The 114,527-nt window shown below is 34.1% G+C and overlaps 6 protein-coding genes, 6 long non-coding RNA genes and 1 pseudogene across 20 annotated transcripts; 7 read left to right on the top strand and 6 right to left on the bottom strand.

The window, feature by feature from the left end:
• The first annotated feature begins 11,039 nt into the window (after positions 1-11,039).
• Positions 11,040-12,324, top strand: LOC111463936 (histone H1-like). Its single transcript, XM_023107916.1, has 2 exons — positions 11,040-11,360; positions 11,467-12,324. Exons 1-2 carry the CDS (start codon positions 11,178-11,180, stop codon positions 12,106-12,108), a joined length of 825 nt encoding a protein of 274 aa, XP_022963684.1. The 5' UTR covers positions 11,040-11,177; the 3' UTR covers positions 12,109-12,324.
• A 2,736-nt stretch (positions 12,325-15,060) lies between these two features.
• LOC111463937 lies at positions 15,061-17,519 on the top strand. Its single transcript, XR_002713962.1, has 5 exons — positions 15,061-15,259; positions 15,388-15,437; positions 15,701-15,877; positions 16,833-16,900; positions 17,050-17,519. It is a non-coding gene; the product is annotated as an uncharacterized LOC111463937 (long non-coding RNA).
• A 163-nt stretch (positions 17,520-17,682) lies between these two features.
• LOC111463938 lies at positions 17,683-19,807 on the bottom strand. The gene is made up of 2 exons (XR_002713963.1): positions 19,378-19,807; positions 17,683-18,882 (listed from the first exon to the last, which is right to left on the bottom strand). It is a non-coding gene; the product is annotated as an uncharacterized LOC111463938 (long non-coding RNA).
• Positions 19,808-22,735: 2,928 nt separating this feature from the next.
• Positions 22,736-28,403, top strand: LOC111463858 (myosin-binding protein 1-like). 4 transcript variants are annotated; one of them, XR_002713940.1, is made up of 5 exons: positions 22,736-22,887; positions 24,305-24,607; positions 24,701-25,260; positions 25,567-27,301; positions 27,519-27,577. XR_002713940.1 is itself a non-coding variant. In XM_023107794.1 (4 exons), the coding sequence occupies exons 2-3, from the start codon at positions 24,496-24,498 to the stop codon at positions 26,875-26,877; spliced, it is 2,289 nt and encodes a 762-aa protein (XP_022963562.1). In that variant the 5' UTR covers positions 22,736-22,887; positions 24,305-24,495; the 3' UTR covers positions 26,878-26,881; positions 28,051-28,403. The 4 variants fall into 4 exon arrangements, 1 of the variants encoding a protein (XP_022963562.1); XR_002713939.1 differs by having other exon boundaries at positions 24,701-26,881; positions 26,978-27,301; XR_002713938.1 differs by having other exon boundaries at positions 24,701-27,301.
• A 109-nt stretch (positions 28,404-28,512) lies between these two features.
• Positions 28,513-42,332, bottom strand: LOC111463862 (inhibitor of trypsin and hageman factor-like). 5 transcript variants are annotated; one of them, XR_002713944.1, is made up of 3 exons: positions 39,708-39,877; positions 39,582-39,591; positions 36,876-36,944 (listed from the first exon to the last, which is right to left on the bottom strand). XR_002713944.1 is itself a non-coding variant. In XM_023107799.1 (2 exons), exons 1-2 carry the CDS (start codon positions 42,207-42,209, stop codon positions 28,571-28,573), a joined length of 225 nt encoding a protein of 74 aa, XP_022963567.1. In that variant the 5' UTR covers positions 42,210-42,320; the 3' UTR covers positions 28,513-28,570. The 5 variants fall into 5 exon arrangements, 1 of the variants encoding a protein (XP_022963567.1); XR_002713942.1 differs by lacking the exons at positions 36,876-36,944; positions 39,582-39,591; positions 39,708-39,877 and adding exons at positions 28,513-28,773; positions 28,926-29,010; XM_023107799.1 differs by lacking the exons at positions 36,876-36,944; positions 39,582-39,591; positions 39,708-39,877 and adding exons at positions 28,513-28,773; positions 42,188-42,320.
• Positions 42,333-42,931: 599 nt separating this feature from the next.
• On the top strand, positions 42,932-43,493 carry LOC111463864. The gene is made up of 2 exons (XR_002713946.1): positions 42,932-43,010; positions 43,090-43,493. It is a non-coding gene; the product is annotated as an uncharacterized LOC111463864 (long non-coding RNA).
• Positions 43,494-46,778: 3,285 nt separating this feature from the next.
• LOC111463992 lies at positions 46,779-47,403 on the bottom strand (annotated as a pseudogene).
• Positions 47,404-50,411: 3,008 nt separating this feature from the next.
• Positions 50,412-51,209, bottom strand: LOC111463863. Its single transcript, XR_002713945.1, has 2 exons — positions 51,126-51,209; positions 50,412-50,668 (listed from the first exon to the last, which is right to left on the bottom strand). It is a non-coding gene; the product is annotated as an uncharacterized LOC111463863 (long non-coding RNA).
• Positions 51,210-57,127: 5,918 nt separating this feature from the next.
• Positions 57,128-57,746, bottom strand: LOC111463865. The gene is made up of 2 exons (XR_002713947.1): positions 57,622-57,746; positions 57,128-57,514 (listed from the first exon to the last, which is right to left on the bottom strand). It is a non-coding gene; the product is annotated as an uncharacterized LOC111463865 (long non-coding RNA).
• A 616-nt stretch (positions 57,747-58,362) lies between these two features.
• LOC111463866 lies at positions 58,363-59,003 on the top strand. The gene is made up of 2 exons (XR_002713948.1): positions 58,363-58,450; positions 58,530-59,003. It is a non-coding gene; the product is annotated as an uncharacterized LOC111463866 (long non-coding RNA).
• Positions 59,004-60,391: 1,388 nt separating this feature from the next.
• LOC111463861 lies at positions 60,392-61,342 on the bottom strand. The gene is made up of 2 exons (XM_023107797.1): positions 61,266-61,342; positions 60,392-60,734 (listed from the first exon to the last, which is right to left on the bottom strand). The coding sequence occupies exons 1-2, from the start codon at positions 61,285-61,287 to the stop codon at positions 60,466-60,468; spliced, it is 291 nt and encodes a 96-aa protein (XP_022963565.1). The 5' UTR covers positions 61,288-61,342; the 3' UTR covers positions 60,392-60,465.
• Positions 61,343-75,720: 14,378 nt separating this feature from the next.
• On the top strand, positions 75,721-76,527 carry LOC111463991 (transcription factor bHLH3-like). Its single transcript, XM_023108033.1, has one exon. The coding sequence runs from the start codon at positions 75,721-75,723 to the stop codon at positions 76,525-76,527; it is 807 nt and encodes a 268-aa protein (XP_022963801.1).
• An 11,874-nt stretch (positions 76,528-88,401) lies between these two features.
• LOC111463859 (transcription factor bHLH3-like) lies at positions 88,402-90,639 on the top strand. Of its 2 annotated transcripts, none has more exons than XM_023107795.1 (2): positions 88,402-88,727; positions 88,897-90,639. In XM_023107795.1, the coding sequence occupies exons 1-2, from the start codon at positions 88,625-88,627 to the stop codon at positions 90,432-90,434; spliced, it is 1,641 nt and encodes a 546-aa protein (XP_022963563.1). In that variant the 5' UTR covers positions 88,402-88,624; the 3' UTR covers positions 90,435-90,639. The 2 variants fall into 2 exon arrangements, with proteins under 2 accessions (XP_022963563.1, XP_022963564.1); XM_023107796.1 differs by having other exon boundaries at positions 88,631-88,727; positions 88,887-90,639.
• The last annotated feature ends 23,888 nt before the right edge of the window (positions 90,640-114,527 follow it).

Below are 114,527 nucleotides of genomic sequence, written 5' to 3'. Positions count from 1 at the left end.
AGAAAACATTGAGAAAATCAACAATAAAGAGAAAGGTTCCGCCAAGAGAGATTAAATAAATAAGTTGTTGATTTTAGTTTCTTTTAATAGATTCTCAAGCCGGGTCATGCACAGTGGTTACTCCCATAATCGTTTTGTAATTTCTATTAGCAAGACTCTAGGAGAAGAATTATTCCTAACCATTCTATTACCTTGAGTATCATTGCAATGAAAGAGTATTAAAGAGAATTTGATTGCTCCCTCCCTTCTTTCGAGGAAGAGAACCACAATGTATGTAAAGCAACTAATTAAACACACATGTGAATGAGTAACAACAACTCTTCAATAAACTAAAATCACATCATCAACCTACTTAAACTACATAAAAATCTCACACTTCCTCTATAAAGTTTAACTCTCTGTAAAAACTTAATTTAACAGAGGAACCCACATCTCAATCATGTAAAATTGATAGAATAAAAAGAGAGAGTAAAGAATTAGAGAGTTATCAAGCTTTGTTGATGTTTTTCGATGAAAATTCTCTTCCTTTGACCTCTCACATCCATCTCTTTGCTCTAATTTATCCTTTTTGGTCTTCTTTTCCATATGTTGTCAACCGCTTATGGATTAGGGTTCTTCTTCTTTTCTAGTTTCACAGCAGCAAAGTCTGTTGCTGTATATTCCAAGTTTTTGCTTCCCAAATGTGACTCTCTTCTCTTTTTAGGTATCCTTTTCCTTTTAAATTGTTTTTTTTTCTTCTCATCTAGGACTGAGAAAGTATAAAATCTTCCACATGTAGGATGTTTCTAATTGGGTAGTCAATGATCCACGTACATTACTTATATGGATTAAAATTTCCATGTCATCCCTGAAATGTTTGCTTTCCGAATTACTTTAGCATTAGGGTCAACAATTTGTTTCCAGATTTGCCATTGTTTCTAGATTTGCTACAACGTCATGGTTCAAAATAAATATTCTGAAATTTTACCAAACAACTCAATTAAATGTTACGCTAGATTCATGCAAATTGATATTCGTTTCATGTTGAACTACAATGGATTATTTGTAATGAGTATCAAGTACCACAACTATAAATATCAACTGAATTCCAATGCTTGTCATACTTAATCTTCATATTTGAACTCATAATACTTAAAACAAAGTTCAAATTCGTGCTTCACTCAATTTAAAGTTCTTGAATGTCCCAAAGTTCATGAAAATAAGAATTAGAAGTCACATATAAATAATTACTCTACATCATATGATGTCTTTAAGAACTTTACAAACACTGCAACATTTTTTTCAATCATCAATTGTTGGTGGTCCTATTCTTTTGCTTCTATGATCCAAGAAATACTCAACATAATCTAATTCTTCTCCCTCTAATACTTTGAAGACTTTTCTAAGGCTTCCATGGTCCCACCCGGTTGATTTCCTAAGTTTCTTCTCCCTAAATTCAGATTATATAGGTAATGAAATGTAATAACTAGATACAATGGATAGCTGAGTTGAATTGTAATAACTAGATACGGCGGATAGCTAGGTTGAATTGTAATAACTAGAGACAGTGGAGGAGTTTCAGAATTATATCTACTTGTTGTTTTCCATCTTTAAAAAGTAAAATGAAACTAATATGATTTAAACATTCACCCAATAGGAACCATTACTACCACGATATGCATCAAAATACTTTCCTATTTACATAAACCATAAACATTGAGCACAATTTGCTATATTATTATCATCAACATGAGTTTCATAAACATTAAACAAATATATGGTATATCATTATCATCAACACAAAATGGTATCTTATTACCATCGACATGAGTTTCATAAACAATAAGCATAAAATGTTATATTATTATCATCAACACAATATACTATTTTATTATCATCAAGTTAGCACAATATATTATATTATTAACATCAACATGGTTTTCATGTATATGTTCTAAAGATTTGTATCTTCAAATTATCTATATTGAACTCAAAAATATTTTTTCCCACATATTTGTTGAACCAAAGACTAAACCAAGAACAAAGAACCAAAAGTGAAGGCTGAACCGATTACCGAAGTTGAACCCGAGAAGAATCGAAGCTGAGAACCCTAAGATTGAGAACATGGAATTGAATATTGATCCGAGTGTTGAATCGAGACCATGAATAGAGTTGAGATCGAGGCTGAACCTGAGGAGAACCGAAGTAGTGTGGATTGCTCAACAATGCATACACTCGATCAAGATGAACACAAAGAACAGGAGAGAGAAAATTCAAGAAGGAATATTGGATAAAGGTTTTATTGATGACTTACAACAAGAGAGAATACAAAGAATGAAGAAAAGTACATATTGACGCATTGCCTAATAAGTTATACGTAGGGTTTCAATTTAATAAATATAGATTTAACAGATTTAATCTCATCTACCAAATTTTTGCCAAATATCTACCATATATATCTCTGACGGATAGAAATATCTATCATGTATATTTCTACAAAGATCTTTTACTATAGATAGGCATCAGGCTCCATATCCCAACAAGTAGAAGTATTAAAGCTAAGAACCCTAAGATCGAGAATAGAGAATTGAATATTGATCTGAATGCTAAATCGAGATTGTGAATAGAGATCTAAGTCAGACCTAGGAGAGACAAAAGGAAGAGAACCAATCCGAATGCTAATTGGTTGATTGCGTGTTTGAGTTACGTTGACAGGAACAAAGTACAGAGACATACTAATGGAGTCATGGACAAAGAAGAAGAAGAAGAAGGAGCCGAAGAGAACAAAGTTTGAGATTGAGACTATAGAGACGAAGTCACTGAGACGGACCCACGACGAAGAAGAAAAAGATAGAAATGTGTGACTGAAGTTTATGACACTGACTTTGACGATGATTGTGAGTTGCGCTGGTGCTGGGCAAGGAGTACACATCATGCACATACAACTACAGATACAGAGGAGGAATTTGGTTGCGTTTGGGTCTAGGAGGGCAGACCTTGAAGTTAGGTTGTCTTCTCCTTCTCGAGCTTGTGCCTGTTTTCTTTTTTCTTTTTAGGTCATTGCGTTATGTCAATTTCACTCAATCATTTGCATACTAACCCGTACCTAACTCGAATCGAATTGGGTTAAAAAGAAATCCAACCCAACCTAAAATCCTATTTCACTCAACCTAACCCTTATAATTCAGGTTGAGTTCTCAAGTTCTTAGGTTGAATGTTGATCACTTGTAGATATATATAATAAAATAATATAAAATTCACAAAAATAAGTGCAAGTATACACTATCACAAGTAGCAAGTAATAGGTAAATTATCGATTTCATAGAGAACCTATTTTTTTAGTTACTTTTATTGCTGGAAATTAAGTGAGCTTTTTTGTATCATTTAAATGTTCAAAGATGCTTACCATGGAATAAGAGTATTAAAGAGAATTTCATTGCTCCCTCTTTTCTTCTGAATAAGAGAACAACCGTGTATGTAAAGTAGCTAAATAAACAAGCATGTATATTATTAACAACAACTCTTTAATAAACTAAAATCATACCGTCAATGTACTTAAGTACATAAAAATCTTTTGCGTCCCCTACAATGTTTAATTCTCTATACAAACTCTATTAAATAGAGTAGCTCACATCTCAATCATGTAAAATTGATAGGATAAGAAAAGAGAGTAACAAATTAGAGAATTATCAAGGTTTGTTGTTTTTCTTCAATGGAAGTCCCCTTCCTTTGAGCTCTCACGTCCACATCTTTGCCCGAATCTATCTTTCTTAGTCTACTTTTTCTTCTGCTGTTAATAGCTTCGACACTAGGGTTTTTCTTCTAATTCCTTTTTGGTTTCACAACAGTTTCACAGTAGTAGAGCCCTTTGCTGTCTATTTCAATTTTTCTTCCCAAATGTGGTTCTCCTCTCTTTTTAGGTCACATTTTCATTATGGCTGAGAAATGATAAGTTGCCCACCTGGGATGTTCCTAATTGGGTAGTCAATGACCCACGTGGATTGCTGATGTGAATTAAAATTTCCATGTCATCCCCAAAATGTTTGCTTTCCGGAATGTTTCAGGGTCAACAATTTGTTTCCAGATTTGCCAGCAGAGTTGTTTCTAAATTTGCTATAACATCAATATAAATGTTCTGGAATGTTACCAAATAACTCAATTAAATCTATAACGAAGCTCAATTCATGCAAATTGATATTCTTTTAATGTTGAACTATAATGGACTATTTCATGCTTACTAATTAGAACAAATAGAACAATTAATGAGAAAATGGTTTGTATTAGTGCAAAATCCACTACAAAAAGGGTTGGTATATCAATATTTTTGGAGAGTTATCAAATGTACCCTCCATTAAGGATCTAATAAATCTCTACGACATCTAAGTAAGATAATGAAAACTTAATAGATTAGTCCAATGTCACTTAAGTAACTAATTAGTGTAGAGTCAGGACAAGCATGGCAGTGCAATCTTGATACATTGGTTTCAATGAGGGACTTGGGACTACACGAATAATTAGCTCCAAATGAGAACCCATATTGAGTGTAGAAACGGGTTAAGGCTGAGGCCATAAATTCGTAAACTAGTCATGGAAAAGATTAGAGACTACATAGGGTAGGTGGCATAGGGTTAGTACTTTTATTGTGTGTAGACACGAGTTAAGGCTGACATCGCGACTCCGTAAAATGGTCTCGAAGAGAGATTTGAGGCTACATGTGTAGTTGTCAAGTTTTGTGCTTCTATTGAATATAGGGACACTCAAGAATAACACCACGATACCATAATAATCCTGAAAGGAGACTAGGGATTACACTGCGTAGGGATTACACTATTGAGTGTAGGAATTTAAGACTACATGGTTGCCCCTAATGATTGTGGTAATGGCCCTAGGCTCCGACAGGGTCTGAGACATGCAAGGGAACTTTCTAGAGCCTAGAGAAAAACACGTAGAAACCTACTAGGAATTGGATGCAATGAGAGCGTACATGTAGGTTACTTACTGGTTATTTCTCTAGTAACTCCTTTCTCTTTTCTTTTTCAGGTACTGGTCGAGGTGGGGAAAATGCTTGAGAGTTGCACTGGCACAGAGTGACGTCATCCCAGGGTGTCAATTAAAAGTATATTTTTGTGGGTTGTCATTTCTATTCACTTTATATCCCGTTCTTATCCCCCATTTGTAAATGACTAGAACAATGCTTGTTTTATATTATTTTCAAATTGGATTTTGGTTTCTAACTATGGTGTTGTATTACCTTTGATCGCACACAACTTTACCATGTGTTTTGTTCTTTTGCTTTTATTTTAATTTTTACTTTTATTTGCTTTTGTCTTGTCTTTTATTCATGGTTAAAGATTCGAAACCTCGAAAATCATATTATTTTAGGATATGATCTTGATGAGGTCGTGTCTCCAGATCTAAGCACCGATGACTGACTTCTCATAGCAATATAAGCTAGTTAAGTCTAAAGAAAAGAAAAATTGGTGCACCCTAGAGTTCTAAAACGTCGTCCAATAGATTTGTAGCACCAGAAAAGGTGAATAACCCTCAAATACCAATTGGGTTTGAGATAAGCAAGAGAACCTCTTAAAACTTCGAGGCCTCTTAGAAGCTCAAATAATTGTAGAACCTAGGCCCGAGCTTCCTAGAACATGGAGAAAAATATGTTGTCACTTAATAGATCAAGAATGCGATTAGAGCCTACAAGTACGTTGTTTATTGATTATATTTATACTTACCAAATTCTACCCTTCTTTTTCAAGTGATTATTGATTGCTAATCGAGGTGAGAAGATTTGGGAGTTGGACGACTATAGAGGAGGGTCGTCCCAGGGCGTCAATGATATGTATAAGGGTTATAGTATTTTAAATTCTTATTATGTTCTAAAGTCTCCCTTTTGTAATAAACATTGAAACAATACTTTATTTGTAATTATTTTTAAAATTGCATTTGATGTAATAATCCGTGATTCAAAATCTCGAAAGAAGATCGTAACATATTCACAAAAAAGAACTTACCCAAAATTGTTTTTTATTTATTTGAAAATACTATTTGCCTCGAAGGCATAGGCTTTCATCTTGCTTACTTGAAGATTCACACTTGCAAGCTTTGAACCGTAGTTACTCATAGTTGTGGCCCTTGGCATGATCATCCCACGGGAATGAATGAACTCGGTTTCTTTTTTAAAACAAATTGAATAGTAATACTATCTCGAACAAACAAAATGACTAGGAAATACGTATAAATGTATTTATCTAGATCTTAGTAAAACAAATTTTCATCCATGAAAAAGTGAATGTAAATAGCCAAAATACTTTCATACCATCTTATATTTGCATGTGTTGAACAAAGAGAGAAACCTTCCCCACCAAGGTCAAACTCGATCACAACAATCTTCTATCAGAGATTTGACTTTTCTCAAACAGATGGTATTTGCAACCTCAATAATCCAACCATCTATAGTATAAATTTCAAAAACATTTAAAACATTTTCTAACTCTTGAAAACACGGTCGTGGTCTTACGTGTTTAAATACGAAATACTGAATTTTAGAAAAAATAAAAAAATAAATACAAAATAATTTAAATTGATGAAAGGTAAAACAACCAATTCTAACCTAAGATTCGGAATTAAAATATGAGTCTACCCTATGTCGTGCCACAGTTTCTGCTCGCAATGCAGCTGTCATCCGTACATGTGCGTCTTGCCTTTACCTGAAAAATGATATGACACACCACCTGAGTATTTCGAAGAATATTTAGTAAGTTAACCTACTATAGTAGACTATAAAAATGCAAACACACATGCTCTTGGGGCCTATCTCTATCTCATTTAGAGGTAACCACTAGTCTCGGACTACTATGGATATGTATTACTTCCCTACACATGACCCACACGTGCGAGTGTGAAACCCTAGGGGCTCACACACTCCCTGGACCCTCTTTAGTCAAGCTACTCTGTAGTGACGTCCGGAGGTCAGCAAAACCCCTGGTGTCATGTTCCCCATGAACACCCTTATCATCATACTTTGCGCATCCGCACTCATCATCTCTAGGGAAAGTATCTATATGCTTATGAACATACAACATGCATGAGGTCCCTCTAATTTCCATCTTATCATCTATTTTGACACAACTCTCTTGTCTTATCCCTTTGCTACATTACGTAACACATGCTCGTGGATATTTATATTAATATCATTTTCATGCTCTTAAGGTTGTGTCCTAGGTCGATCTACCGACATGATGCAATATGACACTCATCATCATATAGCATGCTTAATAGGAAGCATCAACATATTAAGATAACGTCTTGCAAACACATCATACTCATCATATTGTCATTTATAATCAAATAAATGGTGTGTGAAAGTTATCTATTTATAATTAAATAAATTACAAAGACATGGAAAGAGTAATAAATGGAAATAACAATAAATGGAAAGATACTTGTAGTAAGAAGGCAAATATCTACAGAGGTCGAGAAACACCCCCTTGCAGGCTATAATTTAGTACTAAATATTCTTAACACTCCCTCACAAGCTAAGCGTCGGATTTGAATGAACGTGAAGCTTGGATCTGAAAAATTAAAGAGAGGTCGAGAAACACTTTTCGAGAAGATGTCAACAACCTGGTCTAGAGGAGGCGTAGAGAAACACTTGCTTGCCCATCAAAAACTGTACAGGGATCGTCGCTCAGCGGCGATGGTGCCTTGGCTTTGGTGAGAATATGTCTAACCCGTGAAGAGGGATCCTCGCTCAGCGATGATACTACCTTGGCTCTAGCGAGAATATGTTTAACCCAAGAAGTCAAGACTCGAAGCTTTGCTCCCTTTTGAACGAGGTTTGTTCTCTTTGCTCCCTGTCATTGGATATATGAGTTCTTCAAAATCTCCACCTCCTGTCAGCTAATGAATTTATTCTTTCTGTAAACTCTCTCTAATCCAATAACTCCTAGTATAAAGGTGAAGGAGAATGACTCTTGAATTTGAGAGAAGGTAATAAAGTAGAGTCAAAGGTGAAGGAGAAAGAATATGTTTTACCAGTCGAATTAATCAATCTTTCTTACCGGGGGGATAAGGGAAGGGGGGAAGCCCCCAAATTGAAAGGCTTTCTTTCATTTTCTTCTTCTTCAGCTACCTAACTAATAAAATCAAATGAGACTCGGTAACATAGGTTGTATGGCTGAGAGTAAGGTCAAGCTTTTACTTTACGACCGTAAAGTTTCAGTTTTTAGGTAACTCAAGGAATAGAGTCAATTATCGAGTGAAAGAGTGAAAGAAGGTTCAGGTTCAGTAGCTAAGGTTCCAGTAGAAGGGGAAACCTAGCAATGTTGAAGCCGGTAGAGTCGCCACAATGGGCAAAGAAGCCAATTTTGGCGAGAAGGGAGGCAGCGACTTGGTTGGCGAAGAGGCCAGTGCGGCACCCAGATTCTAAAGGCAAATCTCTGCAGAAGGTCGATAGGTAGGTTAGGATTTTTGTGAAGGATGAAGGGAAGATTGGGAAGAAAATGAAAGAGACTAGGTTGGTTGAGGGAAAATCAATTGTGTTGGAAAATGTGAGGTTGTATGTACAAAGTATAGCAAAGGGTGATTTGGAGGTCAAAAGGGCGGAGCCGAAGAGTAATCAATCGGCTCCGCATGTGGCAACGATGGCGACTGCCCCTACGGCGTTAAAGACAGCAGTGGTGGTGGAGAAGAACAGTAGAGCATTTCAGAAGACATTGAAAAGAAAGGATCGGGGTTGCTAAACCGAGAGGACTCTGATACCATGAGAATGTTTACTTAATCCACCACACCTAAATGGTGTGAAAGTTATCTGTTTATAATCAAATAAATTACAAGGAAACGAAAAGAGTAACAAATGGAAAGATACCTATAGTAAGAAAACAAATATCTAGATATTTGTCTTATAATAAAATATCAAAGATGATATATATGGTAAACAGTAATTTAGTACTAAATATCTTTAATAGTCATTAAGTGCATCAAACACATCATGTACGTTATACATCGAAATATATATAAATTACGTACATTACCATGCATCATAACTCATACATCATCATACAACTAGTGTACGACATCATGCGATATAACTCATACATCATAAATATAAACATCGCATGCACCATCATATGTCATCTCCAACAAGTCTAATTGTAACTCATACCATTTCTAATCTATCCTATAATAAGGTCACCTACGTGATTAGCTTAGGCTGGTATCACAAATTTATCCTTAATGAAAGTTCGATTTTTTCCTTTGTATCCAAGTCAACGTTCAATTCTCTAAATTTTACAATGATTCATGTGTTAAATTTCATGCGAGACTTTGTATAACCAAAGACTTGAAAGTTATAATATATATAATTCTATTTTATTAAAATCTCATTTTCTATTATTATTATTAGTGTTTTAGCCAACATATTGTTACTCAAAAGAATTGGATGGAATTTGTTGCCCTCTCTATTTACTATTTTATCTTCTAATTTTGTTCACCAAATCTTTCATCTATTTACTCTCCGTAATATTTCCTCTTCACTTAAATTTGTATCTGTGATATTATGGGTATCAGGTGGGTTGAGAAGAGATAATTGGGATAAGGATGAGGGTCAGTGGAGAGATGTGGGAAAGTTTTTTTTTTTCTTTTGTAACGTAAGTTTTTTAATTATTTTTATTTGTTTATTTTCTTTGTTATTACAATTATATTTAAACTTCACCCAAATTTTTAATCGGAGATAACTAACTCTATAACTAGTCAAATTTACTAGAGGAGTCTTTCAAACAAGATACCTAACCAAACAAATATGATTATAGGTTAACGAGCTATGTTGAAGAGATTCAAAAGATGAAAATAGAGAAAAAAAAGAGCTAAAATACATGCTCGATGCATGATAGAAATAAACGATGTCTACTATTACATATATAAAAGCGTTCGATATTGTTCTTTTTTTTTAGATTTTGACTTATAAAGTAAACATAACTTTAATGAAAATGATTGTATTTCAACCTAAAAACGAGCTTGAATAATCGTACGTGAATTTATTTTCTAAGCCTAAACTATTGTTAACAAAATACAAGCAAATCACATAAAGTCAATCTTATTATATCGTATTTACAGATTCAAAGACAATAGTTTCTTTCATAATATATATTGTTGTGTAACTATGTATCCGTCCCATCCCATCGTGACTTTTTTCGACCAACTTAAGACCTAAACCACAATTGCACATGGAGTTTGGTATTTGTTATTTAGACCCAACATGAGTTCATTATGATGCTTGTTAAAAGAGTAGGTTAAAATTACCTATCCATGGTAAAAAGTTCCAATGAGATACTAGCAAAATTTGACCGGCATATCGATTTTGTGAAAAACAAAACCGAACCCATGTCATTTATTCAATTGGTTCAATATTTTCGTAATTATAAATGAAAATATGATTTATCGAGTGAAAATGAATCTTTTTACAAATTTAGGGTTTATACTCATATCATACATGTTTAACTTCAGTAATGTTTCGAGTAATAATTTTGCATCGAAACGGTATCGGTTTTTTTCGATTTTTGTTTTGTTGGACTCGTTAACTAAGATACTACTAGTTGGAATGAAAATTTCAAGTTTTTATTTGAAGCATTGTCCTAAAATTTGCCCTAAACCACAATAGCATCATGATAAACCCTAGTCATGACCATTCCACATTCAAAATCAAATATCTCTTCAATTTCTTAACCAAATGACATGAATAAATATTCATTGGAAAGCTAATGTAATAAGCTACAAAATGAAAAAAACCCCATTTAAATCTATTAAGTTTTTCCTAAGTTATGCTCATATTAATCAAGCTTAAAAGCACACTCAATTCATCTCAAACACCTCCCCATCCAAACTCCTCCATCAAAGCCACCCAAATCTGGCGCTATCAGCCGTCGATGACGTTTGATCGAACGACCATAATTTAAACTTGGAAAAGGTAGCGATCCGCGTGATAGGCGTATTTGCCAATCAGATCTCAGCTTCCTTGCGATGAACATGACAAGCCGACTATTTAAGCCTAAACATTTTAGCCAAACCCACTCAACGAAATTACCAGTAACATTTCATATAGCTCTCTCGTTTCTCTAGATCCCAATTTTTGTTCCGATCATCTTTCCATTTCTGAATTCTACTTCTGGTTTGTGGAATTTGATCTTGTTTCTACATCAATGGCTACTGAGGAGCCAGTTTTGGCGGTGGAGTCTGCGGCAGAGCCGGCCAACGCCGAACCAGCCGGAGAAAGTCCTGTGAAAAAGGCCGCGAAGTCGAAGAAATCCAAAGAATCGAAAGAGAAGAAGCCTGCTGCGCCTAAAAGATCTAGAAATCCCCCAACTCATCCTCCATATGAAGAGGTGTGTTGCTGAATTGGGTTTGGAGTTTAAAACATAATTTTCTTTCGGATTCATGTTTGGTGTAATGGATCTGTTTTGTTGATTTGGTTTGATGTTTTGATTTCAGATGATTAAGGATGCGATTGTCACGTTGAAGGAGAGGACTGGTTCGAGTCAGTATGCGATTACGAAATTCATTGAGGAGAAGCAGAAGCAACTTCCTCCGAACTTTAAGAAGCTTTTGTTATTCCATTTGAAGAAACTTGTTGCTTCCGGGAAGCTGGTGAAGGTTAAGAGCTCGTTCAAGCTTCTCCCAGCGAAATTGGCAGCTTCGAAGCCTGCTTCTCCTGCGAAGAAGAAGCCTGTTGCTGCCAAGCCGAAACCTAAAGCGGCGGTGAAGACCAAGGCTGTGGCTAAACCGGCAGCAAAGCCGAAACCGGCAGCGAAGCCGAAGCCCAAGACGGCTGCTAAACCCAAGGCTGCTCCTAAGCCTAAACCTAAACCTGCTCCCGCCAAGGCAAAGAGCAGTGCGGTTGCGAAGCCGAAAGCTGCAGCGAAGACTAAAGCTGCTCCCAAGCCGAAAGCCAAGGAGAATCCCGCCAAGGTTGCTAGGACATCCACGAGGTCCTCACCAGGGAATAAGGCACCTGTTCCCAAACCGGTGGTGAAGAAAGCACCGGTGGCCAAGAAGGCTCCGGCGAAAAGTGTTAAGTCTAAGAAAGTGAAATCGCCGGCGAGAAAGGCTCCGGCAAGAAGAGGAAGGAAGTAAATGAGATAGAAGGAAAACTAGCGGCGGTCCTGTAAATCCGTTATCCTTGTGTGGGTGTACAGAGCCTTACATCCCATGCTATAGAGGAGTTTACTTCAGACTTTTCGAGTTTCTTTTACTTGTTTACTTGTAGACCTTTTTCCCAAGTTGATGTATCACTCAGCTTAGTTTTTAATGGAAATTCTGTGATCAATTAGGAGCGTCAATTTCAGTTTTCAACCCATGATTTCTACGGCCAGTCCGACTGCATCAATTATCTGGAAACGTTCCGTATCTCTTACGCTAGAAATGGATATGGATTGCTTAATCGAAGTTTGAAGCTTGGTTGCTAAGCTTGGTAAATCTCGATCTTTCTTGTACTTCTCGCCCTCATATCTGTCTACGATGATTTCAAAGCGTATTTAATTCATTAGCTAGCTGTATTTGGTCATTGCTTAGATAGGTTGATTGGTTGATAGAGTTTGATCATACCCGTTCATCCCTTTTGCGATATGATTTATCATCTTTCTCATTATGTTTGGTATAATCTTACTGATGTTTGCATTATTTCTCCCTTACAGATTGTTAGGTTTTTCGTGCTTGGATAGGTCACTGAGTGAGAAGCTATCATTATCGTATAAAATCATGAAGGTTATAAGACTGCTTAATAAATCTATTTGGGTATTTGATTTGGGTATTTGTTGAGGATGGTTGGGAGGGAGTCACACGAGTTTAGAAGTAAGGAAGGAATGTCTCTATTGGTCTGAGGTCTTTTGGGAAAACCAAAAGCAAAGCCAAAGCCATGGGAGTTTATGCTCAAAGTGGACAATATCATACTATTGTGGAAAATCGTTATTCCTAACATGGTATCGATTTTGGTCTTATTCAACATAGTCTAACACCCACGAGAGTTTATGCTCAGAGTGGACAATATTATATTGTGGAGAGTCGTTATTTCTAACCTGGTATAGAGTCATGCCCTTAACTTAGCCATGTCAAAAGAATCCTCAAATGTCGAACAAAGAAGTTGTGAGCCTCGAAAGTATAGTTAAAAGTGACTTAAGTGTTGAACAAATGGTGTACTTTGTTCGAGGACTCCAGAGGAGTCGAGCCTCGATTAAGGGGAGGTTGTTCGAGGGCTCCATAGTCTTAGGGAAGGTTCTGTAATGTACTTTGTTCGAGGAGAGGATTGTTGGAAGAGAATCCCAGCTAATTTAGGGAATGATCATGAGTGGTTTTCTAATTCTACACTTGATTTTTGTTTGGATGGACCAATTTTCATGTAACTCAATAGACAAACATCTCTTGCTGCTTGCTTGATTGTATAGGTAGATGTCACTATGGCTTGAATTCATTCCTTCCTAAACTTCATATTTATTAGAATTTTCAGGATAATCTGTCAAGTATATGTGTTTTTTCCTCTAGGACTTTCTGTTAGGATATTTGTCGGGTCAAGTTGACTACATATCGTAGTCTTTTTGCTCGGAGTAGTAACAAATTAGGAGAGGGAACTTATCATTTAGTAACGAATTTCCTGCATACAGTAAAGGGGGAAATTCTAGGGAGTCAGTGGCTTACATGTATAAGGAAGGTATTTAGGAGAACGAATGTACTAATGAATCAGAAGGCATTGTTAATGGGTGGAGAATTCTGCTGTACATTCTACCTCGAATCTCTTCAATTCATGTGTGAGAACAAATTTGGGTAGAAAGATTTTTATATGAAAACCAATTTGGTATATAGGAGGAGAATCCATTAACCAGAACTTTTGCCATCTTTTCTGTTATCTATTCCAAATGGATGTTCGGTGTAGGTTAGCAAGGTCGATTCGTTCTATAACTACTCATGCAGGTCACCTACTAGGATATCTATGGATTACTAGGATTCAATAACTTAGCTGCTATCAATGTTATTACTCCTGAGTTGTTCTGAAGGCTCAAAGAAGATTAATTAAGTCTTCTGTACTTTCTCATTGGCCTTAGTACATGTGATTGAATTGAAAAGAAGATCCGTCTTGCTTTCTCTCTCTCTTTCTCCCTCTGGGTTGGATTTGTGTGTGCAGAGATGTCGAGGATTCAGATCGTTTTATTTTGTTTTGGTGCCATTTTGATATCCTTAGTCTGAGGAAGCTCCATATTAAGTTTATGATATGGCTCTTTGGAACCGTACTTTTGGCGATGTTTCTGGATATAGCAGCGCCATCCTGTAAGATTAGGAGATTTCCTATCAGGTTGTGATATATGAGATTAATTTGTTAAATCATGGTCACTCTTTTAAGAGGATATTATGAATTGGTGGATTTGCTGCTGTTTGAAGAGCATGGTTGAGAGATGTGCTTTATTTTTGGCTAAATCACTAGGAATGCTCATGTAAGATCGTTCTTTGCTGTGTTGAGCAAGTCCTTCGGGCTTTAAGACCTCGGTTCGATTTGGTGCAATCATCTGTAACTATTAGGTTCTAACGTTCAACTAGGATGATTTAAAGTTACATAATCGTATTAGCTTGCATCATCCTTCTTTAGTCTACTGTTAGGAATCATGAACCTTCATAATGATATGATATTGTCCACGTTGAGCATAACCTCTTATGGCTTTGTTTTTGGTTTCCTCAAAAGGACTCGTACTAATGGAGATGTATTCCTTACTTATAAACTTGTGATCAACCTCCCAACAATCCTCAACAATTCTCCCCTCGAACAAAATACAACATAGAGACTTCCCTGAGGCGTATGGAGCTCTCGAATAGTCTCTCCTTAATCGAGGTTCGACTCCTTCTCTGGAGCCCTCTAACAAAGTACACTCTCTGTTCGACACTTGAGTCACTTTTGACTACACATTTGAGTTTCACAATTTCTTTGTTCGACACTTGAGGATTCTATTGATATGACTAAGTTAAGGGCATGACTCTGATACCATATTAGGAATCACGAATCTCACAATGGTATGATATTGTCCACTTTGAGCTTAAGCTCATGACGTGTGCTTTTGGTTTCTCTAAAAGGCTTCATACCAATAGAGATGTATTCCTTACTTATAAACCCATGATCAACCTTTAATTAGTCAAGGTGGGACCCCTCTCCCGACGATCCTCAATAACTGCTTCCTCCCTCCATCATTTCGCCGTCTCCCGTCCCCTTCAAGTGATGTGCAGACATGTGTAGCTGCAATATTTTGTACGTGTTCGTGATTTGTACAAAGCAATAATTGAACAGATTGACCATTTCTTATTTGGCACAATTCAGTAAATAATAAAAGTTTATTTATTCATTTTTTGTTTTGAATCCCTTTTAACTTCCTACAGGCGTTTAGCATTGTTATAATTTCTGCTGCCACCGTGAGAGCATCAAAATGGTAAATAACTCATGCTTGTTCACAGTGTCATATAATGTACGCCGGCATGTTTGCTTTTGCTATCTGTACGTTTATGACAATCTTGCATCCTCTTTGTTGGCATCTGTGTGTGTCTATTTCTCTTGTACGGCACGGCGTTCAGCCCCTTTGATTTCCTTAATTGTGTTGTGGTTTTTATATCCCACCTCTGCAAACTGTTTTATCCTTGAGAAGCATCGGTAATTATATTTGAATTGATTACACAATTTTCCTCTTTCCTTCAGAGCGATAAATTGAAGCCAGAATTTCTCCATCGAAATATTACATTTTCCATGTGGCCAAACCCCAGAATGTTTGAGGAGAGCCTATCATCCTACAACCTTGGCAGGGAGCTGCTTCATATTCCCCATGGAATAACCTGGAAAATTTCTCCCTAATATCCCCACGCGAGATGGTTTGTTGTAAGTCCATATTCTCATTTATTTTGGTGATTAACTCTTATTTAGTTCATAACCATTTTGGTTCATATTTTATATTTTTTTATTCATGTATGTGCATTAATATTGGTATGCCTATATAAAAGTTTGTCTAGCATTGTTTTGAGACATGGACCCATTACCATTTTGTATTTGCTTAGAGATAATTGGGAGAAACTTTGTTGAGAGACTTTTCCGTGTGAGAGATACACTTGTAAACACTTTGTTATAATGACTGGCTTAACTTAGGGATGTAGGAGAATTTTCTCTCTGAACCATGTAAATCTTTGTACCTTTGTTTAATTTCTGTTTGTAGGTGTGTGAGTGCGATCGATCTTGCTTCTGCTTTCGCTACAACAATCGGATATTGGAGCATTGAAGGTTGTGGCATTAGGATATTTCTCAATGGGTTAATAGGAGGAAAATGTTTTCTTTAGCCATTGAATTCTCTATTTGCTTTGCGGATGGTTTTCATATGAGCCATCATGACAAATAATAGGCTTCACATGAGGGTAATGGTTTGAATTGTTATCTAGTTATTACCAATGTTCAATAGTTTCAAGTGGTACACGCATCACCTATGGTCACCCGATGTTACGGGTTGTCTAGGTAGACTGCAAGCTGCCATATGGATTGCTTAGAGATTGTGTTATTTACTACCTCATCATTGTAACCAGTTGGTAGTTAAGGTCTCATGGGTACATGGGTAGGATTTGGTGACTTAACGGCGAGCCTCAAAAGTTTGCTAGCTTCTTGTGATTGGTTTAGTCGGTATTTTATTAGGTTTATCTTTAGTCGGTATTTCTCTTTACATATTCTCTCTTTTGTTCTTCACGTTTTTCATTTAGATTGAGCGTGTAAGTTATACGATCCTTGGTCCTAACAATTTTGGAATGATTTTAGTATTTTTAAAACCACTTCAAACAATAATATTTTTCAGATCTCTATTCTTGTTCGAGGATGCCTAAAATGATGAATATGGAGGGGACAAGAAGTTTGATGTTCATGGTAACATTTCATGATTTTCATCCCTCTGTTGCTCTCAATCATTAATTTTGAATCTGTTCTCTAGAGAAAAAACATGAACATGAAGCATTTTGTCTTCTGCAGAAAGAAAAAGAAAAAAAAAAAAAAAATTCTGTATTGTTTTGTTGTAGGAAAATGGAGAAGAAACTGTTATTTTCAGATGGGATGATGTCAAACTTGAAATGATGAAAAAGTTTGGTTCACAAAATGCCATGAATTCTGTTAGGGTTCGTAGATTCGTGCAGTTGTATTCATTGATCTACGATAAACTAATTTGGTTATCCTATTCACAGCGACCTCATTTCTACACAAGTTGTATCACTGGATTTGTTCAGTCGAGTTGTCAAAGGGTGATTTGTTTTGTCGGGTTGTCAAAGGGTGATTTATGCTAACATGACCGGAACTGGAGTCTCAGATTTTGCAGTTTCATGGCTGCATATTCAGTCAAGCACATGAGACTGAGTCGACTATACTTGAGCTCGAGAAAGATTATTTATTACTGACTGTGTTGCTTCAACTTCATTTGTCACTCATGACGTGTAGTATATAGCAAGACTACCAAGTCAAGTCTCAACAAGGAAGATTTTGAGCTCCAACCACACAGGAATGGACATTTTTAGGGACTAGTCCGCTTCCCATTACCCGATGAGGGGAATTCCTCACACATAATTTAGGGAGCCATTGAAAGGTGACTGAAACATTAGAAACAACTACCCGAGCTAATTACAGAGGCAAGAAACATTGGGTAACCGTTTCTTATTTTAGCAACCTTTCGGTGACCTTCCTCATCATATACTCCCATTTTATTGGAAATTCAAACGTTGCAATGTCTATCCCGACTCTTAAACTCATTAGCGTCTTAAGCGCTAAACACAGTTTTTTCGATCTTTTGCACCATTTCAAAAGTAATTAGAACTAATTTAGGTTCTTATATCGATGTTATTTTCCTTTGTCACAAATATAAAAGTTCACGGTCTAAATTTATAAATTAATTATTTTTTTTCGGCCCTCGAGCAATCAATTTGTTCATACACAAGGTGTTAGTTTCTAGGGTCACTATTGAGTCATGAGTGTGTTAAATGCTGGCTGGCTGAAAGAGCCATTGTTTCTTAGCATCCCAACATTACATGGAGTTTATGACCCACCTCTATTTATGATCTTCACATGTTACCTCTTTCTTATTTTATTTTTATCATTATTTTCTTCTCAACCATACCATTTAATTTCCGGACCCTTTCACCCAACAACTCTACAAAAGCAACGACCGGAGCGGGAGAGTTAAGAGCTAAAAACGAGGATCCTCCACGTCTTTCTCTCATTCAAAACCGTGCATGAGGCTTTCATCTTGCACGGCTCCTAAGCTCGAAGTCTAGTTATTAATGGACCACACTGACATTCATCCTCCTCTTTCTGCATACACTGTAGTTAACTTCAGTTGTATTATAGTTTACATTATAGCCAATTTACACCATACCCATGTGACCATACCCTATTCATTATTGGCCCACAACAATTATATCAAAATTTTGTACTCGTAGAACGCGCCATCACCTACCATCCTTTCTTTCTTCTAGCGGAGACTTCCACAAAATAAAACGGGCGGCATCATCGTATGCTCGAAATTTGTTGCCCTAGTTTATAGTTTATAATATTGCAGTACTACTATGGCCGATTTGTCACCCATTCTACTTAAACAACCTAAAGGTTTTGCCCCGCAACATTTGGAGAATGAGTGTGTATATATATATATATATGTGCATGACTTGGTCAGTTATTCTCGCAATTCAAATAAGATTTAGACCAGGGGATTGAGTTAAGTCTCTGAAAGCATGGTTCTTGCCTCCCTCCTTAGAGCTCGTCCATTCCTTGGGTGATCCCTTGCTCTCATGTTCGAGGGTTTGCTTGTCATTTAGGCCGGTGAGTGAGTTTTCTACTCATTACAGTCACCCCGTGATTCTTCACACCTGAATAGTACCAGGACCCTTGTGCTCCGACCCTTGATTAGATAAACCCCCCTATGACCCACTACTCGAAATGAACCTTGCAACAAGACGCTACGTTACTCTTAGATCAAATGCGCATACGTATGTATATATGTATTATATGCTTTTCACGAATAAATTTGGGACGGGATTTTTGAACCTCCAACAAAGAATAACTGTCTTAACTAATGAACTATGTTTATATTCATGTATTTCTTTCTCATTTCAGATGAAGTTTGTGTATCAAATATAAACTGACATGCAAAAAATTTACATTCAAATTCGTTCATAAGAAGAAAAAAATCGAATTTACGTCAATCTATTTGCTTAAGCTTCTATTAGTGATAGTAATTCAACGGGTATCGTTCATGAGATAAACGAACCAAAATAACCAAAATCTACCATTAATCGTCAAGGGGGGAAAAGTTGAGTTTCTCAACAAGAAGAAAACTTGAGAAAAACAAAGCAAGATTTTACCTTATTTCTTTCGAACTTCCCCAACACAACAGAAATACCTCACAAAATAGTAAAAGTTGGTGAATTAGAACAACCTTTCACAGACCTGCATATATGTATGTGTCAGTAATCGACGCCGAGGACTTGTCGAGACGGGCCAACGGAACAGCGAACCCAAGCTTTAGATTGAGAAAGAAAGCCAAGTTTCGACATCGAGACGAAAGATTTAACATGATGGGTGTTGAGGGGAATGAAGCCTGGTCCGAAATCATTCCAAAGTTGACGAGTTTGATTCCCGAGAGGTTGAAATTCAAAGAGATGAACGATCTCGCACCAGACAACATTTCCCACAACTGTTCATGAGGAGAGAGAAACACAAAAATAGAGAGAAAAACAATAAATTGTAAACTTTCTTGGGGTCTTTTTATACTCATCGAATTATCTCTTTGTGCAAACTTTTCGTTCTCATTTTGTGAAGAAAGAAACAGTACATTGATTTCATTTATGTTCGGTTTTTTTAATGTAACATTTTTGTTTTAAAAATTGGTTTTTTTTAAGAATAAAATGTTTAAAACAAATATAAAATAAAACGTAAAAGAAAATATAATTATTTTATTCCTATTCCTATCTCACAAGTCTTCATAAAATGATTAAACTTAGCTACAAACGGCTCCATGACCTTCTCATTAAACTTAGCTACAAACGGCTCCATGACCTTCTCAACAGATACTATCAATTGTCTAGGATCTCGTTCTCATTACCTAAAAAAAACATAGTTTAAAAGTTTAGGAATCGACGCTTTATAATGACATGATATTATCTACTTTTAGCATAAACTCTCATGACTTTGCTTTGGGATTCTCGAGAAGGACTTATACCAATAGAAATTTATTCCTTATTTATGAACACATTATCATTTTCTAAATTAGTTAACGTGGGATTCCCTCCCAATAATCCTCGATATGGAAAGGTTGAGTATTTAAAAGTACAAGTGACTCTACTATAGGGATCGAAAAGGACAATCGCGTACACTTGGGCCCTACACGGCCCATGTATATGCACACAAAGTCACTAGGCGAGTATGAGTCCTATCCATACCTAACTATGGGTGTACCCATCGAAAAGAATGAGATGCCTAAGGTTCCACAAGGTAAGAGAAAATTATAATTCAGTAACTGTAATTCATAATCTTTAATTTATTCACTCGTGGATCTCATTTTTCGAAACTCATAACAAATCATCGTAATAGAATAAAATGTGTTCACATATCATACAACTGTTAGCCTCAATAACTCATGACCAATATGGTAACGACACATACTGAACATATCCAATTAATATTCGAGACGTTTCAGTAATAAGTTCACTTACTTTAATGAGCCAAATTCAACCCTTTTATGCTCCTTTGAGCTAACGGTAGCGTAGGTTCAATCTCTAATCTCATATATTATGCTAGAAAAGCTTAAATAATCTTTGAATCTAAGAGAAACTGAACCAACTAAGACAAAAGGAAAATCAATTTAAAATGCAATGAACGGAAGAAAAAAACCAAAAACCTTGAACCTTACGTGAATCGAGCTTAGTCGAAAAAAAAATGTACTAATCAGTGGAACCAAGTTTTATGTAGGCAATGATCTCATTCATCTAAGCACGATTTATGTTAGCGGGATGAAATAAACCTAGGCCGTTAGAACAAGACCCACGTCGTCGACCTGCATCATTCGCAAGAGGAATGAAACTAAAACGATGATTTATCATGGAAAAAAATGTTGAAACCCAATTGATAGATTGAACCCAATTCGATCTTACAATATTTTATTAAGAAAAATAATTTGAATTAATCGTGTTAATTTTTTAAACAAACTTAAACAAACTATATCGATCTAACTCAGAATCAATTCAAATAAATTTATAATTCGACCTAAAACATTTGAATGACGAATTATTAGGTCATTGGGTTGAATTTTATTCCATTTTGTTCATCGAGATGCAATATTTCCTTAGGTTCGTTCTCCTGCCTAAATCTATAGGCATCTTTTCCTAACTTGTTCTAATTTTTGTTTTTAGAGGAAAATTTGAGAAGAATTTCTGTAAGTTAGGCTATTTGCCATAAGTTGAGTGCATTATTTATACAATTTGATAAGGACCTTCCATTATTCCCATTAAAATATTAGGCCACCAACGAGCACGAGTAGCCAATTCGAGAAATTTGATTCTCAAGTTTGTGATTCGTACTCATTTTGTTATCCTATCAGCTACACCATTTTACGAGATCAGCTAAATGAAAAACTTCAATCATTATTGACTTATCATCTATGAGAGCATAAACTCATGTAAGAAGATATTGTCTGCTTTGACCTATTACGTATCGTCGTCAGTCTCACGGTTTTAAAACGCGTCTACTAGGAAGAGGTTTCCACACTCTTCTAAGGAATGCTTTGTTCCCCTCTCTAATCGATGTGAGATCTCACAAAACATTATAATATATTATAAAAGAAGATAATTAATAAAGAAAAATTAAAAGATAATTAATAAATAGAAAACATATCCGCGGAATCATAAGCCCCGTTCTGTTAACAACCATTTAAGTGAATATCTGTGAACTCGGCCAGTTATATCTTCGATCCAACGGGGCTCTAAGGCTCCACACGTGTCTCAGCCCCCCGCACCGTGCAATGCGACGGCCCCAATGGAATCGTAGTTTGCCCGTTACCGGGTCTGCATCTCTGCAGTGAGTGGCCCGGGGACTTTCCTGAGCCCGTTGAACCTTTAAGGAACAACTGGCCCAATCACTTCGTTCCGCGGTTGGTTGTACATCACTTTGGGAACTGCGATTATATAGTAGTGCACATTCGCTAACCTTTCCGATGTGGTACAACCTAAGATAACAATTTAACCCATTTAATCCCTTATTCTTTATATTTGTGTTTATTTTATTTTTAAATTTTAAAAATTATATGATACGTTATTAAATTTTATACTCGGATGATCATAGATATATTTACATAAAATTCTAAATTTCAAATTTTATATTTAGTATTTCCATAAACTTTAAAATTTATTAAATAAGTTAAAAAGACTTATTAAAAATACCATTAATTCATTTGAAAATCGTTAATATTTTATTCCAAAAATATCCTTTAGCTTTAAAAACTCTCCCTTCCACCCCTCAATTTTTCAAAAAAATTTAAAAATACTCTTACAATTAATGATATTTTTTAAAAAATATCCATTAAATCTTGGACGTAGTATTAACACACTTAGCACAGATTATTATTGTTTTTTAATAATTTTTTTTAGAAAAAGTTTAAAATTATTTTTTAAACAAATTATTAATACGACTAATTTGGCCCCTCCATACGAAGGAAATACAGTTTTTTCCACCAACGGTTTTAGCCGAACGCCTTTTTTCTAATTCCAATTCCAATTCCAATTCCTTTGGAATCTGTCGTCCCAAATCAATTTTTTCTCTCCTTTTCGTTGCTTCTCCTCTCCCTGTTTCTTCCCGATCGTCCTCCACCTTCAAACAAGGTAACCATATTTCCATTACATACCATTTCATCATCAAAATTTGTATTGATTCATATAGCATTTGAGCTTTCTTCTGGGTTCTATTGCTTCTGTTTTTTGTTTGGTGGGTTGCGATTCTTCTGATTAATCTCCCCAGTTTCATTGATTTTCTTCAATGTTCATACAAATTGGTATTTGGGTTTTTGTTGGATCAGGAAATCTTATGCGTTGTCGTATTCAATCTGGTTTTTTCTGGCCATTTTTTGTTCTTTCTTGTTCATATAATCGTTGGTTGATTCATGGCCTAATATCGAACGTTTTGAGATTGGGGTTGCCCTTTTTTCTTCTCATTTTGCTTTCAGATCATCTGCATTGTGGCATGATTTGGCACATTGTTCTTCATTCCACTTTTAGAGTGTTACATCTAGAACAACTTTAAGTCAATTTCCTCTCTCTCCAACGAAGAAAAGAAAATCCTCTATGAGCATTCATTCTTCTGTTTTAGGTGTAATGAATATATTGTAGTTTTTCTCCAATACCCACATGAATGAGGAGTCGGTTTAGCTTGTGTTCTTGAAAATCTCTGTTTTCTTATTAGTTTTCCTTGCATTCATCTTAATTTAAGCCCATTTTGGGCTTTTCCATTTCTCTCAATGTTTTAAAACGCGTCTATAGGGAGAGATTTCTACACTCTTATAAGGAAGTTTCGTTCCCCTCCCCAACGACGTGGGATCTCACAACCGCCCCCCTTGGTGGCCTTGCATCCTCACTGGCACATCGCCTGATGTCTGGCCCTGATATCATTTGTAACTGCCCAAACTCACCGCTAGCAGATACTGTTCACTTTGGTTCGTTACGTATCGTTACTAGCCTCAAGGTTTTAAAATGCCTCTACTATGGAGAGGGTCTAGCCCTACTCCGACCAATGTATTGCATTGTTCGGTGACTGGTTCTGATACCATTTGTGCCAGTGAGGACGTTGAGTCTTGAAGGGGTAGATTTGTTAGGAATCACGAACCTCTACAATGGTATGATATTGTCCACTTTGAGCATAAGCTCTCGTGGCTTTGCTTTGGGCTTCTCCAAAAGGCCTCATACCAATGGAGATGTATTCCTTACTTATAAACCCATGATCATTCCCTAAATTAGTCGACGTGGGACTACCTCCTAACAATCCTCAACAAGATTGTGAGATCCCACATCGGTTGGAGAGATGAACAAAACATTCGTTATAAGGGTATAGAAACCTCCCCCTAGTGGACACACTTAAAACTTTGAGGGGAAGTCTGGAAGGAAAAATCTAAACAGGACAATATTTGCTAGCGGTGGACTTGAACTGTTACATTGTCCACTTCATTGCAATAATAGTGATTAGGCTGAGCCATCCATTACTTTTGTTGATTCAAGGTCTTCACCTTTAGAACCATATGCTGTGCAGGTTGATGTGCAAAAGCCCCATGACGTGATATCTCTTGCTCGTGATGCTGCTACTTTTCATGGACTGAACAAGTTGAATTGGCTGCCTTGGCCAGCCAATCCGACTGCCAACCCTTCTACATGGGCTGAACTTATTTAGCTGAATGATGCATCATCCCCTGCATCGCCTTGGAACTTTCTCGTGCGGATTCAATGGAGAAAAGCGAGCTTACAGATTCTCTCAACCAGGACTCCATTCTTTCCCGCTCTCCTCGGTTCATCACATCACAACACGACCCGAAAAGTGCAGGAAAGTTAACGACATGTAAGTATCTATCTCTATTCTTGTCTCTCCCCATGTGGTAATTCTTCCCATTCTTGCCTGATTGCTTGCTATAACCCTGTTTATATATGGCAGCTGAGACGACCGAAACAAACGACATGGAAATTCCATCTTCCAATGAGCTCGAGGATCATTCAACATTGAGAAACACTAACAATGATACAAATCATAGCAGTGATAGTGAGTCTTCCGAAAGTGATGAAGAAAACAAAGTTACTTCTGGGAACAAGAATGATAATTCAGATCGTAATAGTGACAGTGATTCTTCTGAGAGTGATAAGGAACATGATATTGATTTTGCCTCAAGACACCCTGCGGAGAAGGAAGCTGATATAGTTTCTAATGATTTGAAGCAATCTCCATTGATTAGTACTAAGGAGGTGGTCTATGAATCTGCTATGAAGAACACGAATGGCGGTATAGATCATAATGGTGTTAGCAAGTCGTTCGAGAGTGATAAGGAACAAGAAGTCATCAAGATCAACACAAAAATTGAAGAGTGTCCTAAAATAGATGAGGTGGTTTATGTATCTGGTAATAGGAACACGGTTATCGATAGTGTAAGTGAGTCCTCCTTCGAGAGCGATAAGGAACGAGACTCCGATTTTGCTATAGGAAAGTTTTTGGAGAAGGAAGTTGATATAGTTAATGATGATTTGAAGCAGTCTCCATTGATGAACACAGTAGTTGAAGAGTGTTCCAAAACTGATATCACTGCCTATGAATCTGCTATTGAGAACATTAACGATGATATCGACAATGTTAACGAGTCCTCCGAGAGTAATAAGGAACATGACATCGCTATTGGGCAATCTTTGAAGAAGGAAACAGATCTAGTTGAAAATGATTTGTCTCCATTGATTAGCACCATAGTGGATCCCTATGAATCTGATATTAAGAACATTAATGATGATATCGACGTTGTTAGCGAGTCGACCGAGAGTGATCTAGTTACCAATGATCTGAAGCAATCTCTATTGATTAGCACAACAATTGAGAAGTGTCCCATAGATGAGGTTGTCTATGAATATGCTGTTATGAACACTAATAACGATATGGATCATAGAAGCATTAGCAGGTCTCCTGTGAGCGATAAGGAACACATCTTCAACTTTGCTGAACCTGATATTGAACTTGTTAATCAATCATCCTCGAACGGTGAAGGCCACAATTATAGCATTTCATATGACGATTTACAAGAAGAGTTTGCGTCGGGATTCGACGTAATACCGGAGTTTCATCGATCAGTCTCAATGGAATCAGTTGAATCAGTTGATGGAAGCAATGTAAGCGAGATCGAAGGCGAAAGTATTGTGGATAGATTAAAACGACAAGTCGAATACGATAAGAAATGCATTAATGCATTGTATAACGAGTTGGAAGAAGAACGAAGCGCTTCCGAGATTGCGGTAAGTCAAGCCATGGCTATGATTACAAGGTTGCAAGCGGAGAAGGCAACAATGAACATGGATGCTTTTCATTACTTGAGAATGATGGAAGAACAAGCAGAATATGATGTAGAAGCTATAGAGAAAGCAAACGAACTCTTGAACGAAAAGGATCGAGACATCCAAGAGTTAGAAGCCGAGCTCGAATACTATAGGTCGATTTACACGGTCGACACAATAGTCGAGGATGAACATGAAAATAGCGACGATTCAAATGAAGAACACCATGAATATGATGGGAATCATTCCTTTAAATCAAGAATTTTAAAGGCATCAAAAGAAAGCTACAGATCTTTGAATAATTCAAATTTATGTTTAGAATTTGAAGATGAAAAACACTACATTCAGCTATGTTTGAAGAGCTTAGAGGATAAGATCAGCAGAATATTCACTAATGGACAACAAGAAGGGGAAGAGAGCATTGAAGAGAATGGCTCATCCATGCACATAGAACAAAGCAACTGTAATGGAACAGCTACACCAGAAGGAGAGGTGGTTGATGTTGAGAAAAATGGTCATTTTGGCTGTGAAGAAAGCTTTTATGAGGTGAAAGATCCGATAAGTTGTGCAAATAAACTAGAGGAGGTTGACTTCCTTGCTCTTGAACATAAGATTTCAGAGCTTACTGGCAGGTTGGAAGCACTACAAGCTGATCATGATTTTCTTGAACACTCTCTTAATTCTCTTCGATACGGCGAGGAGGGGCTGCAATTTGCTCGGAATATCGTTAATCAGCTACAAGAATTGTGTAAAATCGGCATTCGGCTCGATCGTCGGCCTCGCTCCAAAGTTCATGCAGCATGATATGGTAAGCGTTACTAACAAAGCATGGTATGAGCTCTAAATTTCTCATATGAACATGAATGTCGGTAGATATAATCAGTGATTCTCGTGCTCAATCTAGAATTTGAATCTATAGCCACTAGACGTTGCCTAGCAGAATTGGAGAAATCAAGTAACGGATATAACTTGTTGATTTCAAGGTGTGAGATCCCATATCTATTGGAGAGGAGAACGAAGGATTCCTTATAAAGGTATGGAAACCTCTCCCTAGCAGACGTGTTTGAAAACCGTGTGGCTGACGGCGATATATAATGGGCCAAAATGGATAATATTTGTTAGCTGTGGGCTTGGGATGTTACGAATGATATCATAGACAGATACTGGGTGGTGTGCCAACGAGGACGTTGGTCCCCAAAAGGGGGTGGATTGTGAGATCCCGCATCGGGTGAGAGAGGAGAACGAAACATTCCTTATAAGGGTGTGGAAACCTCTCCCTAGTAAACGCGTTTTAAAACCGTTAGCCTGATGGCGATACGTAATGGATAGTATTTGCTACTTGTGGGCTTGGGCTGTTACAAATGGTATCAGAGACAGACATCGGGTGGTGTGCCAGCGAGGACGTTAGTCCCCCAGGGAGGGGTGGATGGTGAGATCCGCATCAGTTGGAGAGGAGAATGAAACATTCCTTATAAGGGTGTGGAAACCTCTCCCTAGCAGATGTTCGGGCTAAAACGGACAATAACTGCTAGCGGTGGGCTTGAGCTGTTAGAAATTATATCAAAGCTAGACACTGGGTGGTGTGCCAGCGAGGGACGCTAGACCACCAAAGGGGGTGAATTGCGAGATCCCACATCGGTTGGAGAGGAGAACGGAGCATTCCTTATAACAGTATGGAAACCTCTCCCTAAAAGACACATTTTAAAATCGTGAGGCTGACGACGACGCGTAATAGGCCAAAGTGGACGATATCTTACAAATGGTATCAGAGTCAGTCACCCAGTAGTGTGCATGCGAGGATGTTGGTCCTCCAAAAGGGGTGGATTGTGAGATCTCACATCAGTTGGAGAGAAGAACGAAACATTTCTTATAAGAGTGTAGAAACTTCTCCTTAGCAGACACATTTTAAAACCATGAGGCCGAGAGCATGATCGTGTGCTGTTGTTCCTTAACCATTTCTTGGTCTTGCTTATGCAGATATGCACAACTTTAAGTGGAAGAAGGTATCTTAAAATGGGAATCAGCCGTCAGTTTGAACCATGGTTCATTCCTTTTTGTTGGGCTGCAAGGAATAAGCTTGAGCATGGCCATAGCAGAGAAGGTTCAGATTAGAGGAAAAATCATCAAATCAACCATGGAAGCTGAGTCTTCCACCTTTTTAGCTTTTCATTTTTGTGAAGGTCAGTGAGAGTTTTACATGACAAGGAGCTCATGATTCTTGTACCTCTATATATATATACACACACACATCCATTGCCCTTTCTAAAACCAAATAAATTATTCTTCATGTCACGTGTCAATGTCTCGTAAGTCGGTTGAAAACGAGGGAAATGATCAGCAACGGTCGTCTTGAAATTTTTTAAAAGATTTGTCTGCTTTTCATGATTAAGTCATGAATACGGTAACAACTTTATTGAAGTAAGAAAAACTTTATTGAAGTAAGAAAAGGGTTGTTACAATACATGTGCATCCATCACCATTTTTTTGATAGTTTTTTCTACCCAATCGATGGTATACCAACAATTACACCATTTATATTAACAAGCAATCGAACTCGACTGCAACAAAATTCCATCGTTATACCACTTTTACTTCCAAATAAGAAAATCTGAACAATATCTACGTTGGGATTTTCTTTTTGGATGATTTTCTCTGCAATCCTTGCTTCTATTCCAACAAGTTCGGGCCACCTATTCTTTCCTGAAAAACCAAATCAACTAAACAAATCAATGATCGTAAAATCAACTTGATTTTCAAAACTTAATTGAAACTATTCTAAAAATCGTATAGTTTCATCACAAAACAAATCTCGAGGATAGAAGTACTAAAACGAGAAATGGTGAGAAACCCACCCGGACAAAAATCACCCATTTTTGGATGAAGTTGATGGATGGGTATGTATTTGTTGAAGGGTAGTGTTTGGATAATGCAAATAGCAAAGGAGTTGGTATGTCCATTTATAGGAAATAAGTTGATGGGAAAAGTTAGATATGTATGAATATTTATAGGGAATAATCTTATGTTGGACCGTATAATAAGCTTTTAAATATATTTATGAACTTTGAACACGTTGAAGAAATTTTAATGCACTTAGAAAATGAGGTTGTTAAGTCTTCGATCCAATCTATTTGATAGTTCTATAGCATTGAATAATGACCCACAAAAAGTTAAAATGAAACTTAATTAATAAGAAAAGAATGTTTATGCATGCTAAACATTTGTAATGGTTCATACCCTGGATTTGGAATTCGAATTTGGTCATGTTACCTACTTTTCGCTTCTATGAGTGAATTCTATCCTCATGAACCAACTCAAGTTCTTTTAGAATGTTTTGTGGTTACTCATATGCATCCTAGGAAAATTTTCTAGAGGTTACTTAACAGAGAATTTCTACCAGCAAGACGGGTTGACTATGGAGTTCCTATAATTAGGTCATGAAAAAGGAAGGTGCACATCCTTGGTATAGTTGGTAACTTTCATTTCTTTTTTAATCTTTCTTAGTCATTTTATCCTCAAGATCACTCTCATTCAGATGTAGTCTATGTTCATTCATTTACCCTCCCTTTACTCGGGTGTCACATGTTCCATAGCCTTTATCGCGAAGTTGTCATCCTTACATGGATCTCTTACTTTTGCTTGAAAAATAAGAGTAGCACGTGGCTTGAGTATTTTAAAAAATGTAAACACATGTGATATGATGGACCTATCCTTTTAAAAACAACACGACATAGCCTTAGGCAAGTTTCCAATTTTGGTAGGTTGGATTTGTAGTACTTCCCTACACACCCACAAATGCGTACATGGACTCACCAATCAAGCTCGCATACCCCCTTGGCCTGGCTCGAGCTAACACTCACTAAAGGGCTGCTAGACATCATGGAGAGAAAGGGCCCACATAACATCATGGTGAACATAAACTTCGTAATATACACGTCTGTACTGATCATAACGAAGAAGTATTACGATGCATATGACACATGAAATACATGAAGTTCCCCTTACTTAAAATCATGGCCTTGACCATATCTTTTCGAGTCATGGCTATGGAAATATTTCTATATAAGATTTTTTTTTTCTTTTAACAAATTATATAGAAATATTTCAATCCAATATTCACATCCAAGAATATGGATATTTTTAGTAAAACAAATTTTTTTTATGTGTATAGATTTAAAGTTTTTTTATTCGACCTATTTTAAATTTTGTGTGAAATTTTCTTCATATATGAAATTGTAATATAGGTAACCGTAACGCTTCTAACTTTCTTATCTAGATCAGAGACGTCATTACATGCATGTCTGTATTAATATTATTAAATAATTAATAAAACCTTTCGAATTAAGTCATAGATTTAGATGTTCAACTTAAAAATAAGAAATAAAAATAATATCCATGCAAAACAAAGACATTTAACATAAACTTCAGCGTGAAAATGAAACCAATCGAGGAAAACAATGCAAACTGTTGTCCTCACTTAGTAAGTGAGCATAACATTCCTAACCATGATGCATGTAGCAGTCACGGCCTATGCGTCATCATACATCATATAATTCTTAAACCAACTAATAATAGAGCCATTTAGTTATTTGGCCTTGGCCGAAGTCCCTCGATATTGTAAAACTTGTCCAAAACCGTTAAACAACTAAGCATACAAACATATATGGGCAAACTCTAATTTTAAATGCAATGATTTATTGATATTAGTTTAATGTGTATTGATATAATTGATATTATTTTATACCTCTAATAAGGATAGTGTATAAGGTCTAGTTTTAGAGAACCCACTAAATAGCCTCGTAACTTGGGGAGAAGGGGTGCCTTCTCACAAAAGAGGTTGTAATAACCAGACCCAAACGGCTGTTTACCAAAAATACAGGTCTCCCCAAGGTCGTGAGCTTCTAACTTCTTACAAAAAGAACAAAACTAAAAAATAATAATATTTGTTATCGAAAAAAGGTTATCCTGATTTGACATCGATATAGGGTGTTAGTGTTGTTGCATGATATTTTGGTGTTGTTTACATTGAACGATGATATTCAAACATTAAATGGATACTATTCCGGACGTACAAATTTTTCTAAGCTTTTTAAACCATTTTGAATGTGTTTTTCTCGTTCTCAATTAATTTTGAGATGATAATCTATTAAATACTCATATAGTTGAGATTAAGTTAGAGAAACCCATCTTAATTTATTTTATTACAAATGTGGTGTTACATATAGTCAAAAAGTGCTTAGCCAATTCGAGGGATCGAATTCACCCTTCCACAATAGTCAACAAAGACTCGGACTCGTTTGAACATAAAATTGGCCGATGCGGCCTCTTCACCTCGTGGCATTAGAATTACATACAGAGAAGGGTTGTCTTGTTGAATTATCTTCACTGCTTTCTCCCCATCCATCCCCACCAACTCTGGCCAACGCCACTTTTCTTCATTCAACATAACTTCACCATGTAAACTATACTTATTAGATACATAAAATGATATCAATACATATTGAACTAATATCAATACATCATTGCATTAAAAATTACTACCTGACATTGTTTTTGTTGTTGCGAGTTTGCAGAGCCTAGTTGTTTAACTTAACGAAATAAGTATATATAGGCAATCTTGGAATAATTCAACCTAATATTTTATTATTTTATTGTTAAGAGAACACATTTTAATTTTAAATTTCAACTGAAAGAATAAAATAAAATAAAATTTAAATTTCGGAACGTATTCGAGACTTATTGTAAAGTTATAATATTGTTATCTATATAAAATTTTCGAATATGATATAGGTATAATAAAAATTTTAAGAAGAGAATGAATTATTTATTCCCAAAAATGTTATATTTTTGTTTGATTTTATTACGAATTAAAAATAAAGCATTACAGACCATACCTTTTTAGAAACGTGTTCGATAAGTCTCTTAGAATATTTTTCTAGATATGAACTTCTTATTACTTTAATATTTAATATATTTAATATATTAAAATATAAAAAGCTTCCTCCCCAAGATATTTCTACCACAAATATTTAAATATTTAATATATTAAAATATAATATTTTAATATATACGTGAATCTCATTTAAATTTTAAATATATAATAAATAATGTACATGGATTATTTTAATATTTAATATATTTAATACATTAAATATTAATTTCCTAACTCCTTTATTTCTAATTCAATCTCTACGTTACAATAGAGTTACTTTATGGCTAATTTTTTTGTTGGCCGATTACAGCAAGTTTTCTGATTTAACTCGAGGGCAGGGTCGGTATTACGAAAATGGCCATTCTAGTAAGTCATGTTCTTCAATTCCTTTTCGTCAATTGTGTTAATTTTCGTAGTAATTATTTAAATCCGTGTTTAAGGAATTTTTCATACTGAATTAGAAATTAGGACTTAAACATTTAATTCTTCCCACTTATCTGCCCAAATTTAATAATAGTTCTTCTAGTTGGTGCTAGGAAAATACGATTATCATAAAAGATTACATATCAAGTTATCTATACGAATATTTTAATTTTGTTGTTGTGAGAGTTCTTTCAATTTTAATGATAGAAAAATAAACATCAAAATTAGCAATTTTTTATAGGAATTTACGAGGTAAAAGCATGTGATATGTGAACTCTCTCAATAAACGAGGTTCAAAAATTGTATTAGATAGATTAGTAATACAGAGATGTGCCTTAAATGCATGTGATAGGTAATGTGGGAGACTGTTTAGAAAATCTCCGGACTATCCTTTGGCTATGAACTTGTTCTCAGAGATAAGTCTGCATAATTCATAATAGATCACTCCCACATGATTATAACTCAGAATTGTTATAGAGTCGTCAATTAATTTTTAATAGTGATTTATCTCGTATGACAAGATTTGAATATATCATGGAGTTAGGCTATTCGGGAGGTCCTCACACACACACATACATACTTTGAACCGATAACCGGTAAAAATAAAGAGTATAGCTAAAACATATGAACAATAGTGAATCCAATCATTTTGATAAGCGTAGAAGTGCAAGGTCATTTGACATCGATTTCAAGGGTGCTTAGAGGTGCTAAACAATGTGAATCCAATCATTAATATAAGCTTTGAGAAGTTCGGTCACGTGAATACAACAATTGACATAAGCTCTTAAGAGCTAAATGACGAGTAATCAGTGGTTAAAAACTCTATTATGAATTCAGGAGTTACGTGAATTAGAAGTAATACTTTTTTAGTATTAATAACCTTCGAGAGCTACCCGAGTCTTAACCACAATATAATTATGATTGACAGGTGATCTTAGAGAGAAAATATAGGTTAACACTATTGGGAAACACGAGTTAGATATATAGTATATAGTTTCTAAGTATTGTTGGAGTCGATTTGTAAGCCTACAAGAAAGATAATGAGTATTTTATGCTCATTCGTTCTACCTTTTCATTTTAAATAATATTTGAGGCTACTTGATTGGTGATTTGATCGGAATATAGTTCAAACTATATAGTATAACAAAAAAAATGCATAAAATTATAATAAGCATACAAAATTCAAAACTTTAGGTTAATCCTAGACTAAACAAATCTAGATTTAATAATTTGACTATAACGGCCCAGTCGATATTGTCCTCTTTGAGTTTTCTATTTTAGGCTTTTCCTCAAGGTTTTTAAAACGTGTCTGTTAGGGAGAGGTTTCCACACCCTTATAAACAGTGTTTCATTCTTCTCCCCAACCGATGTGGGATCTTACAATCCACCCCCGTTCAAGGCCTAGCGTCCTTGCTAGCACTTGTACCTTTCTCCAATCAACGTGTCCTTCGTGGCCTAGTGTTCTTACTGGCACACCCCCTCGTGTCTACCCCCTTCGGGGAACAGCCTCCTCGCTGGCACATCGCTCAATATCGGGCTCTGATATCATTTGTAATAGCTCAAGCCCACTACTAGCAGATATTGTCCTCTTGTAGCTTTCCCTTTTAGCTTCCCCTCAAGGTTTTTAAGATGCATGTGCTAGGGAGAGGTTTCCACACTCTTATAAAGGAAGTTTCATTCTCTTCCCCAACCGACATGTGATCTTACATCGACGAAACACCCGAACATTCCTTTAATTGTTTTTCGTTGCCATTCAATTCTAATAGAGAACGAATGAATTACTTTTCCGAATAATCGAGGATAGAAGTACTAAAACGAGAAATGGTGAGAAACCCACCCGGACAAAAATCACCCATTTTTGAATGAAGTTGATGGATGGGTATGTATTTGTTGAAGGGTAGTGTTTGGATAATGCAAATATCACAGGAGTTTGTATGTCCATTTATAGGAAATAAGTTGATGGGAAAAGTTGATAGGTATGAATATTTATAGGGAATAATCTTATGTTGGAACTTATAATAACCTTTTAAATATATTTAAGAACTTTGAACACGTTACAATATTTAAAATTCGTAAGGTGAAGGAATGAAATTTTAATACACTTAGAAAATGAGGTTGTTAAGCCTTCAATCCAATCTATTTGATAGTTCTATATCGTTGAATCATGACCCACAAAAAGTTAAAAGTGAAACTTAATTAATAAGAAAAGAATGTTTATGCATGCTAAATATTTATATCTCTTTCTTATCTTAAATTAACTTTTGTTCGAGTACGAATAATTTGTTGTTCCTTTGTTTTGAAGCACTATTCTCTCCTTAAAATTTATTTAATATTCTATTAAGTTCGATAATGTCATAATCGTCAATCAAGACATTATCTATTTGTCTCATAATGCAGTCTTCATCGTACGAGGGATTGTATGTGTCTCTGCCAACTATTATATTTACTTGTGTGAACCATTATTCTTATTAAACAAGTTTACGATTAAGAGACACTTGTAGATCTCCTCATCGTTTCTATGCACAATGATCTTATAGCATCATAAAACTTATGCATATAAGGCATGATCTTACCATACCAACTAAAAAAAATTGCAAAACCTTTGTCAATTGAAACAAATTCATTATTAAAGGTTAATTTTAAGCTCGAATAGTAATCAAAAGGGAGTGACCTTACATCATAGTCAGTTACTAAAAGAACTATCGAACACTCAACAATTGATATAAGTTCACTAATAAAGATTAGGTGAAAAATCCTTAACCATTCCCACGTACCACCATAAATCATATATATTATCGGTAGTCCATGGTAAATTGCTCAAGTTCATAATTTGCCTAATACCACATGGTATTTGGTAAATCATTCAAATCGGGCATACACATGCTTTAATCATCCATCATACTTTCAAGAGTTTATCACTTTAAGGACCCAAGCCTGCTACTTGCTATGCTCTGACTTGCTCAGCCTCGGCCGGATTCGTCTGCCGACCTAAACCACTCGCGAGACCAGACTCAATACAACATGACTTATCTGGGCCAGCCACATGTTATGTAGAGGCCACAGGTATGCTTCCATGAAGCGCACTTGAGACGTGTCACGATCTTACTTGTCCAAGATGTGTTACCTATGGTCGCATGTTAGATGTCCTGGTTGTGCTTGTTAAGGATGTGTTGTTCATGGCTGCATGTCTGTTCCAAACCCGTTTTTACTTGCTTTTATTTTAGATAGACCTATACTAGTTCTTGTTGTGTCAATACGGGGTATATGAACAATGATCAAAATCATGTCTATACGCACTAGGGCTAAAATGTCCCAAAATATATTATAGGGGATGTGACTAGTTGTTAATTCTTCATACCCGGATTATATGCTATCAAAGCTGCCATTATTATTGTTTGCTCGATTTTAGCTTATAACAACATCTTATAATTAAATTTTATTTTGTATTGAATTTTAGTCGTGGTGTTTTCGTTTCGATTTAAGTTGTATCATATTTTAAACTTTTATTTTGATTTTTGTTTTAGTCATAGTCCGAGTTTCGAAACCTAAAAAGTTAGGTCATGACAGATTCCCACTTCCGTCACCTGTATCGCGAGTTTCACCGATTTATTTCCAAATTCTAATTATTTTTTTTATTATTTTCTATTTTATTTGGATTTTCATAACTTTGTTTAAGTGACTCTCAATCAACATGGTTCCTTCACAAAGTTACATAGTTCTAATCCATCTTATAAATATTTTTTCTATTAAGTTAAATCAATAACAAGAAACATTCAGTCTAAAATATAAAACTTACAAATCTTTCAATTTCTTGATGATCGTCGGAACTCCACTTTTAGATTCGATTCAACTTGAGATTTCTCCGGGGAACTTGTGTGAAATTCCTTTAAGAACAACAATCCAAAAATTCAGAACTTAATATCAAGAAATCTTCTTGGATCGGAAAGAAAACCAAAATTAAGTATCCAAAATCCATACCTTATGTTCTTCCTCGATCCTTCATGGATTTGAATGATTCAAAAGCCTAAAACGATTCTCCCAAGACCATGTGAAGGAGCTCTATCATGAACTCACCTTTTTTTAGCTTTTTTTTTTCCTTCTTTATTACTATTCTATTTAGAAATAATCCAGATCCCTACAATACGCGAAAATTGAAGTGCTATTATAGAGAATTCTCAAATACCATTGGAGAAACACAAAAGCGAAGGAAATTGATTATTAAAATGGTAGAATTCAAGAGATATGAATACTTCTACCTTATTGGCTTACAATAACACTTAAAAGAAAACCAATACATATCAATACATCAACATTTTTGGATAGTTTTCTTTTCTAACCAATAGTTGGAATTTCAACAATTATTCCCTTTATATTAACTAACCTTCTAACTCGATCGCACCTAAGATCTTCAGTCATTGCACTCCCGGCTAAGATAGTCTCAACACATTCTACATTGGAATTGTGTTTCCTGATGATATACTCTGCAATCGTTGATTCAATCCCAACAAGTTCTGGCCATCTATTCTTTCATGATAAACCAAACCAAATAATCAAATCAAGGATCATACAAGTAACTTAATTTTCAAAATCAAATCGAAACTATACGACTTCGTGAAGTCTAGTAAGGGAAACATACCGGGAGGACAAAAATCAGCCAATTTTGGATGAGTTGATGGATGGGTTTTTGGATCTCTATGTATTGGTTGAAGGGTAGTGTTTGGATAATGCAAATATCAAAGGGTTGTGTATGAACATTTGTAGGGAATAATCTTATGGGTGGCTACCCAAATTGGCAAGGAACTAAGGTCAGGGCGCCCCAAATTTGGACCTTATAATAAACTTAATATATAATTAGGTCTAAAGTTTTGACCACGTTATGTTATTGCAAAAATCAGACATGTGGGCATGAGGTGTTAACACGCGTCTTTTATGGAAAAGTTTTCACATCCTTACAATCCACTTCCTTCGAAACTTAGCGTCCTCGCTTGGACTCGTTCCTCTCTCTAATCGATGTGGGATCTCACAATCCACCTCAGGCTTAGCACACTTACTGGCACTCGTTCTTCTCTCCAATTGATGTGGGATCTCATAATCCACCCCCATTCGAGATCCAGCGTTCTCACTAGCACACCGCCCGGTATCCACCCCTCTTCGTGTCTCAGCATCCTGCTAGCACACCGCTTGGTGTCTAGCTCTAATATCATTTGTAATGGTCCAAGTCCACCGCTATTAGATATGGTTCTTTTTGGGCTTTCCCTTGAACGAATTACCCTCAAAGTTTTCAAGATGCTTATGTTAGGGAGAAGGGAGAAGTTTTCACACCCTTATAAAAAAATGTTTCGTTCTTCTCTCCAACCGACATAAGATCTCGCATGTTACATTTGGGTCAGTACTTTTGTAATTCTGTATACACATTTAATGTTGCAAAACTATTGGATATATTTCGAAAAATTTCTCACAAAAATGATTTTGAAAAATAAAAATATATCATTCTCTAATAAAATTATGAATTTTATTAGAATCTTAATGGATAACTCATATTTAAAAAATACTATTTGATCAAACATTTATATTTTTAACTATTAAATAGGAGGCTTTTTATTTTCTATGTTATCCTATTTCTATATCAAACGTGCTTTTCTAGGACTCCATTTTCAAACATTTCACATTCATTTAATTACTAATACAAGTTGCCAATATAATATTCAATTTTATTGATTAATTAAAAGTCTCCAAGATCCAAATTAGATAATGAATATCAATATGAATGATTTGAATATAAAATATGATTGGCTTCTAAATATTTATCTCTTTCTTATCTCAACTTTTCTTCACAAGTCAATAATTTGTTATGAGATTTTGTCTTCACCACTACCCACTCCTTAAAACTCATTTAATATTCTATTAGGTCTCGTAATATCGTTATCGTCAAAGGAGGAATCGACTATCGAACGTGTGAACTACTGCTCACAGTTTTATAGATTATTTCTCTTATTTAAATAAACTTCACGATTAAGACGTTGTAGATCTTGTAATTATCCCTACACATAATATCCTTAAGACACCATGAGACTTTTGCTTATCATGACACGATTTTATCCATACCAACTCATAACTATTACAAATTCGGAATTTAATCAATAAAAAAAATCGCTATTAAATGTTAACTCTGGATTCTCTAACAATCCCATTTATATAGTCATGAAAGTAATATTATACAAATATAAGTTCACAACTAATTAAAATTTGGAACTTAATTTCCATATATATATTGAAAAATTAACTTCCAAATAGTTAAAAAATATTTTTAAGAGTGGTTTGAGAATAAATAATATAACCGTCCAAGTCTATCTCTAGTAGATTTATCTATTTTAGTCGGTTACGTATTGCTGATAGTCTCACAGTTTTAGAGCGCATCTACTAGGGAGAGATTTTCACATCTTTATAAGACCCTTCTCCACCCGAAGTAGAATCTCACAATCCACCCCCTTAGAACCCAGCGTTCTTGCTAGCACACCACCCGATTTTTTACTCTAATATTATTTGTAATAGCTCAAGTCCACTCGTAATAGATATTGTCCACTCCAACTTGTTATGTATCACCATTAACCTCACAATTTTAAATCACGTTTACCGTAAACTTTTGTCAATTATTTTTATGCGGAGGAAGATGTAAATTTTCTATAAATTTTTTTATTTTTTTATATTTCTATTTAACAAATATAAACCATCCTAATAAATCTAATAATTCTTGAGAAGTCTAATAATTCTTGAGAAGGAAGATTCACCATAATCTCTAAAGAAAAAAAAAACATAAATTTCTCAAATACATTTTGAAATGCAAATGCGAAGGGAATTGATTATTGAAATGGTAGAATTCAATAGATATGAATACTTCTACCCTTATTGGCTTACAACAACACTTTAGAAAACCATTGTCAATACATCAACATTTTTGGATGGTTTTTTCTAACCAATCATTGGAACTTCAACAATTATTCCCTTTATATTAACAAACATCCTAACCCGATCGCACCTAATATCTTTAGTCACTCCACTTCCAGCTAAGATAGTATCAACACGTTCCACACTGAAGTTGTCTTTCCTGATAATATACTCTGCAATCGTCGATTCAATTCCAACAAGTTCTGGCCACATATTCTTTCCTGATAAGCCAAACCAAATAATCAAATCAATGATCATACAATCAACTTAATTTTCAAAACCAAATCGAAACTAGACGAGCTCAAATTTAAGTATGAAAACTAGAAAGGAAACATACCAGAAGGACAAAGATCAGCCATTTTTGGACGAAGTTGATGAATGGGTTCTTGGATCTCTATGTATTTGTTGAAGGGTAGTGTTTGGATAATGCAAATATCAAAGGGTTATGTATGAATATTTATAGGGAATAATCTGATGGGTGGCTACCCAAATTGGCAAGGAACTAAAGTCGGGCCGCCACAAATTTGGACCGTATACAATTAGGTCTAAAGTTTGACCACGTTATGTTATTGCATAAGACATGTGGGAGAGAAGGAGGATGCAAAGATGAGTTCATCTCTTAAGACGATAAGAATGATTTTTCAATGCAATTGAAAAATGAGGCTGCCAACCCTTTGAATGATTCAATAATGAGGAAAAAAAGGTGCAAACTCTTCGATAATGGTGAAAAAGAAGATATATTAGAAAAGTTAAAGTTCTATTAAGGAGCGTTATCAAATACAGAATACTGGGTGAAACACAAATGCAAAGAGAATTCAAGATGAGTTAATACTTCTGCCTTTATTGGGTTCCTAGCATATACTTGTGTCGACACTACACTTTAGTCAATTTATCATCTAGGCCACCTTCATGTGTCAAAACTGCACGGACACTTCTCTAGTCTTGTTGCAGTTTTGTTCTCTATGTCACTCCCTTCCAGCCTAATGCTCTCTTCTTGTGCAGATGTTGGTCTCAATAACTCTTGTGAAGCCATCCGCTTTAGGCACGAGGTGATGACTCAGTAATATATGTGTGCTCACTTCTCGAAGTACTTCTACAAGGTAAGCAACCCATTTTCTCGTGCTTTCCCTGCTTAATTCAATTGCTCTCTCATAGCGATGTCGTCCACCCATATGGACTTGCAATTTGGAACTTGGCTAACACGTCTTATCTCACACTGACTTCTTTGGTTGCAACTATTGACACTATTTCTCTGATGCGAATAACTCTTTTGTAGGCCGGTACCTAGTACACCTTTTGATTATCTGTTTCCCAATTTGAAACCACAAGCTTTTGGCAAATGAGCTTGGTTTGGGCTCTTGACGAGTAAGGGTCCTCTTCAAGGAGTTTGGCTTCAACCCTCGTTTTTTTTTTTTTTTTTATTGTAATTGAATTTTATATTGTAATTGAATTTTATATTGTATTTAATTTTATTGTTCTTTGTCATTATTTAGATTTAAATTATATGAGATTTTCTTCTTTGATTCCCACCCCATCACTGGTGTCACAAGTTTCACCCATTTATTTCCAAATTCTTATAGTTTTTTACTCTTTTTCATTTTCTTTGAATTTTCATAATTTTCTACTAAGTAACTCGAATAAACTTAGTTCTTTCATGAAAGTTGAGGAATCAACTTGGTTTTTTCGCCAAAGATGTGTAATCAACTTAGTAAGAAATATTCAAATTTTAAGTGGGTCAAACTCAACTTTGTGGCTCCATTCAACTTTGAGATTGCTTCATGGAACTTATGTGAAATTCCTCTCCGAACAACAAACCAAAAATTCAACCTAGTTTCAAGAAATCTTTTTGGATCTTAGGAAAAACCAAAATTAAGAACCCAAAATTTATATATTATGTTCTTCCTCCATTTTTGGCATATTTGAGTGATTCAAAAGTCTATAATTCCAAGACAATAAAAACCTCCAACAAAATTTTAACTCCTAACCACCTTTTGGAACAAATTTGAGTTTCTCTCCGCTTCTCTATCAAAACCATAAACTCTTCATTTTTAATGGCAAGGGAGTAAAAATGAACCTTTGGTCTCTTGGTTACCTCTTTACTTCAAATTTTTCTTGAGTTTCTGAAATTTTTGTCAATATTTTTTTTTCTACCTCAATATTCGATATCTAAGACACAATAAAATTTTGGAAATTCGAACTTAAAAGAAATATATGATATTTAATTTCTTTGTGGGGCTCGAGTGTTATAGAGAAAAGGCGGGAGTGAGAGTTAGAGAGAGAGAGAAAAAGAAAAAGAGAGTTTGTGGGAGAGAAAAAAAAAAAAAAGGACGAACTTGAAGTGCCATTAAAGAGAACTCTCAAATACCATGGAGAAACACAAAAGAAAGGGAATTGATCATTGAAATGGTAGAATTCAAGAGATATGAATACTTCTACCCTTATTGCTTACAATAACACTTAAAAGAAAACCAATACATATCAATACATCAATATTTTTTTTTATAGTTTTTTTCTACCCAATGGTTGGAATTTGAACGATTATTCCCTTTATATTAACAAATATCCTAACCCGATCGCACCTAAGATCTTCAGTCACTGCACTTCCAGCTAAGATAGTCTCGACACGTTCCACATTGGAATTGTCTTTCTTGATGATATGCTCTGCAATCGTTGATTTAATCCCAACAAGTTCTGGCCACCTATTCTTTCCTGTTAATACCAAATTAAATAATGAAATCAACTATCATACAAGCAACTTAATTTTTAAAATCAAATCGAAACATTACGACATCGTGCAGTCTAGTAAGGTAAACATACCAGGAGGACAAAAATCAGCCATTTTTGGAAGAAGTTGATGGAGGGATTCTTGGATATCTATGTATTGGTTGAAGGGTAGTGTTTGGATAATGCAAATATCAAAGGGTTATGTATGAATATTTATAGGGAATGATCTGATGGATGGATTCCCAAGTTGGGAAGGAACTAAGGGCAGGCCGCCCCAACTTTTGGACCATATAATAAACTTAATATATAATTAGCTCTAAAGTTTGACCACGTTATCTTATTGCTAAAGACATGTGGGAGAGGAGGAGGATGCGATAAGAATGAATTTTTAAGTGAGGCTGCCATGCCTTAGTTGTATTTGGCATTTAATGCAATTTGTACTTGTGGAGGAAAAATTTATTCAAGTTGTGCCGAAGTACTTAATCATTTTATAACGTTGAATTATTGTTTATCTAACGCGATAAGACTATCAATTATCTGATGGAAGGATGACTACTCGCACAATTCATACACTTGATCGAGATGAAGAACATAAAGAATAAAAGAGAGAAAATGTAAAGAGAAATATACTTGGTACCATCGAGATGGTAAACTCCACCGCAGCTATGAGCTTATTTGGTCAATCAAATTATATTTTATTTGTAAAAGAGGTGGCTTTTATTCTCTAAGTTTATCTCTAACCTTTTTTTTAGTTTTAAATGAAGGTTGCCAATATAATATTCCATTTCATAAAAGAGCCTCCAAGATCCAAACTTGCTATAAATATCACTACCCAATTATCAAACCATCTCATTCAACTTTGAGCAAAAGTAAAAGGGATTGAAGAAGATGGATGAAGAAATCACTCTTCCATCAGGTTTGTAGAACTCCTTCTCACTCGAGCGTTTCATTAACTCTTTTCCGTCCCTCTTTTCTCACACGATTCAATTACTTAGGTAAATCCTCGTGGCCGGAACTCGTATTCATCGAATCTTCCATTGCAGTACATCTTATAAAGAAAGATAATCCTGATGTAAAGACAATCGTGCTATTAGCTGGAACTGGAGGGACTAAAGATTTTAGACACGATCGAGTTCGAGTTTTTGTTAATATCAACGATAAAGTCGTTGAAGTTCCTCAAGTTGGTTGAAATAATTTAAATATCTATGTTTGAAACAATTAAAACGGTGATTAAATAAGGTAGAATATGTCATAATATTTGAATTATATGTATGGTTTATTTGAATGTTTGTGTGGCATTTAAATATTTGTATGCTCATGGAAGCAACTGTTCTTTAATGGCTTCAAGCTTTAATTTTAACGTGAATAATTCCAATTCATCTAGTACTCTATTACCAAAGGTAATGTTATCCTCGTCATTAAAAATAAATTATTTATTAGACTTTATTGTGTTATTATCAGTCAAAGAAGGAGCGATCTTTGTGCCTGCTACTACTGTATATTTTTGTTTGGATACTTGTCCTTTAAATACGCTCATGATTAAGAAATAGTTGGAGATATCTTAATTGTCCTCACACACACCATTCTTATGATACCATAAAACTTATGCATATCAAGGGCACGACTCTATCCATACTAACTCATAATGATAAAAAAAAACAAATACAGACTCTTATCAATCGAGACGAGTTCATTATTAAAGATGAATTGACAATCTTTTAATAGTTCCCATATTGTATAGCTTTGATGTCGAAAGTTTAAACCTCTACTTCAATCGAGTGAATTCATCTTTATTCGACCCTAAAAAAATAATGAGAAAAAAAGGTGCAAACTCTTCGATAATCGTGAAGATCAAGGGGATATAATTAAAAAACTGAAGTGCCATTTGAATTGACCATTGAAGTGGTAGAATTCAAGATATGTTAATCCTTCTACTTTTATTGGGTTACAATAATACTTTAGAAAACTAAAGTGAATACACAACAATGATCAACTCGATTTATCGGATCTGCCCTTCTCTCGGATTCAGTCTGAGACTCACCTAATAAACCATGACAAAACTAGTAACGTCATCTTTGAGTCCGAGACTCACCTAATAAACCATGACAAAACTAATAACGTCATCTTTTTGCTTGAGCTAGGGGAGAGCACCCCGAACATGGCCACTTTGACCTCAACTATCGTATTCTCTAAACTGCACAAATATTTATATCGTGACATTTCCTAGTTATGTTCATATCAGTTTACATTAACAAGGTGGGTTGTGTATTCCTACATTTCCTCATCATGACCCTAACTCTTTTCATAAACAAGGTCTTAAAATGTATAACACATCCCCATTTGCCACTACACTTCAACTAATTTCTTATCTAGACTACCTTCATGTGGCAAACACTTCAACTAATTTCTTATCTAGACTACCTTCACGTGGCAAACACTACACTGACACTTCTCTAGTCTTAGTACAGTTTCATTCTATATGTCACTCATGTCCAGCCGGTTGCTCTATTCTCAAGCGGATGCTAGTCTCGACAACTCTTATGAAGTCATCCACTTTATGCATGAGATGATGGCTCATATAATACATGTGTGTTCACTACCTGAAGCACTTCTACAAGGTAAGTAACCCATTTCTCGAGCTTTCCCTACTCAATTCAATTGCTCTCTCACAACGACGTCCACTCATATGGACTTGCAATTTGACACGAATGCCTTAAGGAAATGATCTTCCTACTCTGCCAAATTAAATCCATGTGATGGAGGCTGATTGAGAGTTTCCTTGGAGAGGGAACTTAAGGGTTTGAGGAATTTTTTCCTTGATTGTTACAGCATCCATAGATCCTCGACTGGATAGAGTTTTGCTGATGCCAAATAATGACACGTCAACCCTTATCCACTGGCATCACTTTTTAAGTTAATAATTTATAGGGTATGCAAATCGCTATTTTAACTTCAAACGTTTTCTTCTAAAATTTGTCTAAATTATTTCATAAAATATATAATTTTTTTCATTCTAAACATCATTCAATTTGTGCTTTTAACTCATAAATAAATTATTAGAATACATATTACTAATATGTGAGATTCTGACAAAAAAAAATCTTTATAAAAGGTAGAAACTTCTCCTTAGCTGAAGCTTTTTAAAAACTTGAGGAGGAAGCTCGAAAAGAAATGCCTAAAGAGAACAATATTTGCTAGCGATGAGCTTGGGCTGTTACGAATGATGTCAGAGCTAGACACTGGGCGATATGCCAACAAGAAGTGGAAGGTGGTGGGCACGAGATGGTGTGCACTGGGCGATGTGCCAACGAGGAGGTTCAGTCCCGAAAGGGGTGGACATGAGGCAGTGTGCTAACAAGGATGTTGGGCCCTGAAGGATGTGGATTGGGGGTCTCACATCGATTGGAGGAGGGAACAAGTGCCAGCGATAACGCTGAACTTCGGAGAGGGTGAATTCTAAGATCCCACATCCGTTGAGGTGGAGAGCACATTCTTTATAAGATTTTTTTTTTTTCAAATTACATAGAAATATTTCAAATCCAATATTCACCTTCAAGAATATGGATATTTTTAGTAGAAAAATAATATCTTATGTGTACATATTTGAAGTATTTTAATTCGACCTCTATTAAATTTTGTGTGAAAATTTCTTCATATATGAAATTGTAATATAGATAACTGTAACGCTTCTAACTTTCTTATCTAGATCAGAGATGTCATTACCTGCATGTCTGTATGAGTATTATTAAATAATTAATAAAGTCTTTCAAATGAAGTTATAGATTTAAATGTTCAACTTTAAAGATAAGAAATAAAAATCAACACAAAACAAATACCATAACATAAACTTTAGCATGAAAATAAAAGCCTTAAACTACTTATATGAAACTAATCGAGGAAAACCAGGCATACTTTGTCCTCACTTAGTATGTCATGCAGAGCATAACATTCTTAACCATGATGTATGTAAGAGTCACGGCATATGCGTCATCATACGTCATACAATTCTTAAACCAACTAATAATAGAGCCGCTTAGTTGTTTGATCTTGACCGAAGTCCCTAAATATTGTAAAACTTGTCTAAAACGGTTGAACAACTCAGTTTACAAACATATATGGGCAAACTCTAATTTTAATGCAATGACTTATCAATATCAGTTTAATGTGTATTGATATATTTGATATTATTTTATACCTCTAATAAATATAGAGTATAAGGTCTAGTTTTAGAGAAGTCACTAAATAGCCTCCTAACTTGGGGAGAAGGGGTGCCTTCTCACAAAAGAGGTTGCAATAACCAGACCCAAACGGCTGTTTACCAAAAATACAGGTCTCCGCAAGGTCCTGAGCTTCTAACTTCTTACAAAAAAAAAAACAAAACTAAAAAATAATAATATTTGTTATCGATATAGGGTGTTAGTGCTGTTGCATGATATTTTGGTGTTGGCAAACGGGGATTTTCAGTTTTTAAATTGAACGATGATATTCAAACATTAAATGGATACTATTCTGGATGTACAAATTTTTCTTAAGCTTTTCAAACCATTTTGTATGCGTTTTTCTCGTTCTCAATTAATTTTGAGATGATAATCTGTTAGATACTCATATAGTTGAGAGTAAGTTAGAGAAACCCACCTTAATTTATTTTATTATAAGCGTGGTGTTACATATAGTCAAAAAGTGCTTAGCCGATTCAAGGGATCGAATCCACCTTTCCACAATGATCAACAAAGATTCGGACTCGTTTGAACATAAAGTCGGCCGATGCGAAGTTTTGGCTTGGTGGCATTAGAATTACAACAAAGAAGGATTCTCTTGCTGAATTTGTTAGGATCGATACCCGTTGTTTGCTCTAATACCAGTTGTTGAGATCGCACAACAACGCACATGCTCGATCTAGATGAACACAAAGAAAAGGATAGAGAAAATTGCAAGGAGAACTCTGGCTAAAAGAATTTTTTTTATTGATGACTTCAGGAGAAAAGAGTACAAACAATAGAAAGTACACTTCCAAAGCTCTACCCAACCATATATATATGGTAGTACTATATATATATAGATTTAACAGATTTAGCTATTATAGTTATTTACCATATATAGCTTTATCGGATATAGTTTTACCATGTATATAGCTTTACTATATATAACTTTACTATATATAGCTTTACCAAATATAGCTTTACCGGATATAATGTTGACCAAGCTATAAATAAGTATCAGGTTACATGGCGTAACAGAATTATCTTCACAGCTTGCTCCCTATCCATCCCCACTAACTCTGGCCAACGCCACTTTTCTTCGTTCAACATAACTTCACCAATATAAACTATACTTATTAGATCCATAAAATGGTATCAATATGATATCAAAATGATATCAATACATCATTGTAATAAGTATATATAGGCTTATTTTATTGTCAAGAGAACACATCTTAATTTCGAATTTCAACCTAAAGAATAAAATAAAATAAAATTTAAATGTCGAACATATTCGAGACTTATTGTAAAGTTATAATATTTTTATCTATATAAAAATTTCAAATATGATAAAGTATAACAGAAACTTTAAAAAGAGAATGCATTATTTATTCTCGAAAGCGTTATATTTTTGTTTGATTTTATTACGAATTAAAAATAATGCACTACAAATCATACCTTTTCAAAAACGTGTTTGACAAGTCTCTTAGAATATTTTCCTAGATATGAAACTTCTTATTTGTCCATACTTAAAACTTCCTCTCCAAGATATTTCTACCACAAATATTTTCTAGTTGTTTATACTAAATAATATATTTAAATATAATATTTTAATATATACGTGAATCTCATTTAAATTTTAAATATATAATATACATTAATTATTTTAATATTTAATATCTTTAATACATTAAATATTAATTTCCAACCCTTCAAAAATATATATATATATATATTCCTAACCAACTCCATTATTTCTCGATCAATTGATCTCTATGTTACAATAGAGTTACTTTATGGCTAATTTTTTTGTTGGCCGATTACAGCAAGTTTTCTGATTTAACTCGAAGGAAGGATCGGTATTACGAAAATGGCCATTCTAGTAAGTCATGTTCTTCGATTCCTTTTCGTTAATTGTGTTAATTTTTGTAGTAATTGTTTAAATCCGTGTCATACTGTATTAGAATGTAATAAATTGTTATAAAAAATAGACAAATCAAGGCAAGTCGAAAAAAATAAGGAATTAAACACTTAATTCTTCCCACTTATTCGCCCAAATTTAATAATCGTTCTTCTAGTTGGTGATAGGAAAATATGAATTATCATAAAAGATTACATATCAAGTTATCTATAGGAATATCTTAGTTTTTTGTTGTGATAGTTCTTTCAATTTTAACGATAGAAAAACAAACGTCAAAATTAGCAATTTTTTATAGGAATTTACGAGGCAAAAGCATGTGATATGTGAACTCTCTCAATAAACGGGGTTCAAAAAATTGTATTAGATAGATTAGTAATACAGGGATGTGCCTTAAACGCATGTGTTACGTAATGTCAACAGATTATTACGTGGAGACTGTTTAGAAAATCTCCAGCTATCCTTTGGCTATGAACTTGTTCTTATAATTTATAATAGTTGACCGGTATCGAAACCACTCCCACATGATTATAACTAGGAATTGTTAGAGTCGTCAATTAATCTTTAATAGTGATTTATCTCGTATGACAAGATTTGAATATATCATGGAGTTAGGCTATTCGGGAGGTTCTCACACATAGACCTACATACTTTGAACCGATAACCTATAAAAATAAAATGTATAGTTAGAACATTTGAACAATAGTGAATCCAATCATTGTGATAAGAGCGTAGAAGTGCAAGGTCATTTGACATTGATTTCAAGGGTGGTTCGAGGTGCTAAACAAAGTGAATCCAATCATGAATACAAGCTTTGAGAAGTTCGGTCACATGAATACAACAATTGACATAAGCTCTTAAGAGCTAAATGACAGTAATCCGTGGTCAAAAACTCTATTATGATTTCAGGAGTTACGTGAACTAGAAGTAATATTTCTTTAGTATTAATAACCTTCGAGAGCTACCCGAGTCTTAACTACAATATAATTATGATTGGTGGTGACTTTAGAGAGAAAACATAGGTTAACACCATTGGGAAACACGAGTTAGATATATGATTTATAGTTTCTACCCTTTTCATTTTAGATAATATTTGAGGCTACTTGATTGGTGAAGAGGGCGTTTTGAACGGAATATAGGTCAAACTATATAGTACAAAAAAAAAAAAAAAAAAAAAAGCATAAAATTATAATAAGCATACAAAATTCAAAACTTTAGGTTAATTCCTAGACTAAACAACTCTAAATTTAATAATTCAACTATAACGACTCAAACTCACCGCTAGAAGATATTGTTCTTTTTGGATTCTCTCAAAGTTTTTAAAACATGTCTGCTAGGGAGAGGTTTCCACACACTTATAAACAGTGTTTCATTCTCCTGCCCAACCGATGTGGGATCTTACAATTCACTCCCGTTCAGGGCCTAGCATCCTTGCTAGCACTCGTTCCTTTCTCCAATTGATGTGTTCTTTGGAGACCAGTATTCTTACTGGCACACCATCTCGTGTCTACCCCATTCGAGGAACAGCCTCCTCGCTAGCACGTCGCTCAGTGTCGGGTTCTGATATCATTTGTAACAGCTCAAGCCCACCACTAGTAGATATTGTCCTTTTGTAGCTTTCCCTTTCGGGCTTCCCCTCAAGGTTTTTAAGACGCGTTTGATAGGGAGAGGTTTCCACACACTTATAAAGGATGTTTTATTCTCCTCCCCAACCGATGTGTGATCTTACATCGACAAAACGCCCAAACATTCCTTTAATTGTTTTTCGTGGCCATTCAATTCTAATGGAGATTGAATGAATTACTTTTTCGAATAATTATGAATTCTTGAGCTTCTAGCGCTCCCTTTGAAAATGTTATTGTTTCTTATTTCTTGTTTTCAAGTACTAAAAATATAAATATATTTGATAATTATTTACGTTATGGACGATGAAAAACTTCTAGCATTAACATTGGGTGCCTGTGTTATGTTGCTACGTAATATTTTGGCACAGGCGACAAGCTTTCTCGGTTTGTGTTGTTACTCCTCCCAACCGAAATAAAGGTATTAGCTATAGGCGAATACAAATTAGAACAACCCATATGTATGAATTTTTCGAAGCCTTTCAAGCTTTTTTTATACATTTTTCCCGTTCTTAATTAGTTTTGAAATGAAATTTCATATTTATTTATTAGATACTCATATAATTGAAATTAAGTCGAGAAACACACCTTAATTTATTTTATTCAAGTAGTAAGGCGTTACATATTGTCAAGGGTGTTTAGCCAATTCGAGGGATCGAATTCACCTTTCCACTATCGTCATTAAAGACTCGGACTCGATTTGGCCTATAATCCTTAGTTGCCCAGTTTTGACCTCGTGGCATTAGAATTACGTCGAGAGAAGGATTCTCTTGTTGTATTATCTTCACTGCTTCCTCCCCATCCTTCCCCACCAACTCTGGCCAAGACAACTTTTCTAAACCATTTGAAAAGACTAAATTAATAAAAACACATACACTAAGGGTTCTAAACTATTTTAAACCATTTTAAATTTGGTATTAACACAGTAAAAATGGTATTTTTCATTCCTTTGTAAAGCAAAACATTAACACTTTTCATCTCAAACTAAAGGTAACAACATTTTTTTTTTAATTTATTTAAAAGGTAAGAATATTATTGAAATTTTTTAATTTTTAAGAAAAATACTATTGTCATTAATCTAACCCATTTAAAAACCTATTGGTCACATAATTGAGATTACGCTTTTTAAAATTTTATTAATAGGGTGTTATTATTTTAATATATATTTAGTGGTTTGTAAGAAATTATTAAACTAAAAATATTTTTTAAAAATGAAAAATTAGGACTAAAATATATATTATATATAATAATAATAATAAAAGAAAAGTATAAATAAGGATTTATAACAATACCTGACATTTCTTTTTGTTGCGAGTTTGGCCTTCTATGTTTGTAAGTTTCGTTGTTTAAGTTAACAAAAATCAATATCTATATATATGCCTATTTTGGAATCACACATTAACTTTTTTTTCCCTTTATTTTTAAAAGAATAAATTCTAATTTCAGATTTGAAGGAATAAAATAGGGTAAAATCATTTTAAAATTATAATATTCTTATCTATTAATCTCGAATATTTTGTAAATATAAGGATTTCACACCAAATTTAAAATAATTTGAATTCAAAATTTTACTCATCTATATACATATAAAATATTATTTCTCACTAAAAAAAAATCTATGAATAAGAATAATTTAAACAATATTTGCAATATTTATAAAATGAAAATTAAAGCATAAGAATAATTCAAAAGAAAAAAGAGAGTTGACGGACGCAATGAGATAAGAGACAATATTGTGGTGAGATGTAATTTGACACCATCATATAAGAATAAGATCATATAGGAATAAGAGCTCCCTCGAGATAGGATAATTAAGAAAGATTTAAAATAATTGAAAGTTAATGTCTGCACTAGGAAGATGCATTTTCCTTTTTGATGACTTAATCACAGGAACTCAAAATTTAAGTGTGTTTCACTTTGAGCAATTCTTTGTACGGTGACCTCGGAAGAAGTTTCTTAGTCTGCATGTGAGTGAGGACAAAATATGTTGCAAAAATTCATGTCGGACGATGAGATAGCCTTCACTCCTAGAAGTGAGAAGTAAGTAACATGGTTGTATCATAAGGGAATATTGGAGGCTATCAAGGGTTGAATTTGGATTCTGAATTTTGATCCCACTCCTGGGTATAGGTTGTTACAAATGGTACTAGAGTGTTACATTTTTCCGGGAAAGAACCAATGCAAAACCTGTGAGTATGTGACACTAAAGTAAAATAGGGGTACATGAATGAACCGAGATCATACTTGAATGCGAGCTATCCTGATGATAAGATAACAAAAAAAAAAAAAAAAAAAAAAGGCTTGAAAGAATTGAAAATCATTAAGAACTCCAAAGTTTTCTCGGTGACTCGATTATGAAAACTCCCAAGTGTTGGAAGGCAATAGATTTTGAGGAATGTCTAGAGCCTCAAGCTTTGAATCCTCATTTGAATCTTAGGTATGAATTGTTACAAATGTTAACAAAAGCGGTACCTCCTAGTAAGATGTGGTTCAGAGACGAATCAACGATGAAGTTGGTGTTGCCACCTCTTAGATTATTAACCTTCTTAGACAATCCGTCATTAAAAAAAAAAGGTTGGAAACCGACTAAAAAAGGCTAAACGTCGATAAAAACATGACCAAAATGGGAGAAAACAAAAGGAAAAGAAAGAATCTTAGCTTCGAACTCAGACCAGAGGCTCGAACTTCAAACCGGTTGAACTCGGCTTGCGTTAGTTCCTTGGCTTGGTGGCTCCGACTCAATTTCCACTACTTAGATTGCTCAAAATGAATTCTCGGGACCTTTCCAACCATATTGAACTTTTGGAGCCATTTTTAAGTTCCTAGAAGCATTTGAGGCCAGGATAACCATTGATTAGTCAAGTTAAGTTTTTTTAGCAAAAAAAAATATAGTTAACGGTACAGTTAGGTGAGTTGAATCGTTTATTATGTCTTAATCTGATGTCATGGACCCACGTGTATTGAATTGGGTTATAAATGACATATCTAGACTAGCACAAGGATAAATTAGTGAATTCGGCTTAGGCCCACCAAATAATTTTTGTTGTTGGCTTGGTTGGATGACTTGTTTGTGTTCAGATATAATATTTAGCGAATATTTTATTTATGAAATATATCTTAGATATTATATCTTAATATTCGTTCCTTTATGATTTAATTTAGAGTATATTTTATTTTATATTCAATATTTAATTAGTTTATATTTTACTTATTTGTACGTGGCTCGCGTGTATCCTATTTAAAGTTTATGAATATAAATGAGAACATACCTTCGATTCAGTTCTATTTCTCATTCTTAACAATTTTCTATATGGATGACGTGCTATGATCCCTACACATGTCATGTTTTATAATTGCTAGACGTGTGTTATGTTATGTTTATACAATGATATATGTTATAAGTTATATTATGTTACATTCATGTTATGATGCATGAATCCCTATGTATCATGTCATGTAAACTAGGTTAATACGCCCAATCTATACCTATGAGACATTAGAAAGTCGGGTATGTTAACTGTGAAATATATGACAAGTAATACGTTTATGTATCTCATAGGAACACTATGTAAAAAAAAAAAAAAAAAAAGGAAAGGAGGAATGACTCACATTATAAGTAAGTATGTCATGTTTTGACGTTATGGAACCTCATGCATCGGGATACAATTGTTGTTTATTTAAGAGTTTAAATCCATGACATCGTTTATGAAATAAACTCGATTTAAACAATTAGCAGTATATTTTGAGTGATTTTGAACATAAACAAATGTTGATAAAATAAACCCTAATTTATATGGAATTCATATACTTCTAAAGTTTTTACTCTTAAAATTTACAGATTTAGTACGGCCTGTACAATAGCCTAACACATTGACTTCCAAACTTGTGAAGAATCAAATGCTATTTAATTTTATAAGTAATGTGATTTATAGCGGTTTAATTGGACTAAAAAAATGATTTAGAATCAGATTCCATTTAAGTTTGACTAAAAATGTGATTTAGATTCGGATCCTAATTCATTTTACTAAATAATTTGATGTCAAACATATCAATTATATGTTAGGTTATGGAGCTACTTATTTATAGCTTAGTCAACTGTTATATATAGTAAAGCTATATGGTAGATGTAAAGTACATTTAAATAAAAGCTATATCCGGTTATACATGGTAGAGTAGATGGTAGCTATAACTATATATATATATATCCCTCCAGCAAAGATTTGAGAATATGCTTTCTATATTCTATTCTCTCTTACTGGATATTAATACAAAATCTTTAACCAATATTCTCTTTACATTTTCTCTATCATGTTCTTTGTGTTCATCTAAATCAAGTGTGTGTTGTTGTCCGATCCTAACATAATCGTTGAACTATACTCACATCATCGATTAGATTCTTAAATGTAAATGTTTTTATAACCTAATTGCATCTCATTCCTTGTTATTCATGCTCCTATCTAAATCAAAGTTAATAGTTAATTGAATTTAATATATGTGGGTTCGTCCTTATCTTTTTCGATACAGTCCAAAATTTAAAATCTTGAAAATCAGATCGTAACAAAATTATAAACACGATTTTTTTTTTTTTTTTTTTTTTTTTTTTTTTTTTTTTGAAGTTTATCACTTTTGTGAAAGTTACGAGGTTAATATGTGCGTTTGTTAGACTTACTTTAGTGCAAAATTTTATTATTAAAATTAATGATATTTTTATATTGTTTTTTTAAATTATCGACTGAATTAATGCAAAGAGCCTCCACGATCCAAACTAGCTATAAATATCACTACATAATTATCAAAGCATCTCATTGTCACCAAAAGTAAAAGGGATTGAAAAAGATGGATGAAGAAATCATTCTTCCTTCAGGTGTGTAGAACTCCTTCTCACTCTGGGCGTTTCATTAACTCTTTTTTGTCCCTCTTTTCTTATACGATTCGATTACTTAGGTAAATTCTCGTGGTTGGAACTCATATTCTTCGAATCCTTCATTGCAGTACGTCTTATAGAGAAGATAATCCAGACGTAAAGACAATCGTGCTATTGGCTAGAATTGGAGGGGACTAAATATTTCAGATACGATCAAGTTCGAGTTTTTGTTAATATAAACGATAAAGTCGTTGAAGTTCCTCAAATTGGTTGAAATAATTTGAATATCTATATTTGAAACAATTAAGACAGTGATTAAATAAGGTAGAATCTACCTTTCTACCATAATATTTGAATTATATGTATAGTTTATTTGAATGTTTGTTTGGCATTTAAATATTTGTACGCTCATGGAAGCAACTTCTCTTTATAATTCAAAGGGCCAACTTCGTCATTCAAAACAAATTTTGTATTAGGCTTCTTAGTGTTATCATCTTCATAAGTCTACACAAAGAAATAGTTTGGAGAGTTCCTTATTGCTCCAACAAACAACATTCTTATGACACCATAAAATTTATGCATATCAAGAAACGACCCTATTCATACCAACTCATAATCATAAAAGAATACAAATGCAAATTCTTGTCAATCTTTTAATAATTTCTATATTGTATGACTTTGATATGCAAAGTTTAAATATGTGCTCCCTCGAGTGAATTCATCTTTCTTCTGCCCTCAAAGAAATAATGACGAAAAAAGAGTACAAACTCTTCGAAATGGTGAAAAAGAAGATATATTAGAAAAGTTAAAGTTTCATTAGAGAGCGTTATCAAATACAAAGTGAAACACAAATGCGAACAGAATTCAAGATAAATTAATACTTCTGCCTTTATTGGGTTACACTAATACTTTAGAAAATGAAGGTAAATATACAATATTGATCCAGACAAACAGAAACATCAACATTTTTTTTTAGTTTTTTAATTACCCCATTGTATTAACATTCGAACTTGACCCCACCTAAGATTTTGGTTTTAGTAACGTAGAGATGGAAAACAAATATAAGTACTAAAATCATAAAGAGAAATTAGGGGACTTGCAATTTGGAACTTGGCTAATACATGTCTTATCGGACACTGACTTCTTTAGTTGCAATCATTGACACTATTTCTCTGTTGCGAATAACTCTTTTTAGGCGGGTATCTAGTACACCTTTTGATTATTTGTTGCCCAATTTGACATCACAAGCTTTTGACAAATGAGCTTGGCTTGAGCTTCTGACGGGTAAGGGTCCTCTTCAAGGAGTTTGGCTTCAACCCTCGTTTTTTTTTTTCTCGTTTTTTTTTTTTTTTTTACTATTTTTCCTGATGACTATACACTCAAAATGTAGCTCTGATGTCAACTGACAATGCTGACAGTGTCATACTTTTTTAACCGTATGACATCAGGGTTGAAAAGGTACGATGTTTTCTTCATTTGTAATTAATTTGAATAATATCATCTTATAATTGAATTTTATATTGTACTTAATTTTGGTCTTCTTTGTCATTATTTCGATTTAACTTATATGAAATTTTCATCTTTGATTTTTATTTACTTGTTAGTCATAGTCCGAGTTTGAAAGCCTAAAAAATCAGACCATGACAAATTCCCACCTCCTATCACTGGTGTCACGAGTTTCACCAATTTATTTCTAAATTCCGATAAGTTTTTTATTCCTTTTCCATTCTTTTTTAATTTTCATAATTTTCTATAAGTAACTCGAACAAACTTGGTTCTTTCACCAAAGTTGTGAAATCAACTTTGTTCTTTCGCAAAAGTTGTGTAATCAACTTAGTTCATTCGCGAAAGTGGTAGAATTTTAATCAATTATTTTTCTATTAATTTAAAATCAAGCTTATGAAGAAATATTCAAATTCAAAGTTGGTCTAAACTCAACTTTGTGGCTCCATTCAACTTGAGTTTTCTTTATGAAACTGATGTGAAATTCCCCTAACAACCAACCAAAAATTCAGAACCTAGTTTCAAGAAATCCTTTTGGATCTTACCAAAAACCAAAACTAAAAATCCAAAATCTATTTCTTATGTTCTTCCTCCATTCTTGACATATTTAGTGATCCATTCTTGACATATTTAGTGATTCAAAAGCCTATAATGATTCTCGGAAGACAATAAAGAACTTCAACAAAAATTTTACTCACGAAACCACCTTTTGGAACAAATTTGAGTTTCTCTTCACTTCTTTATTAAAACCATAAACGGTTCATTCTTAATTGCAAGAAAGTAAAAATGAACATTTTGTATCTTGGTTGACCGACTTAAAAGTAATATATGATATTTAATATCTTACTTGGGCTCGAGTGTTAAAGAGAGAAAAGGCGGGAGTGAGAGTTAGAGAGAGAGAAAAAAAGAGTTTGTCGGAGAAAAAAATAAAGACGAACTCGAAGGGCCATTAAAGAGAATTCTCAAATACCATGGAGAAACACAAAAGAAAAGGAAATTGATCATTGAAATGGTAGAATTCAATAGATATGAATACTTCTACCCTTATTGGCTTACAATAACACTTAAAAGAAAATCAATACATATCAATACATCAACATTTTTATGTAGTTTTTTTCTAACCAATGGTTGGAGTTTGAACGATTATTCCCTTTATATTAATAAACATCCTAATCCGATCGCACCTAAGATCTTCAGTCACTGCACTTCCAGTTAAGATAGTCTCGACACGTTTCACATTGTAATTGTCTTTCCTGATGATATGCTTTGCAATTGTTGATTCAATCCCAACAAGTTCTGGCCACCTATTCTTTCCTATAAAACCAAACTAAATAATTAAATCAACTATCATACAAGCAACTTAATTTTCAAAATCAAATCGAAACTATACGACCTCGTGCAGTCCAGTTAGGTAAATATACCAGGAGGACAAAAATCAGCCATGAAGTTGATGGATGGGTTTTTGGATATCTATGTATTTGTTGAATGGTAGTGTTTGGATAATGCAAATATCAAAGGGTTATGTATGAATATTTATAGGGAATGATCTGATGATGGCTTCCCAAATTGGGAAGGAACTAAGGGCAGGCCGCCCCAACTTTTGGACCATATAATAAACTTAATATATAATTATCTCTAAAGTTTGACCACGTTATCTTATTGCTAAAGACATGTGGGAGAGGAGGAGGATGCGATAAGAATGAATTTTTAAGTGAGGCTGCCGTGCGTTAATTGTATTTGGCATTTAATGCAATTTGTCCCGTGAAGGAGAAATTTATTCAACAAGTTGTGACAATGTACTTAATTGTTTTGTAACGTTGAACTATCGTTTATCTAACGCGATAAGACTATCAATTATATGATGGAAGGATGACTACTCACACAATTCATACACTTGATTGAGATGAAGAACACGACAAATAAAAGAGAGAAAATGTAAGGAGAAATATACTTAGTACGATCGAGATTGGTATACTCTACTGCGGCTATGAGTTTATTTGGTCAACCAATTTATATTTTATTTATAAAAGAGGTGGCTTTTATTTTCTAAGTTTACATGGGATATTATCTCTAACTTTTTTTTGAGTTCTAAAAGAAGGTTGCCAATATAATATTCCATTTCTTAAAAGAGCCTCCAACATCCAAACTTGCTATAAATTTCACTACCTAATTATCAAACCATCTCATTCAACTTTGAGCAAAAGTAAAAGGGATTGAAGAAGATGGATGAAGAAATCACTCTTCCTTCAGGTTTGTAGAACTCCTTCTCACTCGGGCGTTTCATTAACTCTTTTTCGTCCCTCTTTTCTTATAAGATTCAATTACTTAGGTAAATCTTCGTGGCCGGAACTCGTATTCATCGAATCCTCCATTGCAGTACGTCTTATAAAGAAAGATAATTCTCATGTAAAGACAATCGTACTATTAGCTGGGTCTGGAGTTACTAAAGATTTCAGACTCGATCGAGTTCGAGTTTTTGTTAATATAAATGATAAGGTAGTTGAAGTTCCTCAAGTTGGTTGAAATTTGAATATCTATATTTGAAACAAGTAAGACTAATTAAATAAGGTAGAATCTACCTTTCTACCGTAATATTTGAATTATAGGTATGGTTTATTTGAATGTTTGTATGCCATTTAAATATTTGTATGCACATGGGAGCAACTTTTCTTTAATGGCTTAAAGTTTTAATTTTAACATGAATAATTCCGATTCATCTAGTATTCTATTATGGATTGTAATGTTATCTTCGTCATTAAAAATAAATTATCTATTAGACCTTATAATGTTATTATCATCAAAAGAATGAACGATCTTTGTGCCTGCTACTAGTGTAATTTTTGTTCGGATATTTGTCCTTCTTTAAGTACGCTCACGATTAAGAAATAGTTGGAGATATCTTAATTGTCCCCACATACAACATTCTTATGATACGACAAAACTTATACATATCAGGGCACGACTCGATCCATACTAACTCATAATCATAAAAAAAAATACAAATGCAGACTCTTATCAATCGAGACGAGTTCATTATCAAAGATTAACGGACTATCTTTTAATAGTTCACATACTGTATAGCTTTGATGTTGAAAATTTAAATCTCTACTCCAATTGAATGAATTCATGTTTATTCGGCCATCAAAGAAATAATGAGAAAAAAGGGTGCAAACTGAAGGGGTATACTTGAAAAACTGAAGTGCCATTTGAATTGACCATTGAAGAGGTAGAATTCAAGATAGGTTAGTCCTTCTGCCTTTATTGGATTCTAATAATACTTTAGAAAACGAAGGTGAATACACAACGGTGATCATTTCGATTTATCGAATCTGCCCTTCTCTCGGACTCAATCTGGGATTTACTTGATAAACCATGACAAAACTAGTAACGTCATCTCTTCGCTTGACAAAACTAGTAATGTCATCTCTTCACTTGAGCTAGGGGTGAGCATCCTAAATATCATTCAACTTTGTGTTTTTAACTCATAAATAAATGATTAGAATACATATTACTAGGAAGAAACGAAACATTTTTTTATAAAATGTGGAAACTTCTCCCTAACTTAAGCTTTTTAAAAACTTTGAGAGGAAGCTTAAAAAGAAATGTCTAAAGAGGACAATATATGCTATGCTAGCGGTGAGCATGGACTGTTGTGAATGATATTAGAGCTAGACACCGGACGATATGCCACCGAGAAGATTGGAAGGGGGTGGACATGAGGCAGTGTGCACCGGGCGATGTGCCAACGAGGAGGTTGAATCCCGAAAGGGGTGGATACGAGGCAGTGTGCTAACAAGGATGTTGGGCCCTAAAGGGGATGGATTGGGGGTCCCACATCGATTGGAGAAGGGAACGAGTGCCAGCGAAAACACTAAGCTCCAAAGGGGGTGAATTGTGAGATCCCACATGGGTTGGGGTGGAGAACGAACCATTCTTTATAGGATGTGAAAACCTCTCCTACATTTTAAAAACGTTGAGGGGAAGCTGAGACAGAAAACCTAAAAAGGACCATATGTGCTGAATTACATCATCCTTATTGACATTTTGTCTTATTACCCCCAAAGAAGATGAATTTAGGAAGTCAAGCAGTAGAAACATGTTCCACTTTATTTAAACATTGTCTACTTTGATCACGAGCACTAATGACTTTGCTTTTATGACCACGAACTCTAATGACTTCGCTTTTATTTCTCCTAAAGGTTTTATAACAACTAAGACAGTGTTCCTTATACTCTCATGATCTTCCTAACTAATTTAAGTTAATTTTAGGATGTACTAATGACGGGAACCTTTTCGACCTTTCCCTCGACGTCAAGAACGACTTCAACAACCGCGAGGCCGGGAGGAACTGCGTATGGCGGGCGGCCTGAGACTGCTTGGTAGCCTATGATACTGCCATCGGGACCATATAATGGTTTGGATATGATCTCTGGCCCAGCTTGTAAGACTACGACCACATTCGGATTCTCTTCCTCTATGATCTTTACAGCCTTATTCCCATCTTCGCCCACCAGCTCAGGCCAAGACCTCTTTCCTAAGCAAATGAGGCATTTAAAAACTTGACCAAAAAATTGATTGAAAGGAAGAGGGTGTATTATGGGCAGTTTTGTGATGTCCCACGTTGGTTGAGGAGAACAAAACCTTTTCCTAGCAGACGCGTTTTAAAACCTTGAGGGGAAGCTCGAAAGAGAAAGCCCAAAGAGAACAATATATGCTAGCGGTGGGCCTGGGTCGTTACAAATGGTATCAGAGCCAGACACCGGACAATGTGCCAACTTTCTCGCTGTTCCCCAAAAGGGGGTAGACACGAGGTGGTGTGCCAATAAAGACGCTGGCCCTAAAGGGGGGTGGATTTGAGGGTGGTCCCACATCGATTGGAGGAAGGAAAGAATGCCAACGAAGATGCTGGGTCCGAAAGGGGGTGGATTGTGATGTCCCACATTGGTTGGGGAGGAGAACAAAACTTTTCCCTAGCGCAGATGCGTTTTAAATCCTTGAGGAGAAGCCCGAAAGGGAAAGTCCAAAGAGGACAATATCTGCTAGCGGTGGACCTAGGTCGTTACACCTGAATTTCCTTCCTCACACATCTTTTTGCTTTCTTCCTTCTGAATTCAGGCTTGGTTAGTTGTTTAAGTTAATGAAGTGATTATAAATAGGCAATTTTGGAATAAATTAATGTCACTCTTTTCTTTGATTGATTAGAGAATATATACTCTTATTCCAAAATTTAAGAACTCAAGAATAAATTAATGTACCTATTAATCTAATTCAATGAAAGATTATTTTGTAAAATAAGGTAGATTTGAGATCCTACATTGGTTAGAGAAGGGAACGAAGTATTTTTTATAGAGGTGCAGAAACTTCTCCCTATCAGATGTGTTTTAAAATCGTGAGGCTAACGGGCCAAATTGGACAATATTTATTAGTGCTGGGTTTGATCTATTACAAATGGTATCAGAGCCAGACACCAGGCAGTGTGTCAGCGAGAACGTTGAGCCTCCAAGAGAGGTGGATTGTGAGATCTCACATTGGTTGGAGAGGAGAACAAAGCATTCCTTACGAAGGTATGGAAACCTCTCCCTAGCAAACGTGTTTTAAAATTGTGAGACTAATAGAGATCTATGATACAGGCCAAAGCACGCAACATGTGCTAGCAGTGGGCCTTGACTATTACAATGGAAAAGATAATATTACTCTAATTCAATCAATTTATAGATAATTGAATCTAATAGATATAAATCGATATGAATGGACAAAAGTTATTAGATTTTTATACGATTTTTTTAATGTAATTTTATCCCTTCGAACTTCAATCTTATTTTGAAGACATCTAAATAAACTCTAACCATTGTGGTTTCTTACATCGGTGAGTCTTCACTTATACAAGGTGTCTTTTCTCTTTTGTTCTTTTGTGGATTTTAATGTGAGTTGTGTGATTCTAACAAATGGTATCCGAACAAGGGAAGATTTACTACAATCTGTAAAGATGGAAAGTTTAAAGATTGGGATCAAAAAGTTTGATGGATCCAGTTTCAATTTCTGTAAGATGCAAATTGAAGATTTAGTGTACCATAAAAATCTTCTCGGATCCTTATCCAGGGTGAAGCAAGATTCTCATGACTATGGAGCAGTGGAAGCTCATAGATCCGTAATATCTAGGGTTGGTTTAGTTGATTCTCTCCTGAAATAGGTTGGAAGCTCAAAAATCAGAAGGCTCTAGGGTTGATCCAGTCTACATTGTCTTGAAATACAATCCAAGCTCAAATATCGGTAGGCTCAAGAGTTGATCTAGTTGTCGCTATCATAAAATGGGTGGAAGCTCAAAAACTGGTAGACTCCAGGATTGATCCAGTTGAAATTATCTTGAAACATAGTGGAAGCTCAAAAATCGATAGACTCTGGAATTGATCTAGTTAACGTTGTCCTGAAATATAGTGGAAGCTTAAGGATTGTTAGACTCCAAGATTAAGTCCAACTCCCCACTTTCTGAATGTAACATATGTTTGACAACTTTTATTTTCTTTTTAATTTTGGGTCGAGAAGTAGAAACATGCTCAACTTTATTTAGACATTTATTTATTGTATCGACCATACATATTCAAGACATTTCAACCATTACGAGGAACTTTAACCACAATATTTTGTATATTGACAAGAAGAAAAACTCGAAAGGGTATATAATATGGTGGCACTGGAAATGCTACCGATTGCACCTCTGGCCGCCATCGAGAACATCTTTATAAAATTTATTGCAATAGCCGCATCAACATAGAGGAATTCTGGCCATGATTTACCTAATTTGAATCATAATATTAGAAACATGTTAGTATCATTTAATTGATTGAGATTTACTTCGAACCTAATGAAAAATTTCCATTTATTTTTGACGTGGATTCACTTCGACCCATCGAAATCTACAGTTAGATCCCTACAAAAATAAATAGGTAATGACACGGATAGGATTTACCTATCTTCGCCTATGGACCTCTCTAATACAACGAAGAATTTAGAGGGACAAATTACTGGTCTTACCTACTTATTTCAACTATATCGAACATCTTAGAATCGCGATCTATTTGTTGATCGAAGATGGTATGAGATGTTTTGTATTGGTTGAATAATGACATATTAATATAGCAATATTTTATGGTATAATTTGAAATTTGTGACCACGTTTCCTATATATTCCCGTATTCAAAAAGTGAAACCACTCGGTATATATTCTTGTATAAACAAAGTCAAATCTAAGACCAAAAAGAAAAGTTTTATATTATAATATAAGATGGATTTTTAAGAAAATGAAGTTTGTTGAGCGTATCAATGAAAGTTTACATTGAAGCCGAATATTTTTCGGTCGATGACATATAGTTAAACAAATTGAGTGAGTTAGTGAAACTTCAAATATATGGTACTTTATTTAAAACAATAACGAATAGGATTAGAGGCAATTGCATGAATGAATTCTCATCTCCATTTCTTGTTAGGAGTGTTCGTGGGTTGAATTGGGTCGGGTTGAGACCGTTTTTAGACTCAACCAAATTGTTCAAGTTGTAAATTTATCGATCGAAACAACCTTATTAACTAATGAACCAAGCCCAACCCTACCATAAATCTTTTGAATTGGATTTGGTTTAGGTTGTAAAATTCTCCAACCCAAACAATCTTATGAGTACTATTCTCGTAAGATTGGTTCAAGTTGTAAATCTTTTGGATTGAATGATGATATTCAAACATCAAATGAGTACTATCTCAATGTGTAAAATTTTCAAATTTTTTTTTGTTGTTGTTGGGAACGACGGTATATATAGGTGATTTTGGAATAACTCAACCTAATCTTTAATTATTTTATTGTTACGATAAAATAGTCCCGTAATTTGAGGATGGATGCCTTCTCACAAAGGAGGTTGCAATGATGAGCAATTGTTTACCAAAAATATAGCTCTCCACAAAGTCCTAAAGACTTCTTACAAAAAGAACAAAAATAAAAAAATAAAAAATATTTGTTATCCACAAAAAGGTTATCCGGATTTGGCATCGACATAAAGTGCTAGTCCTGTTACCTAATATTTTGGCATTTTTTGTTTTTAAATTGAATGATGATATTCAAACATTAAATGGATACTATTCTGGACGTATAAATGTTTCTAAGCTTTTCAAGTCATTTTGGATGCGTTTTTCTCGTTCTCGATTAATTTTAAAATGAAATTTCGTGTTTATCTACTAGATACTCATATATTTGAGATTAAGGTGAGAAACACACCTTAATTTACTTTATTTACTTTATTACAAGTATGGTGTCACATATAGTTAAGGGTGCTTAGCCAATTCGAGGGGTCGAATTCACCTTTCCACAATGGTCAACAAAGACTCGGACTCGATTGAACACAAAGTTGGGAAATGCCCAGTTTTGACCTCGTGGCATTAGAATTACGTCGAGAGAAGGATTCTCTTGCTGTATTATCTTCATTGCTTCCTCCCCATCCATCCCCACCAACTCTGGCCAACGCCACTTCTCCTCATTCAACATAACTTCACCATATAATCTATACTTATTAGATACATAAAATGATATCAATACATATTGAACTAATATCAATACATCATTGCATTAAAAATTACTACCTGACATTGTTTTCGATGTTGCAAATTTGCCGAGCTTAGTTGTTTAAGTTAACGAAATCAATATATATAGACAATTTTGGAATAATTCAACCTAATATTTTATTACTTTATTGTTAAGAGAATACATTTTAATTTCAAATTTTAACTTAAGGAATAAAATAAAATTTAAATTCGGAACTTTTTCGAGACTTACGGTAAAGTTATAATATTGTTATCTATATAACAATTTCGAATATGATATAAGTATGATAAAAGCTTTACGAAGGAGAATGAATTATTTATTCCCATATCTTTGTTTAATTTTATTACGAATTAAAAATAAAACATTACACGTAGCTTTCCAAAAAAACCTTATTCGACATGTCTCTTGAATATTTTCCTAAGATATGAAACTCTTTATTCGTCCATGACTTAAAACTTCCTCCCCAAGATATTTCTACAACAAATATTTTCTACGGGCTCAAAAAGATTTGGTCAAAAAAAAAATCTAAGAGGTATATTTGGAAGATATAATATTTTAATATATATTTAACGTGAATCTCATGTAATATACATTAATTATTTTAATATTTAATATAGTAAATATAAAAATATATATTTTATATTTAATATATTTAATACACTAAATATTAATTTCAACCGGTCAAATTAAATATATTACTTTTAAAAGCTCCCCCAACCAACTCCTTTCTCTCTTTCAGTGTTACAATAGAGTTACTTTATGGTTAAGTCTTGGTTGGCTGATTACTGCAAGTTTTATGATTTAACTCGAAGGAAAGATCGGCATCACAAAAATGGCTATTCTAGTAAGTCATGTTCTTCAATTCCTTTTTATCAAGTGTGTTAATTTTCATAGTAATTGTTTAAATATGTGTTTAAGGAATTTTTCATATGGTTCGTCCAAATTAGAAATTAGGAGTATTTTAATTTTTTATGTGATAGTTCTATCAATTTTAACGTTAGAAAAATAAACGTCAAAATTAGCAATTTTTAATAGGAATTTACGAGGCAAAAGCATGTGATATGTGAACTCTCTCAATAAACGGGGTTCAAAAATTGTATTAGATAGATTAGTAATACAGGGATGTGCCTTAAACGCATGTGTTAAGTAATGTCAACAGATTATTACGTGGAGACTGTTTAGAAAATCTCCGGCTATCCTTTGGCTATGAACTTGTTCTTATAATTTATAATAGTTGACCGGTACCGAAATCACTCCCACATGATTATAACTAGGAATTGTTATAGAGTCGTCAATTAATCTTTAATAGTGATTTATCTCGTACGACAAGATTTGAATATATCATGGAGTTAGGCTATTCGAGAGGTTCTCACACATAGACCTACATACTTTGAACTGATAACCTATAAAAATAAATAGTATAGCTAGAACATATGAACAATAGTCAATCCAATCATTACTATAAGCTTTGGGAAGTTCGGTCACATGAATACAACAATTGACATAAGCTCTTAAGAGTTAAATGACGAGTAATTAGTGGTTAAAAACTCTATTATTTGTTCCGGAGTTACGAGAATTAGAAGTAATATTTCATTAGTATTAATAACCTTCAAGAGCTGCCCGAATCTTAACCACAATATAATTATGATTGATGGTGATCTTAGGGAGAAAATATAGGTTAGGACCATTGGGAAACAGGAGTTAGATATATGGTATATAGTTTCTAAGTATGGTTGGAGTCGATTTGTAAGCCTACAAGAATGATAATGAGTATTTTATACTCATTCGTTCTACCCTTTTCATTTTAGATAATATTTGAGGCTACTTGATTGGTGATGAGGGCGTTTTGATCGGAATATAGTTCAAACTATATAGTACAACAAAAAAAAAATGCATAAAATTATAATAAGCATACAAAATTTAAAATTTTAGGTTTATTCCTAGACTAAACAACTCTAAATTTATTAATTAGACTAAAACGGCTCAAGCCCACCGCTAACATATATTGTTATGGCTTTTCCTTTTGGGCTTCCCCTCAAGGTTTTTAAGGCGCGTTTGCTAGGGAGAGGTTTCCACACACTTATAAAGGATGTTTTATTCTCCTCCCCAACCGATGTGTGATCTTACATCGACAAAACGCCCGAACATTCCTTTAATTGTTTTTCGTTGCTATTCAATTCTAATGGAGATCGAATGAATTACTTTTTCGAATAATTATGAATTCTTGAGCTTCTAGCGCTCCCTTTGAAAATGTTATTGTTTCTTATTTCTTGTTTTCAAGTACTAAAAATATAAATATATTTGATAATTATTTACGTTATGGTCGATGAAAAACTTCTAGCATCAACATTAGGTGCCTGTGTTGTGTTGCTACGTAATATTTTGGCACGGGTGACAATCTTTCTCGGTTTGTGTTGTTACTCCTCCCAACCGAAACAAAGGTATTAGCTATAGGCGAATACAAATTAGAACAACCCATATGTATAAATTTTTCGAAGCCTTTCAAGCGTTTTTTATACATTTTTCCCGTTCTTAATTAGTTTTAAAATGAAATTTCATATTTATTTATTAGATACTCATATAATTGAGATTAAGTCCAAAAACACACCTTCAATTATTTTATTCAAGTAGTGAAGTGTTACATATTGTCAAGGGTGTTTAGCCAATTCGAGGGATCAAATTCACCTTTCCATAATCGTCATTAAAGACTCGAACTCGATTTGGCCCATAATCCCTAGTTGCCCATTTTTGGCCTCGAGGCATTAGAATTACATCCAGAGAAGGATTCTCTTGTTGTATTATCTTCACTGCTTCCTCCCCATCCTTCCCCACCAACTCTGGCCAAGTCGAGTTTTCTAAACCATTTGAAAAGACTAAATTAATAAAAACACATACACTAAGTTCTAAACTATTTTAAATCATTTTAAATTTGGTATTAACACAGTAAAAATGGTATTTTTCATTAAAGTTTAAAATATTTTTGAAACAAAACATTAACCGTTTTCATCTCAAACCAAAGGTAACTAACATTTTTTTTTAATTTATTTAAAAGGTAGGAATATTATTGAAATTTTTTAATTTTTAAGAAAAATACTATTTTCATTAATCTAACCCATTTAAGAACCTATTGGTCACATAATTGAGATTACGCTTTTTAAAATTTTATTAATAGGGTGTCGTTATGTTAATATATATTTAGTGGTTTGTAAGAAATTATTAAACTAAAAAATATTTTTAAAAAATGAAAAATTAGGACTAAAATATATATTATATATAATAATAATAATAAAAAAGAAAGTATAAATAAGGATTTATGACAATACCTGACATTTCTTTTGGTTGCGAGTTTGGCCTTCTATATTTGGAAGTTTCGTTGTTTAAGTTAACAAAAATCAATATCTATATATATGCCTATTTTGGAATCTCACATTAACTTTTTTTTCCCTTTATTTTTAAAAGAATCAATTCTAATTTCAATTTGAAGGAATAAAATAATCATTTTAAAATTATAATATTCTTATCTATATTACAATCTCGAATATTTTGTAAACATAATGATTTCACACGAAATTTAAAATAATTTGTTAAAAGAAAATCTAATCTTGTTAATAAGAATTAATTGTTCGGTCCTTTATTTTATATATTATTACTTGTATTTACTTACTAATTATTTAAATTATAATTTAAACAATTTTTGCAATATTTATCAAACCAAAAGTAAAGCATAAGAATAATTCAAAAGAAAAAAAAAGAGTGAAAGATTACATACGAATAAGAGCGATCTTGAAAATAGGATAATTAAAAAATACTTGAAATAATTGAAAGTTAATGTCTGCACTAACTAGGTGCATTTTCCTTTTCGATGACTTAATCACAGAAACTCCAAATTTAAGTGTGTTTTCCTTTGATCAATTATTTGTTGGGTGACTTCTAAAGAATTTTTCTAAGATGCATGTGAATAAAGACAAATTATGTTGCAAAAACTCATGTTGGTCTGTGGGAATAGTCTTCACTCTTAGAACTGAGTAAGTAACATGATTATATCATAAGGGAATGTTGGGGGCTATCAGGAGTCGAATTTGGATTTCGAGTTTTGATCCGACTCTTGGGTATAGGTTGTTACAAATGGTATTGGAGTTTTACCTCTTCTCGGAATGAACCAATGCAAAACTTTGTGGGCATGTGACACTAAAGTAAAGGAGGAGTATATGATTGAACCGAAACCATACCTGAATGCGAGCTATCTTGATGATAAGATGACAAAAAAAGGCTTAAAAGAATTGAAAATCATTAAGAACTCCAAAGTCTTTTCGGTGACTCGATTATGGAAACTCTAAAGTGTTGGAAGGCAATAGATGTAGAGGAATGTTTGGACCCTCACTCTTGGAATCCTCATTTGAATCTTAGGTATGAATTGTTACAAATGATATCAAAAGCGGTACCTCCTCGAAAGATGTGGTTCAGAGATGAATTAACGCTGAAGTTGGTGTCACCCCCTCTTAGATTTATTAACCTTCTCAAACAATCCGTCATACAAAAAAAAAAAAAAAGGTTGGAAACCGACTAAAAATGGATAAACGTCAATAAAAAATGATAAAAAAGGTGAGAAAACACAATAAAACAAAAGGAAAAGAAGGAATCTTAGCTTCGAACCGAGACCAGAGGCTCGAACCTCAAACCAGCTAAACTCAGATTGAGTTAGTTCCTCGGCTTGGTGGCTCCGACTCAATTTCCTCTAATTAGATTGTTCAAAATGAAATCTTGGGACCTTTCCAACCATATTGAACTGTTTCAGAGCCGTTTTTAAGTTCCCAAAAGTATAACCCTGGTTTGGGCAATTTAAGTTTCTTTTAGCCAAAAAAAATATATATTTAACTGGTATCATTAGGTGACTTGAATAGTTTATTTTGCTTTGATCCGATGTCATGGACCCACGTGTGTTGAATTGAATTACAAAGGACAGATCTTGACTAGCACAAGGATAAATTAGTGACTCCGGCTTAGGCCCACCAAGTAATTAACTTTGTTGTTGGCTTGGTTGGATGACTTGTTTGCTATATGGACGCGTGCTATGACCCTTACACATGTCGTGTTTTATAACTATTGGACGTGTGCTATGTTATGTTCATGCAATGATATATGTTATGTTGTGTTGTGTTACAAGATATGCTACGTTATCAGTTATATTATGATACGTTTATGTTATGATGTATCATGTAAACTATGTTAATGTGTCCGATCTATACTTATGAGACATTAGAAAGCCATGTATGTTAAATGTGAAAGATATGACAAGTAATACGTTTATATATCTCATAGGAACACTACGTCTGAAAAAAAATAGAGGAATGACTTGCATTATAAGTATGTCATGTTTTGACGTTATAGGACCTCATGTATCGGAACACAATCGTTGTTTATTTAAGAGTTTAAATCCATAACATCGTTTATGAAATAAACTCGATTTAAACGATTAACAGTATATTTTTAGTGATTTTGAACACGAAGAAATGTCAATAAAATAAACCCTAATTTACATAGAATTAATATACTTCTAAAGTTTTTACTCTTAAAATTTACCTTGCACAGTAGCCTAACACATTGAATTCCAAATTTGTGAAGAATCAAATGCTATATAATTTTATAAGTGATGTGATTTATAGTCCTATTTAATTGGACTAAAAAAGTGATTTAGAATCCGATTCCATTTAATTTTGACTAAAAATATGATTTAGAATCCGATGCTAATTCATTTTACTAAATAATTTGATGTCAAACATATCAATTATCTATTATGTTATGGATGGAGCTATGGAGCTGCTTATTTATAGCTTAGTCAACTATTATACATAGTAAAGGTATATATGATAAATGACATATAAGGTAAATTTAAATAGCTGTTAGATATGGCAGCCATCGATGGTAGATCTCAAGCAAAGCTCTAAGAACGTACTTTCTATATTCTTTGTATTCTTTCGTACTACTTGTAGTCATCAATACAAAACCTTTAGCCAATATTTTCCTTGCATTTTCTCAATCCTGTTTTTTGTGTTCATCTAAATCGAGTGTGTGCGTTGTTGTGTGATCCTAACATTATCGTTAAACTATACTCACATCATCGATTGGATTGTTACATGTAAATATTTTTATAACCTAATTGCATCTCATTCCTTGTTATCCATGCTCCTATCTAAATCAAAGTTAATAGATAATTGAATCTAATATATGTGTTCGTCCTTGTCTTTTTCAGTACAGCCCGAAATTTAAAATCTCGAAAATTGATATGAATTTTTTTTTTTTTTTTTTAGTTTATCACTTTTGTCAAAAGTTATCTGAGATTAATATGTGCGTTTGTTAAACTTACTTTATTGCTTTATTTTTTAAATTAATGATATTTATATATTGTTTTTTTAATAATGGACTGAATTAATGAAAATTGAACTAGAATTACAACCCGTATGATACAATAAATTGAAAGAAGTATATAGAATAAGGTGTCTTAATCATGCCATGAAAATATTTCATGGTGAACGACAAGATTGTATCATATGGGCCGTTTTATTGTATTCTTTGTTGGATGATGAAAGTCTCACATCTGCTAATTTAGGAAATGATATGTGTTTGTAATCAAATAATACTCTCTCCATTGGTATGAGGCCCTTTTGGGGAAGCTCAACGCAAAGTCATGAGAGCTTATGTTCAAAGTAGACAATATCATACCATTGTAGAGATTCGTGTTCATTCTAACATCGTTTCAGAGCCATGTCCTAAACTTAGTCGTGCTAATGAATTTTCTTGTCTTTTCTTGCCTTCTTTGGACGATTTTTTGAATTTTCTTGCCTTCTTTGGACGGTTTTGGACGATTCAAGGGTCTAAAATGACTTGTGAGTCACACTCCTCGTGGCCGGATCAGAAGTGGCTGCTACTTTCCACTGCTCGCTGCTACTTCCCCTTCTCTCTAGAACCTTCCTTCTCTCTCTCTCTTCTTTTTATGCTACTTCCCCTTCTCTTTTCAGCCGGAATCGGACTCCTCGCTGCTACTTCCCCTTCTCTTTAGAACCTTCTTTCTCTCTCTCTTTTCTTTTTCTTTTCAACCAAATCACACTTCTTGTGGCCGGATCAGAAGTGGCTACTACTTCCCCTTCTCTTTTCAATGGACTACTCGCTGCTACTTCCCCTTCTGTCTAGAACCTTCTTTCTCTCTCTCTATTCTTTTTCTTTTCTTCCTGAGATATTTCTAAGCATTTTTTTCTCTTCTACCTCATCTTAAAATTCAATCTCTAAAATCCTCAATAAAATCTCGAAAGTTCAACTTAAAGGGGAAAAAATTAGGGTTTAAGTTTCTCGTCGGGGCTCGGGTGTTACATTCTAACATTCTTTAACCTTTCAATTGACCATAGTTCATTTTCAAAGCTATAAATAATCATTCATGTTTGTTGATTTAGTACGAAGATTTTAGATATTAAATAAAAGTTGCATATTATACTTTTTTTACTCTTTATAAAACAAATTCGAGAAAGTAGGTTTAGTAGAATGTTCCTTAAAAGTATCAAAAAGGACTACCGTAACTATAGAATAGCCGCACAATAACCTGGCTAAGTTCCTCCATCAAGGAGAGGAGTTCGGGTCATGACATATTTATATAATAATATTTGATAGTATAACTTGAAATTTTTGAACACGTTTCGTATTTTGAAAAATGAATAACTTTGTCGTATGATTATAAATTCTTGAGTATCTAAAAACCCGCATGTTGCTACTTGCTCTTCTTACGTTGGCAAAGGGCTTTTTCAATTTGTGTTGTTGCTCCTACGAGATATAGCTATAACAATCTTGTTAAGAACAATCCATAAATATTTTTTAGTACAAAATTTTATTTGATTTAAATGGAATGATGATGTTCAAACATCAAATGAGTACTATTCTCGATGTATAAATTTTTCATAGCTTTTCAAACTCATTCTTTATATCTCTTCTCATTTTCTGTTTTTCTTGGATTTTTTTTTCTTTCCTCGAGTGTATCTATTAAAAAAAGATAGACTTAGAAAAACACACCTTAATTTATTTTATTCAAGTCGTAAGGTGTTACACATTGTCGAGGGTGCTTAACCAATTCGAGGGTTCGACTTCACCCTTCCATAATAGTCAACAAAGACTCGGACTCGATTCTCGCTATAATCAAGAGTTGCAAAGTTATGGCCTCATGGCATCAAGATCCTTCTCTTGCTGTATTATCTTCACTACTTCCTCCCCATCCATCCCCACCAACTCTGGCGAGACGACTTTTCTAAATTATTAAGAGACTAAATTAATAAAAATACAGTTTCAGTAATACCTTTAAATTTTATAAAAAAAATATTCAAAATCTCTCGCAAAACTGTTAGTATTTTATTTCAAAAATACCATTAATAACTTTTATAAAAAAAAGTTCAAAAAATACATTTACCATTAATAATATTTAAAAATATCTGTAAAATTATAAAAGTAACATGAAAGCCCTTAACTTTTATAAAAAAAAGTTCAAAAAAGTTTTTATCGTCAATATACCGAATGAAGTCATATATCTATACTTCACAGATAACTCTAAACTTTTTTAATTTTTTTAAAAATTTTAAAAATATTAATATTACTTAAACCTTCCTAGTTATTTTTTAAATGTGGTATTAACTATTCTAAGAGTATTTTTTAACTTGTTTTAAAAAATTTTAAATTGTTTTTAAAAAAAATTTAAAATATTAATAAAACTTTTAAAAGATTATTTTTAAAAATACTTTTAAAAGTAAAAAAAAAAATGTATTTTTGACTATTTGGAAAGTTTAAAAATATTTTTAAAACAGAATATTAACCATTTTACTTTTAGGTGGCTTAATCACATTAAGTATTTGAGGTTAATATAACGGTTGTTTGATCAATTGAAGTTTTTTTTAGCAAAAAAATATATTTAACTGGTACCGTTAGGTTAGTTGAATAGTTTATTATGCCTGATATGATATCATGGACCCACTTTCTGTCGAATTGGATTCCAAAGGATAGATCTAGACTAACACAAAGATAAATTAGTGACTTCAGCTTAGGTCCACTAAGTAATTAACTTTGTTGTCGGCTTGGTTGGATGACCTGTTTTCTATGTGGATGACATGCTACAACCCTTATACATGTCATATGTTATCAGTTATATTATGGTATGTTTACGTTATGATGAATGAACTCCTACGTATAATGTAAACCATGTTAATACGTCCGATATATGCCTATGAGACGCTAGAAAGCCATGTATGTTAACTGTGAAAGATCTGACAAGTAATACGTTTATATATCTCATAGGAACACTATGTCAGGAAAAAAATGGTGGAATGACTTACATTGTAAGTATATGTCATATTTTGATGTTATGGGATCTCGTGCATTTTGCTTGTCACATGCATCGGGACAACTTATTTAAACAATTAGCATTATATTTTTACTGATTTTGAACACGAACAAATGTCGATAAAATAAACCCTAATTTACGTGGAATTCATATACTTCTAAAGTTTTTACTTTTAAAATTTACAGATTTAGTAAGGTCTGCACAATAGCTTAACACGTTTGACTTCCAAATTTGTGAAGAATCAAATGCTATTTAATTTTGTAAGTAATGTGATTTATAGTCGAAAGCTATTTAATTTCACTTTTGGATGCCATTTAATTAAATACTTTGATCTCAAACATATCAATTATAGTTCAACTAGACTCACATCAATAAATTCTTTGAGCGTCACATCAATAAATTCTTTGAGGATTAGAAGCTTGGATGTAAATGTTTTTATTGCATCTAATTCCTTATCATCAATGATCTTATCTAAAAGATTTAAATCTAATATATATATGTTCCGCTCAAAATTTAAAGCATTAAAAATCTGACAATTGCATCTAATTCCTTATTATCAATGATCTTATCTAATAGATTTGAATCTAATATATGTATGTTCGTCCGATAAGAAACTTTTTAAAAAAGTTTTATCGATATTTTTTTAAGTTTATCAATTTTGTCGAAGTTATCTCACCGTTGATTTGTGGGATGACTTTGCTTTGAGCTTCCCCAAAAAGGCTGGGATGAGCCCTTTCCCAATGGAGAGAGTATTCTTTGTTATAAACTCATGATCATTCCCTAAATTAGCTGATGTGGGACTTTCATCCAACACCTCCCCTCAAACAAAGTACGCCTCCCCTTAATCGAGGTTTGACTTCTTTTCTTTTGAAGTCTTAGTCATTTTTTACTATGCCTCCGAGGAGTCTCGACTCCTTTTTCTTTTGAAGTCTTTTGTTTGACATTTGGGGATTCTATTGACATGACTATGTTTAGGGTATAGCTCTGATACCAAGTTAGATGAACACGACTCTTCACCATGGTATGATATTGCTTACTTTGAGCATAAGTTCTCATGACTTTGTTTTGGGCTTCCCCAAAAAACCTCATCCCAATGGAGAGGTGTCTTACTTATGCTATAAAGATTTCACGATTGTATTTTTCAATTTTGAGTATTATTTTTAAGATTTTATGTTACATTAGTTAATGATCATTAATAGATTGATGGGCATGAGAGCTACAACATTACAATTGACCATAGTTTATTTTGAAGACTATAAATAATCATTTATGTTTGCTCGTTTAGTAGGAAGATTATGGACATTAAAATGAAAGTGGCATATTATACTTCTTAAATCTATTCGTTTCCATTTTTTGGGTTTAGATTTGCATGTTAGAATTATTTAAAATATTAAAATTAAAAGTTTTAGAAATAAATTAAAAATTCAAGAAGTAAGAACCGACCCAATACGGGTTTGTTCAAATGGGTCGAACTGAAATGCTCAGGATGCACGAGATATGCGCGAACCACACCCTAAAGTTGGGGTTGGGTGTTCTACAGCAGATCTGTGAATTTAATTTCCCGGCATGCCATTGATAGGGTTTAATTGTTTGTGTTCTACTGGAATTTTCTTTGCTTACTATGGGAAGGCGATTTTAGAAGTAGTGGAGGTTGGGTTTCTTCGTTCTGGTGATTTGATTTGGAAAATGGGTGAGAAATTTTGGGCCAACGAAGAAAACAGGGTTTTGGTTGAATCAGTTCTTGGTAGTGAAGCTTGCGAGTTCTTGATCTCGTTGGCATCTAGCAATATCATGCCACCCGAGGCCTTCCAATTTTCGAGTGTGAATCAGGGGCTAACCCAACTTTTGGATGGTTCAAATTGGAATTATGCAATCTTTTGGCGTGTGGTTACCTTGAAATCTGGGGGTTTAGCTTTAATTTGGGGCGATGGTGCTTGTCATGATTCAAAGATTGGTATTCAAATTTCTGGTGGGGATACTCAGGGAGAGAAGAATGAGGAAATGAAGAAGCAAGTGCTTCAAATGCTTCAATCCTCTTTTGGAGGGTCTGATGAAGATGGATTTGGAGCAAGGAAGGAGGAAGCGTCGGATATCGATATGCTCTATCGGACTTCGATGTATTTCAAGTTTACGTGCGACTCCGGGAGCAGTCTCGGGGCGTCGTACAATGCTGGTAAGACTATATGGGCTTCGGATTCGTCGAGTTGTATGCGTAATTACGAATCGAGAGGGTTCTTAGCTAAAGTGGCTGGTTTGCAGACGCTGGTCTTTGTACCTGTAAAGTTGGGAGTCGTTGAACTTGGGTCTGTTAAATCAATTCCTGAAGATCAGGGTGTTCTTGAGTTTGGCGGAGTGTCCTGTTCCCTTCTCTAATCGATGTGGGACCCCCAATCTACCCTCTTCGGTGCCTAGCATCCTCGTTGGCACTCATTCATTTCTCTAATTGATGTGGGACTCCCTAACCTACCCCTCTGGGTCCCAGTGTCCTTGTTGACACATCACCTCATGCCCACTCCCTTCATAACTCAGCCTCTTCGCTGGCACATTGTTCGATGTCTTGCTCTGATATCATTTGTAACGACTAAAGCCCACTACTAGCAAATATTGTCATCTTTGGATTTTTTCTTTTTCGGACTAGAATGCTTCATTCTCTTCCTCAATTGATGTGGGATCTCACAAATGCAATGATAGCATACAAATGTATTCTTTATTAGTATATTTATACTCGCTAAATTCTACTTTTCTTTTTCAAGTGATCGTTCACGGCTAATCGACGTTAGTGAATTCCATCTTGTGAAATTATGTTCCCAACTCCGTGTTTGGTAAAATATTCAAAATAGTAGGCCTATTGAATTAGTTATAAAATCCATTTTCATCCATGTAAATCAAAGAATAAATCCCCACCAACAAAAATTCATATTTCCTTCGGAATTAAGATCAAGTTGCATATAATCATCTGGTGTAACATTAATTTTCTCAATTAATAAAATTTTAAATTAATTATTTTGTGAGAACATGAATTAGCTCTCTTAGTTAGAAGTAGAAGGCGGCGATTCTTTTGTTCTCGAGACATATGTTAATAATTTTCTCTAGTGAAAACTTTACCTTGAACAACTTTATTTTACCAATTTTATTGTAAACATGTAAGTTAATGACTTGATATGTTTTAAAAAAAAAATCGCATTTCGTAATTAAGTCATGTTGTAGCAATTTTATTATAATAAAAAAGATAGAGACGATACAATACATATGCATCCATCAACATCTTTTGGATATATTTTTTTTTTAACCAATCCCTGGTATGCTAACAACTACACCATTTATATTAACAAACAATCGAACTCGACCGTAGCTAAGATTGTACGTCACAGAACTTCCCGCTAAGAAAATCTGAACCATCCTTACAGCGGGATTTTCTTTCTTGATGATTTTCTCTGCAATCTTTGCTTCTACTCCAACAAGTTCGGGCCACCTATTCTTTCCTGATAAACCAAATCAAATAAACAAATCAATGATCGTATAAACAACTTGATTTTCAAAACTTAATTGAAACTATTCTAAAAATCGTATAGTTTCATCACAAAACGAATCTCGAGGATAGGATAGAAGTACTAAAACGAGAAATGGTGAGAAACCCACCATGCGGACAAAAATAATTCATTTTTGGATGAAGTTGATGGATGTGTATGTATTTGCTGAAGGGTAGTGTTTGGATAATGCAAATATCAAAGGAGTTTGTATGTCCATTTATAGGAAATAAGTTGATGGGCAAAGTTGATATGTATGAATATTTATCGTTGGACCGTATAATAAGCTTTTAAATATACTTATAACTTTGAACACGTTACAAATTTAAAACTCGTAAGGTGAAAGAATGAAATTTTAATACACTTTGAAAATGAGGTTGCTAAGCCTTCGATCCAATCTGATAGTTCTATATCGTTGAACAACGATCCACAAAAACTTAAGAAGTTGAAACTTAATTAATAAGAAAAGAATGTTTATGCATGCTGAACATGTTTATGCTAAATATTTATATCTCTTTCTTATCTTTTCGTTGAACATTTTATGCTAAATATTTATAGCACTATTCTCTCCTTAAAATTTATTTGATGTTCTATTAGGTTTGATGATGCCGTAATCGTCAATGAAGATATATATTATCTATTATGTATTATAATGTCGTCTTCATTGTAGGACGGAATGACTGTCGTCTCTACCAACTATTATATTTACTTGTGTGAACCATTACTTCTATTAAACAAGTTTACGATTAAGAGACATTTGTAGATCTCCTAATCATCTCTATGCACAACGATCTTATGGCATCATAAAACTTATGCACACAAGGCACGATCTTATCCATACCAACTCATTAAAAAAAAAAAAAAAAAAAAGATACAAATGCTGACGCTTGTCTATTGAAACAAGTTCATTATTAAACAAATACAAATCCGTTTTTACTTGCTTTCATTTTAGACAGACCTTTACTAGTTCTTGTTGTGTCAACACGGGGTGCATGACCGATCACTAAAACCATGTATATACGCGCTAGGTTAAAATGCCCCAAAATATACTACAGAGGATGTGACTAGTTGTCAATTTTTCTACCTAGATTTTATGTTATCAAAGTTGTTGTTACTTGCTCGTTTTTAGCTTACAACATTGTTTTCTTTAAAATTATTTGCAACGTATTTCCTTGCTGACGTTTTATAAAACATCTCTCAAACGTGACCTAAGGCTCAAGCATATGCCAATATTGTTTGCGAAGTCTGAATCTCATATATTTGACTTGTTCGCTGAGTTAGAACAAGTGTCGCATAATCGTTACCCTATTATCGTAATAGTGCAATTGTGACAAGACGCGCTCATGGGTATTCGTGTAAGAAGCCCCATTTGCACATGTGTGAGCTCTTATAGGTCCGTGAGTGACCTTTTTTTTTTTTGCTCTCTGTTCAAATGCTTTTTCACTCAATAACCTAATTTTGCTTTAATTCAAACTTATCATAGAAATTTCTTAAATTTTGGAGTTAGCTAACACAAATAGATGCGAGCTCGGAAAGGCACGTGTGATCTAAGTAAGTAACTACATAGACTTTAGGCAAGTAATACTTGTAGAAATAGCTAGGACGTACTAGCATGTGAACATTCCTTATCTTAGGTTGTTAGAAAATGCATGGTAAGGATTTCAGAAGGGTGTATGCAGATGGGTATGTACTATATCTAAGATATGAAAAATTCTTGTTAAAACCCTTGGTTGAGATTTTCGAGAAGCATGCTATTTTTGGGATTTTGCAAAGTTAGAAATAGAGTATGCATGACTAGAATACGGGTTGAGAAATAAGGATGAATCTGTTATGCATGATGTAAGAAATTACCAAAATAATGCCAAATAATTACAGCGTCGATAGATCCTCGACTCGATAGAGTTTTGCTGATGCCAAATAATGACACGTCAACCCTTATCCACTGGCATCACTTTTTAAGTTAATAATTTATAGGGTTTGCAAATCGCTATTTTAACTTCAAATGTTGTCTTATAAAATTTGTCTAAATTATTTCATAAAGTACTTAATTTTTTTCATTCTACACATAATTCAAATTTTTGTTTTTAACGCATAAATAAAAGATTAGAGGGTGGAGAACGAAATATTCTTTATAAAATATGAAAACCTCTCTCTAACTGACCGTTTTTAAAAATTTTGGGAGGAAGCTCATAGAGGAATGCTTAAAGAGGACAATATATGCTAGCGATGAGCTTGGGCTGCTACGAATGATATCAGAGCTAGAAATCGGGCGATATGCCAGCGAGAAGATTGGAAGGGAGTGGACATGAGGCAGTGTGCACCGGGCGATGTGCCAACGAGGAGGCTGAGTTCCGAAAGGGGTGGACACGGGGCAGTGTGCTAACAAGGATGTTGGGCCCTGAAGGTGGTGGATTGGGGGTCCCACATCGATTGGAGAAGGAAACGAGTGGCAGCGAGAACGCTGAGTCCCAAAGGGGGTGAATTGTGAGATCCCACATCGGTTGGGGTGGAGAACGAACCATTCTTTATAGGATGTGAAAACCTCTATTAGCAGGCGCATTTTAAAAACCTTGAGGGAAAGTTGAAGAAGGAAAACCTAAAAATGACAATATGTGCTCAATTATATAATTCTTATTGAAATTTTGAAATATTACCTCCCAAAGAAGATGAATTTAGGAAGTCTGAGCAATAGAAACATGTCTACTTTGACTACGAGCTCTAGTGACTTTTTCTCCCAAAGGTTTTATACCAACGAAAACAGTGTTTCTTATATACTCATGATCTTTCTCATTAATTTAAATTAATTTTAGGATGTTCTAATGACAGGAACCTTTTCGACCTTCCCCTCGACGTCAAGAACGACTTCAACAACAGCGAGGCCGGGAGGAACTGCGTATGGCGGGCGGCCTGAGACTGCTTGGTAGCCTATGATACTGCCATCGGGACCATATAATGGTTTGGATATGATCTCTGGCCCAGCTTGTAAGACTACGACCACATTCGGATTCTCTTCCTCTATGATCTTTACAGCCTTATTCCCATCTTCGCCCACCAGCTCAGGCCAAGACCTCTTTCCTAAGCAAATGAGGCATTTAAAAACTTAACCAAAAAATTTATTGAAAAGAAGAGTGTGTATTATGGGCAGTTGGGCATACCTGAATTTCCATCCTCAGACATAATTTTTGCTTTCTTCCTTCTGAATTCAGGCTTGGTTAGTTGGTTAAGTTAATGAATGGTTATAAATAGGCAATTTGGAATAAATTAATGTCACTCTTTTCTTTGATTGATTAGAGAATATATACTCTTATTCCAAAATTTAAGAACTCAAGAATAAATTAATGTGCCTATTAATCTAATTCAATGAATGCATAGTTGAAAGATTATTTTGTAAAATAAGGTGGATTTGAGATCCCACGTTGGTTGGAGAACGGAACAAAACATTTCTTATAAAGGTGCGGAAACTTCTCCCTAGTAGATGTGTTTTAAAATCGTGAGGCTACAGAGATATGTAACGGGCCAAAACGGACAATATTTGCTAGCGGTGGGCTTGAGTTATTACAAATGGTATCAGAGCTAGACACCAGGAGGGGTGCCAGCGAGGACGTTAGGCCTTCAAGAGAGGTGGATTGTGAGATCCCACATCAGTTGGAAAGGGGAACAAAGCATTCCTTACAGAGGTGTGAAAACCTCTCTGAAGTAGGCGTGTTTTAAAATGGTGAGGCTAACGGAGATATGTAACGTGCCAAAGCAGACAATATGTGCTAGGCTTTGGATTATTACCCGGAAAAATATAATATTAATCTAATTCAATCAATTCATAGATAATTGAATCTAATAGATATAAATTGACATGAACCGGCAAAGGTTATTAGATTTCTACACTATGTTTTTAATGTAATTTTATCCCTTCTTATTTTGAAGTCATCTATAAATAAACTCTAGCCGTTGTGGATTTTTACATTCGAGAGTTTCACTTATACTTTTTGTGTCTTTTCTTTTTTGTTCTTTATATGCTTCATCTAAAGCGAGTGTGTGAGTTGTGTGATTCTAACAAATGATATCCGAACTAGGAAAGATTCACTACAATCTGTGAAGATGGAAAGTTTAAAGATTGGGATAAAAAAGTTTGATGGATCCCGTTTCAATTTCTGTAAGATGCAAATTGAAGATTTAGTGTACCATAAAAATCTTCTCGAATCCTTATCCAGGGTGAAGCAAGATTCTCATGACTATGGAGCAGTGGAAGCTCATAGATCCGTAAGATCTAGGGTTGGTTTAGTTGATTCTCTCCTGAAATGGGTTGGAGGCTCAAAATCGGAAGGCTCTAGGGTTGATCTAGTCTACATTGTCTTGAAATACAATCCAAGTTCAAATATCGGTAGGCTCAAGAGTTGATCTAGTTCTCGCTATCCCAAAATGGGTGGAAGCTCAAAAACCGGTAGACTCCAGGATTGATCCAGTTGAAATTATCTTGAAACATAGTGGAAGCTCAAAAATCGATAGACTCTGGAATTGATCTAGTTAACGTTGTCCAGAAACATAGTGGAAGCTTAAGGATCGTTAGACTCCAAGATTAAGTCCAACTCCCCACTTTCTGAATGTAACATATGTTTGACAACTTTTATTTTCTTTTTAATTTTGGGTCGAGAAGTAGAAACATGCTCAACTTTATTTAGACATTTATTTATTGTATCGACCATACATATTCAAGACATTTCAACCATTACGAGGAACTTTAACCACAATATTCTGTATATTGACAAGAAGAAAAACTCGAAAGGGTATATAATATGGTGGCACTGGAAATGCTACCGATTGCACCTCTGGCCGCCATCGAGAATCATCTTTATAAAATTTATTGCAATAGCCGCATCACGTAGAGGAGTTCCGACCATTATTTACCTAATTTGAATCATAATATTAGAAACATGTTGTATCATTTAATCGATTGAGATTTACTTCGAACCTAATGAAACTTTTCCATTTATTTTTTACGTGGATTCACTTCGACCCATCGAAATCTACAGTTAGATCCCTACAAAAATAAATAGGTAATGACATGGATAGGATGTACCTATCTCCGCCTATGGACCTCTCTAATACAACGAAGAATTTAGAGGGACAAATTACTGGTCTTACCTACTTATTTCAACTATATCGAACATCTTGGAATCGCGGTCTATTTGTTGATCGAAGATGGGATGAGATGTTTTGTATTGGTTGAATAATGACATATTTATATAGCAATATTTGATGGTATAATTTGAAATTTGTGACCACGTTTCGTATATATTCCCATATTCAAAAAGTGAAACCACTCGGTATGTATTCTTGTATAAACAAAGTCAATTCTTGAATCAAAAAGAAAACTTTTATATTATAATATAAGATAGATTTTTAAGAAAATGAAGTTTGTTGAGCGTATCAATGAAAGTATATAGTGAAGCGAAATATTTTTTTTGGTCAATGACATATAGTTAAACAAATTGAGCAAGTTAGTGAAACGATACTTTATTTTATACAATAACGAATAGGATTAGAGGCAATTGCATGAATGAATTCTCATCTCCACTTCTTGTTATGAGTGTTCATGGATTGAGTTGGGTCGGGTTGAGACAATTTTTAGACTCAACCAAATTGTTCGAGTTGTAAATTTATCGATAGAAACAACCTTAATAAATAATGAACCAAGCCCAACCCTACCATAAATCTTTTGAATTGGATTTTGTTTATGAATTTATTCACATATCTTTGTTTAATTTTATTACGAATTAGCATTACAAATCGTACCTTTCCAGAAACCGTATTGGACAAGTCTTTTGATATTTCTACAACAAATATTTTCTAGTGACTTCAAAAGATTTGGTCAAAAAAAAATCTAAGAGGTATATTTGGAAGATATAATATTTTAATATATATTTAACGTGAATCACATTTAAATTTTAAATATGTAATATACATTAATTATTTTAATATTTAATGTATTAAATGTAAAAATATATCTTTTGTATTTAATATATTTTATACACTAAATATTAATTTCAATCCTTCAAATTAAATATATTACTTTTAAAAGCTCACTAACCAACTCCTTTCCCTTTTTGAGTGTTACAATAGAGCTACTTTATGGTTAAGTCTTAGTTGGCCGATTACGGCAAGTTTTATGATTTAAGTCGAAGGAATGATCGGCATCACGAAAATGGCCATTCTAGTAAGTCATGTTCTTCGATTCCTTTATGTCAATTGTGTTAATTTTCGTGGTAATTGTTTAGATGTGTTTATGGAATTTTTCATATTGTTCGTCCAAATTAGAAATTAGGAATTAAACACTTAGTTCTTCCACGTGTTCGCCCAAATTTAATAATCGTCTTCTAGTTGGTGATTGGAAAATATGAATTATCGTAAAAGATTACATATCAGGTTATCTATACGAGTATTTTTATTTTTTATGTGATAGTTTTTTCAATTTTAACGTTAGAAAAATAAACGTCAAAATTAGCAATTTTTTATAGGAATTTACAAGGCAAAAGCATGTGATATGTGAACTCTCTCAATAAACGGGGTTTAAAAAATTGTATTAGATAGATTAGTAATACAGGGATGTGCCTTAAACGCATGTGTTAAGTAATGTCAACAGATTATTACGTGGAGACTGTTTAGAAAATCTCTGGCTATCCTTTGGCTATGAACTTGTTCTTATAATTTATAATAGTTGACCAGTACCGAAACCACTCCCACATGATTATAACTAGGAATTGTTAGAGTCGTCAATTAATCTTTAATAGTGATTTATCTCGTATGACAAGATTTGAATATATCATGGAGTTAGGCTATTCGGGAGGTTCTCACACACTGTCCTACATACTTGGAACCGATAACCAGTAAAAATAAAGAGTATAGCTAGAACATTTGAATAACAGTGAATCCAATCATTGTGATAAGCGTAGAAGTGCAAGGTCATTTGACATTGATTTCAAGGGTGCTTAGAGGTGCTAAACAATGTGAATCCAATCATTAATATAAGCTTTGGGAAGTTCGGTCACTTGAATACAACAATTGACATAAGCTCTTAAGAGTTAAATGACGAGTAATTAGTGGTTAAAAACTCTATTATGAGTTCAGGAGTTACATGAATTAGAAGTAATATTTCTTTAGTATTAATAACCTTCAAGAGCTGCCGAGTCTTACCACAATATAATTATGATTGATGGTGATCTTAGAGAGAAAATATAGGTTAGCTCCGTTGGGAAACAGGAGTTAGATATATGGTATATAGTTTTTAAGTATTTTATGCTCATTCGTTCTACCTTTTCATTTTAGATAATATTTGAGGCTACTTAATTGGTGATGAAGGCGTTTTGATCAGAATATAGTTCAAACTATATAGTAAAACAAAAGAAAAACATAAAATTATAATAAGCATACAAAATTCAAAACTTTAGGTTAATTCCTAGACTAAACAACTCTAGATTTAATAATTTGATTGTAACGGCCCAAGCCCACTGTTAGCCGATATTGTTCTCTTTGGGCTTTCTCTCAAGGTTTTTAAAACGTGTCTGCTAGGGAGAGGTTTCCACACCCTTATAAATGGTGTTTCGTTCTCCTACCCAACCGATGTGGGATCTTACAATCCACCCCCGTTCAAGGCCTAACGTCCTTACTAGCACTTGTTCCTTTCTCAAATCGATGTGTCCTTTTGGGGCCCAGTGTTCTTACTCGCACAACACCTCGTGTCTACTCCCTTCGGGGAATAGCCTTCTCGCTGGCACATCGCTCCGTGTCGGGCTCTAATATCATTTGTAACGGCCCAATCCCACTACTAGCAGATATTGTCCTCTTGTGGCTTTACCTTTCGGGCTTCCTCTCAACGTTTTTAAGACGCGTCTGCTAGGGAGAGGTTTCTACACCCTTACAAAGAGTGTTTCGTTCTCCTCCCCAACCGATGTGTGATCTTACATTGACAAAACGCCCGAACATTCGTTTAATTGTTTTTCGTTGCCATTCAATTCTAATGGGAAAGAATGAATAACTTTGTCAAATAATTATGAATTCTTGAGCTTCTCACGCTCCGTTTGATAATGTTAATGTTTTTTTATTCTCGTTTTCAAGTACTAAAAATATAAATATATTTGATAATTATTTACATCATCGTCAATGAAAAACTTCTAGCATCAACATTCGATGCCTGTGAGGTGTTGCTACGTAATATTTTGGCGTTGAAAACGAGCTTTTTCGATTTGTGTGGTTGCTCCTCCCAACCGAAACAAAGGTATTAGCTATAGGCGAATACAAATTAGAACAACCCATATGTATGAATTTTTCGAAGCCTTTCAAGCTTTTTTTTTTACACGTTTTTCTCATTCGTAATTAGTTTTGAGATGAAATTTCATATTTATCTATTAGATACTCAAATAGTTGAGATTAAGCTGAGAAACACACCTTAATTTATTTTATTCAAGTAGTAAGGTGTTACATATTGCCAAGGGTGTTTAGCCAATTCGAGGGATCGAACTCACCTTTCCATTATTGTCATTAAAGACTCGGACTCGATTTTCCCTATAATCAAGAGTTGCGAAGTTTTGGCCTCGTGGCATTAGAATTACATCGAGAGAAGGATTCTCTTGTTGTATTATCTTCACTGCTTCCTCCGCATCCCTCCCCACCAACTCTGGCCAAGACGACTTTTCTAAACCATTTGAAAAGACTAAATTAATAAAAACACATATACTAAGGGTTCTAAAATGGTATTTTTCATTCGTTTTGTACAGTTTAAAATATTTTTGAAACAAAACATTAACCGTTTTCATCTCAAACTAAAGGTAAGAATATTATTGAAATTTTTTAATTTTTAAGAAAAATACTATTTTCATTAATTTAACCCATTTAAGAACCTATTGGTCACATAAATGAGATTACGCTTTTTAAAATTTTATTAATAGGGTGTCGTTATGTTAATATATATTTAGTGGTTTGTAAGAAATTATTAAACTAAAAAATATTTTTAAAAAATGAAAAATTAGGACTAAAATATATATTATATATAATAATAATAATAAAAAAGAAAGTATAAATAAGGATTTATGACAATACCTGACATTTCTTTTGGTTGCGAGTTTGGCCTTCTATATTTGGAAGTTTCGTTGTTTAAGTTAACAAAAATCAATATCTATATATATGCCTATTTTGGAATCTCACATTAACTTTTTTTTCCCTTTATTTTTAAAAGAATAAATTCTATTTTCAGATTTGATGGAATAAAATTGGGTAAAATCATTTTAAAATTCTAATATTGTTATTTATTACGCTCTCGAATAGGTGGGATTACATATAAATAAAAGAGCGATTCTGATAATAGAATAATAAAAAAGACTTAAAATAATTGAAAGTTAATGTCTACACTAACACGGTGCATTTTATTTTTCGATGACTTAATCACAGAAAGCATTTGAGGTCGGTATAACCATTGTTGGATCAATTTAAGTTTTTTTAGCCAAAAATATATTTAATTGATACGGTTAGGTGAGTTGAATCGTTTATTATGCCTTGATCCAATGTCATGGACCCACGTGTGTTGAATTGGATTACAAAGGACTGATCTAAACTAGCACAAGGATACATTAGTGACTCCGGCTTAGACCCACTAACTAATTAACTTTGTTGTTGGCTCGGTTGGATGTCATGTTTTATAACGGTTGGACTTGAGCTATGTCGTGCATGCTCGGTTGGACTTGAGCTATGTTATCAGTTATATTATGATGCATGAATCCCTATGTATCACGTTAGGTAAACTATGTTATTACGTTCGATCTATGCCTATGAGACATTAAAAAGGCATGTTAACTACGAAAATATGACATGTAATATGTTTATATATCTCATAAGAACACTATGTCAGGAAAAAAAAATGGAGGAATGACTTCATTATAAGTATATGTCATGTTTTGATGTTATGGGACCTCGTGCATGCTTGTCACATGTATCGGGACACAAACAATTTAAACAATTAGCAGTGTATTTTTAGTGATTTTGAACACGAACAAATGTCGATAAAATAAACTCTAATTTACATGGAATTCATTTACTTCTAAAGTTTTTAGTTTTAAAATTTACAAATTTAGTAAGGTCTGCACAATAGCCTAACCAGTTGACTTCCAAATTTGTGAAGAATCAGATGCTATTTAGTTTTGTAAATAATGTGATTTATAGTCAAAAGCTATTTAATTTGACTAAAAAAGTGATTTAGAATCGGATGCCATTTAATTAAATAATTTGATCTCAAACATATCAACTATCGTTCAAGTAGACTCACATCAATAAATTCTTTGAGGATCAGACGTTCGGATGTAAATGTTTTTATAACCTTATTGCATTTAATTCTTTATTATCAACGATCTTATCTAATAGATTTGAATCTAATATATGTATGTTTGTCTTTGTCTTTTTTGTTACCGCTCAAAATTTAAAGCCTAAAAAATCGGATCGTGACAAAAACATAAACATGATAAGAAACTTTTTAAAAATATTTTATCGATCTTTTTTTTTTAAGTTTATCAATTTTGTCGAAGTTATCCGGATAATTTGTACCCTTGTTAACTTATTTTAGTGCAAAATTTTATATCGTTCGCATTTTGTATTTGTTGGGTTTAGATTTGCAAGGGTAGAATTATTCAAAATATTAAAATTAAAAGTTTTGGAAATAAATTAAAAAATTGAAGAAGTAAGAACGGACCCAATACGGGTTTGTTGAAATGGGTCGAACTGAAATGCTCAGGATTCACGAGATATGCGCGAACCACACCCTAAAGTTGGGGTTGGGTGTTCTACAGCAGATCTGTGAATTTAATTTCCCGGCATGTTTTTTATGCTATTCACATGAAAAACGCTAAGCTAGCTGCTTTTTCAGTGGATGATATTAAACTAAAATTGTTCAAAATCAAAATTATATGTATTCCAGTGAGAAAAATCCAATCCCTTGTTTTTCTTCCGTCTTTTGGACCAAATTGAGGCCACCTTCGATTACAATTTCAGATTCCGCCTTAATTTCAGGTCAGTTCTTCATCTCTTTTCTTCGACTTTCTTTTTAGATTTGTGTGGGCTGTCGATTATTTTGTTGAACCTGTTAGCGTAGATCTGTTCATAGCGAGCCATTGATAGGGTTTTAATTGTTTGTGTTCTACTGGAATTTTCTTTGCTTATTATGGGAAGGCGATTTTAGAAGTAGTGGAGGTTGGGTTTCTTCGTTCTGGTGATTTGATTTGGAAAATGGGTGAGAAATTTTGGGCCAACGAAGAAAACAGGGTTTTGGTTGAATCAGTTCTTGGTAGTGAAGCTTGCGAGTTCTTGATCTCGTTGGCATCTAGCAATATCATGCCACCCGAGGCCTTCCAATTTTCGAGTGTGAATCAGGGGCTAACCCAACTTTTGGATGGTTCAAATTGGAATTATGCAATCTTTTGGCGTGTGGTTACCTTGAAATCTGGGGGTTTAGCTTTAATTTGGGGCGATGGTGCTTGTCATGATTCAAAGATTGGTATTCAAATTTCTGGTGGGGATACTCAGGGAGAGAAGAATGAGGAAATGAAGAAGCAAGTGCTTCAAATGCTTCAATCCTCTTTTGGAGGGTCTGATGAAGATGGATTTGGAGCAAGGAAGGAGGAAGCGTTGGATATCGATATGCTCTATCGGACTTCGATGTATTTCAAGTTTACGTGCGACTCCGGGAGCAGTCTCGGGGCGTCGTACAATGCTGGTAAGACTATATGGGCTTCGGATTCGTCAAGTTGTATGCGTAATTACGAATCGAGAGGGTTCTTAGCTAAAGTGGCTGGTTTGCAGACACTGGTCTTTGTACCTGTAAAGTTGGGAGTTGTTGAACTTGGGTCTGTTAAATCAATTCCTGAAGATCAGGGTGTTCTTGAGTTGGTCAGAGCTGCCTTTGGAGGGTCGGACACTGCCCAATTAAGGGCCTTCCCAAGGATCTTCGGACATGAATTGAGTTTAGGTGGAGCGAAAACTCGAGCGCTTGGTATTAACTTTTCGCCGAAGTTGGAAGATGAAACAAATTTTCCTTCAGAAGGGTATGAGCTGCAGGGTTTAGGTGCTAATCATATGTTTGGAAACTCTTCGAATGGGTGTCGTGGTGATGATAGCGATGCAAAGATGCATCCAGCTCAAGAAATTGTTGGTGGTTTCACTGCTCAAACCCGACTCTCGACTATGGAGTTACCGAGGGACGAGTCGTCCCCTCAAGGAGATGACAGAAAACCTAGGAAGAGAGGGAGAAAGCCTGCTAATGGGAGAGAAGAGCCACTGAATCACGTCGAAGCAGAGCGACAGAGACGTGAGAAACTTAACCAACGATTCTATGCATTACGGGCTGTTGTCCCAAATATCTCGAAGATGGACAAGGCTTCGCTGCTCGGCGATGCTATTACTTATATTACCGATCTCCAAATGAAAGTCAAGGTTATGGAGACCGAAAAACAACAGATCGTTAATGGCAGGGTGAAAAATGCAGAGATCGATTTTCAGGCGAGAGATGAGGATGCTGTTGTGAGAGTGAGTTGTCCGTTGGACTCGCACCCTGTTTCTAGAGTAATCAAAACGTTTAGGGAACATCAAATCGAAGCTCATGAATCAAACGTTACGACCAGCACCGACAACGACAAGGTTATTCACTCGTTCTCAATTAGAACTGAAGGTGGTGCTGCAGAACAATTGAAGGAGAAGCTGGTGGCAGCCCTATCAAACTGATATCATGTTTAAAGCCTCAATATGTTGATTTTCAGGTAGTTTCTGTACTTTGTAGCATTAAAATGTGTAAAAACCAAGCTACGTTCTTCCTCTGTATGTTTATAATGTCTAAATGTGCCATACTCTGCATTGGATTGATAACTGATATGAGTTATAGCACCAGTTATGAGTTGAACTCTGTTTAAATCTTCAGATTTCTTTGTTTCGCTGGGTCTTGACTCTACTTGTTAGCTCAAGCTTACCGCTCGGATATTATCTGCTTTGGCCTGTTACATATCGTTATCAGCCTCACGGTTTTAAAACGCGTCTGCTAAGGAGAAGTTTTCAGGTTTTTATACCCTTATAAGGTATAGATTTCCATTGACAGACAATCCCAACCAAAATAGAAGCGAGTGACTTTGGGTTTTGCTTGTAGTCGTATTTTAGCTTATGTAGTGGTCGGCCTTCCTGTCCAACACGCACGCACTCGCCAAAATGCCTCTTTGATTTTGCACGAAGTTGCTTTATTCTTTTCTTCGACCGATGTGGAATCTCGCACTTGAAAATGATCCGAAGTGCAAGGTTTATGTTCAGAACTCTAGAATGCAAAAAGTATGTTAGATTTCTACTTCATATGCAGTTTTGAAACGTTAATCAAATATAAAAAAATACAACTTTTAAAAGAATGTACTTTCTCTAATTTAACGAAAATAGATCGAGTACAGATTTTGGGTTAAATATTGCTAGAAACCACGACTCTCCGTAATGGTATGATATTGTTCAATTTAAGCATAAACTCTCATAATCCTACCCTAAAATAAAGTGCACCATATAGTTTCTCCTGAAGCCTATGGAGTGCTCGGACAGTCTTTCCTTAATCGAGACTCGACTCCTTTCTCTAGAGCCCTCGAACAAAATAAACTTTTTGTTCGACAGTTTAGAATTCTATTGACGTGACAAAGTTAAGGGCATGACTCTAATATCATGTTAAAAACCACGACTCTCCACAACAATAGTATCATATGAGACTACTCCTTTCTCATGACTTTCCTTTTAGTTTTTCTAAAAGGTCTCATGGTCTTTCTCTTAACTTTCAATGATCCTAACAAATACTTCCGAAATTAGAAAAGAAAGTGAACCAATGGTTGAGAATCAAAATAATTGTAAACTAAGAGTAGCTAGGGAACTTGGGTTATTCTTGGAGTTCTTTTTTCTTTGATCTCAAGTTTAATTGGTTAGCAGTTGAATAATCTTGGGATGTTTGCGAACAATTTGGGGTAAGGAACAAGCAACGTGTTACTTGATTCATTCTAACGTTGTTTTCAACCTTCAAACAACATTATTGTCAAACTAAGAACCCTTCAAAAGTCTTTCGTTAGTCTATACCTACCAACAAAAAGCAAATAAACCGTTAGACACTGGTATACACGGGTTGGATTGGATTGAGTTGGAGATATATTTTTTACCAACTCGAAATTTCGGGTTCGTTGGGTTGGTGACCTGAATAACCTGAATAGAGCCACAATCCAACTCAACCCTCTATGTTCAGGTTGGGTTGAGTTGTGGGGTCGTTCTTTTGTAAAAAAAAATCTTACTTATTTATATACATTAATAACTAAAATCTCATAAAACTTAAATACCAACCATTCACAAATCACAATGTATCATTAACATCGATTACAAAGATAAAATACTTTAATTTTTCATAGTAATCTTAAAAGTACGTTGAGTTGGGTTGGATTGTAACCCTATTTTCGGGTTGATCAGGTTGATATTTAATTAATCCAATCAATCAAACTCAATCCAACCATGGGTAGTTCGGATTGATTGAATTTTTCAGTTCATTCCGTACCCTATACACTCAATTTTCGATTCTTCCTCTCGTTCTTATTTAATAAATGATAAAAACATTTGGAATCCCAATAAAACGATAAATATTTTATAAACACCCCTAACACTATCATTTTAAGTACATATTTGACTATTTTTTCATATTCTTAACATGTTTATAGCTTAATATTAATAAATTGTTAATAGCAAACATAAATATATATATATATATATATATAATATATGCTTTTTTCTCAAAATATTTTATAAATAAATGCAATAGTTGAAAGGGTAAAATACTTCTTTTTTTCAAACCATAACTTGAAGCATAAGGTCTTGAGAATAATTAGCAATAATAACACATGAAAATCTATATTTTTTCAAGACTTTTGACTTTGACTCAATAAATATATGTATTTTTTTGTTTTTGTTTTCCTTGCTTTCCTTTATAGAGACCAATTCAACTCTTATTCCCTTCACAAACCATTTACACGTTTTATTAATCAACTTAGCTAAGGATACAAAGAACGTAAGAACGAAAGCCTATCGTGCGAGTATGAGCCTACCAAGTGGGCTAACATACCCCTCGGGTCTGCTGGTCGGGCTAGCTCCTTTAGGCTGTAGTCGAACACCTGGTGGTACAACGACCGTTGGCAACATGCTAAGCATGCTTGTCATTTCAGTCTCACAGTGTACTCGTCCATACTCATCATATAGGGGAAGTATCCTGATGCATGAGGTCCCCATACTTTCCATTTTAAATAAATCAGGTAGGATAACCTCATTCATTACTTACATATTACACTCTGTAATATGCATGCATAAGCTTTCATAAATCATATCATTCATATCATAACTTAGGGGTTATGCATCTTAAAATTCCTCATTTCAATACGTATTATAGCATGTCATAACATGTCATTGCCAAACATATTCATATCATAGTACATTATGATATCTCATAACATAACATAATTAATCCGACATAATATATCATATCATCAAACTATATTTGGTATATCTAAAAACCTGAGAAGTTATGACATGCATACGATAGCGACTCTATGCAAACGTATGCAAATATTACTTTCAAATATTCATTGTAAGGGTGTGAAAACCTTTCTCCACATGTTTTAAAAGCTGAGATTCATTTTAAGCAGACAATATCTACAAGCAATGGACTGTGAGGGTGACAACAATACGTAACGAGCCAAAGCAGACGGTATATACTTACGATGGGGTTGGACTATTACAAATAGTATCAGAGTCCGTCACCATCATGACCCATTACGTATCATCGTCCACCTCACAGTTTTAAAACACGTCTACTACGGAGAGGATCTAGCCCTACTTTGACTAGTGTCTCGCACCATCCAATGACTGGCTCTTATATCAATTGTAACGGTTCAAGCCCACTGCACCAAACACTCCTATAAGAGATGTTTTGTTACTTGGGATAGATTTTCACACCTTTCTAATACATGTTTCCTTCCCATTTTCAATCCACTTGGAATGTTACAATTATTTTTTTTAAACCAAGAAAAAATAATAAATATTTTTTATTTAGATTATTCCTTTAATATATATATAGACACACTTCTGAAACATAAATAAATGAATCACAAATACACTCTCCGACATGATACATTATTTGTTTATATAAAAATTGCACAAAGAAAAACCCCATGCATGTTGTTTAAGCGTTTATTAGTTCGTGTTCATGGCCACACCAAATGGAACAGGAACTTGATGATGGTAGCTGTGTGCCGGGGAGGGCGTTAATTTTCCGACGAAAGCTCTTTGCCCGAGCTGTGTCGGAATAGTAGTGCCGCCATTTTGGGCAGAGGGAGGAACCGGAACTCTCTGAAGAGACTGCTGAAGAAGAAGGATGGACCATTTTTGTCGATCCTCTTTCATGGTTCTGCAACTTTGGAGCTGATGAGCATTGGCAAGAACAACCAAAATGGCCAAAAGGAAAGCGAATTGGATCTTCATTTTGAGAAAGGAGAGGTGGGTTTTGTGGTGATGGAAATGAAAGATTAAGAGAGATTGTTGAATATGATAGTTATGGTGAAATTTGATGTAATCGTTTGAGTTCTATTTATACCAAACCACATGGCTTCATTTTTCCTACGTCTTCTTTATAAACTCTTTGAATATTGTGTTAAGTCTTGGCCATTTGAGATGGTAAACAAGCAAGAATTTTGATTGGGTCAAAGTCTAGGAAATTGAAGGTTTAATTTCTTGGAGAAAAAAATTATACATGAGAAAATGAGACTCCTCGGGATAGTTTTGTAATAGTCCACCTACCGCTAGTAGATATTGTTTGCTTTGTTCACCAACTTTACGGTTTTAGGTTACGTCCACCGTAGAGAGGTCCCCACACCTTTATAAAGAATATTTCATTCTCCTCTCCAATCGATGTGGGGATCTCACAATCCACCCCGCTTGAGAGCCCAGTGTCCTCGCTGACACACTATTCGGTGTTTGACTCTGATATCTTTTGTAATAGCCCAAGACTACCGCTAGCAGATATTATCCGTTTCACCTATTACGTATCATCGTCAGTCTTATGGTTTTAAAATACGTCTACTAGGGAGAGGTTTTCACACCCTCATAAAAATGTTTGGTTTAATTTTCCTCTCCAACGCACGCGGGATCTTACAAGTTTTGTTATCAACTCAAGATTATCATGTTTGTCCAGAACATTGAAATTTGTATCTATTTGGTTTTCATAAGGTTTCTTTAAACCTTCACTTTATGTTCAATAAATCATTGATCGGTAAAAGAAAAGCCGTCTAATAAACTCTTAAACTTTTAATTTTATATCTAGTAGAGCTTTAAGTTTTTCTAGTTTTATGTCTATTAGATTCAGCATGTTTAAAATGAAAATTCATGGACTAGACATAACTATCAATAGTTTAGAGTTTCGCTCCAATAAATCTCAATTTTATATCATAGATATATCAGTTACTTTTTTAAAATGTGATGATTTTGCATGTATTTATTATCCATTCATTAAAATGGGATCTCATAGATCTACCCAAATGATGACATGTCTATGTAGAATAGATGATTCTGGCAACTCACTATTTATTATCATGAGGCACTTTAGGGTCATCTTCATTCCATTGATTGAGTATCAATTCACATTCATTGGGGGGAAAATTCTCCCAAGACTCTCACTTATATACTAATACTAAATTGATAAACTTCATTAAAATTGGTTAATATTCCAATTTAGTCAAAAGAAAAATGACCCGTTTAGACAGTAAAAGTTTAAGTCCCGTATTTATTCGTTATATATTCTTGTTGTATGTATGCATGTCTACAAAATACCATCATTAAATGGATATAAACATGCTTCTCTACATTTTCTTAACCGGTATGGTACGTTTTATTAATAATACCAATGTTATGTTTTTCCTGTACAACCATTATAAAATTTCTCGTGTTCTCCGAACTCGAGGAGAGGTACCTAAAGGTGATAGGTCAATTTTCATGAATATTGAATATCAGGTTGATAGGAACAACGAACCTCCACAATAATACGATATAGGGCACTTTAAGTATAAATTCTAATGTCTCTACCTTTTGTTTTACCAAAATGTCTCGTCCCATGATATTAAAAGTTAAGTTTTTTTTTTTTTTTTTTTCGGTTTTTTTTAAGGTAGCTTGAAATGGTCCCATGGTTTGGTTCCATACTTTTTTAAGGTCGTTGTTATTAAGGAAGACTGGTTGGATTGTAGGCTGTTTACTCGGACTAAGACTAAGACTAAGATATAGAGAATGTTGAGACGAAGGACGTTTGAAACAACATCATCAAAGTCTTTTTGGATCCAACGCAATCAACTCTCTGTTAACCATCAACCACGTTCTTCACAAAACACAAACCATGGCCAAGGAATAATAATTCTAACTAATATCATGTTTTTTTAGTACAACAAAAATCGAGTATTAAAATATATAACGACCCACACCTACATTTTGGATCAAGATTCGAAATTCGGGTTTTAGCTCGTGATAGCTTCGGTATTCTCCTACGACATGATCACGTGACCTACTTTTCACTTCTAAGAATGAAGACTATCTTCACAGACCAAGACAAATCTTTTCAGCATATTTGGTTCTTACTCACATGTATCCTAAAAAAACTATTCGGAGGTCATCTAATGTAGAATTGCTACGAGCAAAACACGTTTAACCATGAAATTTCTATGATTTAGCCATAAAAAAAGGTGCACCTTGTTGGTATATGTATTTATTGGTCATCCTATATGAGGATCGCCCTCATTCAAATGTAATCTCTGTTCATTCATGTACACCTCATTTACTGGTGTCACAAATTTTGAACATTTGACCTCAAATGAAGAATCGAACAATTGTTGAGTTATTTTATACTTTACATCTACCTATGGTTAATATTATATTAGGGTAAATAATTTCATGTTTAAACTCCTCATTTCAATACGTATTACCGCATGTCATAATATGTCATTGTCAAACATATTCATATATATTATGTTATCTCATAACATAACATAATTAATCAGGCATAATATGACATCCATTTATGTTCTAATATTACTTGGCATATCTAGACATATTATATAGCAAATTATATCATATCATCAAACATAGCAAACATGACTCCTGCCCACTAACCAATATATAATGGGACAAACCAACAATATTTGTTAGTCAGAGGTGGGTTCAACCCAATTTAGTTTTAGGAGGACTCATCAACCAACGGATCTCATATTTTTTTTCCTCGCATTTGTCCTTTTTTCTTCATTTTTTTCTCTTTAATTATTGATTTCATCGATCTCATATCGGTCAGAAGAGGAACCAACATTCCTTGTAACGCTGTGAAACTCTTTCTTCACATGTTTTAAAACCTGAGATTCGTTTTAAAAAGACAATATCTGCAAGCAATGGACTGTGAGGCTGACAGCGATACGTAACGGGCCAAAACAGACAATTTCTGCTTATGATGGGCTTGGACAATTACAAATGGTATCAGAGCCCGTCACCATCGTGACCCGTTACATATAATTGTCTGCCTCACGATTTTAAAACATGTCTACTACGGAGAGGATCTAGCCCTACTTTGACTAGTGTCTTGCACCGTCCAGTGACTAGCTCTGATACCATTTGTAAGAGTTCAAGCCCACCGCACGTATCGCTATCACTGTCAGCCTCACGGTAGAGAGAGGTTTTCACACCCTTATAAGAAATGCTTCGTTAATGGGATGAGGTTTTCACACTCTTATAAGAGATGTTTAGTTACTTGGGATAGGTTTTTACACCTTCATAATAAATGTTTCGTTCCCATCTTCAACCGACGTGGAATGTCACAATTATTTTTTTAAAACCAAGAAAAAATAATAAATATTTTTTATTTAGATTATTCCTTTAATATATATAGATACACTTCTTAAACATAAATAAATGAACCACAAATACACTTTAGGACATGACACACTATTTGTTTATATAAAAATTGCACAAAGAAAAACCCCATGCATGTTGCTTAAGCGTTTACTAGTTCGTCTTCATGGCCGCCACACCAAAAGGAACAGGAACTTGATGATGGTAGCTGTGTGCGGGCGAGGGTGTTGATTTTCCGACGAAAGATCTTTGTCCGAGCGGTGTCGGAATAGTAGTGCCGCCATTTTTGGAATTGGGAGGAACGGGAGCACTCTGAAGAGACTGCTGAAGAAGAAGGATGGACCATTTTTGTGGATCCTCTTTCATGGTTCTGCAACTTTGGAGCTGATGAGCGTTGGCAAGAACAACCAAAATGGGCAAAAGGAATGCAAATTGGATCTTCATTTTGAGAAAGGAGAGATGGGTTTTGTGGTGATTGAAATGAAAGATTAAGGGAGATTGTTGAATATGATAGTTATGGTGAAATTTGATGAAATGGTTTGTGTTCTATTTATACAAAACCAAATATTGAATATTGAGTTAAGTCTTGGGCATTTGAGAAGGTAAAACAAGCCAGAATTTTGATTGGGTCAAAGTCCAAGAAATTGAAGGTTTAATTTCTTGGAAAAAAAAATTACACAACACTTCTAGACTAGTTTTGTAATTTATTTTGACTTGTTAGGTATCGTTGTATTGTAACAGCTCAAGTCTATAGATGATAGATATTGTCCGTTTTGACTTGTTACGTATCGCCATCAGCTCAAGATTTTAAAACGTGTCTACTAGAGAGAGGTTTCCACGTGCTTATAAGAAATGTTTTATTCCACTCCTGAGACCAACGTGCCATCTCACAAGTTTTGCACGATTTTTTTTTTCCTTTTTTTACTTTGACCCTTTATTTGGATTTAACAAAGCTCAAGAATATTTTGAATCTTGCTATTTGAAATTTAAAATTACATGTAAGAATGGAAATTTATATCTATTTGGTTCATGAATATTCAAAAAAAAATTGATAAAGTTTCTCTGAACTTTTACTTTAACTTTATCTCTATGTTCAATGAACAAAGGTAATTAAAATTATAATTTAATATGTAATGGACCTTTAAACTTTAACCTATTTAATATATTTTAAAATGTATGAACAAGATACAAATATTGATAGTTTAGTGTTTCGCTCGAAATAAATCTCAACTTTATATCATAGATATATCGGTTATTTTCCTAAAATGTTGAACATGTTAAAGATGTAAAAGATACAAAATTAAAATTGGGAAAGAGCTTTTGTGTTGGCAACCTTAAAATTGAGACTTCTCTTTTAGACTTTCTCTTAAGGTTTTAAAACACATCTAGTAGGGAGAGATTTCCTCACATAAATGCTTAGTTTCTCTCTACAACGGATGTGAGATCTCATAATCTACCGTATTGGAAGCCGAGCGAGTGTCTTCGCTAGAACATCACCTGGTGTCTGGCTCTGATATCATTTGTAATAGCACAAGTCCACCGCTAACAGATATTGTTATCTCTGGGCAAGTGAGATCCCGCTTCGATTGGAGAGTGAAACAAATCATTTCTTATAAACATGTAGAAACTTCACCCTACAAAACGTGTTTGAAAATCTGTGATCCTGACGCCGATACGTAATGAGTCAAAGCAAAGAATGTTTGTTAGCGTTTTAAGTTAAGAAGCTAGAATTTTTATTGGGTCAAAACTCAAGAAATTTTTTGTTAACTTTCTTCTACGAAACACATGAGCCTATGAGACTAATTTCGTCACCATTGGTTCGACTCTTGACAATTTTAACGTCAAGGCTAGACTCATTCCTGGACAAATTTTATTATTTTGGCAAAGTAGAACAGATAGGCTATCACATGCATAACGTTGGACATCAAATATGGGAAATGGTTGCATAGCTACTATTTCTTTTCACTAACAAGAATTGACGACGAGGATCAAAGCATTTTAAAGCATAAATCGCAGCCAAAGTGGTTTAATGGTTTAAATGTAAAGTTCTATGGAAAATTGTTCGAACTTGTAGCGACCATTCTTTGAGAAATTTGAGCAACCTACCACCACACATTGACACAGGATTCATGAAAAAATATGATAAACTTTTTTAGAAAAAATATGAGACAATTGAATAAGAAAACCATAAATGCGCACGCGCACGCGCACCCATTCGAACTTGTATTGACCTACTTTTGAGAGATTTGAGTCACAAATTGACATGGGACGTATGAAAAGCTCGATGGAACTTTAAAAAAAAAAAAAATCAGAAATCATAATTTTGTTTAAAATTTATTCGATTTCAGATTTATTGATACAAATTTATTTAGAGAAAGAAAAATAAAAATGGTTTTCATATCTTCCTGTGCTAAAAACCTGTTTTTTTATTTTTTTTTTTCTTTTTAGTTCCATACGATTTTTGAAGTAGAGGAATTTGAACTTTTGACTTCCGACACAATCATTCAACTAAGTTTTGTTGTTAGGACGAACACCAACCACAAATGGGAAATATCCCAACTTTGTCAACATTTAAGAACTTTGTAATGTTTCATGGCTCTCGACTCTTGACCAAATTTTGATGCAAAGCAAGGCTAGATAGAATACGTTTTGAATGGATTAAAATGGTGGAAATATGAAATTAAGGGGGAGAGATTCAAACGTCTAAGTTCGTTTCATTATATTTAGGTCGATATGTGAAATTTTTTCTCCATTTGTTTTTTTTTTTTTTTTTTTTGTTTACTTTAGTTTCAATAATTTAATCCTTGAGTTTTGGTTGGTAACAGTTTAGTTTCTATACATTCAATTGTGTAACAATTTATATTTGTATTTAAAAATTTGTAATGATTTAGTCACTATCATAAAAATTACATTAATAATTAATGAGATTTTTTTATGGAGGTAGTTCCACATATTAATTAGAGACCCAATAAATTTAATTTTGGTAATTTTTTTACCATATGAATTAAAGTTATTGCAATTTTTGAAGTACATATGTGGCACCCAAGTAAAAGAATGGTACATGAATAAAATGAACCGAGACTACGTGTTAATAAGAGCAATAAAATGGTAAAAAAAAAAGCTTAAAAGAATTGAAAGTCACTCTCTATACCGATAAGATACACTGATGGCTCGATTATAGAAACTTTATAGTTAAACGTGTTTTGTTTGGAACAATTCTATGTTGAAGACCTCCTAAAAACTTTCATTTATTTGAATCTAATTCAATTTAAATAAGTTCATAACTCAACTCAAATCGTATGGATTTGGTTGATCAAATTTTTCGGGTCACCATCAAAACTAAATCATTACAAATAGGGAAATGTTTGAATTGTGATTTTATATGTATTAATAATAATTCCATTTAATAATTATTCAATTAAATATTAAGTTCATAACACAATAAGAAACCCATCGACTCATTTTTTTTTATTGTAAAAATATTAAAACTAGGTCAACGCGTTAGAAGGTGTAACCTTGTAAATAATTGTATTATTTTTTAAAAAGAAAAAAATGTTCGCTAATGAATTGATATTTTAAAATCATAGTCCATTCTTTTTTAAAAATATATATATTTTTAAGGAAATAATTTTAAAATCTTAATTATTTTTTATTTCCAAATTTGTAAGGCGTAAATCGCAAGATATATATAGCAATAAAAAACAATAAAATATTGTCAAATCATGTAGTCAAATACATTGTTTAAAATTCTTTTCTTTTTTTCCTTATTGGTTTGGTTGCTATGAGATTTTACATCTTTTAAATAGGAAAACGAAACATTTTTTATATGGGTGTGAAAAAGAAACATTTATATATGAGTGTGGAAACTTCTTCTAGTAGGACATGTTTTAAAACCATGAGGATGATGGTGATACGTAATGGGTCATTACGAGTAGACGTGTTTTAAAATCGTGAGCTTGACGACGATACGTAACAGGATATGACGCATAGACGCGTTCTAAAATCGTGAGTTAGCGACGATACGTAACGAGCCAAGGCAGACAATATTTGCTAGCAGTGGGCTTGGACTGTTACAAATGGTATCAGAGTCAGTCACTGTCATGACCCGTTATGTATCACTGTCAGGCTCATGGTTATAAAACACGTCTACTATGGAGAGTATCTAGCCCTACTCTAACCAGGGTCTCAAACCATTCGGTGACTGACTCTTATTCCATTTGTAACGGTCTAGTGACTAGCTTTGATACGATTTGTAACAGCCTAAGTCCACTGCATGTATTGTCGTCAACCTCACATTTTTAAAATACGTCTACTTGGAGAGGTTTCCACACCCTTATAAGGAACGATTAGTTTCTCTCTCCAATCGAGATCTCACAATTATTTTTTAAAGACCAAGAAAAAAATAATAAATACTTTATTATTCCTTTAATATATATATATATAGATACACATAAATGGTTCTTCCTAGACATAAATAAATGAATCACAAATACACTTCCCGACATGATACACTATTTGTTTGTATAAGAATTGCATAAAGAAGAATCCCATGCATGTTGCTTAAGCGTTTATTAGTTCGTGTTCATGGCCACGCCAAAAGGAACAGGAACTTGATGATGGTAGCTGTGTGCCGGTGAGGGCGTGGATTTTCCAACGAAAGATCTTTGCCCGAGCGGTACCGGAATAGTTGTGCCGCCATTTTTGGCAGAGGGAGGGACCGGAGCTCTTTGAAGTGACTGCTGAAGAAGAAGGATGGACCATTTTTGTCGATCCTCTTTCATGGTTCTGCAACTTTGGAGCTGATGAGCGTTGGCAAGAACAACCAAAATGGCCATAAGGAAAGCAAATTGGATCTTCATTTTGAGAAAGGAGAGGAAGGTTTTTTGGTGATTGAAATGAAAGATTAAGGGAGATTGTTGAATATGATAGTTATGGTGAAATTTGATGTAATGGTTTGAGTTCTATTTATACAAAACCACATGGCTTCATTTTTCCTATCCGTCTTCTTTATAAATTCTTTGAATATTGTGTGAAGTCTTGGCCATTTGATATGGTAAACAAGCAAGAATTTTGATTGGGTCAAAGTCTAGGAAATTGAAGTTTTAATTTCTTGGAGAAAAAAAATTACAAATGAGACTCCTCCAGCCATTGTAATAGTCCACCTACTATCAGTAGATATTGTCTGTTTTGTTTGCTAGACTTACAGTTTTAATTTTGTAACAGTCCTCACACCTTTATAAAAAATGTTTCATTCTCCTCTTCAACTGACGTGGGATCTCACAATCCAACATCTTCATTGACACACTATTCGGTGTTTGACTTTGATACCATTTGTAACAGCCCAAGCCTACCGCTAACATATATTATTTTCCGTTTTGACCCATTACGTATCGTCATCATTAAATGGATATAAACATGCTTCTCTACATTTTCTTGACCAATATGGTACGTTTTATTAATAGTTACTTAAAATGATAGTAATGTTCATCTAGTAACCAAATGTTATGGTATATAATAATTATGGATTGAAATATTCGTCAATATTATATATCTATAAATTGGAGAGCTCAGGAATATTATTAAAAATTAATCGATACATCTCAAATATCCCTTTATAAATACACACAAACATAGAAAAAAGTAAAATTGAAATTTTACCTAGTGCAATCTAGACATTATCTATGTTATGTTTCTTCGGTACAACTATTATAAAATTGTTCGTGTTCTTCAAACTCGAGGAGAGATACCTAAAGGTGATAGGCCAATTTTCATGAATATTAGAGATCAGGTTGATAGGAACAACGAACATCCACAATAAATTATATAATTCACTTTAAGTATAAATTGTAATGCCTATACTTTTTGTTTTATCAAAATGTCTCATACCATGATATCAAAAGTTATGGTTTTTTTTTTTTTTTCGGTTTTTTTAAGGTAGCTCGAAATTGTCCCTTGGTTCGGTTCCATACTTTTTTAAGGTAGTTGTTATTAAGGAAGACTGGTTGGATTGTAGGCTGTTTACTCCGACAAAGACTAAGACTAAGATATAGAGAATGTTAGACGAAGGACATTTGAAACAACATAATCAAAGTCTTGTAGGATCCAACGCAATCAACTCTCTGTTAACCATCAACCACGTTCTTCACAAAACACAAACCATGGCCGAGGAATAATAATTCTAACTAATATCATGTTTTTTTAGTACAACAAAAATCAAGTATTAAAATTTATAATGACCCACACCCACGTTTTGGATCCAGATTTGAAATTTGGGTTTTAGCCGTGATAGCTCCTGTATTCTCTTACGGCATGATCACGTGACCTACTTTTCACTTCTAAGAATAAAGACTATTCTCACAGACCAAGACAAATTTTTTCACCATATTTTGTTCTTAATCACCTGCATCCTAAAAAAATTATTTAGAGGTCATCCAATGTAGAATTGCTCTAAGCAAATTACGTTTAACCATGAAATTTCTATGATTTAGCCATAAAAAAAGGTGCACATTATTGGTATATGTATTTATTTGTCATCCTATATGAGGATCGCCCTCATTCAAATGTAATCTCTGTTCATTCATGTACACCTCATTTATTGAGTGTCACAAATTTTGAACCTTTGACCTCAAATGAAGAATCGAACTATTGTTGAGTTATTTTATACTTTACATCTACCTAGGGTTAATATTATATTAGTGTAAATAATTTCATGTTTAAACTCCTCATTTCAATACGTATTACCGCATGTCATAACATGTCATTGCCAAACATATTCATATCATAATACATTATGTTATCTCATAACATAACATAATTAATCAGGCATAATATGACATCCATTTATGTTCTAATATTACTTGGCATATCTGGACATATTATATAGCAAATTATATCATATCATCAAACAAATCAAACGTATGACACCAGCCCACTAAACAACACGTAATAGGACAAAGGGAACAATATTTGTTAGTCATAGGTGGGTTCAACCTAATTTAGTTTTAGGAGGACTCATCAACCAACCGATCTCATATTTTTTTCCTCGCATTTGTCCTTTTTTTCTTTATTTTTTTCCTCCTTTAATTATTGATTTTATCGATCTCATATCAGTTGGAAAGGGAACCAACATTCCTTGTAACGGTGTGAAAATCTTTCTCCACATGTTTTAAAACTTGAGATTCGTTTTAAGAAGACAATATCGGCAAGCGATGGACTGTGGGATGACAGCGATACGTAACGGGCTAAAGCAGACAATATCTGTTTACGATGGGCTTGGACTATTACAAATGGTATCAAAGCCTGTCACCATCATGACCCGTTACGTATCATCGTCCGCCTCACAGTTTTAAAATATGTCTACTACAAAGAGGATCTAGTCCTACTTTAACTAGTGTCTTGCATCGTCCAGTGGCTAGCTCTGATACCATTTGTAACAGTTCAAGCCCACCGCACGTATCGTTATCACTATCAGCCTCACGGTAGAGAGAGGTTTTCACACCCCTCTAAGAAATGCTTCGATAATTGGATGAGGTTTTCACACTCTTATAAGAGATGTTTAGTTACTTGGGATAGGTTTTTTCACCTTCATAATAAATGTTTCGTTCTCATCTTCAACCGACGTGGAATGTCACAATTATTTTTTTAAAACCAAGAAAAAATAATAAATATTTTTTATTTAGATTATTCCTTTAATATATATAGATACACTTCTTAAACATAAATAAATGAACCACAAATACACTTTCGGACATGACACACTATTTGTTTATATAAAAATTGCACAAAGAAAAACCCCATGCATGTTGTTTAAGCGTTTATTAGTTCGTCTTCATGGCCGCCACACCAAAAGGAACAGGAACTTGATGATGGTAGCTGTGTGCCGGCGAGGGCGTTGATTTTCCGACGAAAGCTCTTTGTCCGAGCGGTGTCGGAATAGTAGTGCCGCCATTTTTGGCATTGGGAGGAACGGGAGCTCTCTGAAGAGACTGCTGAAGAAGAAGGATGGACCATTTTTGTGGATCCTCTTTCATGGTTCTGCAACTTTGGAGCTGATGAGCGTTGGCAAGAACAACCAAAATGGGCAAAAGGAATGCAAATTGGATCTTCATTTTGAGAAAGGAGAAGAGGGTTTTGTGGTGATTGAAATGAAAGATTAAGGGAGATTGTTGAATATGATAGTTATGGTGAAATTTGATGTAATGGTTTGAGTTCTATTTATACAAAACCACATGGCTTCATTTTTCCTACGTCTTCTTTATAAACTCTTTGAATATTGTGTTAAGTCTTGGCCATTTGATATGGTAAACAAGCAAGAATTTTGATTGGGTCAAAGTCTAGGAAATTGAAGGTTTAATTTCTGGGAGAAAATAATTACACATGGGACTTCTAACAGTCCATCTACGGCTACTAGATATTGTCAACTTTTTTCACCAATTTTACAGTTTTAGGTTTTTTACCAATTTTACAGTTTTAGGTTATGTCTATCAAGGAGAGGTCCTCATATCTTTATAAGGAATGTTTTATTCTCCTCTCCAATCGATGTGAGGGATTTTACAATCCACCTCGCTTGAGAGCCCAGCGTCCTCACTGACACTATTCGGTGTTTGACTCTGATACCATTTGTAACAGCCCAAGCCTACCGCTAGCAGATATTATCCGTTTTGACCCATTACGTATCGCCGTCAATCTCACGGTTTTAAAATACATCTACTAGGGAGAGATTTCCACACCCTCGTAAAAACATTTGGTTTCCCTCTCCAACCGTTGTGGGATCTCACAAGTTTTGTTATCAACTCAAGATTATTTTAAATGTGATGATTTTGTATGTATTTATTATCCATTCATTGAAATGGGACCTTGTAAATCTACCTGAATGACGACATGTTTATGTAGAATAGATGATTCTCGCAACTAACTATTTTATTATCATGAGGTACTTTAGGGTCATCCCGATTCCATTGATTGAGTATCAATTCTCATTTTTTGGGGGAAAAATCTCTCAAAACTCTCGCTTATACACCAATACTAAATTGATAAAACTCATTAAAAACGGTTAATATTTCAATTTAGCCAAAAGAAAAATGACACGTTTAAACCGTAAAAATTTAAGTCCCGCATTTCCTCGTTATAAATTCTTGTTGTATATGCTTGGCTACATTTTCTTGACCGCTAAGTTACTATAAATGATAGTAATGTTCATCCAGTAACCAAATGTTATGGTATATAATAATTATGGATTGAAATATTCGTCGATATTATATATCTACAAATTAAAGACCTCGACATTAATATTAAAAATTAATCGATACATCTCAAATATCTTTTATAAATACACACCTACGAAAAAGTAAAATTGAAATCTAACCTAATGTAATCCAGACATTATCTATGTTATGTTTCTTCGGTACGACCATTATAAAATTGCTCCTGTTCTTCAAACTTGAGGCGAGGTACCTAAAGGTGATAGGCCAATTTTCATGAATATTGGAGATTAGGTTGATAGGAACAACGAACATCCACAATAATACGATATAGTCTACTTTCAGTATAAATTCTAATGTCTCTACCTTTTGTTTTCCAAAATGTCTCGTCCCATGATATCAAAAGTTATGTTTTTTTTTTTTTTTCCGGATTTTTTTAAGGTAGCTAGAAATGGTCCCTTGGTTTGGTTCCATACTTTTTTAAGGTCGTTGTTATTAAGGAAAACTGGTTGGATTGTAGGCTGTTTACTCGGACTAAGACTAAGACTAATATATAGAGAATGTTGAGACGAAGGACGTTTGAAACAACGTAATCAAAGTCTTTTTGGATCCAACGCAATCAACTCTCTCTTAACCATCAACCACGTTCTTCACAAAACACAAACCATGGCCGAGGAATAATAATTCTAACCAATATCATGTTTTTTTTAGTACAATAAAAATGAGTATGAAAATTTATAACGACCCATACCCACGTTTTGTATTAAGATTCGAAATTCGGATTTTAGCCCGTGATAGCTTTAGTATTCTCCTACGGCATGATCACGTGACCTACTTCTCACTTCTAAGAATGAAGATTATCCTCACACCAAGACAAATCTTTTTACCATATTTTGTCCTTACTCACATGCATCATAAAAAAATTCTTCGGAGGTCATCCAATGTAGAATTGCTCCAAGCAAAATATGAAATTTCTATGATTTAGCCATAAAAAAAGGTGCACCTTGTTGGTATATGTATTTATTTGTCATCCTATATGAGGATCGCCCTCATTCAAATGTAATCTCTATTCATTCATGTACACCTCATTTACTCGAGTGTCACAAATTTTGAACCTTTGACCTCAAATGAAAAATCGAACTATCGTTGAGTTATTTTATACTTTACATCTACCTATGGTTAATATTATATTAGTGTAAATAATTTCATGTTTAAACTCCTCATTTCAATACGTATTACCGCATGTCATAACATGTCATTGCCAAACATATTCATATCATAATACATTATGTTATCTCATAACATAACATAATTAATCAGGCATAATATGACATCCATTTATGTTCTAATATTACTTGGCATATCTGGACATATTATATAGCAAATTATATCATATCATCAAACATAACAAACATATTAAACATATGACTCCTGCCCACTAACCAATATGTAATGGGACAAAGCCAATAATATTTGTTAGTCGTAGGTGGGTTCAACCTAATTTAGTTTTAGGAGACTCATCAACCAACCGATCTCATTTTTTTTCCTTGCATTTGTCCTTTTTTCCTTGTTTTTTTTCTCCATTAATTATTGATTTCATCGATCTCATATCGATCAGAAGAGGAACCAACATTCCTTGTAATGGTGTGAAAATCTTTCTCCACATATTTTAAAACATGATATTCATTTTAAGAAGACAATATCTACAAGCGATGGACTGTGAGGCTGACAGCGATACGTAACGGGCCAAAGCAGACAATATCTGCTTACGATGGCCTTGGAATATTACAAATGGTATCAGAGCCTGTCACCATCATGACCCGTTACGTATCATCGTCTGCTTCACGGTTTTAAAACATGTCTACTACAGAGAGGATCTAGCCCTACTTTGACTAGTGTCGTGACTAGCTCTGATACCATTTGTAAGAGTTCAAGCCCACCGCATGTATCACTATCACTATCAGTCTTACAATAGAGAGAGGTTTTCACACCCTTATAAGAAATGCTTGGTTAATAGGATGAGGTTTTCACACTCTAATAAGAGATTGGGATAGGTTTTCACACGTTTATAATAAATGTTTGGTTCCCATGACGTTGAATGTCACAATTATTTTTTTAAAACCAAGAAAAAATAATAAATATTTTTTATTTAGATTATTCCTTTAATATATATAGATACACTTCTTAAACATAAATAAATGAACCACAAATACACTGACATGACACACTATTTGTTTATATAAAAATTGCACAAAGAAAAACCCCATGCATGTTGCTTAAGCGTTTACTAGTTCGTCTTCATGGCCGCCACACCAAAAGGAACAGGAACTTGATGATGGTAGCTGTGTGCGGGCGAGGGTGTTGATTTTCCGACGAAAGATCTTTGTCCGAGCGGTGTCGGAATAGTAGTGCCGCCATTTTTGGAATTGGGAGGAACGGGAGCACTCTGAAGAGACTGCTGAAGAAGAAGGATGGACCATTTTTGTGGATCCTCTTTCATGGTTCTGCAACTTTGGAGCTGATGAGCGTTGGCAAGAACAACCAAAATGGGCAAAAGGAATGCAAATTGGATCTTCATTTTGAGAAAGGAGAGATGGGTTTTGTGGTGATTGAAATGAAAGATTAAGGGAGATTGTTGAATATGATAGTTATGGTGAAATTTGATGAAATGGTTTGTGTTCTATTTATACAAAACCAAATATTGAATATTGAGTTAAGTCTTGGGCATTTGAGAAGGTAAAACAAGCCAGAATTTTGATTGGGTCAAAGTCCAAGAAATTGAAGGTTTAATTTCTTGGAAAAAAAAATTACACAACACTTCTCGACTAGTTTTGTAATTTATTTTGACTTGTTAGGTATCGTTGTATTGTAACAGCTCAAGTCTATAGATGATAGATATTGTCCGTTTTGACTTGTTACGTATCGCCATCAGCTCAAGATTTTAAAACGTGTCTACTAGAGAGAGGTTTCCACGTGTTTATAAGAAATGTTTTATTCCACTCCTAAGACCAACGTGCCATCTCACAAGTTTTGCACGATTTTTTTTTTTCCTTTTTTTACTTTGACCCTTTATTTGGATTTAACAAAGCTCAAGAATATTTTGAATCTTGCAATTTGAAATTTAAAATTACATGTTAGAATGGAAATTTATATCTATTTGGTTCATGAATATTCAAAAAAAAATTGATAAAGTTTCTCTGAACTTTTACTTTAACTTTATCTCTATGTTCAATGAACAAAGGTAATTAAAATTATAATTTAATATGTAATGGACCTTTAAACTTTAACCTATTTAATATATTTTAAAATGTATGAACAAGATACAAATATTGATAGTTTAGTGTTTCGCTAGAAATAAATCTCAACTTTATATCTTAGATATATCGGTTATTTTCCTAAAATGTTGAACATGTTAAAGATGTAAAAGATACAAAATTAAAATTGGGAAAGAGCTTTTGTGTTGGCAAACTTAAAATTTGGACTTCTCTTTTAGATTTTCTCTCAAGGTTTTAAAACACATCTAGTAGGGAGAGATTTCCTCACATAAATGCTTAGTTTCTCTCTACAACGGATGTGAAATCTCATAATCTACCGTATTGGAAGCTGAGCGAGTGTCTTCGCTAGCACACCACCTGGTGTCTGGCTCTGATATCATTTGTAATAGCCCAAGTCCACTGCTAGCAGATATTGTTCTCTCTGGGCAAGTGAGATCCCGCTTCGATTGGAGAGTGGAACAAATCATTTCTTATAAACATATAGAAACTTCTCCCTACGAAACGTGTTTGAAAATCTGTGAACTTGACGCAGATACGTAATGAGTAAAAGCAAACAATGTTTGTTAGCGTTTTAAGTTAAGAAGCTAGAATTTTTATTGGGTCAAAACTCGAAAAATTTTTTGTTAACTTTCTTCCACGAAACACGAGAGCCTATGAGACTAATTTCGTTACCATTGGTTTGACTCTTGACAATTTTAACGTCAAGGCTAGACTCAGTCTTGGACAAATTTTATTATTTTGGCAAAGTAGGAACCAAGATAGGCTATCACATGCATAACGTTGGACATCAAATATGGGAAATGGTTGCATAGCTACTATTTCTTTTCACTAACAAGAATTGACGACGAGGATCAAAGCATTTTAAAGCATAAATCGCAGCCAAAGTGGTTTAATGGTTTAAATGTAAAGTTCTATGGAAAATTGTTCGAACTTGTAGCGACCATTCTTTGAGAAATTTGAGCAATGTACCGCCACACATTGACACGGGATTCATGAAAAAAAATATGAGACAATTGAATAAGAAAACCATAAATGCGCACGCACGCGCACCCGTTCGAACTTGTATCGACCTGCTTTTGAGAGATTTGAGTCATAAATTGACATGGGACGTAGAAAAACTTGATGAAACTTAAAAAGAAAAAAATCAGAAATCATAATTTTGCTTAAAATTTATTCGATTTCAGATTTACTGATACAAATTCATATCTTCCTGCGTTAAAAATTTGTTTTTTTCTTTGTTTCTTTTTAGTTCAATACAATTTTTGAAGTGGAGGAATTTGAATTTTTGACTTCGGACACAATCATTCAACTACATTTTGTTGTTACGACGGACACCAACCACAAATGGGAAATATCCCAACTTTGTCAACATTTAAGAACTTTGTAATGTATCATGGCTCTTGACCAAATTTTGATGCAAAGCAAGGCTAGATAGAATACATTTTGAATAGATTAAGATGAAATTAAGAGGAGAGATTCAAACGTATAAGTTCATTTCATTATATTTAAGTCGATATGTGAAATTTTTTTTTTTTATTTGTTTACTTTAGTTTCAATAATTTAATCCTCGACTTTTGGTTGGTAACCGTTTAGTTTTTATACTTTCAACTGTGTAACAATTTAGCATTTGTATTTAAAAATTTGTAATGATTTAGTCACTATCCTAAAAATTAACATTAATAATTAATGAGATTTTTTTAAGTAGGTAGTTCAACCAATTAATTAGAGACCCAATAAACTTATAAGCTAAGTTATTGTAATTTTTAATTTTGATAATTTTTTTACCCTATGAGTTAAGTTATTGCAATTTTTAAAGTACATATGTAACTTAAGTAAAAGAATGGTACATGAATAAACTGAAACTAAGTGTTAATGAGAGCAATTTTAGGATAAAATGGTTAAAAAAAAACTTAAAAGAATTGAAGATCGCCTTCTATACCCATAAGATACACTGGTGGTTCAATTATAGAAACTTCATAGTTAAACCTGCTTTGTTGAGAGTGATTCTATGTTGAAGACTTCCAAGAAACTTTCATTTATTTGAACCTAATTCAATTCAAATCGTATGGATTGAGTTGTTCGAATTTTTCTCGTTATCAAAATTTTTAAAGACTAAATTGTTAGTGAATCAAAACTAAATCATTACATACAAATTATTTTAAGAGGGAAATGTTTGAATTGTGATTTTATATGTATTAATAATAATTATTCAATTAAATATTAAGTTTATAACACAATAAGAAACCCATCGACTCTTTTTTTTTTTTTTTTTTTTTTTTGTATTTTAAAAATATTAAAACTAGGTCAACGCGTTAGAAGGTGTAACCGTGTAAATAATTATATTATTTTTTAAAAAGAAAAAATGTTTGCTAATGAATTGATATTTTAAGATCATAGTCCATTCTTTTTTTTAAAAAAGAATATTTTTTTTAAGGAAATTCCAAAGCTTTTAAAATTTTAAAATCTTAATTATTTTTTATTTTCGAAATTTGTAAGAAGTAAATCGCAAGATATATTATATATATATATATTGCAATAAAAACAATAAAATATTATCAAATCATATAGTCATATACATTGTTTAAAATTCTATTCTTCTTTTTCCTCCTTTAATTATTTCATTGTTACGAGATCTCACATCTGAACGGGAGAACAAAACATTTCTTATATATGTGTGAAAATGAAGTATTTATTATATAGGTGTGGAAACTTCTTCTAGTAGGACATGTTTTAAAACCATGAGGATGATGGCAATACGTAATGGGTCATTACGAGTAGACGTGTTTTAAAATCGTGAGCTTGACGACGATACGTAACAGGATATGACGCATAGACGCGTTCTAAAATCGTGAGTTAGCGACGATACGTAACGAGCCAAGGCAGACAATATTTGCTAGCAGTGGGCTTGGACTGTTACAAATGGTATCAGAGTCAGTCACTGTCATGACCCGTTATGTATCACTGTCAGGCTCATGGTTATAAAACACGTCTACTATGGAGAGTATCTAGCCCTACTCTAACCAGGGTCTCAAACCATTCGGTGACTGACTCTAATATCATTTGTAATGGTCTAGTGATTAGCTTTGATACGGTTTGTAACAGTTTAAGCTCACTACATGTATTGCCGTCAACCTCACATTTTTAAAACACGTCTAGTAGGAGAGGTTTCTATAACTTTACAAGGAATGATTAGTTTCCCTCTACAACTGAGATCTCACAATTATTTTTTAAAGACCAAGAAAAAAATAATAAATACTTTATTATTCCTTTAATATATATATATAGATACACATAAATGGTTCTTCCTAGACATAAATAAATGAATCACAAATACACTAACCGACATGACACACTATTCGTTTGTATAAAAATTGCACAAAGAAGAATCCCATGCATGTTGCTTAAGCGTTTGTTAGTTCGTGTTCATGGCCACACCAAAAGGAACAGGAACTTGATGATGGTAGCTGTGTGCCGGCGAGGGCGTGGATTTTCCGACGAAAGCTCTTTGCCCGAGCGGTACCGGAATAGTCGTGCCGCCATTTTTGGCAGAGGGAGGAACCGGAGCTCTCTGAAGAGACTGCTGAAGAAGGATGGACCATTTTTGTCGATCGTCTTTCATGGTTCTGCAACTTTGGAGCTGATGAGCATTGGCAAGAACAACCAAAATGGCCAAAAGGAAAGCGAATTGGATCTTCATTTTGAGAAAGGAGAGGTGGGTTTTGTGGTGATGGAAATGAAAGATTAAGAGAGATTGTTGAATTTGATAGTTATGGTGAAATTTGATGTAATCGTTTGAGTTCTATTTATACAAAACCACATGGCTTCATTTTTCCTACGTCTTCTTTATAAACTCTTTGAATATTGTGTTAAGTCTTGGCCATTTGAGATGGTAAACAAGCAAGAATTTTGATTGGGTCAAAGTCTAGGAAATTGAAGGTTTAATTTCTTGGAGAAAAAAATTATACATGAGAAAATGAGACTCCCTAGTTTTGTAATAGTCCACTTACCGCTAGTAGATATTGTTTGTTTTGTTTGCCAGCCTTACGGTTTTAGTTTTGTAACCGTCTCCACACCTTTATAAAAAAATGTTTTATTCTTCTCTCCAACTAACGTGAGATCTCACAATCCACCCTGCTTGAGAGCCTAGCATCCTCATTGACACACTATTCGGTGTTTGACTCTGATACCATTTTAACAAATACAGTGGAAAAACAAATAATTCCCTCTATTCAATATCATTATGGGGTAAAGAAGGATCAAAAATAATAAAAAAAAACTTTCCTTTCTTATCACTATTAACAATGAATAATAATCAAAGGTCTTCTTTTTTGGGGAAAAAAACAGCATATCAAATGGATAGTAATGTAACAAAAATGATGCGTCCTTTTGTGAGTATTCCCCATTTTTGTACTAAGACT

This window comes from Cucurbita moschata, unplaced genomic scaffold (genome assembly GCF_002738365.1).
Source record: "Cucurbita moschata cultivar Rifu unplaced genomic scaffold, Cmos_1.0 Cmo_Scf00029, whole genome shotgun sequence".
Classification (NCBI taxonomy): domain Eukaryota; kingdom Viridiplantae; phylum Streptophyta; class Magnoliopsida; order Cucurbitales; family Cucurbitaceae; genus Cucurbita; species Cucurbita moschata.
The sequence above is the reverse complement of the archived record's forward strand: the minus strand, read 5'-3'. Positions and strand labels throughout refer to the sequence as shown.

Excerpts from the sequence above, each read along its gene's own strand:
- LOC111463936 (XM_023107916.1), top strand. The coding sequence starts at position 11,178 with ATGGCTACTGAGGAGCCAGTTTTGGCGGTGGAGTCTGCGGCAGAGCCG. Across the intron at positions 11,361-11,466 it reads CTCATCCTCCATATGAAGAG|ATGATTAAGGATGCGATTGT; the intron begins GTGTGTTGCTGA and ends TTTTGATTTCAG.
- LOC111463858 (XM_023107794.1), top strand. The coding sequence starts at position 24,496 with ATGGAGAAAAGCGAGCTTACAGATTCTCTCAACCAGGACTCCATTCTT. Across the intron at positions 24,608-24,700 it reads TGCAGGAAAGTTAACGACAT|CTGAGACGACCGAAACAAAC; the intron begins GTAAGTATCTAT and ends TATATATGGCAG.
- LOC111463862 (XM_023107799.1), bottom strand. The coding sequence starts at position 42,209 with ATGGCTGATTTTTGTCCTCCTG. Across the intron at positions 28,774-42,187 it reads GGCTGATTTTTGTCCTCCTG|GAAAGAATAGGTGGCCCGAA; the intron begins GTATGTTTACCT and ends TTGGTTTTTCAG.
- LOC111463861 (XM_023107797.1), bottom strand. The coding sequence starts at position 61,287 with ATGTGTGAGGAAGGAAATTCAG. Across the intron at positions 60,735-61,265 it reads GTGTGAGGAAGGAAATTCAG|GAAAGAGGTCTTGGCCTGAG; the intron begins GTGTAACGACCT and ends TCATTTGCTTAG.
- LOC111463991 (XM_023108033.1), top strand. The coding sequence starts at position 75,721 with ATGCCATTGATAGGGTTTAATTGTTTGTGTTCTACTGGAATTTTCTTT.
- LOC111463859 (XM_023107795.1), top strand. The coding sequence starts at position 88,625 with ATGTATTCCAGTGAGAAAAATCCAATCCCTTGTTTTTCTTCCGTCTTT. Across the intron at positions 88,728-88,896 it reads AGATTCCGCCTTAATTTCAG|AAGTAGTGGAGGTTGGGTTT; the intron begins GTCAGTTCTTCA and ends AGGCGATTTTAG.